This window comes from Vipera berus (assembly GCF_964194415.1).
Source record: "Vipera berus genome assembly, chromosome: 1".
Taxonomy (NCBI): Eukaryota; Metazoa; Chordata; class Lepidosauria; order Squamata; family Viperidae; genus Vipera; species Vipera berus.
In genome coordinates, this window is record NC_138202.1 from 341,925,169 (window position 1) to 342,047,064 (window position 121,896).

The 121,896-nt window shown below is 41.0% G+C and overlaps 2 protein-coding genes across 12 annotated transcripts; one reads left to right on the forward strand and one right to left on the reverse strand.

Annotated features, from left to right (window-relative positions):
• Positions 1-38,378: 38,378 nt before the first annotated feature.
• Positions 38,379-62,347, forward strand: LIG3 (DNA ligase 3). 5 transcript variants are annotated; one of them, XM_081312703.1, is made up of 20 exons: positions 38,379-38,500; positions 39,394-39,941; positions 40,416-40,559; positions 41,243-41,443; positions 41,822-41,973; positions 42,609-42,775; positions 43,028-43,105; positions 44,075-44,237; positions 45,444-45,599; positions 46,278-46,409; positions 47,407-47,486; positions 48,886-48,973; positions 49,766-49,843; positions 50,625-50,748; positions 52,381-52,523; positions 54,116-54,190; positions 56,014-56,160; positions 57,321-57,495; positions 58,656-58,750; positions 61,616-62,347. In XM_081312703.1, the coding sequence occupies exons 1-20, from the start codon at positions 38,451-38,453 to the stop codon at positions 61,847-61,849; spliced, it is 3,030 nt and encodes a 1,009-aa protein (XP_081168829.1). In that variant the 5' UTR covers positions 38,379-38,450; the 3' UTR covers positions 61,850-62,347. The 5 variants fall into 5 exon arrangements, with proteins under 5 accessions (XP_081168829.1, XP_081168828.1, XP_081168832.1 ...); XM_081312702.1 differs by having other exon boundaries at positions 61,613-62,344; XM_081312706.1 differs by lacking the exon at positions 61,616-62,347 and adding an exon at positions 61,380-61,606.
• A 4,102-nt stretch (positions 62,348-66,449) lies between these two features.
• Positions 66,450-121,221, reverse strand: RFFL (ring finger and FYVE like domain containing E3 ubiquitin protein ligase). 7 transcript variants are annotated; one of them, XM_081330223.1, is made up of 8 exons: positions 121,152-121,221; positions 85,587-85,771; positions 83,049-83,222; positions 77,672-78,058; positions 75,692-75,775; positions 73,939-74,146; positions 73,244-73,267; positions 66,450-67,051 (listed from the first exon to the last, which is right to left on the reverse strand). In XM_081330223.1, the coding sequence occupies exons 2-8, from the start codon at positions 85,764-85,766 to the stop codon at positions 66,861-66,863; spliced, it is 1,248 nt and encodes a 415-aa protein (XP_081186349.1). In that variant the 5' UTR covers positions 85,767-85,771; positions 121,152-121,221; the 3' UTR covers positions 66,450-66,860. The 7 variants fall into 7 exon arrangements, with proteins under 7 accessions (XP_081186349.1, XP_081186348.1, XP_081186347.1 ...); XM_081330222.1 differs by having other exon boundaries at positions 121,121-121,186; XM_081330221.1 differs by lacking the exon at positions 121,152-121,221 and adding an exon at positions 120,435-120,665.
• Between the last annotated feature and the right edge of the window lie 675 nt (positions 121,222-121,896).

The window sequence follows — 121,896 nt, forward strand, 5'->3', positions numbered from 1 at the left end:
TTTTTTCAGTGCCATTGTAACTTCGAACAGTCACTAAGCGAACTGTTGTAAGTCAAGGACTACCTGTTGTTCATCACTTTTTTTCCTTTTTTTTTTTTTGGTCATCAAGTTTTTGATACCTTGCTAGGCTACTGGTGGTACTCAGAAGTTGCCATATCCTAAAAGTGGTACAATGGGTGAAAAGATTGAAAAGCCCTCGTCTAGATGGTGAAGGTTCTGGAAACCACGACTTATGAAAAATGTTTAAAGCATCTGGACCAGTTTAGCCTACAGAAGAGGAAACTAAGGACCGGTAGGATAGCAATCTTCAAATACCTGAAGGCCTGTCACACAGAAGAGGAATATATTGCCCCAGCGAGCAGAACCAAAGAAGAAGAGTTTAAATACAAAGAAACATAAAAAAACTGACAGCCAAAAAAGACCATCAAGTTTGCCCTTTGAAGTTTTTTGCTTTTTGTTTTCTTTTCTATTTATGACTTTTTAATTATTATTTTTATTTTATTTTATTTTCATTTTTGTTGGATGTTATGTTTATCCCAAGCATGTATAAACTCAATTATTTTTTATTTTTTATTTTAATTCCATTTATATCCCGCCCTTCTCCGAAGACTCAGGGCGGCTTACAAGCTTAGCAGTAGCCTTCATTCTATGTATATGCCTGCTTATTAGGGCTTTCACACACACCCCCAAGCGGCATTATTACAAAGTCAGCTTAATTGCCCCCAACAATCTGGGTCCTCATTTTACCTACCTCGGAAGGATGGAAGGCTGAGTCAACCTTGAGCCTGGTGGGATGCGAACCTGCAATAATTGCAGGCAGCTGGTGTTACTTAAGGAGGCATTAGCCCACTGCTCCACCAAGGCTCTTACTGATCCTTAACCCACCATCTCCTCTGGAAGTTGGTTCCAAACTTCCACTTGTCTTTCTGTGAAGTAATACTCAGGGTAGACATCAGGAGGAACTTCCTCACTCTGCAAATTGTCAGTCAGTTATCAAGCTAACTCATGACTGATGAATCTTCCTTTGTTAGAAGTCTTCAAACAGAGGCTAGGTGGTCACCTGCCACAAGAGGCTACATTGGGCACACTTTGAGCAAAAGTTGGGTTAGATCCATGGTGGTGAACCTATGGCACGCGTGCCACAGGTGGCAAGCAGAGCCCTCTCTGTGGGCACGCGCGCCGTCATCCCAGTCCTAGGCCTTCAAGCTGGGTTTTATAAAACCTTTTCACTTTAGGCCTCCACCGCCGTGTGCAAAAAAAAGGGTTCAATCAATCAATTTCAACTTCTTGCGGGTCAAAAAATGATCTCGTAAAGTTGGAATTGATTGATTGAATTTTTTAGTCCCACGCAGTCTGACGTTACCACCACAGCCATGCCTACCCAATGGGCCACGCCCACACAATTGGCCACACCCACCCAGCCGGCACCCGACAATACATAAGTGGGTTTTGGGTTGCAGTTTGGGCACTCGGTCTCTAAAAGGTTCGCCATCACTGGGTTAGATCATCTCTGCAGTTCCTTCCAACCCTATCATTCTATGAGTTGAGACTTTCCTCAGCTCTGTAATTTGCACCAGTTTTGACCACAAGAGTAAAATGTTTATGTATTCAAATATCTCTCACATCCATTGAATAGAACAAAATGAGGCAAGCCATAGGACAAAATGTTTATGATCAAAGAAAAATATCCTCCCCAAACTTCACATATAGACAGCTCCCATCACAGCATTATGGCTGCCATCTTGGTTTTATTTGACCACACCCTGCAGATACCCCTGAACAAAATATTTTCTGTAAGCTTCACACTTTTTTGAAAAATGCATGTTAAAATATTGAGCTAGTTTTAAAGATACATTTTTTTAGCTTCTATGAATGATACTTATTATCATTTCATGCGCACACATAAACACATGCCCCAATTGCCTGTCCTTTTAGAGCAGGGTTAGTTAATTGTACAGTTAGGAGCCAGTTAGCATATCTAACAAAAAATTCTTACCCAAAATTTATACCTCATTTCCCTAGGTCTTGCAGTCTGGCTCCTTCGCTTATAACTTTGCAACTGAGCAGCCAACATGTAGTTAAAATCCAATTCTTTTGATTATTTTAGTCCAATGTATAATGCAAGCTCAAAAATGGGGTAATTCTGTGGTGGGTCTTTGTGTAGAACAAGAAATTCAGCAGGCAGGGTTTGCCTCTCTGCTCTACAAATTTGGAGTGTCTGCAGTTTTGTTCTTTTCTTTTTTTAAAAAAAATATTCTTTTAATCATTTGTTTCTAATGTTTTCCCACCCACACAGTTGCCAAAGGTCAGATCCAGCCCAACAGCACCCACCTACCAAAACTAACTAAAAGTTGGAAGACTCAGAAGGGTTTTGATCTTTTTGCGGTTACATCTCTTAGAGAAGAATTTGAAAGCAAAGCAAGTTTGCAGTAATTCATCCATGAATTATTACAACAGCCAAAGGAGTCCTGTTAAAATATTTTCTTTTGTGCTCAAAGAGATGAAAAGTTTGTACCTGAAATGTATGTGTGTCTTTTCCGTGTAAGAAGATAATTTCTGGTTGTAGAAAAGCATTTTCATAGGCTTATCTTTAATTGTAGTTGTTGAATACAATTATTTGTACTTCTTTAATCTTGCAATGATCAACGCCAGGATTTGATCCTAGAAGAAACTAATGTTTCAGCATTAATACACATGGGGAGTGAAGTAATATATTATCAGAGCAGAGCTCAGTGAAAGTGAAATAATCTATTCACTTTCTCTAAACATATGTCGAGTACACAAAAATGGGCGTTTGGCAAGAACAAAGCAGTAAGTCACAAGATGAATTTTGAATAAATAAGAAAAAGCTACTCAAATATGAGAGCCATTCTGGGTTAGTGGTTAAGGCGCCAAGCCAGAAATGACCAAACCAGACCTAAGTTCTACTCCTGCCTTAAACATTTATCTGGCTGGGTGGCTTTAGATCAATCACTCTTTCTTTAGCCTTACAAAGAATGAAAACAATTATGAAAATCTCGCTAAGAAAACTGTAGGGACTTGTCTAGACAGTTGCCAGGATCAAGCACAAGCTTTAAAGCACACCAATAATTAAAGCTCAAAAAATTCTGTATATGGAGCATAATATAAACTAAATACAGCAGGGCTGAGATAAAGTACCACTAGTCCTCAATTGACAGCCACAAATGACCCCAAAATTTATGTTCCTAAATAAGACATTTGTTACATGAGTTTTGACCCATTTTATGACCTTTCTTGCCACTATTGTTAAGTGAAACATTGCAGTTGTTAGGTTAGTAAGATGGTTGTTAAGTGAACCTGGCTTCCCCATTTACTTTGTCAGAAGGTCACAAAAGCTGATCACATAACCCCAGACACTGCAACCGTCGTAAATACGAACCAGCTGCTGAGCATCTGCATTTTGATCGCATGACCATAAGAATGCTGCAACGGTCGTAAGTGGGGAAAATGGTCATAAGTCTCTTCTTTTAGTGCTGTTGTAACGTTCAACAGTCACTAAATGGACTGTTGTAAGTCAACGACTACCTGTAACATGCATGAGATATATTATAAGGCAATTATTTATATGGCATTACCTCTTTTCTTTTGGAAAGAACAATATATTTGATCTACTCATCTGAATTTTTTTAAAAAAAACTTTGCAGGGCTATCAAACATCTTTATATGGGGAAGGGTTACATTTACTTTAGACCAGGCCTGGGGAAAACTGCCTGCAATCTCTGAACGGTGATGAAGATGTGCCTGCAAGGACAGAAAAACTCTTGGGACCCGATGGTTGGGCATACATTACAGGAATTGGATAGTGTTGAGCTTCAGCGCAGTCTAGAAAGCAGATTTCCTGACATTTCACAGGAAACTGAGGCTGGCATCTTCAGAGACTAAACCTTGAAGCTCAACACTGGCCAACAGATACAAGCCATGAAAGTCTACACCAGTGTACAGTAGTCCTTGATTTATGACCAGTCGCTTTGTGATTACTCGAAGTTACGGCCTAGCTGAAAAAGGGGACCTATGACTTATGAAGTTCCAATGGTTGCCACCCCCACAGTCATGTGACTGCACTTTGGGCACCTGGCAACACGGCTGCATTTACAGTTGTTGGCAGCCTCTCACAGCCACATAACCATATTTTATGTCCAATTTTCAGCAAAACCATGCATAACGAACAATAGGTTTGCATAATAACAATGGTATTTGTTTTACAACACTCGTGCTTGCTTAATGACCACTGCAAACTTTGTAAAATCAGGTCAGTCACATGACCGACCCATTTATGACCATTAGTTTCATGACCATAAAGGGCAAGCTCCATTAAGGTAATAACTCGACGACTACCCCTAGATATTCTCACAAAATAACTGCTAAAGGTGACTAATTAAACATATTCATCCCATTTTCACTAAATGCATTAATACTTCCACTTACCTTACTACCTATATTTTTGAGGTAGTAAACATATTTCAAAAGGACTGGGCTTCAACCATTTTTTTTTTTATTAAAAAGTTTTAACATACAATTTTTCCCTTAAAAAAATCCCCCCTCCCCCCCTTCTCCCTCCCCCCCTTCCTCTCCCCCCTCCCCCCCTCCCCCCCGACTTCCCAGAGCTAAATACAAGGTATATATAAAAAAAACAATCATAAACAACCATATACTAACAACCATAAACTCTAAAATCTATCACTCTCTAGCTTATATAGGATAATACAAACCTTAGTAATATTAAATATATATAAATATATATAAAAAAAACTAATATAGAAAAAAAAATAAAGAAAGAAGACTTATTCAAATATAAAACTTCTTAACCCTATACTTATTCTGAGTAAACTCAAGCCATTTTCTCCCTTCCATAATATAGCGTTCCTGCAAGTAATCTTTCAAATAGGCCGAAATCTTCACCATTTCGACCAGGTCGGAAACCTTTAAAATCCACTCTTCTATGGTCGGCAGTTCCTCTTTCCAGTACTATCCTATCAAAAGTCTTGCTGCCGTAATTAAATTCAACATCAACTTAGTATATTCCATCAGACTTTTATCCAAAAAGCCTTAACCTTTTTACAAGTCTACCATATATGAAAATATAAAAATATATTACGTCTTTATCACCGCACCTCCAACATTTAGGCTAATAATTCAGATACATGCTTAGCTTTTTAAAATCTAAATACCATCTATAAAACATTTTGTAAAAATTCTCTCTTAGATTTCAAACTTATATAAATTTTACATTCCTCACCCAAATCTTTTCCCACCTCCCACTACTTGGCTGTAAGTACATTGTGAAAGTTCCATAGACTTCTGCTGATCTTGTTCTTTTATCTTTTTTGATCGTTTTAAAGCAGCACGCGTCACCCTCTGTTCTCTGGGATCATCCAAAAGTGTTATAACTTGATCTCCTCCAACACCATTCTCCTCTGTCTGTCCATCTTCAGCCTCTTGATATTCTCCTTCTCCAGATCCCTTTGCAGCTTCCAGAAGTGTTAATGGGGTTGCTTTTAAAACATTATTGTAAAAATCACGCGCTTGCATCACAGTAACCAGACGGTACCTTTTACCTTCATGCATCACCATCAACCCAGCTGGAATCTCCCATCTGAACCTTATATCTCGTTGCTTGAGCTCTTGCACAAGAAATGTAAAATCCTTCCTTCTCCTTAAAATCTTTGGAGGAATTTCTTTTAGAACCAAAACTTCTTGATCAGCAATCACGACTTTAGTATCATAGGCAGCTTGTATAACTTCATCTCTAATTTCCCTTTTTGCAAAATAAACCACCACATCTCTAGGCAGCTTTCTCTGTCTAGCAATCCATGAGTTCACACGATACACTTTATCCATACCTCCTTTTATTTCAGATGCTGGCTGATTCAATACCACTTCGAGAGCCTCAGAAACCAGCTGCTTTAGATCTTCCTTAATATTCTCCTTTAGACCTCTGATTCTAATGGCAAACTGCATCTGGAAATATTGAGCAAGACTCAATTCTCTATCCATTTTGTCTCTTAAATCTTCATTCTCCAATACTTTTGCTTCTAATATGGCATTCTTTTGAGTCAAATCTTTAACTTTTTCATCCAAATCTTCCACACATTCAGCCACTTTATACACTGAAGACAAAATGTCTACCTTCATCACGCTGAACTTCTGCTCCATCCTCTCTTCTATTCTCTCCTCCAATTTCTCCAATTTCTCCTCCATCTGTGCAAATTTATCACCCATTGATTGATTAATTGATTCCAAAAGTTTATCCAGAGCATCTCGTAAGTCCTTCGATGTCACTACATCAGGAGGATATAATGCCTGCAATGATGATTGTTGCACCGGGGAAGTTCCAGCACTCCGAAGAGTTTTAGGGGGAGGCTTAGCCGCCATCTTTTACTTTCAATTGTGACGCACTTTCACTTAGAGTTTAAAAAGTCCATCAAGCTCGAGAGTAGAATAAAATAATCCTCTTCACCTTTTCCTCTTGTACTGCTCTGCCTGCTCTTTTTATTCCATAGTCTTTCCTTCAGGCAGGGGTGGTCGCAGACGCCTGGCTCTGCTCCATAAAGTCAGGAGCAGAGGCGCTGGCCAGCTGGGAGCGACCCAGGCTACGGGGGAGTTCGATCCTTCGGCCGCCCAAGCTGCAAGCTCAGGCGGCCCCGGAGAACTCAACCCCTACCTGGGGCCTCACCCCCTCCTCTTCTCCCGAGGAGGGGGCTTCAAATTCGCCCGAACAGCTGATCGGCGCTGTTTCGGGCGAAAATCACTCAGCTGAGCCGCGGGCAGCCCGGGAAGGCTGTCTCCGTCGCCGCGCAGCCACCGGAAGGGCTTCAACCATTTTAACTTTAATTTTCTGAGCATATCTGTGGACCCCAAGTGAGCTCAGAAACAAAATCGTAGCTCAGGAGTGAGTAACTTCCAAATATAGTAGCCAACTTAGCATTTGACCTGCTGGAGGATCGCAGGAGTCCATTGAGGACTGAGGTCAAGTCATCCAAAACAACAAGGCTGGGATTTTTTGTCTGAGCTGTGCCTTCCAGTGGGCCAACATACCCACTCTGACTCTTATTTTTGAATGTTGGAGTGTTTAGTTAACGGTGCTGGGAGCCAGGAGTTGGAAGCTACATGGTACCTGTGGAGTGCAGAGAGGCATATCACTTAAAAAATAAATAAATAAAAGAATTCTTCCTTCCCCGCCCCCAGGTAAGTCCAGAAGCATAGTAAATACAAAGAATGGAATACATTTTGGACCATAGGTGCTAAATCTATAATTCTGGAAAAGTTAGAAGAGAAAAAGCATCAAGGTGGATAGATGGAATTACATTGGTGATGGGTCTCAAAGATGCTTTTTTCTTCAAAAGGCAATTGGGCTGTTTTTTTTCCTTGAGGAGGAAGAAGAAAATGATTTACTTCTCATCCAAGAAGCTTTACAGGTTCTGATGGCGGGAGGGGCGGGGAATGGAAGGATAGGTACTGAGCCGTAGTGGCACAGTGGTTAGAATTCAGTATTGCAGGCTAATTCTGCTGACTGCCGACTGTCAGCAGTTCGACAGTTCGAGTCGCACCAGCTCAAGGTTGACTCAGCCTTCCATCCTTCCGAAGTCAGTAAAATGAGGACCCAGATTGTTAGGGGCAATGTGCTGGCTCTGTAAACCGCTTAGAGAGGGCTGTAAAGCACTGTGAAGCGGTATATAAGTCTAAGTGCTAGTGCTAGTGACAGTTGAGACTAGATGGTTGGGGAATGGAAGGATAGTTTTTGATAGGAAGGATTGCATTCTTTTGCAGTCATTTGGTCATTAGCACTCTCTGAAAACTGTCAAGGCCAGATGGGGGTTTATGATGATGGGTGCACTGTTGGTGGAGCCGAGGGACCAGGTTGGAGACAGATCCTCCTAGAGAATATCAATCTATGCTGTCACCAGATAGAAGACACACCATCAGTCAGTTAGGTAGTAGTCCTCTCTTGGTCCTTCTCCACTTCCACATGCCTTGACATCATCTTTCATCTCATCCTCTGCCCTGCCCACGAGAGGCAGAATTTCCTCACCCTGAACTGTTGCTAAGTTAGTATTTTCCCCCTTATTCCAACACCGTCCAAGAAAAGCTATTAGATTATCAACCATTTAATTGTCCTACACACATTCATACATGTGCTTGTTTTAAGTTCCTTTTTTAGAAAACAAACTCTCCAGTTAAGGAAAAGGTGGAGCTGTTTCAACTCTCCTTCCCAGACCACGCCAACCCTTTCCCACAGTCTGACAGACCATGATTTGATTTCTCGGCATCCCTGAGATCCTCATAAGCAGGAGATGAAGACCAAACCTTCACCCACCCATCACAACACACAGGGTGAGTAACTAGTTTATATTGTTGGTTCTAAAAGTCTTCCCAATTATCCGCTCCTAGCATTTGAGGAGAGGGGAAAAATATTTCTCCCTGTTCACTTTCTGCATGCCAGCTATGATTTTTTACACCTTGATCATCTTCCCACTCCATCACATTTATCTTAAGCTAAAAAAAATCCAAACTTTCCAGCCTTTTCTCATAAAGAAATAGAAGCATGAAGCATAGAATGACCATATGCCACCACATTTCAGCAATGTGATGTTAGGAAGGGCTGGAATGCCTGCAGGTATGTAGTCAGAAAAACTCAAGTGTCAGTCACAACCATCAAAGCCCCACTGCACTCTTATACCCCTGCATGGTTGTAGTTCTCCCAACTTTTTAAAGTCTTCAGCCATGGACACTCCGGAAGAAGAGGGTCAAAAATGGGGTGTGAACTACAACAGTGGTAGGGGTACAGGTAGGTCTCAACTACCCTGAACTCAACAGGGAGACAAACTCTGCACTGAGTGGAAGAACTTACAACAGTTCATTTAGTGACTGTTTAAAGTTACAACTTTGTTGGAAAAAATGAGTTATGACCATTTTCTCACACTTATAACCATTGCAGCATCCCCCATTGTCACATGATGAAAGTTCAGATTCTTGGCAATTGACTCATATTTATGACGGATGCAGTCTCCTGAGATCATGGGATCCCCTTTGGCGACCTTCAGACAAACAAAGTGAATGGGGAAGCCAGATTTACTTCACAACTGGGCTACTAATTTAACAAAGGCCGTGATTCACTTAACAACTGTGGCAAGAAAGGTCGTAAAATGAGGCAAAATTCACTTAACCAATGTCTCACTCAGCAACGGAAATGTTGGGCTCAACTGTGGTCATAAATCGAGGACTGCCTGTATTTGATGGTACAGAAGCAAGGAGGGGGGGAGGGGGGGTACAACACTGTGGTCCAGAATTGAGAGGAGGAGCCAGTGGCAGCAGAGGAAAGGGTTGGAGCTGAGCAGGGGAGGGTTCATCCGAACTCTCACCTGAGGATGAGCTTGCAAAGTTTCAAGGATGATCCAACTCAAGGCCACATGTGTGACCTTCAGGGCATCCCACAAATGTATGGATTTTTATTGCCACATGTTCAATAGGCAACCTTTGGACATCAGAGGGTAATACATCATTTTCTGTTGCATTTCAAAGGGTGAGACTCTGCTTCCAAATCCTTGGGAAACAAAACTTGCAATTAATTCATGCCCTGCATCCAGAATTTGCCAAGTGGGTGGGGAGGAACAGAAGAAGGATCATCTGCTGGTCAACAGATGGGAGTTTAATGAAATTGCTGAAGGAAAGCTACCAAGCACCAACTAAGTGTATGAAATTTGAAGGTGATCAAAGGTAGCGCATCCAAATTGGATTAAAGATAAACATACCGCTTATTTCCCTAATAAGACAGAGCAAGATGAAAGACTTGCCACAGGGCACCACTAGAGGTTCAAAAATCATTCCGCAGAAAACTGCCAGTAGCTGATAATTGAGGGAGTTCCTGAGGGGATTGTTTTGTTTTATTTTTTCAGTGCATTTTGGATGGGTGGGGGAGAGAAGAACTTCATCACAAATTCAGACAGAAGATGAAATCCAGAGAGAATTCTTTCTCTAGCTTTCTAAGAAAAACGAGCAGATTCTTCTAAAGGTTACAGTGCTTATACAGATCACACAGCTTGGAAAAGTACCACACGCTCACACACATAGCCACATATTCACCCCAAGGAAGATAATTTATTCCTGGACAGAAATGAGAGAACATAACAAATACAACAGTGAAATGTCACATGTGATTGTCTCAATGGTTTACATTTATGCTGCAGAAATGCAGGCAATCCTAGCTTAAGGTCAGTAACTGGGACTGGCAACTCTGTTGCTTAGTCATAAAGCACAATGTTACATGACTGCACTGACTTATGATGGCAATTGCAACAGTTCCTGTTGCTATCATTAGGCAGATCCCATGTGGTCACATGATCATCATTTGCATCCTCCTGCCAACTTCCCCATTGACTTTGCTTGTCAGAAGCTGGCAGTAAGGCAGTCGCAAATGGCAGTCACATGGCTAAGGTATGTTGCGACCATTGTAATTGTGAGCTAGATTCCAAGCGCTTGACTCGTGATCTTGTGACTGCAGGGACACTGCAATGGCCACAACTATAAGGAAGAGTCATCAGTCCCCTTGTTCAGCAACTTCATAACTTTGAACCAACACTGAACAAGTGGCTGCTGAATGAGACTAGCTGTATTTTTTTGTAGTTAAGTAGACGCGGTGGCTCAGTGGGTTAGGACGTGGAGCTTGTCGATCAGAAGGTCAGCAGTTTGGCGGGTCGAATCCTGAGTGCCGCGTAGCAGAGTGAGCGCCTGTTACTTGTCCCAGCTTCTGCCAACCTAGCAGTTCAAAAGCACGTAAAAATGCAAGTAGAAAAATAGGGACCACTATGGTGGGAAGGTAACAGCATTCTGTGCGCCTTTGGCACACAAGCACTGGCTCTTCGGCTTTGAAACGGAGATGAGCACCAGCCCCTAGAGTCGGAAACGACTAGCACTCATGTGCGGGGGAACCTTTACCTTTACCTTTACAGGATACAACTCAATATGTGCACCACATGAGATGAATTATAGCTAGTTGGCGGCTTGTTTATGAGCTGCTCCCAGCTTGTTTCCTTGAGGGAAGTTGAAGACAGTGGTTCAAACTTCTTCTGACAGAAAAAAAAATGGTAATGGGGTTGTTGTCCAGCAGGGATGATGTCCTATTGAAGCGAGAGCCATTTAGGCTGTCTGGCTGAAGATAAGTCTTGCTTAAAGCGATCCAGTGGGTAGAAATAAACTTCTTACCTTTTCCATTTATCCTGCTGAGGAATTGAGAATATCGTTCGGATATGATTCAATTGTGCTAGTGCGTAAGTGGATCGTTGAACAAGTCAACCCAGAGTTCTCACTTGAGGCACAAATCACCAGGGCCAAATTATCATACTTTGATCACATTATGCAAAGACCAAGCTCTCTGGAAAATGCCCTAACGTTAGGAAAGAGGGAAAGAAAAAGAAGATGACGGCCAGCAGCATCACCGATAGATACATTGATACACTGATTAGACACACCGTTTGAAGATCATGTTAAGAGACAGATCATTCTAGAGAAAGTCACTTTCAGGTATGGGATCATCAAAGGAAACCGACTGGCAAGCCAGAAGAAAGACTATCCATGTGAATATTCAGCTAATGAATTTCATTTCGCCCAAGAGATGATCATGGTTAATTATGTAAAATCAGAAATGTCTATTGAGATCAATTTGTTATAATTACTAAGTGGAATCTTCAAACTTATGAAGCAGCACGTCTCTGAACAGAGTTGCTTCTCAGTTTGCTTATAGCCCTAGACCAGGATGTAGGCGTGAGATCAATAACCATATGTTGCCCCCTTTCCATTCCACTGTACAGAAATCAATTGGATTAGCTCCTGAAACTTTCTTGAACCCTACTGTTCAAAGAATGCCATGCTTTACATACTGTGCTAACCCAGAAGCAAGTTAAATGTAAAAATTAAAAAAAGCTTGCCATATGTGATCTCAGCTAGTATAATTTATAGAGCATGATTTATGTCTGATTGCAATTTGCAAAGCTAGTCATTTTGCAATCTTTAGTTAAAATATACTAGACTGTTTCTGAATGTTAGTTTAGGGAACAGAGGAAGACTGCAAAATGTTCATCTCTCTTCTAGTAGTTTGCCGGCACCTCTTAGAAACTGCTGCCTGGTTCATTTTGCCTAATAGTAGAGCCAGCCTTAACTTGCTAATGCATTTCCTAGATCTGCAGCAAACTTTGGTAATGCAAAATTGTCACACGATTAACATCCTCATAAGCACAAATGAGCCCAAAACATCTGTTGTTCAGCGAGACATTTAAGTGAGTTTTGCCCCATTACGACTTTCCTTGCCACAGTTAAGTGAATCACTGCACCTGTTAAAATTAGCAACACAATTGTTAAGTGAATCTGACTTTGCTTGTTAGAAGGTTGCAAAAGGTGATCGCACTACGTCAGTCATAAATATGAGTCAGTTGCCAAGCATCTGAATTTTGATCACAGGACCATGGGGTGCTGTAACGGTTGTGTGAAAAATGGTCATAAGCAACATTTTTGAGTGATGATGTAACTTCAAATGGTCACTAAACAAACTGTTGCTAGGTTGAGGTCACCCTCTATTGCCTTTACATACTTACCTTCCAACATCTGACACAAGTATGTAGGAGACGATATTTGCTTGCTGACATAGTTATACATGCCCCCCCAACACACACACACATCTTCCCTGCTGGGTTTCACCTCAGGTTATCCTTTTCAGAAAAAAAAGAATACTGGAAGGGCCTGCCCCAGCTGTCTCTCTCAGAAAAGCACAACTCTTGATGCCATGTGGTTAATCAAAAGAACTTTTACAGTGGTTGCTATAAAGTCAAGCGGAATCTAATATTCCTACGCCAGGGGTGTCAAACTCAATTTCATTGAGGGGCGCAGCAGCATTGCGGTTGCCCTCAAGGGGCCGGGTGGATATGGCCAGGGTGGGCGTGGCCTACTGGGTGGGCGGGGCTAGAGTCCGTATGACCTACGGATCAAGGGTGCCTATGGGGGCCTGGGCAGGAGTGGGACAGATCTGAGGGTCTCTGGCAGAAGGTGGGTCTCTGGGCCAGGGCCAAGGCAGTGGGGGCTGTTCTCTCACTGTTTCCAGGATGGCTTCGCGGGCCACATGAAACCACTTCGTGGGCTGGATCTGGCCCCCAGGCCTTGTGTTTGACATGTCTGTCCTACACAAAGAACCAAGCTATTCTTCCCGCTTTGAAACCCAACCCTCCCAGTGACTAGTCCACCAGCAGCCAATACAGTGTCACAAGGTTGTTTTGAGACAGCTGAGGTACAAAATAGATAACGGGTCATCCTCAGGGTGCAGCAACCTTGGAGTCAGTCTGGAATCGACTGGGAAGGAGTTCGTTCCGTCTCCGAAGACGATCCCCCTCCCTAACTCCCATGAAGTTACTGCAAAAGCGAAAGCATGCAAAAAAAACCTCTCCCGGAGCATCCTCCTCCCCCCTCCCCCAGAATGGCAGGGCACCAAAAAGGGGACCTGACAAATACACAACTCCTTACCTTAGCAAAGTTATGACAGACACTCCCCAGTGCAAAAAGTACTTCTCACCCAGTTCTGATGGCTGCTTCCTCCATGGTCATGTGACTGCATTTCAGGCACTCAATGACAGGCCTACATTTATGGCCTTTTGTAGCATACCACAGTTACATGAACATGATTTATGAACATAGCAAACAATGGTTTGTTTGACCACAACATTCACTTAACAGACACTGCAAGAAAAGGTCAATAAAATCAAATCGGTCACATGATAACCTGCTTTACAACCATTACAACTTACAACATATAATGGGGACGCTCCATTGCGAGCATTAGTCGAGGCCTACCTACACTGATTTGTGTGCATTGTTGATATGATCCAATGAAATGCCTCTTACAGAAACAGGTTCTAATGGAGCTCAGGATCCTACCTGAGGCAAGTTGAAAAGTGAGATGTGAGGCGCTATAAAGATTGTTCAGAGTCCCTGCCAAAATTCATCACATCAAACCTAAAGCACAGTGCGGTCATGTTCACACAATGCACACAACCAAGTCTGTTGCATGAAAGATGCTAAATGAAAATAACATGCCTGTTTCATTTTTGGACAGGTGTCAGTGGCTTAACTTAGTTAATAGTCCTATGTTCTAGGATAATTTCAAAAGCCAAGTTATAAATGTTGCCAGTGGGAAGTGCTCGCTATCTCACATACAGGTGGTCCTTGACTTACAACAGTTCATTTAATAACCATTTAAAGGTAAAGGTAAAGGTTCCCCCGCACATGCGTGCTAGTCATTTCCAACTCTAGGGGCCGGTGCTCATCTCCGTTTCAAATCCGAAGAGCCAGCGTTTGTCCGAGGACATCTCCATGGTCATGTGGCCGGCATGACTAGATGCCAAAGGCGCACAGAACGCTGTTACCTTCCCACCGTAGTGGTCCCTATTTTTCTACTTGCATTTTTACGTGCTTTCGAACTGCTAGGTTGGCAGAAGCTGGGACGAGTAACAGGCGCTCACTCTGTCACACGGCACTCAGGATTCGACCTGCCAAACTGCCGATCGACAAGCTCAGCGTCCTAACCCACTGAGCCGCCGCATCCCTCATTTGAAGTTACAAGGGCAATAAAACAAGTGCTTTTCACACGACTGTTGCAGCATCACACAACTGCCACCACCCAGACACACTGCTTATTGCCTCTGATAATGCTTCTGTCTGCCTTGCAGGAGGGAAGCCTGAATTTCCCTGCCTGTCGCTGCAGAATATGGGCAGCATCGATACATTACTGTATAGTAATGGATGAATACTGTGCAAAAGTTAGACAATTAATGTGGAATGCACCGTGGCAGTAATGGAAGCTGAAACAGAGACCTGGAATCTGTTACTGATTCATTACTTCACCAGGATACAAGCGATCCTCAACTTACAACCATTTGTTTAGCAACCGTTCAAAGGGACAACAGCACTTGAAAAGAAGGACTTAGAACTGCTCCTCACATTCATGAGCATTGCAGAACGCGCCCCCCCCAGACAACTAAATTTCGGCACTTGGCAACTGGTCTATATTTACGACAGTTGAAGCATCCTGGGGTCATGTGTTTGCCATTTGCGACCTTCCCAGCTGGCTTCTCTCAAGCAAAGTCAACGGGGGAAGCTGGATTCACTCAACAACTTCTGTGATTCACTTAACAACTGCAGTGATTCACTTAACAGCTATGCAAAAAATGCCTGATTGTTTTTACCGAAGCCATGTTTCAAATTGAATTTTTCAATTAATGGGACCAGTGGTGGTGGGGAGGATATAGGTGATGCTCCTAAAATAACGCGCAAGGGCTCCAGTCGCACCATTGCAACCACCATTTTGACTTTTTTGACCATGCCTTACAGACACTCCCATTTGGGGCTGTACAGAACTTGAGGAGATCTTGCAGACAAAGCTCCTAGGTCCCATTAGATGGCACTGTTAATAAACAGGACCCAGAGCAGACCTACCTTGTGCAGCTAGATATGACTAGAGATAGTCAGTCCCACAAACATCCCATCTCTATGCCCTCTTGGACTTTACAGTGCCCCCCACCTATTCCCCATCAGGTGCCCAAAGGGCTTGAGACTACTTTATTTATTTATTTTATTTTATTTGTATACCACCCTTCTCCCGAAGGACTCAGGGCGGTGAACAGGGCAATAAATACCAAAATACAAAAATACAAAAATTAAGAACAGATTAAACCATAATGCCCAAATACAATAAATAAATTACTTAAAAACAGTAATTAAAACCCAAACCCATCAGACCAGGCCGGCTTGTTCAAACAAATAGGTTTTTAGATCACGTCGGAAGGAGCGAAGGTCGGGAGCCATCCGGAGCTCAACCGGTAAACGGTTCCACAGATCAGGCGCACCCACAGAGAATGCCCTCCCCCTGGGGGCCACCCACCCCATTGGGCCCCACCCATCGCCCTACTTACCTTTTGAAGATCTTTGGAGCTATGGAGCTTGGGTTAGGGAAACACAGTTTTTTGCAAACCAAAGAGATCGTTGTTGATTTCAGAAAAGGGAGGCACAGCCACACTTCTCTGTGCATTAATAATTCACCTGTGGAGATTGTTGACAGCATCAAATTCCTGGGTGTGCAGTTAGCAAGTAGGCTGGCTTGGTCACTCAACAGCAAGACACTGGTGAAGCGGGCACAGCAGCGCCTGCATTTTCTGTGTCGCATGAGAAAAGCACATCTTCCTTCCCCTGTCCTGACCACTTTCTACAGAGGGACTATGGAGAGCATCCTCTCATACAGCATCACAGTCTGGTTTGGAAGCATCACTGCTTCAGACAGGAAGGCGGTGCAGACAGTGGTGAGGATGGCCGAAAAGATCATTGGCAGTTCCCTCCCTCCCATCCAGGACATACCACAGAAGCGTTGCTTGAATAGAGTTCGTAAAATTGTCTGGGACACTACCCATCCTCTTTACGACCTGTTTTCCTTGTTACCTTCTGGGAGGAGTCTCTGTGGTATCCATAGCAGAACATCCAGATTCAGCCACAGTTTCATTCCATACAGCATTAACCTTGTGAACTCTCAAGCTTCCTCCTTCCATTATGTATTCAAGGTCTATACATATGTTGTATATAGTATGTTTTAAATGTGTGTTATGTATGTGTACATGTTGAGAGGAAGCAACTAAATTTCATTTTTAATGTGTGCGATTGTGCCCACAGGAAAAAATGACAATAAAGGTTATCTAATCTAGTTGCACAGTATGACTCCAGAAGTGGCCACCATTTTCCAAGTGGCTGCATTGAGTTATGGGCAGGCTCCATTACAGTCGTAGGTCAAGGACCACTGTATTTCATGTGTTCACTGCTCCAGGCTCAGGAACATATTAGCCAGGATAGGTAAAATTCTCCTAAATGTTGACTGCAATACCTCTGTCTCTGTGTCTCTGTGTGTGTGTGTGTGTGTGTGTGTGTGTGTGTGTGTGTGAGAGAGAGAGAGAGAGAGAGAGAGAGAGAGAGAGAGAGGAGTTGTTTTAAATCAAAGTCCCAATTTTCATAAGATTACCAATTTTGTCAGTGTTCTCAAACAAAACCTCATGACGCCTGGCAATCTCATGAGATCACCAGCATTTTCAAAAATACTTTGATGTCCATGCCATTGTACACATTTCTGTTATTCTGGCTGTCCAATCAGGCACCACTACCAATTCCCTCACTGCTAAGAATTAACACCATTTCCCTAGCATGCCTCACTCTTCTTGCTTTCTATGCATTTTCTCTCTATCCTAAATATAATTCTCTTATAATGGGCCATTTAACAAGGGTCCATTTGCCACAAACAACTTGAGACATTAATCTTATTAGCCAGCACTCATCTACATGCAAAAACAAATAGATACATTCAACCTTTTGTTTTCGGTAGACAAAAAATTAAAATAAAATAAAATGTAAGGTACATGGGGAGGGGAGACAGGGAGAGAGAAAGGAGAGGCAATTGCAAGGAAAACTCCTTAGAGATTTGTGGTTGGTGGCAGTTTTACAAATTAAATGCATGGAGCTGGTCTCCTGTGGTTTCTGCCTAGAATTCTATTATCACCTAATACAGTGTCACATGCAGCTCTGCAATAAGAAACAATTTGTCAGATAAAGTATTAACAATCACTTTTGCAAAACCATATATTTTTCAGTTTATCAGACAGCCAAGTTAGTACCTTGGTACTCTTTCCTACTAACCACCAGCCTCTCCTCTGCTCTACCCACCTCCAGTTTCCTCACTGGCCAGCTCTCAGCCAGATTCTCCCAGATTCTTGAATGTAGTTAGTAATATGAGTGTTTGCAGAATGGGATGGAGAAAGAATTCTGGAGAATGGATTTTTAACCTGTTTCTTTTTTTTCCACCTTTCTCTTCCCATTTTATTTTTTTCTAGCCTGCTTTGGGAAAAGTTAATAAATCTTAGTCTGCTGAACTATGATGCTTCTTGATGCAGGCCTGCCACCTGCTGGTCAAGAATAAGAAATGTTTCTCATCTATAGCACATACTGGTTTATTTGGTAAGAAAAATTGTACAGTATGTGGAAATTGTTTGGGTGATTGGGGGAGCAGGGCTGCCAATCTCTGGATGTGCCCTAGCTGAGCAGAATATTCTTGGCATGCAAAGGTTACAATTTCAAATCCATGTTAAAAGGGATTGGAAAGATTTCCTGCTAAGATCTTGGAAGCCAATTAATACTGAGAAAGGTAGGCTAAAAAGCAGACTCTATAGAAACCATTTCTCTCAGGCCACATTAGAGGATGAGAAGAATAGCAGAATCTCTGCTGACAAGCCAGGCCATGACATGTTAGTCCTCCCAGGGATGTTCCACCATAGAGTACTTGAGGCTGTGAGGGCAGAGAGTTAGAAAGCAGGGCTGTTCTTTTGGCAATTTGAAGATTAAAATAAGTTGATCAGATACTTTCAGTTCTATATCAGCCATTTTAGCACTACATTGGCAGTCTAGGTAAAATTTGTCTAACATTAAGTATTCCTCTCCCCTCTGCACCCCTTTTTTCCTTTCATGATGGGCTTTTCTAGATTGTTACATCCAGTGCTTTTTTTGTAAAAGAAAAAGGTGCCGGAACTCACACGTCATACAACCTGCCTTGCCTACCCTACAAGGTTCCATCCAAAAAAGGTGCCGGAACTCCGTTCTGAGCGTTCTATGACAAAAAAAGCCCTGGTTACATCTATGAAAGAGAAGACCAATACAAACAGTAGCCTATATGCTCTGAATGAACTGGGGATTGCTGCTAAAGCCTTGGTGGAGCCTTGGTGGAGCAGTGGGCTAATGCCTCCTTAAGTAACACCAGCTGCCTGCAATTAGTGCAGGTTCGCATCCCACCAGGCTCAAGGTTGACTCAGCCTTCCATCCTTCCGAGGTAGGTAAAATGAGGACCCAGATTGTTGGGGGCAATTAAGCTGACTTTGTAATAATGCCGCTTGGGGGTGTGTGAAAGCCCTAACAAGCAGGCATATACATAGAATGAAGGCTACTGCTAAGCTTGTAAGCCGCCCTGAGTCTTCGGAGAAGGGCGGGATATAAATGTAATAAAAAATAAATAAAATAAAAATAAAAATAAAGCAGGGGTCTTCAAACTTGGCAACTTTAAGACTTGTGGACCTCAACTCCCAGAATTCCTCAGCCAGCCCTGTGCTAAAGTCACTGTTTCTAGCTTGGATTGAGGTCAAACATAAAATTATATAAACACATCACACATTAAAGAGCCAGAGCTTTGATCGCACCATCATGGCATCAAAACTTCTGCATGGATTGTGTCCTGGTGTGATAGCATGAAAAGAGGTCTCCTCCCTGAGGACATTTGATCACTGGTGGGTCCTTCCTTACTCAATATCAACAAACAAATGACTGCAGCAGCATTAAGAGCTCTGTCCCATAACTGAGACAAACAGTGTCAACATTGGCTGATTAATTTGAGCAACCCTGAGTTGTTTGGAAAGCCTCCATCAGCTACTCAGCCAGTAATTTCCTGCCTCCCAGAAAGGGGTGAGGAGGTCAGACATTCTGGATGGACCAACATAATTTCTCCTAATCGTGGAGAAAGCATTTCCAGGAATCACTTCCTTGGGATGAGGTGGGGGGGATGGATCAGTAGGACTCAATGACATGAAAAGGAGATAAGACAAATTCAAAGAGGAAAGATCATTAATAGTTATTGCTGCACCTATCAGCCTTATGGAACCTCCATGTTTAGGAATAGCATACCACTAAATACATACATACATACATACATACATACATACATACATACGTTCCGGCACCTTTTTTGGATGGAACCTTATAGGGTAGGCAAGGCGGGTTGTATGACATGTGTGAGTTCTGGCACCTTTTTCTTTTACAAAAAAAGCTCTGTATATATATATATATATATATATATATATATATATATATATATATATATACAAAATTATACATATATATATATATATATATACAAAATTATACATATATATATATATATGTATACACACACACACAATTATACACATATACATATATGCAAATATACATACACACATATACATATACATATACATACACACAGAGAGAGAAATATACAGGGTATACCAAAAGTCAGGCCTCATAAAAAATTACAGTACATTAAATGTTCAAATTGGTTACCATTTTGTTCTAAAGCAGAGTTTCCAAAACTGTGAGGTATACACGCCTTAGGGAGGTGCTGACACTGTCCAGGGGAGGTATGAAGAACCTTTTAGTTACCCTATTATATTAAATCCACTTTTTCCAAAGTCTCATTTTACAGGTAATCTTTGACTTACAATTGTAATCAAGTCTAGAATTATGGTTGTAAGTCATCCAAGTAATTAAGTGGGTATCATATGACTGACCCAATTTTATAACATTTTCTGCAGTGGTTATTAAGAAAATTTGCCATCATTTGTTTATTCATTCTATCTATCATCTACCTATCTATCATCTATCTATCTATCTATCTATCATTCACATTTCTGAACTGCCCATCACCCTCAAAGAAGGACTCGTTGTCTGCAATGGGTGCTTATTTTCCGGAAACTGAAAGTAAACAGCAAACAAACCCTCTGTAAATTGAAGTCAAGTGACCACAGGCTTTTTAAAAGGCAATAAGAGTTGGGATCTGTCACATAGAGAGCGGGGGAGATCATTGCAGAAAACAGGGGCAACCACAGAAAGGACACATTTTTAAGGTCCCATAAAATGACAAGGTTTGAAAGGAGGAAACTTGAGTATGTCCTCTCTGTGGAAGCACGTGAGACAGGCAGATATTTTTGAGAGAAGATGGTCGGTCAGGTAATTGGATCCTAGGCCATGAAAGGCTTTCAAGGTAATCGCTTATGATTTTATGATCCATTCTGAAGCTTCTAGTCCAATCAAGCAGGAGACCTTATACCATTTCAGAAAACGGTTGTCCAATCTCTTTTTAAAAACCTCCTGGGTTGAACCATCCACAACTTCTGGAGACAACCCATTCCACTGGTTAATTGTTCTAACTATGAGGAAATTTCTCCTTAATTCTAAGTTGCTTCTCTCCTTGACTAGTTTCCATCTGTCGCTTCTTGTCCTGCCTTCAGGTGCCTCGGAGAACAGGTTGACCCCCTCTTCTTTGTGGCAGCCCCTGAGATATTGGAACACTGCTATCATGTCACCCCGGTCCTTCTTTTCATTAAACAAGACATACCCAATTCCTGCAATGTTCCTTTGTCTAAGCAACAAAGAAACAAATCGTCTTAAGATGTGGAAATATTGGGCTGTAGACCTGCCATTAAGAAATTCAAAACAGCACTACAGGAATGTGCTAAAATACTCCCTTTTCCTTTTGAGACCAACATGTTTCTTATAAGGATTTACAAGGGGTAAGCTTTATCAGGATCACAGAGAATTGGTACGGAATTTGATTGTTACATTAGCCATTTTAGCTGCAGAAAACTGGAAATGTGCCAGTGTGCTTTCAGTTGAAGAATGTTGAAGAGTCCAGGGAAGATTATAATAGTGTGAAACTGTGAAATGATTATTGTACTCTAAGATGCTGTTTTCAAAAAACTGGAATCTCTTTTCATAAAATATCCTAGCTGACAATACAGTTGTAGCCCTGAAAGAATTCTAGTTGTATAAATCAAAACTCTCCCCTCCACATAAAGATAATCATAAGTTATGTCTAGAATAGTGTTTTCTTCCATCATCCTGGTTGTCCTATATCCAATTACAAAAATCCACCAGGAAGATTTTTTAGGCATTGCAAAATAAAAAAGATGATTTCTTTTTTTAGCTGAAATTGAATGTAATATTGGGCATCTTATCTTACAGCTGGCAAAATCTGAAGAAATACCATCTGAAGAAGACATAATTAAGAACATTTTGGACTGTGCAGAAATGGATAGGCTCATATTGAAGGGGAAGCAAGACTCAGAATATTTTCAAACATGGAATTTTTTTTATAAATGGTTAGAAAAACGGAATAAAGGGTAGGAATGGAAATTGTATTATTATCAATGTTAAACACATAAACCCAGACAGCGTGTTGCTTATTAAACACTAAGATTGTTACTGTAAAAAATTAATAAAATAAACACTAAAAAAAGGAAAGAGGGGTTCTTGGCAATCAGGGTGGTCTCCTAAGGTCTTTGTTCTTCTGGGCAGGTGGCCATTTTCCCAAAGAACCTGGTCTGTAGTTACCACCATTTTCATTTTTTGGAGAATGCCTGTGAGTATTCATAGGAATCTTGATGATGCTAGAAGCTGATGTTCTGCTTTGGGGACAGACCAACTTCTTATTTCCATTAATGATCGAAAAAATATTTTAAAAATAAATGAAATCTGATTTAAGAGCACTGAATGTGTTCAGGGGCTGATGGATACCAGGAGATCTCCTATTACCTTCCCCTGGTTTGCAAGTTAACATCTAATGCCACTTATGGAGATCTTTGCCTCAGCTTTTGGGAGCTGCATCATCGGAGATTTAGTGTTCAGTTCATGGGAGGAAATACTTTTGCTCCATGCTGGTCAAACCTCAGTGGAATACTGTGGCCTGTTTTGGTTGTCACACTACCGAAAACGTACTAAGGAAATGGAAAGAGTACAGAGAAGGGCATAGTGAAAGGCTTGGAGGCTAAATCGTATGAAGACTAGTTAAAGGAATTTGGCATGTTGAATCTAAAGAGAAGGTTAAGGGCATGTAGAGAATAAGGAAGGTGACCTTGATGGAAACATTCATCAGCCTCTTTTGCCTAGGCAACCAGTTCCTGCATATCTCATCAGGGCCATCTTCTTTTGACAGAGTCATCATAGCAATCTTTCAGCACATTAAGGGCTGTCACAAGAAAGAGTGTGTGAATTTACACTCTGTAGTGCCTCAAGGTAGGACAAGAGCCATGGAAGCTTTACAAAAAGAGAAACTCAGAATGAAGAAGAATTTATTGGCTGTTAACAGTCTGCCTCCTGAGGTTATGGGTGTTTCATCACTGGAGGTTTTCAAGCAAGTGCTGTACAGTGCTTTCTTTGTCATAGAACTCACCAGAACGGAGTTCTGGCACCTTTTTTGACAGATTTTTCAAGTTTTAAAAGTAACTTGAAAATTTGATGTTTGGTCCACATGGACTTGAATCGCCTTGTCGAGCGTAGCAGGTCGGCTGCAAAATCATTAAAACGGTGCATGCAGGCTGCTTGTGTGTCACGTCCAATGCATGTGTACTTCGTCCAGCTGCTTGGCTTGGGGCACTGCTCGGCTTGTGATTGGTCTTGTGGTCACGCGCTGAGTGCTTACTGTGAGTGACGACCGTTGTTTCGTTACACAACTGGCGTGCATGGGTGTGTGTACAGTGATTGACTACGTGCGATGTGAGTTCCAACACCTTTTTTCTTACAAAAAAAGTACAGATATTGGTCTGAGATGGTCTAAGGATTTTTGCACTGGTCAAGGGGCAGGAAGAAGACTTGAAGACCTCCAAGATCCTTTCCTATCTTGTGATTCTGTGATTCTATGGCTATATTTGAATGTAACCATGTGAATTATCAAGTTCTATTCTCACAGCTTGTTTTTCTGCTTGAGTAAAATGTTTTGGCGGGTGGACAAACCGTAAAGTCTTGCTGCTTGGGCTACTGGTACTTGTTTGGCTTTGACTACATGCCTGCTTTACCTTCCTTAGTGTGTGTCAGTAAAATGCATTTCCCACTCAATTAGTAAGGTGATGACATTATATTGGCTTACAGTCTGTTTTGAGAAAGAAACTGCACTTTAGTGGCACTTGTAATATACTGGCCAACATGTGCCCAAATATATCATGATAATGCTGTAGTTGATATGAGTGTAGTTAAGACTGATTTGTTGTTGTTAGTTGCGAAGTCGTGTCCGACCCATCGCGACCCTATGGACAACGTTCCTCCAGGCCTTCCTTAAGACTGATAACTGTAGCTAAGACCAGCCTATACCTTTTCTTTATTACTAAATTACTACTTTATTCCTAAAAAGCATTATATGAAAGCCCCAGGGGTACATAGCTATGACAGTTGTTGGAGGTCAATAACTGTGGGCCATCTAATGTTGACTATACTGCATATAAGATAATTATTATTTGGAATGTAAATGACAAGGAGTGTGAATGAAGAAGGAACAAGTTTAGGAACGATATAATCTATCCTGAAGACTAGATGCTTGTAGAAAGAAGTGAAGCTGGGTATAAGAGCATGGTTCTGCCCATTTTGATATGTGGAAGTGAGAATTAGGGATGACAAAATGAGAAACACAAAAGTAAGCTAAATGAAAAGAAGGGGATGGCAAGAGAAGGAGGGGACGACAGAGAATGAGGTGGCTGGATGGAGTCACTGAAGCAGTAGGCCTGAGCCTAGATGGACTCCAGAAGATGGTAGAGGACAGGAAGGCCTGGAGGAACATTGTCCATAGGGTCACGATGGGTCGGACACGACTTCACAACTAACAACAACAACAAAGCTAAATGAACTGGGAACAGGGTCCTTAAGAAGTGGGTGGACTTAAAAAGTGGGTCCTGAACGAATGCGGATGGAATACAAAAGTGAAGGAAGGGTAAAAAAAGAAGCAAGTTGAGGTGATTTGAGTGATATGGAAAGAATGAATGAGGGCTGAATTGTATATGGATAAAGAGTGAATGGGCCAACAGGAAAGGGAAGACAAAGAAACTGGTTGCATGGAGTTGATAAGAAGCGAGAAGTATAAAGATCCCAAGGCACTGTATGAAAAGGTGGATGGACAGGACGAAGCAAGGACTGTTTACAAGGATAGCAAATGATAGTCATAGTGAATGGTATGGTATAACCTAAACTATTTAAAATTTTACAATTTGTTACATTCTTTCTGTATGTTACATAATGCTGCTTATCAATAGCACAATGAGATAGATATGTCTATAAATTTAGATTCTTTTTCATGTTCCACCCTATCTTCTTTAACTTTTTATATAAAGCTGTGTATCACTTGCAGAAAAATATTATTTGCCTTTAGGTGGAAGGAAGTCAAACATGGGCTGATTTCTTGGATTCTTATAGACTAGAGCATTTCTGCACTGCTCAGTTAAATTATTCTCATCCAGTCCCTAAACCAATGGAAAATTATTAGCCTAAATGTGTGTTCAACACACATACATTAGGGCAAAAGCCCTAATAAGCAGGCATATACATAGAATGAAGGCTATTGCTAAGTACATTGATTTGTGCTTCTTAGATTGTAAGCCGCCCTGAGTCTTCGGAGAAGGGCAGGATATAAATGGGATTTAAAAAAAATAGGTTAAACCCTCTGACATTGCTGCTCTCTTCTCGCTTTCTGAATGTCACCAGCTGGCAGGAGATAACCCTCCATTCAGGAGAAGGATGTCATGATGGTATTTGGGGAGTTGCCTTCAAAGTAGGAGAATACCATTTTCAAATCTAACAATACCTGCTCAAAACGCTGGATAGGGGTGTCCAAAGGGTGTAGTTAAAAAAAGTAAAAATGGCAGCTATGATTGTGTCACCAAACCTTTGTAGCACATAAAAAAATATTATTGGGGTACCCAGTTATTTCTGCACAGAGACAAAAAGAGAAAAGATGGGTAGCAGCAGGCAGTTCCTGGCACTAAAGGAAATGCACCAGCCTAAATTGGCCAATAGACATTGGGCTGCTGTCATCTCCTACTGGTCAACAGTGACACATGACAGATTTTACACATGTTGGAACTGCCATGAGCTGCTGTCAGCTGAAGAGAGGAAACACAACTTAAACAACAAAGGTTGACTCAAGCCTATCTTAATTGCAGACTGAAGACAAGATGGGCAACATAGGGTAACATAGCAAAAATAAAGAGATGGCCAGGGTTAGATGTAAGTGGGGGGAAACCTACTCAATCCTAGAACTGGAAGGAGCATTCAGCCCACTGAATTCAGTCCCCTACACAGAATAAGAATCTAAAGTTGTCCCAATAGATGATTATTTAAACTCTGCCTTGGCACATCAAATGAAGGGGAGTCCATCACCTGTCTGCATAAAGAACATTTTTCTGTCAAACAGTATAATTATCAATGTCTGTGTTGGGATCCTCAGTAATTTCTAGTCTTGGCTGTTTTCTTGCAGATGTTTCATTACCCAGCTAGGCAACATCATCAATGCTGGAATAGAATGGGGTTTAAATTTCTGTTTATTTATTTATTTATTAATTGAATTTCTATACCGCCCTTCTCCCGAAGGACTCAGGGCGGTGTACAGGGCAATAAAAGCATTACATACAAAAGTTAAAAATAAGATTAAATTAATTAAGCCCTAACAATAAATAATTAAAAATACCCCAAACCCTTAAACCAGGCCGGCCTGTTCAAATAAATAGGTTTTCAGATCACGGCGGAAAGAGCGAAGGTCGGGAGCCATCCGGAGCTCAACCGGTAATTGATTCCAAAGGGCTGTCGCGCCCACAGAGAACACCCTCCCCCTGGGGGCCACCAGCCGACACTCTCTGACCGACGGCACCCTGAGGAGGCCCTCTCTGTGGGAGCGCACAGGACGATGGGAAGATGATGCCGGCAGCAGGTGTTCCCTCAGATATCCCGGACCCATGCCATTTAGGGCTTTATAGGTAATCACCAGCACCTTGAATCTCACCCGGAGGGCAACTGGAAGCCAATGCAGCTCACAGAGAAGAGGTGTTACATGGGAGTATCGGGAGACCCCCATCACAACTCACGCAAATGGCTTGTCCTGTCAGTGTTGGTGAGAGTAGCAGTGATGATGTAACCTAGTTAGGTAACTAAAATTTCTGCAAGCAAACAATCAAGACCAGAGAATGCCAAGGACCCCACAGTTTAACCCTGAATTACAAATATTCTTTTCTATTGGTATCATGTCTATGCTCTAAACACTTAGGCTGTTTCTCCTGACAATCAACCTGAAAATGCTTCTCTATCCAGTGAAACGATTATTCCATGTCCTGCATTCTGGCATAATAGAGAACAGGTCTTGCCGCTGTGTGTGTGAAGAGAGCAATTACATTTCCTCCAGTCACCAATTCGTAAGGATAAACAAACCAAGCTCCCTTAATCTCACTTCGTAAGACTTAAGTTTGAGTTAGACTTAGTTTTGCAGCCACAAACAGGCTCAGGGAAGAATAAAAACAAACATTTAGAAGCTGCAATAAAGTGCAACTGGTGGGAAGGAAAAGTGAGAAAAACCCATTAAGGCTAATGCTTTAGTAGCTCTCAGTCTCTTCCTGCAGGAACCCTCAATTTCCATAAACCCATTATCTCCACGGCCGCTTCAATTAATTAGAAAGCTTCTCTTGTAGCTTAGCACAATCTAGCATAGCCAGAGTTGTTTTGGGGTTGTTGTTTTTTACACAAATGGTCTGAAAGCTTTCCTATATTTCAACTTGGCTTAAAAGAAATTGTTAATAAGAAAAATATCTGCACATTACGTTGTTATATTCCCCACAAGAGGAGAAATGCTATTGTGTTCGTTTTAATTAGCCATTTTTACACCCAGGAAGTCCCCATCTTGGGATAGGAGATAGTCTTATAGAGAGGAAGGGTTGATGGTCAGGTCATACAGCCATCTAAAATACAATTATGACAGTCCTAAAGCTAAGTAACAGAGCCTTTGTGCACATTAAAAGCCCTGCTATTCTTACTATATGACATTACAATGTATATGATGCGAGATGTAGAATTTCCTATGTCCCAGGCTCATGTGATTACATGTGATCACATTTTGTGACCTTCCGACCAGCAAAGTCAATGGGGAAGGCAGATTCAATTACTAACCTGCAGTGATTCACTTAACATCTGTGGCAAAAAAAACCTTGTAAAATGGAGCAAAACTAACTTAACAAATATTTCACTTAGCAACAGAAATTTCTGGATCAATTGTGGCCATAAGTCGAGGACTACCTCTAAGTCAACACTCACATACAACACCCATCTTGGCTTTTCCTCAACAACCTGTAAATAACAGTCTCAATAACAGTGTGTGTGTGTGTGGTTGGTTGTGTGCCTGCGCATGCACACTCATCTGCACCTGCCTGTCTGTCTGTGTTTGTGTGTGTGAAATGTTTGCTACTTTTCCTGTTCTCTTGCTGGATTTCTTTTCCTTTGCATATACATTTTTCTTTTTCCCCTTTTGTTAATAATACAATATGAATATTTAACTATTCAGACAATGCTATACAAATAGAACACAATAGAACACAGGGATAATTTTGAGACATTTATAGTCAAAGGCAGGTTAGGTTGTCTATAGGAGAGAATTTTTTTATGCCAAAGGAAACTCTTAGCCTTTGGATAATGGACTCTAAAAAGTGGGAGAAAAGCTAAATTTGATCTAGTGTAATTTAAGATGAAGTAATGATTCTTCAATTAATGAAATATAATTCATAAATATAATCCCCTATATTAATAATTGTCTCTTCCATCATACTGAAAATTACAATTTTTAATAGCTCTGGAGATTTCATTCAAGATATTGGGGAGATCACACATTGAAGCATGAGGTTGTTAGGATGTGTACCTCTGATATAAGCTGCAGTAAATTTTTTAACAAATCTGGTTAAATCAGTTTCAAGGCCCCAATAAGTTAAAAAAAAGAACTACTGATGGACAATACTGCTTTATGCACCACTTTTCTTACCTCTGCTACTGAGCTACATTTGGGCTTCGCTGAAGTCTCAGGGTGCATTAAAAACAGGTTTTGGTCCTGGGGCATCCTGGTGATTTTGTCTTTGCATCCTATAACATGATGGGCAAAATTCACATTTCCAAAGATAAATAATGGTGTAGGCTGGGAAAGAATAGGGGATCATATGAGTGTCAACCTCCAGCTTGAGTATCCAAATAAAGTTTGAAATAAATTTCAGAGGAAGCACTTGGTCCCCACTAGGAAAAATGTTGAGGGCTCAAATGAAAGTTGGGGTACAGTATTCAATGTTTCTTAAAGAAGGAAAACCACATGGATGATAAAATTCATCACAGCTGAACAGTATTTCTAGGTTCAATGATAATATATAGCTGGATGGGAAATGGGAAGAATGATTGGATGGATTTCTGGTCCAACTCAACAATGTTCTTTTAAGGTTCTCTGAAGCAGGAGCATCAAGAGGGAAGGGGTCAAAAAAGTCAAAATGGCGGCCACAGCCACACAATCTACTTTTGACGTGTTCATAAGCCATGTACAAAGGGGTCGAGCTTTGATTACATGGATGAATAAGTGACAATACTTTATTCATGTGCTTAGTACAGGCAAGCACCAGTGAACTATATAACCAAATACTGTACTGTACAGTCACAATGCATTTACATATAGTACCAGCAAACTATACAATAGAATACAGTCATAATGCATTTATTTGATTCTGTCTTTATTTTTTGCAACCTAAGATGATGCATGTAATGCTTCCTCCTTCTATTACAGTCCTCTGAGGTGGGCTAAGAGAAAGTGACTGGCCAGCTAACTTTCCTGCCTGAACTAGAACTCAGAGTCTCCTGTTTCTTAGCCCAGCTCCCAAATCCCTTCACCAAAAGCATTTAGTGAGTAGGTTACTTATTATAATTCTGTGTAACCACATTTCAGAGGATTTGTGACGGTTTACAACTTAAAAACTTAAGGTCACTATCATTTGGGATGCTTGTAGCAGTAAAGGTAATATTAATACAAATGGTTTATAGCTTATAAGTTTTTTTGTTGTACAATTGTTTACAACAAAGAATGAATTTAAATGTCATTATTAAATCATAAAACAGTTTTTACTAAAATGAACAAACTCATTATTTTTATTATTACTATTGCTACACAGGAGTCCCAAATGACAGTGATCTTAAATCCTCAGAGGCTTTTTCTGAATAGCTTGGTTTTAACAGCCTTCCTGAAGAGCAGGAGTGGGTATCATCCAGATCTCCAGGAAGAGACTGTTACAAAGGGAGAGTACCCCAGTTGAGAAACCCCACTTTCCATATCTCTCATGGCATCAGCATCTAGAATGCATGCATTGGAAGGTTAAATCTTTTTTAAGCCAATGATCCTACAAGTACTTGGAGGCAAATCTACACAGGGGTTTGGAGCAAGGGTTCCCAAACTTGGCAATTTTAAGACATGGACCAATTCCCAGAACTGTGTTGCCTGGAGAATTCTGGGAATCCACATGTCTTAAAGTTGCCAAGTTTTAGAACCCTTGGTTTAGAGCAGGGGTAGACAACCTCGGCTCTTTTATGACTCATGGACTTCAACTCCCAGAATTCCTGAGTCAGCTGACTCAGGAATTCTGGGAGTTGAAGTCCATGAGTCATAAAAGAGCCGAGGTTGCCTACCCCTGGTTTAGAGCATTCCAGGAACTCACTGGAATCAGGAGAACCATACTAGAATAGCTTCAAGAAGGGAAGTAGAAGTTCTTCCCCCTGATGCCAAGTGTTCCTTGGATGCAATATGCAAAATAAATCCTTCATGCTCATTTGGCATTCCCTCAGCATTTTACCTCAGCTGTGGATTTGTGTGTGTGCATGTTTCAATGAAATAACATAATGCTTATAAGAAGCTGCTATTTTTCATCCCTTGCTGCTCTGCCTCCCACACTGAACAGCAATTAACTCTTGAGCACATTATTAATATTATCAGTTTGCAAAGTTGTCCGTTAATGGTAGCAGAGAGATCTCTGGAATAGCTTGTAAAATCTCTCATGTGTCTACATGGATGAGATTTCTTACTTCTACTAATTCTGGGTGGACCATTTAATACTAATAACAATGGATGCCTTGAAAGAGAAAGACAGGTCTTTAAAAATTAATGATATTAGAAACCACAGGCATTTTTCATTTTGCAGAGTATCTCCCGAGCTTCACACTAGCCAAGAAGGCAGCAGCCTTCTTGGCTAGTGAAGCTCAGGGAGGAGGTCAGAAAACAGGCACCACCATAAAATGTATCTGAAGAGCACAAAGTAAATATGGAGTGAAGATTTTTGTATCATTGGGCATTTTTTAAAAAAAAATGTAAGTAAAATAAGGGAGCAAAAATGCATATAATTATAGACACATTGACACTCTAATTCTATCCAGGGATATCAGGACCAGCTTTAAGGTATTAAGAAAATGAAGCCATTAGATTTTTCAGTTGATCCAACAAAGCATCTTGTGTGAGCGCAACTAAAGTAGACAGGAGATTCTATTCATTCACCCATCCACACATAAAAAGAGCTTTGACCACACCATCACAGCTGCCATATTGATTTTTTCTTTTCACCATATCCACGCTTTGGTGGAGCAAAATCTAGTAGCACAGAAGGGGTGGGGCACTTCAGAGAGAGTGGGGAATTTTAGTATGTGAATTGGGCATTAATTTGCAGATCTTAAGATCATATTACCTGCATATTCGCTCCTGCCTCTGATAACCGAGCCCTACTCCACAGCATGGATCTACTTATTCTCCTAGAGCAGAGGTGGGGAACAATGGCCCCTTTATGACTTTTGGACTTCAACTCCCAGAATTCCTGCGCCACCATGGGTGACTCAGGAATTCTGGGAGTTGAAATCCCCAAGTCATAAAAGGGCCATCGTTCCCCACCCCTGTCCTAGAGTATATGACAAACCTGAACTGTACTAAGGTAAGGTGGTTATGCAAAGTTATGGCCTGTACTTCATATCTACTGTATTTCATTCTGCTATTTCAAGTACCTCTCTGCGATACATTATTGTTTTTGCTGTTGCCCTCTTCACATTGTTGAGTACATCCCACACCTGCTATGTTATAATCTATCAAGCCAACCTTGACTCCTAGTGACTATAAGGGACAATGTCCCTGCAGTTTTCTTGGCAACATTTTTGGAGGTAGTTTGCTACTGATTTCTTCCTAGGGCTAAGCGTGAACGTCTCAATTCCCTTCTATTAAGCAATGCCACCTCTGGAATTAAGGAGGCATACCTACTTTGTGCCTACTCCTCCCCTCTGGAACAACCTTTCCCCCAGGATCTGAATAATCCTGACCTTCTCTCTCTTGAAAAGAGTGCTGAAGGCCTTGTTCTTTCCATCCGCACTGGACTAGGGCGGTTTGGGATATCCACAAGCAGCCTTGATTGAGATGTTTTTTTTCTCCTGGTACAAACTGTTGGAATTTTTGTTTTAAATTGATATCCAGAGTTGTGTTTTAGCAAGCAACAGCAGTTGACATCATACATGAATAATCCATGCATCCATTGTTTTAAAAAACGTTAGGTGGGAGCACTTAGCCCAGGGGTAGGCAACCTTGGCTCTTTTATGACTCGTGGACTTCAACTCCCAGAATTCCTGAGTCAGCTGACTCAGGAATTCTGGGAGTTGAAGTCCACGAGTCATAAAAGAGCCAAGGTTGCCTACCAGTGACCTAGCCAAACCTGGCTGATCTCAAAAACCATAGTACTGAATCCAATTGACATTTGGATGGGAGATTCAAAGGTTGTAAACTAGACTGGGAAGTTGAAAAAAAAATCTTACAAAAGACAATGGTCAATTAGTTCTATATTGTTGTCGGCCTAGATGCTTCCATGGAGCCATCAAGACTCAAGTTCAGTTTGAAAGAGGGTTTTCTGTACCACAAACTAAAATACATACTGTAGACTGAAACTTTGCAATTAATAACTAGCAAGTTTCACTATTAGGAAATTGTGAAGTGAGAGCATAGTGACCAGCATATAAATGTAGCCTCTTTGTGCTTTGTCTTCAGCTATGAAAAATCTTCCCATGCTTGTGCTATGAAAGTCCCCAAGGTACAAGAGTTGAATTTTGCATTTTAGCATGAATAATTTTTCATTACAATGGAGCTAAAAACACTTACAAATTCCGTTGCCACTGAGCTCATGGAAGCAGCAGAAAAAACAGTGCTATTGAGTTAAATGGAAAGACAAATTTGTGAGGAAGAGAAACAAAGCCTATAAAATTTTAGGTTCAGCAATCTGTATCCAGGTGAGAATGGGAATTCAAAAATTGGATATTCCAAGATCACCGTAATTGGTTAGGGAATCTAAAGGTTCTAGCTTTAGAATATTAAAACCTAGATTGTTAAAAAGCCAAGATAAATGTCTGCGTGAATGTTACTGCACTTGTGAAATTGTTCAGAAATGTATATTGACTCACATGTCCCCAGCATTCCCTACATCATTGTTTCTCAACCTTAGCAATTTTAATGTGTGTACCTAAGATTCCCAGGATCCTCCAGCCATGACCTATGCTGCCTAACAGATTGAGCTATTCATGCTAATACCTGTAACCATTCATTTCACTGCCACTTGAATGCTCAGGCAACTAATTTAATCTTGGAACTATCTGATTTTCAAAGATCACAGCTTGTGCTAGCTCATCTAACATCCTCCATTACTGAGATATGATTGTCAGTAATCAACAGCTGTCTGCATCAAAAGAGACCATTTCATTTAACATTATTAATCCATAATTGAATCATTCCATCACATTATCTCTATCTACAACCAGCATCTGGCTGAATTAAAACCACCTTCATTTGCATTTGTACTATACTGCCAGTCAATCCCTGGAGCATGTATCTGCAATAAGGCAATAAATTTAATTCTGTAAGAAAATATTAAAATGGTAAGCGTTTAATGCTGACTGATCAATGATATTCTAGATCCACATCTCATGACATCATAACAGGGCTGGTTGCCAAGCACCCAACGTGTGGTCACATGACTCGGGGGGGGGGGTTGTCAGTCATCAGAACCGGGTCATAAGTGGGAAATCACATGAACATGACAGACTTATGGCATCACTTCCCATTCAGTTGTTAAGTCACCACAGCCCATTAAGCAAAATATAACCACAACAGACTTAGTGAACCACCTCACTTCTGCCACAGTCATTAAGCAAATTGCTGTGGGGGTATTAGACAAGACATCACATGACTGCAGCTTGCAATTTTTATACCAGTTTCTCTACTGTCTCTGTTTGTTGCAAGCCAGTTACAAAGCAGGCAAATGGTGATTGTATGACCAAAGGATACTGTGACAGTCATTAATTTGAGGACTGGTTGCGAAGTTATTTTTTCTGCACCATTCAATCAATCACTAGACAAGGCAAATAGAGAGCACGTTCTACCTGTACATTCTACCTGCAAGTCTTGATGAACTTCATTCAAAAGCTCAGCAAGATGAAACTGGGGCAGTGAATTTCTGCTTGATATACCTCTCTCCCACTTTTGAGGATTAGATGAAAACACATCACCAAAAACGCGAGGAAAAGCTTTTAATTAATTCATTTCAAGATTCATGCAATATGTGGAAATATAAACTGTTCATACTACCAAAAATGAAGCTAATATATAGCCATTGCTGGGAGGAAAACTGTGTCGTATCCATTTCATATCCCACATGTTAATCTAACATAGTTATTTGCTCATGATTATGGAGAATAGGTCTAGTAATCACACTCTGCTGGATTCAAGATTCAATTTAGTTTATCTAGCTTCATTCTGTCTTGCAGATACTCTTAATATGATTATGAAGTCTTCAGCTGTTGCTCTCAAGTTAACAGAGACCTTACCTTGCTTTGTTTAATCAGAGCTTCAGTGTCACCTACACCTTATCTTCAAAAACTAAACAGATTATACCCTGAGCTTTTTTCCTAATCATCTGCATGAAAGAATAAAGGTAAAGGTTCCCCCGCACATGCGTGCTAGTCGTTTCCGACTCTAGGGGCCGGTGCTCATCTCCGTTTCAAAGCCGAAGAGCCAGCGCTTGTCCGAGGACGTCTCCGTGGTCATGTGGCCGGCATGACTAGACGCCAAAGGCGCACGGAACGCTGTTACCTTCCCACTGGAGTGGTCCCTATTTTTCTACTTGCATTTTTACGTGCTTTCGAACTGCTAGGTTGGCAGAAGCTGGGACGAGTAACAGGCGCTCACTCTGTCAGGCGGCACTCGGGATTCGACCCGCCAAACTGCCGACCTTCAGATCGACAAGCTCAGCATCCTAACCCACTGAGCCACCGCGTCCCTGCATGAAAGAATACCTGTCCTTTAAACCAATGGTCCCCATCCTGTCTGGTTCTGCAGACTGGCGGCAGCAAAAAGGAGAGGGAATGGTTTTGCATATGCGCATGCCGCTTGTGTAAATACAGCTTTGCACAATTGCACACTCACCCACTGCTTGCACAGGCCAGTTCCCATTGGGTTGCAGCCCAGCAGCACACCATGGACCGAGGGTTGGGGACCTCTGCTTTAAACTACATACACTACATTGAGCTTTTCCAACTGCATGATGTATGAATGCTACCATAGAGAGCTTTTCAATTAAAGCTATCAGAATCCTAGACATTGCTCATCCTCGCTTGGGGTTATACCCCAAAAGATCTGGACAGCACCAAATTTACAGAACACCCAACAACATATCCACCCAACAACATCAAGGTGTTTCGTTGGTTAATTCATCACTTCCCACATTCCTGTCCTTGGCCAAGATGGTTCACATTCTACATACTAATCCAAGAGAGAAAGTCAAAGAGGATAAAAAGAGAGGCCAAGATAAATAAAATAATGTTTTGTGATCAATTATGTAAGAAGCAAATTGTCTTGGGGGAACACGGGACAATTTGCAAGACATCTTGTATGTATAGCCTCAAGTTCTATCCTCAGAAGGGCTTAAATTGGCAGAGTTGTCTCCCATTTTGAGGTGAGATACCCAAAACCTGATGGGCTTAAGCCTTCACAAAGGCTTAACACTCTTTTGAAAGCCAACAGGAAAAACTCAGTTTGTCCTCAACCCATCGCAGAAAGAAAATTTCGACCACACCAATACATAGGATCAAGCTATGCCCATTCAGACTTTTGCCTTACCAAAGGCAGCCCTTCCCTCTCCCCCAAATGATTAAAGACCAGTTTTGTGTTCATGTTGCTAATTAATCTTAGCTACCGTACTTCATCAGCCTATATTTTTCCTCCCATGATCCTCCAAAGTCCTTTAATTTCTGTCTGCATGTTTATATAATATCCATTTAAACATACCTCTGGGTGTCTATTGCTAAATAAAAAACAAACCTTTAAAATATTTATCCTCTGAAGGGAAATTAGAAAAAGCTGCAAGATACCTACTTTAAAAAAGCCCTTACAAATAACCATAACACAGTTCATGCCATTATATTTATTAAACTTCTATGCCACCCATCTGGCTGAGACAGCTCTTAGCACTGAGCTATAAATACTGCAAACTACAGATAGTCCCTATTTATGACCACAATTGACTCCAAAATTTCTGTTGCTATGCAAGGCAGCTGTTAAGTGAGTTTTGCCCCATTTTACAACTTTTTTGCCACACTTGTTAAGCAAATCACTGCAGTTGTTAAGTGAATCATGGGATCATTAAATGAATCTGGCTTCTCCCATTGACTTTGCTTGTCAGAAGCTGGCTGGAAAGTTTACACAAGGTGATCAAATGACCCTGCGACAATGCAACTGTTGTAAGTACATGCCAGTTGCCAAACGCTTGAATTCTAACCATGTGATCATGGGGATGCTATAACAATCTTAAGTGTGAAAGCTGATCATACGTCACTTTTTTCAGTGCCGCTGTAACTTTAAATGGTCACTAAACAAATAGTCGTAAGTCAAGGACTACCTGTAACTCACAAAAGGAATGTTCATTAACAGTGTGTATATGTGTGTATGTGTGGCATAATTATGCCAATGCATCCTCTTTTAATATAAGGTAAAAGGTAAAGGTTACCGCACACATGCGTGCTAGTCGTTTCCAACTCTAGGGGCTGGTGCTCATCTCCGTTTCAAAGCCGAAGAGCCAGCGCTTGTCCGAGGACGTCTCCGTGGTCATGTGGCCGGCATGACTGGATGCCAAAGGCGCACAGAACAGTTACCTTCCCACCATAGTGGTCCCTATTTTTCTACTTGCATTTTTACATGCTTTCGAACTGCTAGGTTGGCAGAAGCTGGGACGAGTAACAGGCGCTCACTCTGCTACACGGCACTCAGGATTCGACCCGCCAAACTGCCGACCTTCAGATCGACAAGCTCAGTGTCCTAACCCAGAGCCACAAACTTACAATGCATCTCAAGGTGTTGTGGGTATGTGTACATGTAAAAAATGTAAATGTGCAACTTTTCCCACCAAGTTGCAGCTAAACCTCAACAGATACCTTTATTTAGACCAGGGCTTTATTCTAAAATACACACCACTTCTATCTCTGACTGAAAATGAACTCTGTATATTCATTCAGAACAATGTCCCCTCAACATTCTCTCCTCCTCTTGGAAATTGTTACAGGGTATGCTTGTTAAAGGATATGCTCTTGAGCATACACAGAGGGCTAAGAGTACTGTGCAATGTATTTAAGTGGCAGAAGTTCCCATTAAAACGAAAAATGTTCATATCGTAATGGTCTTGAATGCAAATATTCACAGTTATCAGTGAATGCTAATAGCTATTATATTTAGATTTTTTAAAGAAATACATGGGACAGAAAAGCCTCTCTTTTTCCCAAGCTATTTCCTGGAGAGAGAGGACATTTTTATTGCCTCTTAATCAAGAGATTCATTCCATTAATAATATGTCTGATGAAATACAGAACAAGATGAAGAAAACTTCTCCACATCTTCCTTCATCTGCTGTGTCAAAAATTGGCTCAGGTGTGCAAGGAAACGATGCATTCTCCAACACGTGCAAACTGGTTCGTTTATTCTCGTTTAAGAATAGTTCTTTGCATGGACTGAAACACGACTGAAAACAAAACCTCGTCTTTTTTAAACCAAGTTAAAACAGCATGATTAACAAATAACGCAGAGCGTAAAGTAAATTGCTAAGCACATTGATTGTGCTTAGATTGTAAGCCGCCCTGAGTCTTCGGAGAAGGGCGGGATATAAAGGATTAAAAAAATAAAAAATAAAATAAAGACTGCATTCCTAAATACGCTTACTACGAAGAGGGCGGGATATAAATGGGATTAAAAAAATAAAAAATAAAATAAAGACTGCATTCCTAAATACGCTTACTACGAAGAAGCCCAACTGAATACACTGCCTAATTTCACATTACACCAACCTACGGCTTGTTCAACACGGTTTAGGGCAGGGGTAGGCAACCTCGGCTCTTTTATGACTCGTGGACTTCAACTCCCAGAATTCCTGAGTCAAGCGTGGTGACATCATACCGCTGAACGTCCCTGCCTTTTGTTCGCACGCGGAAGGTGTGGCCTGGATTGAAAGAAAAGGTCGGCGAGGGATCGCCTGCCGGGGGAAGGCTAAAGTGCTGGGGCGTAGCTGTGTCCCGCTCACGCTTCGGAGGGAGGCGGGGCCTCTGGCAGACACGCCTCTTAATCGTTTACTCCGCCCCTTCCTTGTCCTTCAGGCCCAGGACACGTGAGAACCAAACCTGCCACTGGGAGGAGCGAGCGCGGGCGGAATTAGGGAAGCCGAGCAAGCGAGGGAGTTTTGTTCCTGTTCATGCTGTCTCCCTCCCTCCCTCCCTCTCTCTCTTCGCGGACTCTCTGCTGGTAAGGCGGCTGCCTTTCTCCCTCGTCTCCCCTTCCTTTTCGCCTTCCCCCAGCGAGGCCCTGGGGAGAGGCTAACCCAGACCTAGAGTGGGGAGAACATACGTGCTGGAGGGGGAATCAGGCTGAGAAATGGTAGGTGGGCGCGCGAAGATGGTCCATGACGCTCCCTTCATATTGTAATAGTATTGCTGAGACAGGTAGCCCTCGATTTACGACCAAAATTGAGCCCAAGGTTTCTGTTGTCGAGTAAGGCTGTTAAGTGAGTTTTGCCCTGTTTTACGTCCTTTTTGCCACAGTTGTTAAATGAATCACTGCAGTGGACAAATTAGTAACCCAGTTGTTAAGTGAATTTGGCTTCCCCATTGACTTTCTTTGTGAGAAGATCACAAAAGGGGATCACGTGACCCCAGGATGCTGCAACCATCATAAATACGAACCAGTTGCCAAGCGTCTGAACTTCGATCATGGGACCACGGGGATGCTGCAAGGCTCGCAATTGTGAAAAGCAGTGGGCTGTTGTAACTTTGAACAGTGGAGGATGACCTGCACCCAGGGGCAGCCCTTGGCCCTCCTCCTCTGAGCTGGATGGATGGTCCAAGGATTTTTTTCTCCTAAAATTCAAGGTGGTCTATTTCAGTTATCTACCTGTCCCCTCCCCCTGATCACATGGTATTGGGTTTGGGGGCTGCTTAGTGCTCTTGCAACTGACCAGTGCAGCTCTTCTCTCTCCGGTTGAGTTGCAATAACCATTGTCTCCCCCTAATAATAATTCAAACAACACCTCACTATCCCAGGTCCTTGAGAAGGAATTGATAGATAGATAAAATGCCAAATCCAGTCTAAACATCTGGCTGACTTTGCGGCAAGGCATAATAATAACTTCTTTTTCACAGCATCAGATTCAGCAAAGAAAATTACATGCTGCTTTCTCTCAAAGCTTTTCTGAAAGCAGCCAGGAGCCTTAGCAGAAGTGAAAAATTGGCCTTGCTGCCGAAGAAGGCACACTGTCACGGTCACACTGGTGTGTTCAGATTCCTCAGTAAGGTTGCCTTGCCTTGGACTGGACCCTGGTACCACCAATCTGGCATCTCCAGCTTTCTCCTTCCAGCAGCTTTGAATGTTTGCCATCTGACATCCTTGTGCCCTCCCTCTGAGATGGCAGAACAGCGGTACTGTGTGGACTATGCCAAGCGAGGCACTGCTGGCTGCAAAAAGTGCAAAGAGAAGATCCTCAAGGGGATGGTGCGCATTGGAAAAGTGGTACCCAATCCCTTCACTGAATCTGGTGGGGACATGAAGGAGTGGTATCATGTCAAGTGCATATTTGAGAAACTGGAGAGGGCTCGAGCCACAACAAAGAAGATTGAAGACATCACAGACCTGGAAGGCTGGGAAGAACTGCAGGAGGCTGAAAAGGAGATGATCAATCAGCACATCTCAGGTGAGCTATGGATTATGAAGGTTGCAGCGGTAGCTGCAATTTAAAAAGTCTCTTGAATTGACCTTGCCTCCCGATGACTGAATGACATTTGCCGTTAAATAACAAATTTATCTCAAATTTATCTTGTAGTACTGTAGACTTTTATTAATGTCCTAAAACTAAACATACTGAGAGTTGGACAGTTCCAGATAAAGTGAAGTTTCCCAAGTATATCCTTGCATGATCTCAGTGGAGATATAGAATAAATTCGGGACATTCTGAGGCTGTTAGAGTCAAATTGTATGACTGATTCCTTTAAACTACACAATAGGACAAGTTTGGAAAAGGACAATGAGAATTATCAGAAGATTAAAAACTGCCTGATCAAAGAGCATCTTTCGCATTGAAAAAAGAAACGGGGAACTGTTAGGACTTTTCAAATATATGTATTGTTCAGGACACAGAATAATGAATAATCCCCTCTCTGTTCCACAGACCTTTCTTCCAAAACTACAAACACTCCAAAGAAAAAAGCTACAATCCAGGCAAAGATTTCTCCTGGTGGACAAATAACATCCCCCAAGAAAATGCCTCTGGTTTCTTCAAATCCTTCACCAAGGAAATTTTCAGGTTTTACAGGTTGGTGAGAACTCTTACTTCCTTGCAACATATTGCTGACATTTCATTTTGACTTAATATAGTAGTGGAAGAAAAATAATGGCTCTTTGAACTAGTAAGAATGTGGGTCTTCGCTGACTGACAGCAGATGTGTTTGCAGATATGTACAAAATTAGAATCAGCCCTTTTAGGTGAAAGCGACAGCCTCCTTTTCCCCCCAAAAATTTTTTAGCTTCCTATTCTGTGCTCTCTGCCAAAAGAGAAGACTAAAATCAAATGACTTTGCTCCTCTGGATGAAGTGTAACAGTCAGTCTCTGCCAGTCCATCTTTCCTTCTAGCACAGAGTTTTGATCAACCTTCCCTACTTGTATTAATTATTTTATCAGATGTGTGGCATATAGGGGTGGCATGTAAACCCTCTTATAAGCATTAAGAGAGCCAGTTGGGTCCAGTGATTAAGAAATCAGGAGACTGTGAATTCTAGGCCTCTGTTAAATATTAAACCCAACCGCGTGATTTTTAGCTAGTCAATCTCTCTCAGCCTACCCCACCTCACAGGTGGTTGTTGGGAAAAATAAGAGGAAGAAAATTGGGTATGTTTGCTGCCTTGAGTCGACCAACAAGTATAAAATAAACATATCGCCATAGTATATAAATACAATCAGGACATTGCCATTTACCCTGAAACTCTTTGTCTGCTTAGCAAAGTCAGGCACTTACGAAGAAACATCCAGCTCTGGCTCTTCCCACAAGTCCAGCTTGTCCACCGAGAAGAGTGATCCAAAACACAAAGACTGTTTGCTGCGGGAATTCAGGAAGCTGTGTGTAATGGTGGCTGACGAATCCAGTTACAATGTCAAAACTCAGATAATTCAGGACTTCTTACAGAAGGGAACCAGTGGAGGTACAATTTCTTTCTCTTTGTTTTCACTGATAGGGCACTTGGGTCTGGGTAGAAACCAATCTACCCAGATTTGGTAAATATAATAATAATATTTATTATAATTTAATAAGAATTTATTGTGTGGATGTATAATTTATTATAATTAGGATAAGAGTGGCAGGATCTCATTGATAAAAGCACTGAAATAGCACAGTGCTAAGAAAGGCACAAGAACACCTAGAGATGGTGACTTGAGGAGGGAGGTGTCTATTATCCCTGATGGTTAGCATTATTCTTCTCATCTAATGCAGCCTGGAACAGGGGTGGTGGAGGCTAAGTCAGTTGCCGGTCTGAAAAACAGGTCTGCTGATCTATTGCAAACATCTGTACCTCTTCCAGATGGCTTTCGAGGTGATCTCTACCTAACCATCAAGTTACTCTTGCCTGGAGTCATTAAAAGTGTTTACAATTTGAATGACAAGCAGATTGTCAAGCTCTTCAGTAGGATATTCAACTGCAGCCAGGAAGACATGGTCCGGGACCTTGAGCAGGTGGGCAGAAAGGAGTCAGATTTTTGATAGACGGTATTCCTCTCTACACAGCATGCCTCTTTCTCTAAGAGGTTGAGCACCACAATTATGGACATTAGTCTGGAAAGTCAAAAAGTGAGTCATGTGACCAGATCCAGGTTTACAACCTTTTTTGCGACCATTATTAAGCAAATGCAGTAATTGTTAAGCAAACCCAGTGTTTGCCTTGGGGCAATTTGGCCAGAAACCAGAAGAAAATATGGTTTTTGGCAAAAACATCATAAAACAAATCACATGACTTGGGGAGTGTCAGAACTTTGACATTGGGTAAGTAACTTTTGTGGGGGAGCGGGGGTCATCACAATTTCAAACTGTCACTAAGTGACTGGTAGTAAGTCAAGAACTACCTCTGTACAATTTACTGACAATTTGTGTAGATACTCTAGGGTTGCATCCATTGCTTTTGCAGATCCCAGGTTGAGCTTTCCTATTGGTTTATACTTTGATGGCTGATGTCAAAGATCCCTGAGGCTTTCCTGATTGCAATTAGTTTATTATTGTCATTTATAACTACAGTTTATTACACTTACAAGCCAAAGTATCCTCTGCCTGTAGTAGTGCTCTTTGCAGCTGTTTCCTTTTGTATCGTAAATCAGGGTGACGTTTCAGAAACGGTGCGGATCTTTTTTGAGCAAAGCAGGTCTTGCCCTCCTGCTGCCAAGAGCCTTTTGACAATCCAGGAAGTAGATGAGTTCCTGACACAGCTATCCAAACTTTCCAAAGAAGAGGAGCAACAGAACCTACTGCAAGAAATTGCATCGAGGTAGAAAAAGGAAATATTTATGAATTTTGAAGTGGAGGGTAGTGTCAGATTGGAATAGGTAAGCATGCTGAGATGTCTGCTGAGAGATTGGTTAATGCTTCCAAAGCCTAAGAGGTTCTGCTCCTATTCCCTGCAATGGAGGTATTTGGGGATAGCATAAATATACCCCAAAGATACAGAAAACTAGAGGCCCAGCTTCTTAGCTTTGTATTAATGTAGGCATATTGCATTTGTATCCCTTTTTGTTTTCAGGTGCACCGCTAACGACCTGAAGTGCATCATTCGACTGATTAAACACGACTTGAAAATGAATGCTGGCGCAAAACACGTGTAAGCTGAGATCAGGTTGAGGAGAATGTCCGAAATCTAAAAGCAGAACATGTTAGTGGTATCAATAAGGAAATTAGATAATTAGATAGGTCTACTAATTAGTTCCAAAACCCTTTGAACTCTGATTGTCAGTCACTGTGAAAGAAAGGTATTCCTTTCAGATATGCTCCGATGACTTCCTAGACTCCATGGTGACCTTGCAAAGGTTTTTTATTATTATTAAAAAAAAGTGATTATTACTTTTCTTTAAAGGCAAAGGTACTAAACATTGGGTGCCTTGAAGGTGTCTTGAAGGGATAGCTCTCAAGAAATCTCTCTCATAAAGATTCTGTTGTCTAGCATAGCCGTGGTGGCGCAGTGGTTAGAATGCAGTACTTCTGCTGACTGCTGGCTGCCTGCAGTTTGGCGGTTCGATATTCACCGGCTCAGGATTGACTCAGCCTTCCATCCTCCCGAGGTCAGTAAAATGAGGATCCAAATCATTGGGGACAATATGCTGACTCTGTAAACCGTTAGAGAGGGCTGTGAAGCGGTATATAAGTCTTAAGTGCTATTGCTACTATAAATTGTCAACCCAACTAAACATCCACCCTAACAGCATCTTCAGATACTATTAAACAAACTTCCCATCAGCCCTTGTCAACACCGCTAATAATTGGAAGGTAAATAAAAGATATTTAGAGAAATGCAACTAGGAGAAATCTGTCTTAAGCAAACTGGTGGAATCTAGAAGTAGTTGTTTTCTTTAAATTCGTTGATATATCTGTTCTTTAGATTTAAATCCTGCCCTTCTTCCCGAAAGCCAAGGCAGCCCATAAGCAGGTCCTCCCATTTTTCTCTCCACAATAGCATCCCTTTAGGATAGGTGAGTGAGGATGGACTTGATCTTGAGGCTCTCCAGTCTTTTTGCAGCTCTAACCACATTCACCCTTTTCTAAAAAATAATTATCCTGTTCTTTTCCTATACAGACTTGATGCATTGGATCCCAATGCTTATGAGGCTTTCAAAGCATCCCGTAACCTCCATGATGTTGTGGAGAGAGTGCTGAAGAACCAGCAAGAATCTCAGCCAGGCATGAAGAAAATTCTTAGTGTCCAGGCAGCCCTGATGACCCCAGTTCAGCCCATGCTGGTAAAGAACAGCTGGGGTCCGCAGAGATGTGGTTTTCCTCAGTTGCAGCATCAGGCTCTGTAACAACCTCTTGGTCTGCCTGTGTCACCCTCTTATGTTCAGGTTTTATTGTTAGTTAGAAAAGTATGCATTTAATCTAAGCATTTATTTATTTATAGTCTTCCTTTTTTCTGAGAGCAGGAAAGGGGCGGGGCTGGGAAAGGTCCTCTGATTTTATCCCAACATCTGCCTTGTGAATTGTCCATCACTCAGCATTTAGGAAGCAGCTATAGAATACAAAGAAATCTGCAGTATAAAAAAAACAAGGATAAAATCCAAGAGTTCCATCGGGTTTTGTCAGCTTGTCTGCCCTACTTGAGTACCCTTCTATAGTCTTTTAACTACATTTTCAAGAGTGTGTGGCTGTTGATGATACATTTCTAGGCCATGATCAAACTAAAGCTAATTTTCTTGCTGTTCTAAAAATAAGGAAGTGTGGATGCTCTCCTCAAAATGTGTTTCCTAGAAAGCAAAAAGTTTGTTGAACTTTTGTATTGCTTTGTCGTTCAGTTACTTGGCACTGTAGACTTAGCCTGGCATTCTCCAAAAGACCTTGTCTGCATATGTGAACTGTTTTCCCCTATCTGGCATCATTTATGAGACTGATTCTCTTCTCAGACATCAATTCGAAGTTCTCTAGAGGGACTTTCATGCATGCAATTGTATAAAGGTTGACAGGATTAGCCAGTGACATCATCGTTACCCTGGGGAGACCCATTTGTGGGCTCCTTTCATGTTCCCGGGAGGAGCTAGACTAGAGTGAAGGACAAGAGCTCAACCCCACCCTACAACAACTCTCAGGTCTCGAACGTGGGCTTGGTAACCTCCTGTCCAGCATTTGAACCATTCGAGCCATCGTGCTCCTTCAAGCTTGGCAACTTTAAGACATATAGACTTCAACTCCCAGAATTCCTCAGCTAGGATGCTAGCAGCTGTCCGCCTGTCTTAAAGTTGCCAAGGCTACGAAACATTAGTATATGCCTGGTTTCCATGCAAGCACCAGTCCATGACCCTGCTGGCCAGGGAACTATAGTCCAGGGCATCTGAGAGATGTTTAGTTTGAAAGGTTGTTGGGAATGGAATTATGTCTAACTTGCCGGAAGGCAGCTGGTTGTTATAAGCTAAGAGTTTTAAACTGGATTATTTTTCTCTCCCTTATTCTATAAGGCTGAAGCTTGCAAATCAATTGAGTATGCCATGAAAAAGTGTCCCAACGGCATGTATGCAGAGATTAAGTATGATGGAGAGCGCGTTCAAGTGCACAAAAAGGGAGATCATTTCTGCTATTTCAGCCGCAGTCTGAAACCTGTTCTCCCTCACAAGGTTAGTGGAGTAGATGGGCTGCCTCTGGGGAAAAGTATGGGTTCCTGGCTCCAGCTTAATCCATGTGCCTGGCATTCTTAACCTCAGCCACAGTGAAATCCAGTAGTACCAAAACTGTAGTTTGGGATGGTGTGCTCTGTAATTTGCTCAGGGAAAACAAGGAATTTTAATCATTCCCAAGTGTATATTTCCTCAGCACTTTTGTGTTTAATTAGTGGAGCAGTCACGTAGGCAGTAACTTTTCCCCTTAACACGAACATGCATCATTTTTTTTTCTCCAGCATTTGTTTCACTCTGCTTTTCAGACTACAATAGTCTCCCAGGTGGATTTTTTTCATGCTGCAACAAAAATAAAAGCCGTCTCTATGAGTGAGATGAGCAGTACTTAAATTTGACAAATAAAATATAATAACATTAAAACAAGGGTTGCAGAAGAAAGAAAAAAAAGAGATTGGGGTGGTGGTGGGAAAAAGCAAGGAAAAGTAGCATCCTCATCTTGATTGATCCAGTCGTTCTGGGAGTTGAAATCCTCATATATGTTAAAGCTGCTGAGGTTGAGAAATAGTGGGAGAGTCAAATCTTTCTATCTGCTTTAAAAACCAGTTGATACCTAGTTCTTTGGCCAGCGGATGGATTGAAAAATTCACGTAATGTATTTGCTTGCTTGCGTTTCATCAGGTGGCTCATTTTAAGGACTTCATCCCAAAGGCCTTTCCAGGAGGGCACAGTATGATCTTGGACGCTGAAGTTCTTCTGATTGACACCAAGATAGGGAAGCCTCTGCCTTTTGGGACGCTGGGAGTGCATAAGGTACATCAGAAGAAACTCTCTTCCATCGCCAAGGAGATGGTGTAATTCAATAGTCCTCAACCTTTTCTTCACCACAGACGCCCTTTAAATACCTTTTGTGACCATGGCCACAGACCACCAAGACTTAAGATTTAAATCGTAACATTTCTCCAAGCCTTGGTTGACACACACACCCCTTGATGACACCAACCACCACCACCACCACCCGAGGTCCACAGACTACAGGTTGAGAATCACTGGTGTAATTTATAGCAAGCTTCCCAAAGATGGTTTTCCACGAGGCAACTGGACTTCCTTGTTTTTCTTTGAAGGTGTTTCGCTTCTCATCCAAGAAGCTTGGATGAGAAGCGAAACGTCTTCAAAGAAAAACAAGAAAGTCCAGTTGCTTCGTGGAAAACCATCTTTGGGATAACTATGACCTGGATGACTGAGAATCTCCATAGACTTATAGCAAGCTTCTTTTATAGGGCAGGGAGTGAAGAGCCTGTATTTAATAGAATGCAATAATGAAAGGTAACAGCATTTTTAGCTGATGTGGAGGAAATGGAACCCAGCTTTCTCCAACATAGTTCTCCAGAGAGAATTCTCATCGCAAATTAGCAGACTATGGTCCAGTAGATTTATACTGGAAGACATTGTATAGAGAAAGTAGACAGGGTTTTTTCCATTTGTAATACTAGAACTGTGGTTATTTGGTTAAAAGTTAGACAAAATGGCCAAATTTCAGCATCATAGTTTCATGCCATGCAGAGTGTGGGTATATTTTAAAGGGAGAAAATTGGTTTTCCTTCTCTAATTCAATTACTGTTTTTATAAAAATGCAAACAAAAAAAAAACTTGCAAGTGGTGCGCCAGAGGGGAACAAGTTATCTATCCCTGGCTTAAACTTTGTCCTTTTCCAAAATAGCATAATAGCCTTGGTTTTTGCTGCTCACAAAATGATACCATGCACTCAATATCAGTTGTTTGTTTGTTTGTTTTTTGTGTCCCTTTGCAGAAAGCTGCTTTCCAGGATGCTAATGTTTGCCTTTTCGTCTTTGACTGCATCTACTTCAATGACGTCAGTCTGATGGACAGGTGGGTACATAATGAGTGCCAGTCCTGTTCAGTAAGGTAGGCCCAGCAGAGCCCTGTATAACTAGCATTGTTTCTTGTATCAGCCTGAATCTGAGCAAAGAAGAAAATTATGGCCTACACTTTTTGGTTGCCAAGAGTGGGTTTCTGCTCCATGAAAATCTATGCTGGATTACATGCATCCTCTATTTTTAAACTGATTCTCCATAACAATGTGTGAATGACCTTGGGGGACAAGGAGAGATGCTATCTAGGAAACAATCAGATAAGAGAGGCAGGAGCCCCCAGTGGCTTAATAGTCAGTTGGAGAAACTTTAAAAAGGACCTGTCTTAATGGATCAAAGAGTTAATAGTGGTGGTGGGAAGTATGCACCTTCAGACTTTGCAAGATTCTGTTAATGTGATCTTGCAATAAAGTAGAATTAGTTCATCTAGTCATGTTTTCTGTCTGCTTTACCTGGGAGGGTTGATACAAAGCTCCAAACTAAATCATGGTACCTATGTTCCCACAATCTTCTTAAACAGCTTAGATAAAAACCTGTCAATTGCTTTCATACAGCATTCTATAACGCGAGCGTACAGCTAAGTATCTACAAGCCTATCCTGATTGACTAATTGTTGCTTCAGTGGGCTGTGTGAATCTAGAAGATAGTTTAATTCAGTTAATCATGTTGTGTGACTATAGATATAGGCATTTTACTAAGCTCCTTTGTGGTTGATTTGGGTTTGGCTTAAGGTATTATTCCAAATCCAGCCAGTTCTGCTTTCTAAGGCAGGATTTCTCACTTAGCAAGTGAATGGAAGGTGTTGCAAAGTGCAAGTCATACAGTTCTACATCATCCTGACCTAAGACTTGCACTGAATCATCATTTTTTAACGAAGAAGCTGCCCTCTTTATTTAGAGTGACCTAGAGAGAGAAAGATTGACAGATCAAAACAGAGTTAATCACAAGCCACAGAGTCCTATGAAAACTCTATTAGCTTAACCCTTTCTATGTAAAGGATACACTATCAATTCATCTGTGCTAGGCACCCACCACATGGTCCTGTGAGTTCATGCAAAAAAAAAGACCATTGCTTGTGATGGAATGTAAAATGGGCGGAATATGGATGTTTAAATCTGCTGTCCATGTAGAAGTCGCAATAAACATGTTAAGACAACCACAATCCATTTTCTTATTTGGTCTATCTCATAAGGCTGATAAAGTCTGTGGACACCGTAATTCCCAGAATGCCCAGTCATCACTTGGGGAAAATGTCCAATTGGAAATGAATATCTTTGGCCATGCTCATCAAAGTATGCTCCAAAGTGCTGAATTTGCTTGACGTTAGAATCATTAAAGGAACTTTTTCTCAGCCACATCTTTCTTCTGGTGATTTTGCCCATGTCTGTTTCCTTTAGGCCTCTGCGTGAGCGTCGCAAATTTCTCCATGATAACATGGTGGAAATTCCCAACCGAATTCTCTTTTCAGAGATGAAGCATGTCACGGTAGGTACATGAGACTTGGAGAAGCTTAAAAACGTTCAGCGGAAAGTTCTTTGAATCTTCCGTACATGGATGAGCCATTGGATGCTTAACCTTCTGTGTCTAAAAAAAAAGTTTGTGTTTCTTCCCTGTCCTGATGCTGTTTATTTATTCATTCATACGTACATACACACACACACACACACAAACACACACACAAACACACACACACACACGTTACATGGCTGCCAATCTCATTCAATGATTCTAGGTCACACAATAAGCAATAAAAACAGCACTCTCTTCCACTGAGGGGCCAGACCAGCTGTGAAGTGTTCTTTCTGGATTCACCATCCTGGGGCCCTATTTTCATCTCCCAATCCATCTAGCTCAGACATGTCAAACCCGCGATGTCACATGACGTTGCGCGACGTATCGGAACTTTTTCCCCATTGCCGGCAATGGGGTGGGCGCGGTTTCTTAGTGATGCGTCCGGCCCGCGGGCCAGCAGTTTGACACCCCTGATCTAGCTAAACAGGCTTTAATGAGATGCTAACTCTTCCAGTTTTATAATTCATGAAAGGTATGTGTGCCAAACTGAGGTCATAACAGAATAGAACATCTTAGGAAGGCCAGGAATTTTCAAGCAAAATGAAATAGTGAATTGGCTGGCTTGTTATCTGAAATAAACATGGATTAGATCTTGTGGATCCAACTATATCTTCTGGATAAGACCTTCAGTCACGTTGAAATGTCCAGTGGGATTGCTGATCTCAGTCCTGCCTTTATAACTTTCCTCTTTTCTTTCTTTTCCAGAAAGCTTCGGACCTTGCCGACATGATCAACCGAGTCATCCGGGAAGGGCTGGAGGGACTGGTGCTGAAAGATGTGAAGGTATGCAAGCTGCTATTTTTGCTAGCCCATTTAGGCCAGCAGGCAACAAAGTCTGTAAAACTAAAAAAGTATAAATGGAAAGCAGTTGTGACTTCAGAAATATTCGTGCTCCCCCCCCCCGCCCATATTAAAGTCTATTAGTCCTCCCTGAACGTATCCAATTTCCTTTTGAAGCTATCCAGTCAGCAACCATCCATATTGCAGTAGTGAATTTCAGAGACTAAGCTTGTATGTTCTTTGTGAAGAACTTTTGTTCTAAATCAGGAGCCCCCAATTTTGGGGGCGCCGGGGACCAGTTCCATGGAGAGCGGTTGTTCCATGGACCTGGGGGACACAAGATAGTTGCTTATGCATATCTCTCAAGATATTAAATAAACCATTAAGAAATATTAGATTAGGAAAGATATAAAATGGGTGGGAACTTACATTGTCACTAGAGTTAGAGTGGAATTGAGCAGTTTAAGACTCTGGGATTACTTGCCACTCTCCAAAAACCTCCCAGAGTTCCTGTAAAAAAGTTGCTGCTGAATTATAATTTTTGTTGTGACCAAGGAGGAAATTGGTAAAATTGTAATTATGAGAACCATGTTGAGTGTAATTTAGTGGAAATCAAGAGTTGTCCTCTGATCTGCCTTCCCCTTTATCTTTTGGAGTGTGCACACCAATTAAAGGCCACCTGCGGCCCTTTATCTCCAAAGGTGGGATCTGCACTAAAGAGAATAGGACTGGCCTTTCCTCCTTGGAATCTATATGGTCCCCTTTCTGCTTCTGTTTTGGCTAGAGTATTTATGAACCAGGAAAACGCCACTGGCTCAAAGTGAAGAAGGACTATCTGAACGAGGGAGCAATGGCAGACACAGCAGACCTGGTGGTTTTGGGTGCCTTCTATGGCCAGGGGAGCAAAGGTGGGTATTTTTAAAAGTCCAGACTGAGAATCCAGAATCTTATTCTTTCTAGTTCACACTGTCCCGCTGTAGTTCTCCAAGGCGATAGATGGGAGCTTTGAGATGCTTCCCAAGATATTTGAAAGTTCTGCATCCAGATCAATAAAGGGCAGAAATAACCCGTATTTATACTGAGGCAGTGTAGTAATTGAGTCACTAACTATAGTTCTCCAGAATTTCAGATTGGAATCTCCCAGTGTTTCTCAACCTTGGCGACTTTGAGACAAGGGGACTTCCCAGAATTCTCCAGCCAGCCAGTGGGGAATTAAAGTCCCCACATCTTAAGGCTGCCAAGGTTGAAAAACACTGCTGTAGCTATTGACGTTGGTTGGGAGTGGGAAGTGGGAAGTTTTACATGCAAAGCACATGATTGATTATTAAACTATAGGATGTTCCATAACAAATAGTAAGATCTGATCTGATTCTCACTTCATAAACAACTTATTGGATTAGGAATCTGTCTCATTATAAGCCTACTTCTAACTTAATCATTTGCTTTGCTGTGGCTTTTCAGAGGCTTAGGCCAGGGCTTTTCAACTTTTTCACCCATTGTACCACTTTTAGGATATGGCAACATCTGAGTACCACCAGTCGCCTAGCAAGGTGTCAAAAACTTGATGACCAAAAAAAAAGGGAAAAAAGTGATGAAGTACAGGTAGTCCTCGACTTACAACAGTTCGCTTAGTGATGGTTCGAAGTTACAATGGCACTGAAAAAAGTGCCCCCCAAGCCACAGCCGAGCAAGACACCTGCCTGCCCGCCTGGCAGCGCTCTTCCTCCTGTCCGAGGTTTTCATTGTTGTGAGCATTTCTGTTGAGGATTGGCAGCAGGGGTGGGGTGGGGTGTGTTTGGTTTTTATTCCCCCCATTTGCTGGGTGGTTGCAGCAGGTTTTGGTCACTTCACACGACCCTGGGACACTGTGACCATCATAAATATGAATCAGTTGCCAAGCATCTGAATGTAAATCACAAGATCCTAGAGATGCTGTAACATTCCAGCTGATCGGCGCTTCTTTTGGGCTCAGCAGAAGTGCCAGGATCAGCGCCAAGCTCCAGCTGGAGCCTAGCGCTGATCCTGGCACTTCCGCTGAGCCCTGACAGCCCTGCAGCTCCAGTCGTATCTTGCTCAGGCTTGTGTGGTGCTGCCACCGGTTCAGCTCATTCCCCTCCCCCACTACCACTTTTCTAGGATGGCCGCGTACTACCTGCCAGGTGCCAATGTACCACAGGTGGTACCTGTACCACTGGTTGGAAAGCTCTGACTTAGGCAGCCTTTCTCAAACTTTTAACCAAGGCTGAAATATCTGCAACAAAATCCAAAAGATAAGAAAACTTCACAATATAATCCACGTCTTGCCTACACCATCCTATTTTACAATAGCAAATTGTAAGGCCAGCAACTGCATCAAGATCCTTAAAACTTCCCACCACTGCAAGGATAGCATTGCATGTGATGCAATGTTCAAAACCCAAATTTTCAGGTTGTTTCAATTGCAGTCTCAGTGTTGTCATGAGAAGAGATTCTAGAAGACAAAATAGATTTATTCCCCTCCTCCACAAGATTGCTACTTCTGTCTATTCTCATTTATTTAGGTGGGATGATGTCCATCTTCCTCATGGGTTGCTACGATCCTGACAGCCAGAAGTGGTGCACAGTGACCAAATGTGCTGGTGGACATGATGATGCCACACTTGCCCGGCTGCAGAAAGAACTGGACATGGTGAAAATCAGCAAGGTTTGTGTTTAAAAGGCTTTGTGGCTCACTGTGATTCTTGTCTTGTAGGGAAATGACAACCTTCTTGCTGTAATTTGAACTCTTGAAGCTAAAACTAACTTTTTTAGCATTAAGCTTCTCCATGATTGAGTTTAATGCTAAAGATGAAGATCCAGTTTCTTTTTATCATATGCTCATTTGCACAAATAGTACATTTAGATCATGGAGGGGTTCATGGAGGGGCCGTGCTCCTTTCTCTATATTGCTGCATTTAAAAGAATATTAAATGCTGTTTTACTATAATTTTGTCCTAATTGACTACAACTCAGGTTTGTGCAAAGTGGAATGAATAGAGAAGAGATGAGAAGACTAAGGGTTGCTCCTTCTCATTCCTATTTGTTGTTACATTGAAACTGAATTATTCTTCCAATCATTTCATCTCTTTCTCTAGTAAGAATAATGCTGGGTTAAGATAGGGCCTGGCCTATGATAATGTACTTACCTATACTAAATTAAAACTCACTTGCAATGTTTGCATATTGCCTCTATTATAGAAATCCATAAAGCAATTGAAATTATAAAATAATTTATAGTTTTCCACAATCACAACAACCAAAGTTCTGTTGAAATAATCTGTTGTTTGGTTTTTGCTTATAAGAATTTGTAAATCGTGATCTCTGACGATAGGAAGTTCTATTATTGTGACACTAGCAAATCATGATTAGATCATGATCCGTGGATCCAGTTCCAGCAGAGTGTGTGTACCCTGTTACTCAAAATCTTGATGGTGTTAGAGAAGCTTGAAACTATTATTTTATTGATCCTACTTTCTGAGTCTCAGATTGTATTGCTTCATTGTCACTGCCTCATTTAAGCCAGATACTAGTAGCTAATTTGGAAGAAAGCTAGAATAACCTTTTTTACAGACTTAAAATCACAGCTGGGGCCAGAATTTCCATTGCTAAGCAAGGCAGTTCTTAAATGTGTCACACCTGATTTTGCCACTGCAAAATGAATCGCTGCAGTTGTTAAAATGAATTCAGATTTTCCCATTAATTTTGCTTGTCGGAGGCTAGCTGGGAAGGTTGCAAATGATCACATGACCCTGGGATGTTGAATCATTGTAAATATATACTAGTTGCCAAGCACCTAAATTTTGATCATATGACATGAGGGTATGCTACAATTGTTGTAAGTGCAAGAACTGGATGTAACTCGCTTTTTTCAGTGCTGTGGTAACTTCAAACAGTCACTAAATAAATGGCTGTAAATCAAGAACTACTTTATTCTAATCTGAAATAACTTCAGGAGTTGGCTGATCAGCCAAGTTTCTGGGATGCTTGAACACAGGCACTTGGTTCAATCTATCTGGAGGATGGCAGCCCTATTCAATCTACCTTTCTCTAAACTAAGTCTTTAATTTCTTTGGAATTATTCAGGTATTAAATGCTCACTTGTGGACGGTTTCTCTGTCAAAGCTTTGAAAACTGCAGCGCAATGCAATTTTCTTAGATATTTGGGAATCATTTATTCCTTTAATCATTATTAAAGTGTTTCCCATCCCATAATAATGGACTAAATTAATGGGTGCTTCTTTTTCTTCTGTTGTCTAGGATCCCAGCAAAATTCCAGCTTGGTTAAAGATTAATAAGAATTATTATCCAGATTTCATTGTTCCAGACCCAAAGGTAAAATGTCTCATGGGAGTGGGTGTTTCCCATGCAAAAGTGGTTTCTCTGCCATGAACCCTTCCCGGAAGAGGCACTTTTAAGCACTTTGAAGGCATTTGATGCAGCGGAATTGCTGAAATCAGCATGGATATAATCAATCCGATGGAAGGAAATCCACTAGATGGCCACTGCAATCCAGGAAAGGACCTTTGTTCTTTCACATTTTTCCTGTTATTTCATTTTGTTTACAAAGTTCATCTTCTTTCCAAATTCTTTCCAAATTAGAGAGCACTGTGTAACCAATATACCGCGCGGGTTGTGATGGGAGCATCCCGATACTCCCATATTACACCCCTCCTGCGTGAGCTACATTGGTTACCGGTTGTCCTCCGGATGAGATTTAAGGTGCTGGTTCTTACCTATAAAGCCCTACATGGCTTAGGCCCGGGATATGTGCAGGACCGTCTGCTGCCAGGAACGACCTCCCATCGCCCGGTGCACTCACACAGGGAGGGCCTCCTCAGGGTGCCGTCAGCTAGACAGTGTCGGCTGGCGACCCCCAGGGGGAGGGCCTTCTCTGTGGGAGCGCCGGCCCTATGGAATCAACTTCCCCTTGAGCTCCGGATGGCCCCGGATCTCCGGTCCTTTCGTCACGGCCTTAAAACATTTCTCTTCCATCAGGCTGACCTGGACTGACGATAGGGATTTTTAAATAGAATATTTTTAATATTTTATCATTGGGGCTTGTTAGTTTAATCTTTTTTAACATTTGTATTATTGTGTTTTATTGTTGTTAGCCACCCTGAGTCGTTCGGGAGATAGGGCGGCATATAAGTCCCAAAAATAAATAAAATAAATACCTCTCCAGATTTCTGAATGTGTAGGCAGAAAAATCATGGAAGAATGCTAGTAGCAGATACAAACCAATCCATTTATGAAAATCCAGGAACAGTTGGCATATGAAATTGGACCTTGTAGAAGTTATTTTACATTGATATACATTCATACAGCTTATATAGCTGTATGGATTAGAAATTAAAACAAAAAATAGAATGAAATTGAGCAAGTTTTGCACTGCAGTATTCTGGACTAGATTCACACTCGAGGCAAAAATTTCATTAAAACCCTGTTTTTTTACTAGATGTTGCCTTGAGATATTCAAGAAGAGACAGATAACCTTTTGTTAAGAATATTTTACTTTGGACTTAATACCCTAAATGTCCTTTGGTACACTGCTAGGATTATTCAAAAAATCAGTCCAAGGTAATTCAGTTGAATGTCCTAATGAAAAAACCTTTCTGAACTGATTAGAGCGAAATTGGTGCTTCCAAAATGATCCATTATTTTAATGGCATAAAGAGGGTCTTTTGCCAAACAAATCAATAACTTGGATTAATTTGGTTATTAATTCGGAACTCTGCATGGATTCTTCTGATTGGCTAGGTTATCTAATATGATAGTTCAAATTAATTTCATACAATCTAAAACAGTCAGTTTTGTGCCTGCCTCTTAAAATTATGGAAAAACATAAAAAAGTGTGTATGGAATTGATGGAGCACGATTACTCATGGCTCCTGTAGAAGAAAATATATACGTAGCTTGTTGTTAAATTGTTGAGTCCTTGTTGTTTCTGAGCTTGGTTATTTGCTTGCAAACATTTCATTATACACCTAGGTAATATCAGTGATGTTATCTAGTGGGTAATGAAACATCTGCAAGTAAACAATCAAGCTCAGAGAGCACCAAGAACTCCACATTATTCAGGGTGCTTGCACACAGTACTCCATCTCTTGGTTCATTGGCAAGGAGGATTTTTTCCCAATCGTTATCATTTATCTTAGGCAGCACCAGTCTGGGAGATCACAGGTGCTGAATTCTCTAAAGCAGAGGCCCACACTGCTGATGGGATCTCAATCCGCTTCCCCCGGTGTACTCGTATCCGGGATGACAAAGATTGGACTACGTCCACTACCCTCCCACAACTCAGGGTGAGTCAATTATTTTACAGATATAGCCACCTTATATATTCTGAACGTACTATACTGAGATCTGTATCTATGAAATATAACTCTGCATTTTATTTATTTCTCTCTCTCTCTCTCTCTCTCTCTCTCTCTCTCTCTCTCTCTCTCTCTCTCTCTCTGTGTGTGTGTGTATATATACACACACATATACACATATATTTTCACGGGTATAGGTATGTAGGTCTTGGCATATTCGGGTCTTTTCCCATGTAGGATTGAGGGTGTCTTGGCGACGTTTCGATGAGGTCCCACTCATCTTTAGGCTGGTGTGTACACCAAGACCTACACACACACACACACACAGACACACACACACACAATCTCCCAGCTGTCCTCCTTCATCTTAGCATTCAGTCTTCTTGTCAGTCTGCTGTGTACCAGCACACAATTCATCTTTCCTTTGTTGCTTCTCCTCAGTCATTGAGAACTTCTCCACTCCCACTATCTCAGGGTACCTTTTTAAAAAGAATTTCCATCTCCTGAATCTCTTGCTTAGTTATAAGACACCTTCATTTTTCAGTGGCCATGCTAAGGATAAGGAACAGGAAAGGGAGCATTGTTTAGTGCTCTTAGCCATGAAATGTAGGAATGAGTCTCTTGGTAGGTTTCTGGTTTCCTCATATGGGAAAGACTTCTGCCCTCTTAAGTTGCACTGGTGAATTCTTTGAAAAGCATATGGGTGACAACACAGGGTAATGGGCTCCAGAGTTGGTGGATCAATCTGATTCACATCTGGTCTTGTAGACCAGCTTTTGTCCAATCTTCACTTAGGATAATTCAAACCCATCTATCTGGAAAGCGCTGGCTTGAATGAAAGCATCTAAATTCTATTTTCAGAGAAAATAAGTCAATGGTAATTAAAAAGTTAGTATGTACACACTGAGTAAAAGTCAACAAGGCTTTTGATAACCCGACTTCTCTCATCCACGTTAAGCTGGATTCTGTGCCATTTGTTACCCAGATGTTTCATTGGGAATAATTTACCAATTGCCTATTGTCTTGTTTGTTCCAGAAGAATCTGAATTGTGCCTTGCAGGTAAAAGTGAGAAGTTATAGAAAGACTTGCTTCAAAGTTGTTGGTTTTTTTTTCCCATTTCATGGAACACTCTGGCTTTTGTGGGCAGGAGCTGTACCAGGTGTCTAAAGAAAAATCAGACTTCTTGGTAGTTGCTGCAGAAGAGGAGAACTCCACAGCGGGCAGCAGCGGAGAGACTGAGGGCCAACCCAAGTTATCTTCTCCTCAGAAGGCTGCAAAACAGCATTCCAGGAAGTCCCCTATGAAAGCCAAGAAGCCTGAAGGTGAGCAGTGGAGAAAAGCTATTAAAACTTCTCCAGGGACCCATTTCTACTTTTCCCCGTTAGATTTCTTCCAGTAAGACTTTCTTCTGTAGAGAACTCAAGAGAAGATTATAGTTGAGAGGACCAGAACTTTTGGAATAATTGCTGTGTACCCCATGTGCACAGTGATTTTCTCCAGAAATCTAACACTGCAACACACCTGCCGTCCAATTTAAACATGTTTTTCATGGCTACTATTTATATTGCCAGTTGCTTGATACTTAGCTAATCTATTAAATCAGTGATGATAAAGGTATTGTTTAGTACTTGTTTGTGGGGCTAATTATCGTCTATTTCAGAAGCTTTAAAATGCTTTTGGGCTGTTCCCTGTCTTCAACAATGACAGTTCACTTCTCATGTGCAACTTTAGTCCATTGGAAACTGAATCAAGTTCTGTGTTTTGATTTGTGCTACCAATGTTCAAAATCCTCTTGGGTATAATATAAAGATGAGGTTTTCCTCAGCTTCATTTTGGTAATCAGTGTGAGAAGGTACATACAGCATTCCAGTGATTTCAGAAACAATCACCTGTTACCGACTTTGAATCTTACGATGAAGCAAGCTATAAAATCAGGACTAAAACCTTTATTTTCAAATATAATGTCAGTCATCAGGAATAGCTACAGAGCCTGTCTGAAAGTGTCCTCTGCCTATATTTGCATAGGCAAGATTGTCTTTCTTATATGAATCCATTCATTGTTTTTTGCCATCTCCTTAGTACTGACGTAGAGGGACGCGGTGGCTTAGTGGGTTAGGACGCTGAGCTTGTCGATCAGAAGGTCGGCAGTTTGGCGGGTCGAATCCCGAGTGCCGCGTAACAGAGTGAGCGCCTGTTACTCGTCCCAGCTTCTGCCCACCTAGCAGTTCGAAAGCACGTAAAAATGCAAGTAGCAAAATAGGGACCACTACGGTGGGAAGGTAACAGCGTTCCGTGCGCCTTTGGCATCTAGTCATGCCAGCCACATGACCACGGAGATGTCCTCGGACAAGCGCTGGCTCTTCGGCTTTGAAACGGAGATGAGCACCGGCCCCTAGAGTCGGAAACGACTAGCACGCATGTGCGGGGGAACGTTTACCTTTTTACCTTTAGTACTGACGTAGAATTTTTTTTTTCTCATTAGCCAGCAAACTAGTAGATAAATCTCCACTTAAGAAAACTGAGGGAAAGCGAGCAGAAAAAAGAAAAGCACCTGAGATGGAGGGGGACAAAAGAAAGGTAAGAATCTCAATGTAAACAAATTTGAAAATTCTGTGAACCTCCTGGTCATCTATGCTACACATTCTAAGCTTTTTATAAGGATGGAGAACTGAATTTCATTCCCCAAGTAAATATTATTACTAGAGCCTGTTACAGTTCCCAAGCATTTCACATTATAAGTAGTCCTCAACTGGCTGCCACAATTGGGACCAGAATCTCAAATTGTTAAGCAAAACAGTCATTAAGTCAAATGTCATGTAACCGCTTTGCTTAATAACCACAATCCTGGTACTCCCACTCGTGGTCATGAGCAATCTCTCATTTGGTAAGTAGAGTCTGAGGTAAGGAGTATGTAGGTATTTGAGGGGATTGGATCAGGTGCTACGAGCCTGGCACAGGCTTCAGGGCCCATCAGCATGCGGAAACCTATCATGGCTATTCCCCACCAGGTCCAGGATGCCTACCATGTTTCCCCGAAAATAAGACCCAGTCTTTTTTTTTTTTTGCCTCCAAAAGAGGCACCAGGTCTTATTTTGGGGGGGGCTCTTTTCCACTCACCCCGCAGCGGCGGCACCGACAGCCCCACCGAGCCGGCACACTTCTGCAGCGGAAGGAGCAGCTTCATTCTGCAACTGAGAATGGAGCAAAGGCCTGCATTTCACCATCGAAGGCCTACATAGCTCAGTTCTCGGCTGCAGAGGCCTTCCAGAAAGGCCTCCAACAGTGAAATGCAGGCCCGAGCTCCATTCTCAGCTACAGAATGAAGCTGCTTCTTTGGGCTGCAGAAGAAGTGGACCAGTGTGGCAAGTGTCAATCCAGGGGGGGCGGGCTGCAATGGTAAGCTCCACCCCCACCCTAGCTTGATTTTTAGGCATGCGCCTCACTCCCAAACTAGGGCTTATTTTGGGGGTAGGGCTTCTATTAGGCCCACCCCTCAAAATTGTAACCAGTCAAGGCCTCCTAGGCCTGGTGAGCAGGGAGCAGGCTTGGGCCTTCTGGGTGTGATGAGGTGGAGAGCAGGCCTCCAAGACTGCAGCAGCTTTGCATGCACGGGTGGGCAGGTGAAAATGGGGAAAGAGACAGCTGGGTGAGGAGAGGTGCAGCGTTCCTGCAATCAGAGTGTGGGCAGGTAGCCAAGCATCTGAACTTTCACCATGGGGGAGCTGCAATGGCTGTAGCTTTGGGTACAAGTCATTAAGTCCATTCGGTATCATCGTAATTTCGAACAGTGGCTGAACGAATGGTTGTAAATTGAGGACGACTTATAGTAGTCAAGCTGCATTTTCAAAGTTCTCTTTAGCTTCAGTTATTTCTTGGGGAATTACAGGCTGCATTGCAGAAATTGTAATTGTCTGATCAACCTTATTTGGCTAATGTAACTGAATTGCATTATCATTTAAAAGATAAATCTGTTGCCAGTCACCAACTGAGGATATGCTGAGAATAGAGCTGAAAGCTTCCCAGAAAGCTTTTTAGCCACTTCTCCTTCCTCCTCGTTAAAAGCAATATTGAGCTACACTCCCTCAGCAAGGAGTTTTGCTGATTTTTTTCAAGCACCCTGTGCCCATCACAGAACTAACTCAATGAGTTCTTCAGCACAACTATCATTTTCCTTACAGAGAAGCCGAATTGGAGAGCTAGCAGAGCAAGTTCTCTCTTGTGCAAAGGAAGGCAGTGAGGACACCAAGCCCTATGTGAGACCTAGTAACATACTCTCAAAACACCATCAGATTTAGCCATTAAATGCCTGCAGTAAACCAGACTGTTCTTACTCCTATTCACAATTTTTAAAAGCTTTTTCACTTAGAAAAAAGCACAAAAATTTTGGTAGCTTTGCGCTCCTGTACGAGTGCATTCCCCCACCCCACCCCTGGCTATAGAAAATTTCTCTGGGATGTGGGAAAAGAGCAAGAAAAGACACTGGATGCAACCACTTCACACTTTAGCAAGCATCCTGTGAACACATTTGCAACCTTGAGTGCTATTGCCAGAAGGCCGGTTCTCCATCTGATGAGGGTGAGGGCTGTTTCTTTTTTCCCTAGTGGCTGTCACAGGTCATCAATGCATTACAAATTGGGTTCTCGTTTACTGTTTCCTTGAACTTCCTTCTCTTGAAGTAAAGCAAGGTTCTTGAATTATTCCACTGCGCTTTTTTATTCTGTTTCCTAAGTAGCTACAGAACTACATTTTGTCACTAACTGCATTCACACATAAATGTCACCGCCTCACTAAAATAATCTATTTTCTGGGCTCACACAGCACATTTAACCAAATACAGGTAGTCCTCAATTTACAACCATTTGTTTAGCGACCATTTGGAGTTACAATGGCATTGGAAAAAAGTGAATTATAACCGTTTTTCACAGGACTATTGCAGCATTCCCGTGGTCACGTGATCAAAATTCAGACACTTGGCTACTGGCATTTATTTATAACGGTTGCAGTGTCCTGGAGTCATGTGACCATCTTTTGTGACCTTCTGACAAGCAAAGTCAAGATTGCAGTGATTAGCAATGACAGTGATTCATTTAACAACTGTGGCAAGTGAGATCATAAAATGGGCAAAAACTCACTTGTTTAGCAACAGAAATTTTGAGCTAAATTGTAGTCGTAAGTCAAGGACTACTTGTAGTCTCCTTTCCCACAGCATACAAAGCGAGAAAAAAGCCTGAAGATAATTCTAATGTTGCGGAATATTCCAGAGACCTGGTTAAGCTTCTTGTGTAAACACAACCCTTAAATGCTGAAGTACATTTCTCTTAATGAAAGCTGTTACCATAGGTTGCAGCAGCTCCGTTTCCTTCTGAATTAAAACCTTTTAAAAACATAATTCTCATTGACTGTTCATCATCCTCTTGTGTGTTTCCTACCTCAAAACAGCAGCTGCTACTGGACATATTCACTGGGGTTAAGCTTTATCTTCCTCCTTCCGTGGAGGGTTTCAGGAAACTCAAGCGTTACTTCATAGCCTATAATGGAGACCTGGTTCAACAGTATGATGCCGCTTCAGCAACACACGTGATGGAGAGGATGGAAGACAACCCAGCTGCTAAGCATGTGTCCCCTGAGTGGATTTGGGAATGCATTCGAAAGAGAAGACTGGTGACTCCATGCTAGATTATCTGTTGTAAGCAAATAGCTCCGGTGGAAAAACAGATTAGATTTAGAGACTCAACTGCATCCATTAAATGAGCACCATCTGGAATGAATTAAGTACCTAACTAAAAAACTGACTTTACAGCAAGCAATTTAAAATATTTCCAACTAGTTTTTAATGTGTAAGGTTTTCTTAATGAAAAGTAGGAATAAAACTGTATCTGGAAGCTCCCTTTCCTAATTTTCACTCAGTGATAGCACCAATGTTATCTAGTTGGGTGATGAAACATCTGCAAGAAAACAGTCAAGCTTAGCGAACACCAAGGACTCCACGTATCACTCAGTTGTGCCATAAATCAGTTCTTCCTAACAGAATGTTGTGCAGAAATTTTATATATAACTTTTTAAAGATCAATTTGGCACTACATAACCGTGCGTCTAGTTCGTTTCTATTTCTCAGCCCTTCGCTACTTGACAATATTTTATCCTTTGTGTCTGGAAGTTTTTAGAGAAGTTACTAGCATGCATTTATCTGTTACGTTTTGTTTGAAGTGAAACACTGCTTATTTTTGATAGAATGTTTAATGGATGGTCTCATTACCAGAAGGGACGCAGTGGCTCAGTGGGTTAGGACGCTGAGCTTGTCGATCAGAAGGTCGGCAGTTTGGCGGGTCGAATCCCGAGTGCCGCGTAACAGAGTGAGCGCCTGTTACTCGTCCCAGCTTCTGCCAACCTAGCAGTTCGAAAGCACGTAAAAATGCAAGTAGGCTCTTTTGTGACACCTCACAGGGGCAGCAAAGTGCAGGGCACCCAAAAGGGCAGAGATGAGGGAGGTGGTGGATGGAAGGAGTCAAAGCATACATTGAAATCGTAAGCGCAGCTGGCCTGCTGAGGGGCTGAATTTTGATCACATAACTCCAGAGATGCTGTACTGGTCTTAATTTCAAGGACTAGTTGTAACTACCATTTGTTTGGCACAATCATAACTTCAAATGGTCACTGAACGCATGGGTTAAGTGAGGGCTATCTGTGTAGGGTTCTAGACTTAGGAAAAACACATGCACAGGTACGAAATAGCTGGTACCTGGTTCAGCAGTAGTACTTGTGAGAAGGGTCTCGGAGTCCTGGTAGACAACAGGCTAAACAAGAGCCAACAGCAGTGTGTTTAGCTGCTGAAAGCGCTAATACACATTTGGGCTTCATCCTCAGAAGTACAGTGTCAAAATCACTGGACATGAGTACTCTACTTGATGCTGCATTGGTGAGACCACACCTGAAATACTGCACTGAATTCTATTATAATCCAAGAAGGATATTGAGAAACTGAAATGGTGCAGAGAAAAGCAACTGAGATAATGGTCTTGGAAGCTAAATCCAGTGAAGAATGTTTACAGGAACTGGGTATGTTCAACCTAAAGAGGAGAAGAGTAAAGGGAGACATGATACCAGTCTCACAATATTGTGTGTGGGTTTATTTTGTGGAGCTCCAAATGGCTAGCACAAAAACCAATGAATGGAAGATTTCAGAGGGAGAGCCGAAGTCAAAATAAAGAAGAATTTCCTGACTTGAGAGCCCTTAAGCAGTGGGACAGATTACTTTAACATTTTTCATGGAAGTTCACATTCAGCAGTCATACACACCGATAATTAAAACTGAAATGTTTTGTAGGAGTTGCGAAATCTTCTGAACTGAAAACCAAACACTGGTAATTTTTTTCCTCCAAATTTAGGACAAAATGGAGCATTTCATTCCATAGTGTTTTGAGCATTGTGTCATAAGTAATGGAACTCAAAACAAGGTTTAGCTTTTCAATTGAGGGTCACAAGCGTGAGATGGTACTATAACCTCAAGAAGGAAAAATGACCAAGGAGAATTTTAAATTGCTCATTGCAATAGTGGAAGGAACAGGTAAGTGGAATGTTCAATGCTCCTTGGAGTTTCATTTACACTGCAAACACAACAGGCTCTGGTTCAAACTGTTATACCATCAAGACATAGTCAGACAAAAGGATAGGTTTCCAGTTTTCATTATCAGCCTAAACAATATTTTGTCAAATATCAAGTAACTCGTTTTGTTAAAAAGAAAAGAGGAGCGTAATTTAATAACATGTTTCCATTTTATTATAAAATTATAAAGCAGGACTCTGTGCTAGTGAGACCTGTTGAAACACAGTTTTCTCACAGTCAAAATTAACTTTCCCACTGTTCAGACAAGCATACATTGCTATATTATTTTTTTCTGGCAGAACAACAGAAATCCTCCACAGCTTAGTGTAGCAGCAGCAGCAGTCTGTTACTCACAAAGCAGCATCACTATGGAGAAGGTTTCACTTCACCAAAATTCAAATCACAGTCATGGAAAATACCAAATTTTGAATCAAAATAGGGTGGCAGTGGGAACTTCATTGCACAAGTTATACCAAGAAAGAAAGAAACAAGCTACTTGTTTTACCCATTATTGGAACACTTGCCATCCCAAGTCTTTTTTTTCATGAGTGGGGAAGATCAGAGTAGCCCAAAGCTTTGGGAAGAGCAGCCATGTGTAACTCGTCAAGTCACCACCCCAGTTCACACTGAATTTTACAACAAGTAGAGTTGGGTATTTTCCTTCTTCAGTTTCCTACCTCTTCTTCCCCAACTATTACCCGTACCAGCAATTTTCTTTTATGCATGATCAAGAAGTGTTGTTCACAATTGTTCACTACCTATATATGCTCCTTTATTCATTTACATGCCCCTTGTTGGAATGTAAAATGAAAAAAAGTCCTTCCAAAGAGGGGAAAATGAAATTTAAGAGCAAAACAGCATTTCTAACATTAACTGAAGTTTTAAGATTTCCTACATGAAAAAAAAATTCCCTCTATCAACCACCACCCCCAAGAAATGGGTTACAAATTGTTCCCAACATTGGCTTTATATAGAACCAATCCATGTTCTTTAGAAATGCACCAAAGCCCCCCCCCAAAAAAACTGTTTTACTATCCACAATTGGATAATAGTTGCACAGGATACAGATATACATATAGGGATTATATCTTGCAAATTGTTATCAAAAGTGTTTTCCAAAAAATCAGGCGGAACAGAGGTTAACAAGGACCAGGGCTAATGTGCCAGGCATTTGTGATAGTGCCGTGCCCAATAGTGCAATTTTGAGGCTAGATCTTTGGAAATCATTACAAAGGAGAACGTAATATATGCTACATGTGCCAACTGATTTCTAAAAAGAACCTTTCTCTTGAACACCTGTGGAATTCAGCGGGAGAAGGGAAGGGAAGATTTGTTATGCAACCTTTACACAATAAAACCTATCTATATCCATCGATGCAACCTATAAGCAAACTGCCTATGTTCCTCTTATTTTACACACATCTCAGAACTTAAGGCAGGGATAGTGCACTTCCTATGTTCTGAAATACAGTTCCCTTGCTGCTAAGGCTAAAAGAATTGCAGTACAAAACATCTGGAGGAATCAGATTGTGTACTGTTGGATTAAGGCAAATTAAGGCATCTTCAACTTGCAAGGCATTTAGCAATTTGGGAAACAGCCAGAATTTGAGAGAGCACTTTGGCTGAGTGGGAATTAAGACACAATAGTGAAGGAAGCAGCTGATATGAAAGTGTCACGTTTCTTAAGGCTTTCATACAACATGGAGAGAAAAACGTGTCTTTCTGAAATGCCCTTGGAAGAAGACAGTACGTAAACAACTAAATGGTTCCCCCTAATTTCTTCCCGACCATTTTTTAGAATTACTGATTACCTTTTTCCATGGTTCTTCCCAAAACAGTCGTCTCCATCAGTTGTAAAAGTAGGATTCAGTTCAAGATTCATGGGAATTCATGAACTGCAGTCTGATAGCTAAACACTTTTGTGTAGTCACCCAACAATGGTTTCAGAGGAACGTGGCAAAAGACCCTCCATCTACAACAGCCTCCCCTCTGCTAATGAAAAGATCCATTCTGACCTCAGGTATCCAATTTCTTCACTTCAGTGTTTCACTGAGTGATTAAAGAACAGAAGATTTTTTTAACAATAGAAGCAAATGAAATGCCAATAAAGGCAAAATACATACTTCAAAAAATCAAGTCGTTGAACTTCTACAGAAAGCAATCTGGACATCTGTTCATCTTGGTATGAAATACTATATCTGAAAGGCAACAAATGCTAACAAAAGAATGAAATGAGGAGGATCCTTTGCCGAGGACAGGCCCTAATGTAGTTTACGATCTGACAACGGCCTTTAAAAACACAACTGGTTCCTCCTTATTGCCCCAAACGCTAACTCCATAAGCAAAATCCAGAACAAATGTAGGGGTTTTCCCCAATGATAATACAAAACAAATCAATTATAAGGCAACTTAATTTTCTTGAAGGCCACCGCATTTTGATCATGACAAAATTACAAACAAACAAAAACACAGAAAGTATCCCTGAGATACTCATTCACTACAAATCTGGCAAAACTTCATCTCCATCCTTGTAAATCCTCTCCTCGCCTACAGCCCTATTCACCTGTAGATATATCACCATGGCCACTGTGGTAGGACACAGATTTACTCTGTACAAGAATCCAAGGCCATAGAAGAGACAACTTTCAGCCTGACCCGCAAGGCTAGCCAAAGTTTTTAAAAAAAAATGTATAAAAAAAAGGAATATATACTCTCCCCTTCAAGGATTTAGTCAAAGAGAAAGGAGAATTGAGAGAAGCAAATCTCTCTTCCTCTTTAGATCACCTTGTTTATTTACTCCAGAGGGGAAGAGCCTCAAGAGTTTTTTTGTGCCCTGTCAAAAGCAGACAAAGAAAGAAAAGGCATGTTGCTTTCTAGATCTACTGAGGATGTCCAGCTCTCCAGGCACTGTGGTATAATGCACAGTATTAGTCGGGGTATGCAGCCAATCACAGCTGAAGTCTTCGCAGCCCTCCATCCTTCATCTCACCTATCATCTGTGGGCTTCTTAAGAGCGGGGCCTAGGTTGCTGGGACTGGTGCTCTCTGTCACAGTGGAAGAATATTAGTCCTGCTTCCTGTGCTCTTAAGTCCTGAAAACGTGGACAGCTCTTATCACATATTGCCGGCAGATGGGACACTCGTTCATACGTTTCCCACATTTTGTGCAAGTCACCATGTGGCCACACTCCAACAGGACACAGTCAATGATAGAGTCCATACAGATTTTGCAGAGATTTTCTTCAGAACCAGGGAGGGTCGCATTACCAGATGGAGCTAGAACAACAAGAAAAGAGGGGGGGGGGGTTAGCATGGGAGACAAAATTCTGACAGGAAGCAAAACAAGTAAAGGAGTGCTGGGTTTAATTCACTTAAAACAGGAGTGTCAAACTCAATTTCATTGAGGGCCACATCAGCATTGCGGTTGCCCTCAAGGGGCTGGGTGGGTATGGCCAGGGTGGGCGTGGCCTGCTGGGTGGGCATGGCTAGAGTGCATATGGCGCACTGGGTGGGCGTGGCCAGCTCTACATCGTTCGCATCAAGGGTGCCTATGGGGGCCTGGGCAGGAGTGGGACAGATCTGGGGGTCTCTGGCAGAAGGAGGGTCTCTGGGCCAGGGCCAAGGCAGTGGGGGCCATTCCCTCACTGTTTCCAGGATGGCTTCGCGGGCCGCATGAAACCACTTTGCGGGCCAGATCCGGCCCCCGGGCCTTGTGTTTGACATGTCTGACTTAAAACGTCAAAACTCAAGGTAATAAAGTGCACCCTGCTTGTGATGCCATACTGTGTCTCTACCTACTGCTTTAGAAAAGATTGCATGCTACCAACTCAGAAGTTTCTGTCCGCTTCATCAGACAAAAAGGCAAAATCTTTCCTCTTTCTAAGAATTTTTGAAGGTATCTCCTTTAAAATCATAATATCTTGGCCTGCAATCTGAAATTTTTCCTGATAAAAAGCCTGGATAATAGAATTTCTGGTTGATCTCCTGGAAAAATAAATCACTACATCTCTAGGTAGACTTTTTTGCCTAGCAATCCAGGAGTTAACCCTGCTTGGTGGAGCAGTGGGCTAATGCCTCCTTAAGTAACACCAGCTGCCTGCAATTAGTGCAGGTTCGAGTCCCACCAGGCTCAAGGTTGACTCAGCCTTCCATCCTTCCGAGGTAGGTAAAATGAGGACCCAGATTGTTGGGGGCAATAAGCTGACTTTGTAATAATGCCGCTTGGGGGGGGGAAGCCCTAATAAGCAGGCATATACATAGAATGAAGGCTACTGCTAAGCTTGTAAGCCACCCTGAGTCTTCGGAGAAGGGCGGGATATAAATGGAATTAAAATAAATAAATAAATAAATAAATGTCTTATCCATTTCCTTAAGTAGTTCTTCAGGTTCCCATTTCAAAACAGGAGCCACTGCTTGGGCTATTTCCCATTCCAGATTTTCTTTAGGATTCTCTTTGAGGCCTCTGATATAATGGGGGATTAACAGAGACTTTTAAAATTGAAAAAGGTACAAGACAAGGTTGCCCCCTATCACCATTATTGTTTGTTTTAACATTAGAGATTTTACTAATTAAAATTCGAGAGTCCTCTTTGATAAAGGGAATTAAAATAAAACAGAATGATTACCGTATATACTTGAGTATAAGCCGACTCGAGTATAAGCCGAGACCCCCAATTTCACCCCCAAAAACTGGGAAAAGTTGTTGACTCGAGTATAAGCCGATCCGCCGTTCTGCATGCCTCGGAGGCTGGATCCGCGCTCTGCAAGCCTCTGGGATCCTGGGAGGCCTAATGCAAGCACCAGCCCGCCTGCCTCAGGTCTCCCCCACCCCCAGATACTGGGCTTCAGCACAGCTGGCTGTCTTGCCAAAGAGAAACATCTGGGAAGGAAAACCCTGTCTTACCTCTTTCCCAATTCTGCCTCTGCCCTTCCTCCTACCAAGGTGTTCTGGGACTAGTTCCCTAGCCTTTTGGAGCTTTTGGTGTTCGCCCATCAGCTGTCTACGGGGAGGCAACAAAGCTGCCTCTCTAGGCTTTGAGAAAAGGCCCCTTGCACAAAAGGCAGCTTCAGGACGAGCTTCCAAAAACCCTTTCCTTCCTTAACGCCCTCCCCACCTTCCCCCAGAAAGCCATATTTCTTTTTTTTTTATTGAAAATTTTTATTGAAGTTACAATATTATCCCCTCCCCAACCCACCCCAGAACCCCTCCCCCTCCCCCATATTTCTTCAATAACAAAAACATAAAAAGCTGGTTGGGATGTACTCGCTGATTTCCCCCCCCCCCTTTTTTTAGATGCTAAAACTAAACTCTCCCTCTGCCTTCCAACCAATATCCCTTTTTAAAATCTTACCTTGGCTCCAGATGGAAGAGTAGAGGAACTAAGCTAGTAAGGAGAGAATTTTTTCTGCAACTTTTTACTCCTGAAGTAGTAGTAGTAGTAATAGTAGTAGTAGGAATAATAATAATAAATCCCTAAAAGTTGTGCCAGAAAATGGAGGACGCTGGGTCTTTGCAAGTTTTAGCTGTCTGTCAGACTGCCTGAAAAGGGCGGCCTTCAGGCAGCCAGGCAGACAGCTAAAGCTTGCAAAGACCCAGCGTCCTCCATTTTCTGGCATAACCTTCGGAGATTACTTTAAAAAAAAAAACAAAAAAACCTTCAGAGGAAAAACAGCTGCAGAAACATTTTGTCTCCTTGCTGGCTTGGTTCATCTACTCTTCAGCCAGGAGGGAGTCCAAGGCCTAGAGAAGGAGAGCTTTGCAGCATCCCTATGGACAGCTGATGGGCAGACAGCTGAAAGAAGCAGGCAGGCAGGGCGCGGAGGAACGGAGACCTGCAGGTCTCGGACGGCGGTGGCTTGGGAGAGGTGCGCGCGATCCCGGAAGCACCAAAGCCTCGGCCGCGCACAAGTCCTCGGTAAGTTTTTTTTGTTGACTGGAGTATAAGCCGAAGTGGAATTTTTCAGCCCAAAAAGTGGGCTGAAAAATTCGGCTTATACTCAAGTATATACGGTATATATTGAGAGCTTTTGCTGATGACTTGGTTGTGACAGTATCCCAACCGTTACAGTCGGTTATAGACTTGATGGAAATTATAACTCAGTATGGTAAGGTTTCTGGGTTTAAGGTGAATAGTAATAAGACTAAGATACTATCCAAGAATTTATCTATGAGTGAAAGGGATATGTTATCTAAATTAACAGGTTTTGAAATAGTGAAGAAGGTTAAATATCTAGGAGTATATATTGCAGCCTCAAATGTAAAATTGTATAAGAATAATTATGAAACACTATGGTTGAAGGTACAAAGGGACTTAAATAATTGGAAAAAATTACAATTACCATTACTGGGAAGAATTGCAGTTGTTAAAATGAATGTTCTACCAAAGTTTCTCTTTCTGTTTCAGATGATACCTATATTGAAAAAGGATGCCAACCTTGATCAATGGCAGAAGGGTATTAACGAATTTATCTGGGCGGGGAAAAAACCAAGAGTTAAATTCAAGATTTTACAAGATGCCAGGGAAAGAGGGGGACTCAAGGCGCCGAATTTGAAATTGTATTATGATGCGGTTGCCTTGACCTGGGTTAGTGATTGGCTTAATCTAACTAACAAGAGAATACTTCATCTTGAGGGATGGGATTTGGTATATGGATGGCATGCATATTTGCTTTATGATAAGAAGGTAGACAGGGCTTTTAAATCCCATATTTTATTTATTTTTATTTATTCTTAGAAGTGCTTTATTGCGTGTCTGGAAAAAGTATTATTATAAGTTAAATTATAAAATACCGATTTGGGGAATTCCTGGACACACGATAGAGGGCGTATCTATGGGAGTGAGTATGGATATGGTTTCTTATAAGGAACTACTTAGATTGCAAGGGAATGATTGGCAACTCAAACCAGTAGAGGAGTTAAGACAAGAAAACATAAGTTACTCTTGGTTTCAATATACCCAATTGAAAGCTAGGTGGAAGTCAGATCAAAAGGTTGGCATCACAACTACAGATCAAAATTTAGTAAAGCAAATTAGAGATTCAAATTGTGCACATATAAAGAGGATATATAATGCTTTAATTAAATTGGATTCGGAAACGGAATTGGTTAAAGACTGCATGATAAAGTGGGCACAAAATATTCAGGAACCAATTTCGCTGGACACCTGGGAGATAATTTGGGTCAGAAATGTTAAATTTACCCAGGCTCAAAATTTAAGAGAAAATTTTTATAAAATGTTTTATAGATGGCATCTGGATCCCAAGAAGCTGTCCAATATGTATCCTAATGTACAGTCTAAATGCTGGAGGTGTGGTAGTTTAGAAGCTACCTATTTTCACATGTGGTGGACTTGTAGAAATATAAAAGCTTTTTGGATTAAAATTTGGTGGAACATTCAAAAGATTTTTAAGAGAAAGATAAAGTTCTCCCCGCAATTGTTTTTATTGGGCATTGTTGTAGATTGTGATGTTAAAGAAACTAACTTGATGTTGAACATGATAACGGCAGCACGGTTACTGGTGGGACAATATTGGAAGAAGGATAGTTTGCCCACTGTAGAAGAATGGGTGTTTAAAGTTTCGAATCTTGCAGAAATGTCTAAGATTTCTGCTTATCTGAAGGATCATTCACAGGAAAGATATATTTCAGTTTGGAGGAGATGGATAAATTATATTCAAAACAAATATGGGACCAAAAAGTACCATTTAGCTTATGAGTAGATTTTAGTGGGATATTGTTATTGGTACGTTGTTTGTAGTTATGTTAAAAGAGAGTTAAAGCGCATTATGAATTTGGTTAATTGTATATTATGCATAATTTTTATTTAGAATATGATTATTGTAACTATAATCCTGTATTTAGCTCTGGGAAGTGGGGGGGGGGAAAGTGGGTGGGTTTGGGGTGGGAGGGATTTGGGGATATATTGTAAAATTTTGTTTTTGTAAAACTCTTTAATAATAAAGAAAAAAATCTTTTGGTGAAAAAAAAAGAAGTTTCTGTCCGCTTCCTTTATTTTCCAGTTATCTTCTCCTGCTCCTCAGCATGTCTTTTCCCCTTAAGACCAAAGATGAGTAAGGTAGATAGGCATCTTTATGACACAATGCCTCTCCTTTTCCATGTATTTCTCTCTTTTAAAAAAAAAAAAAAGCTGCCACACTTGTGACTTTCTCCACATTCTGCAACAGTTTCAAGACCATGGCACGGTTCTTGAATATAGGCCATATACCCAGGAAACTGGGAAACATGTGGGCTGAGTATATAAGAAATGCTTCACCGTGTTTACTGTAGATTTTATTTATTTATTTATTTATTTAATTAAATTTTTATACCGCCCTTCTCCCGAAGGACTCAGGGCGGTGAACAGGGCATATCTTAAAACTACAAAAGTACAAAAGTTAAAAAAGAATTAAATTATTGCCCACAATAAAAACAATAATATATATATATAAATATTAAAACCCTAAGTGATTCCCCATCAGGCCAGGCCAGCTTGTTCAAATAAATGGGTCTTTAACCCGCGCCGGAAGGAGCGGAGATCCGGTGCCATCCGGAGCTCAACCGGCAGCTGGTTCCACAAAGCCGGAGCGCCCACAGAGAAGGCCCTCCCCCTGGGGGCCACCAACCGACATTCTCTGACTGGAGGCACCCTGAGGAGGCCCTCTCTGTGGGAACGCACGGGGCGGAGGGGAGTTGACGCCGGCAGCAGGTGGTCCCCGAGGTATTCCGGACCCATGCCATGTAAGGACTTAAACACCATCACTATCACTAAGACCTTGAACTCATGTAGCATAGTAAGCTCCATTACAGTTGATTTTGATAAAGTTCATAAAATCATGTACGATGGAAGTCTAGTTCAAACCTCTGGATTCCTGACAGATGATCCTTCAGCCTCTCTTTGATAACCTCTAGCTAGCACAAGAGAACTCATAACTTCATGCGGCAATCTGTTCCATCGATCTACAGTTCATACAGTTGGATTTTTTTAAGCTTACTATGCTGTAGAAAACCAGCCTGTTAATCTATGGTTCCGTGCTAGGTGCACCATGCATTTGTTTTTTTCTCCTGCCTAAAATGCTATTATACAAATCCCTGTGCATTTGTCCTATAATTTTGAACCTCTTCAGATGCAGAGAAAAAGTGGCATGTCTAAAGTAATTTCTGGAGCTTTCATGAAATACTTTGTCTATGGTTTTACATTCCCCTAACACCAAAGTACACAATATTAATGTACATAAAATGCATTTACATGACGACGTGTGTGTGTGTGTGTGTGTGTGTGTGTGTGTGTGTGTGTGTGTGTTTGTTTTGGTAGCAGCACAACACTAAAGCATACATACATTTATTGGCTCAAATAAAGAAACCAAATTACATCGATTTAAGACTACCAATTTTCCTGAAAGACGGTAATTGTTCTTATTTAAATAGTTGCAGCCCTACAATGTTGAGAAGACAAAAAAGAACATGCTTACCAGTTTGATCATCAGTATCTGAAACTGAGTAAGAAAAGGGAAAAAAAAGTGTGAGCTTGAGATATTTGCCATAGAATGCAAGGTAAATTAATGGACCACCATCTTATTTTCCAACCATCATCCTACTTTCTAACTTTCCATTTTTTTAAGGGATTGGATAAAAGATAAAAGATGCATTACATGGGAGAAGGAGAACACAGTTTATTATTGTATTTGTGACAGTCAGAGGAAAAATAAACCATTACCATTCTGTTTGGTTAAGAGGCAATGGCAATGGAGTAAAATATCGCCAGAACTCAAAGAAGCACTGGTTGCATTCATTCCAGAGCCTCAACCTGAACAATGAAATTAATTCTTTTTCTGATTTTCCACTATACTTAAATTATTAAGTTAAATTACAAAAGCAGGAGTTTTATGCCGTGAACACCTGTTGAAGGTTAATATTAACCAAGCTTATCAGATTTAAATCTAGCATACGTACAAAAGCATCTGCCAGATTACTTGATCTGGTTAAGCATGTTGTATAAACATAGCTATTGATCTAGTGCCAATGCTCTCTCCATGTCAATGAACACAAATCATCCAAAGGAACTGCTTCCTCCATAGGCCCGCTGTAATTTTAAACTCCACATAATCCCATGTCACCATCATTAATATATACAGATTAAAAACAATGGAGGGGAGGAATTTCTTACCCAGCTGCTGGAGGTCCTTCTCTTTGTAAAGGCGGGTCACCCTCTCCATTAGCTCCCATTTCTCACAACAGCCCTTGTAGTTAACAAAGTTGCGAGCCAGGATCTCTTTCAACTGCCTTACTGAGAGGGCATCAATATCTCTCACACTTGTTAGGTCAGAGAGGGATGCCCTCCGTCCCGTAACTAGGTTATCTTCTGAATCAGTGGACTGAAATAGAACAAACGAAACATTCACAACAGGACGGAAATCAAGCAAGCGAGACCAAAGTTAAACACAACTTTCTGAATTAAAAAAAAAATTAAAAGCTACAAGAGAAAAAAATAATAAAGCTACAACAGTAAGCCATAATAACAACTTCTTCATTGTGCTCAATAGCCACAAATGAGGGCTTGCCCATTTCCCACAAGGACATCCAAGCTTTCATGTCCCAACAAAATCAGCAACTCCAATACAGGTAGCCCTCAACTTACAACACTTCATTTAGTGACTGTTCAAAGTTACAACAGCACTGAAAGAAGTGACTTATGACCATTTTTCACACAATCATTGCAGCATCCCCATTGTCACATGATCAAAATTCAGATGCTTGACAACTGACTCATATGGCTGTTGCAGTGTCCTGGGGTCATGCGATCCCCTTTTGTGACGTTCTGACAAGCAAAGCCAATGGGGAAGCCAGATTCACTTAACAACCATATTACTAAATTAACAGCTACAATGATTCACATATCAACTGTGGCAAGGAAGGTCATAAAACTCACTTAACAAATGTTTGACTTAACAACATAAATTTTTGGCTCAGTTGTTGTAACTTGAGGACTGCCTGTAGATAGTGCAACATCATCTAATGGGACGCGGGATGCAAGACTTTTTTGTCACTGCTCCTGGATTTAGAACAGCATCCATCTGAAGATTTATATGTGCCATACCTTTCCCAACTTCCTTTTTTTAAAAAAACATTTTTCCCAGGCCTTTGGTTCAGACGATTGGGTGGGGGGAGGGATGGACTTCAAGGAAGGTTTGTTGTTCCCTCAGATGGTTAACGTTTTATGTATGGTGTAATTTTGTGAAGTCCCACCCACCCACCCCCACAAAGTCATTTTAGAGTTGAGTGGCCTAGAAGATTGATAAATAAATCAAAAACACAAAATCCCATGTTGTTCTATCACATGGTAAAATTTTACTTGCTTTGAGGGTCAATACTGGCTAAAAAAGTACAATTTATACAAAGATCTGTGTCTGTAAACAGACACACATCTCACCTGACATTTTGAAATCAGAGCAGCAGAGAATATGCTCCATTCTGGGGGTTCAGTAAATGGGGAGGAAGATTGCAAAATTAAGCAGCTAAGGGTTTTTTTAAAGCCACAGAAAAGAATCTTATGGTCAGAGCACATCTCACCTCCTCCAGCTCTAAGCTGACCCTGAAGTCGTTAGCTAGTTTGGTAATGAAAAGTTTGCAAGAAAGCAACCAAGCTCAGAGAGCACCAAGGACCCCACCGTTCAACCCTGAGGTACAAATATTCTCTCTTACCGGTCTTCCAGCTCCAAATCCATTACAGAATTGCACGTCTTTTCATTTCAAAGCATGCAGTTATTTCCATAGCATTCTCAGCACATAAAGGACTTCATCCGTTTCTGATACCACTGTTAGCACTAAATGTTGACTCAGACTGTATCAGCCATTGCAAGATACAGCCTTCCCCTTTTCAGCCTCTAATCCCTGAAAAGCAGGCAGTGACCTTCCCTTACCTGTGTCTCTTCCTCAGGCAGGTTTTGCACTGCATTCTCAACTTCTGCCATATCGTCCTGGCTCGGCAGCACGTGCCCATTTGCCTAAGAAGAAAAAGTGTAACTGAATTGTTCAGAAAGTTTGGAGAGGAGGCTTGGGAGAGGTTTTCCTTCAGCTAGCTTTCACTTGCTCACTGAAGGGATCATCAAGAGCCCAAGAAAATGTGCAGCCAATGGCGAGAAGCCAGACCATCATCGGTACTTCAAAACTGGACGAGGAATTTTGCTTTAGGTTGAGATCCTCACCTTGCTGTTGGCTAAGCCCTGTTAGGACTGCCTTGGCTCAGGTAGGAAAGCCCTTGGGTGGTATCTCCAAGGAAGCAGAGCCAGGACAGTCATGATGGAGCTATAGGGAGCTAGCAAGAGAAGTGCTATGAAGGCCTGGCTCTGCTCTGCTGCCTTCCATTGTGACACAACGTGACATCATGGAGAATGCAAGGCATTTTTATGACACAATACCAAAGCCCCACATATGCCCTCTCTCTGGAAGGTGGCCATGCATTTTCCACACCGAGGTCTGAGAAGAATGAAGACTTATCTAGTTAGGATTCCCTGACTGAAAGCATCCAGCCACGAGTATGTTCAAGCCACAAAAAAGCTGCCATGAAGTCCAGCAAGGTTAGAACAGAATTAACAAAAATTGGGAGGACAGGAGGAGTTGCAGAATGTGAGAAACTTTGTCATCAGCTGGGCAAATGGAGGAGGACATCTTTAATCATAAAGGTTGTAATTGCCTTCCTGCATTTGGCATAGGAAGATTAACTTTTATGTAATCTACTTTCTGGAAAAGTAAAAGGGAAGTTAAAGGACTTCTGTGAGGAAGCTCCAAGTTGAGTGCAAGCCTCTCCCCTTCTATTGGCAATGGGTCTTCATAATAACAAACCCATAAAAAGTGGACAGATATTTTATGGGGCAAATGACGCAAACACAAATATTCTCCGTCAAGACTAAACACTGGGCAGAAACATAATTTCTTCATAAGCTTCTAAAACCCCAGGATGGGGGATGAGTTTGCATTATTTTCTCTTAGAAGTGTAAAAAATCTTAGGGAGTATAATCAAGAACAGGATGGGGTGGGGGAGACAGAATCCACACAATACTGAAGTGCTGGGCTTCCCATAGGTAAAGGTAAAGGTTCCCCCGCACATGTGTGCTAGTCGTTTCCGACTCTAGGGGCCAGTGCTCATCTCCGTTTCAAAGCCAAAGAGCCAGCACTTGCCCGAGGATGTCTCCGTGGTCATGTGGCCAGCATGACTGGACGCCAAAGGCGCACGGAACGCTGTTACCACCGTAGTGGTCCCTATTTTTCTACTTGCATTTTTTACGTGCTTTCAAACTGCTAGGTTGGCAGAAGCTGGGACGAGTAACAGGCGCTCACTCTGTTACGCCGCACTCGGGATTCTACCCGCCAAACTGCCAACCTTCTGATTGACAAGCTCAGCGTCCTAACCCACTGAGCCACCACGTCCCTTTATGGGCTTCCCATATTCCTGCTATTACTAATTCTTTTAAAACGAAAAGTAGACACAACAGACCCTTTCCCAGTCTCTCAGCTCTAAGAACAGGAAGGAGGTAGTGGCTAAGCCAACTGGGATCAGAGAAACTTGGCTAAATTGAAGACCCTGACCCAACCTATTTTAAGAGCATTTCAAAATTTAAAAAACTATCTAACGTATTCCAGGGTTACAGCAAATGTCTCTTATAAATTACTCTTCTTTTAATTGAAGATGGCAGGAGACTGAACTTGGGGGTTCTGCCCACAAAGTGCACGTTCCGCTATCTATTTTCCTCTCCCACTATATTATATAAGCCCTTTTCTTTTTCAAACTCCATACTCAAGCAACATCTTCACATCGGACAACAGCAGCCAACAGGATCTTGTGCCAAGGCATCTAAATAAGAACCCTGGTACCTGGAGCAGGGTAGCAGAGGCATCCATACCTGTGGAGGCTCCTCAGTCTGCAAGGCAGGGTTGGTGGAAATTTGCTCAGGAGAATAATCCAGTGAAACTGGCACAGTTGTATACTCCTCCTGGGCAACAGAAACTGGTGGTGGGTGAGGAACCCGGGGGGCCCTCTCCCTTTGGGGATGCAAGGGCTGCTGACTGATGATCAAGTACACCAGCTCATCTTTTTCACGGCACATCTCCGTGGAGATCTCCCGGAGTTCCAGGTAATCTCGCAAGTCCTTCACTTTCATTTTGATGAGTTCTTCCCGCTGAAAAGCTGTAGCTCGGAATCGCTCACAGAGGTGGCAGAGGCAGGGACCACTCTCAGGCTGGTGTGAACAGGAAGGGCAGAAGTTCTTTTTGCAGTCCAGGCAGACACGCTGCTCAGAAGGGGGAAAAGGAGAAAGAACATCAGGGGACTTTTGAGCAGAGAAACCACAGCACAGAAGACTTGTTTGCATTCTCTCTTGACACTGTCCATGTGAACATCGAGGGCATGTGACGTGTCAATCATCAGAAACATGCAGGCAAGCTAACCATCTTCCCATCAATCCCCAAAGAAAAACATCACATTCCCACATTCTGGTTTGGCGTGATTTAAGTCATGAGAAGCCAGTTTCACAGCACCACCTTCTGTGAAGCAAGAAAGGTGCGGGGAGGCCTGCTCAATTTTCCAGTCTAGCTACTCTGTTAGCCGGTAAACATCGTTTATTGCTGCTATCTGAAAATATATCCTCATGGAACATTTAGCACCTCAGAACTGAACGCCAATATTAGATTCAACTGCAGAAATGTACAGCTAAATCAAAAGTGGAATAAACTCTGCTCAAACCATAGCTCTCAAGACTCTATTGGCTACGGCTTGAAGGGCAAGCAGAAGAATGAGGAGAGAGAACATAAAGAAAAGGCAAAAGGAAGAGGAATGGGTCAGCACAGCAGGGCAATAGACAAAAGACCAGTGATCAGGCAGAAACAGCAATGGAACACTGACACTGAAAAAACAAATTGGCAGGCTATTTACTGAGATATATTTATCACTATATATGGGTTGGAATTCAGTTAACGCGTGGGATTCCATTACTGGTTTTTTTACGACAGCAAACAAACTTGCCACGTCCATAAAAGTGTCCACACTTGCCATAATGACCCTCTTCTCAAGGATACTTTGGGAGCTTGACAATATTACTTATCCTCTCTTATTTTTGTTTTATGTAATGTTATTTTTATTTAATTATTATAACTCATTAAATGTCCAATGCACATTCCTGCTATTTTGCATAAATTCTCTCCAGCTTCTCTTTCTGGTATCTTGTTGCCTGCCTTCCATCAAACTCCTTCCTCAGGTGTTTATTCTACTACTGGCCCATCCTCTACTTCAGAAGTCTCCAAATTTGCCAACTTTAAGACATCTGGGCTTCAATTTCCAGAATTCCTCAGCCAGCCATGCTGGGAGTTGAAGTCCACAAGTCTTAAAGTTGCCAAGTGTGGAGACCCGTGCTCTACCTCACGTACTGTACAGGGCACATGGCTATTATAACTTTCCACTCAGTGCCTAACGTAAACAGGTTCAAGGGTGATCATAATGACTATGCAAAAGTTTCATGCAGTCTAGAACTCTTTGCCAAATTTGAACACTTGCAAATTTTTCAACTGCCAAAGTGTGGGCTTTAGTTCTAGTGCAAAGCAGTGCCAGAGAGCGTCATGGGTATAATCGCCATGTCCCTCCTGAAACAAGATGTAAATTTTGGTAAGAGGCTCTGCATTAAGCACTTGATTCATCAGGAGCACAAAGCAATCAAAAAGTGTTGTTCCCCTAGATCAGGGGTAGGCAACCTCGGCTCTTTTATGACTCATGGACCTCAACTCCCAGAATTCCTGAGTCAGCTATGCTGACTCAGGAATTCTGGGAGTTGAAGTCCATGAGTCATAAAAGAGCCGAGGTTGCCTACCCCTGCCCTAGATCATAGGTGGCAAACTCGCCACGTCACGTGACATGTCACAACGTATCGTGACGATATTTGCATTGCTGGAGCTGTGGTGGGTGGGCGTGGTCTCCATATGATGCAACCGGCCCGTGGGCTGGCAGTGTGACACCCCTGCCCTAGATCCATAAAAGCATTTTCAATTAAAAAAAATTCCCCACTGGGGACCCAAATGGGGGAAATACCACTGAAGGTGGCTACTAGATTGATAGCAGACCCCACTTGCCCCCTCCTGCCATCTTTTTTTCCCCATTTAGCTATGTTCTCATTGTTCTCTTTTTCATGGTTTATTCTATTGTTCCATTACTTTGCTACTGTTACGTTTACACTTCTTTTCATTTCTCCGGTTTTACTGTTGCACACTGCCTAGAGTAGCCCCACAGTGTGATAGGCGATAAGCAAGTTTAACAAATAATTAAAAAAAGAAATCTTCCAAAAACAAACATAGCCTGAAAAAATTAGGGTAATTATGTCATTCCCAAGAAAGTTCTGGTCACTTTGGGCCAAGTTTTTCCCAATTTAAGAACATGGGAAATTAACCAAAGGTTATCCCACATGTTTCCCTAAGCAAACCATCAGGGTTCAGTGCTTTGATTAAAGAACTAGCAAGCAACGTCTTTCTGCTTGAACCTCTTCTCATGCAAATGAGAAAATTATGTTCCTTGTCAGTTGAAACAGGACTCAGGTCATGCATAATGTTTGCTCCAGAGGAGTCAAAACTAACTTAAACTCAGTAAATTATATTCACAGCCATACTAATTAATCCCTGTTATCATACCTTATGAAGAAACTAGACCTGATAAATAAAGATAAATCCTGTCATCAGAGTGAATGATTTCCTTCTGGCATTTGCTATCATGATGTCCAAGACCTGCTATGTAGATGCATCAATACAAGTGACAGATAAACAAAGGAGGGAAACCGCCTCCTCTAGAGAATTGCAACACATCCGGACTTGTCTAAAAGGAGGAAGGAATTATATTTCTCTCTCTTTTATTTTTTTGCTTTCTGTCACATATGAAATCTTTTACAAAATTAAAATAAATCAACTGGAACCTGTTATGATTTCCTAACTTGAGATTAAACCCCAAGATACAGAAAGTACACAGGCTTTGCTCATATATCATGTCAATCCACCTTATGTTAAATTATAACTATGCCACAACTAACGACCAATGGCATGCCTTTATACGCTTTTACACTGAGCTCACCTTAAATCATCCATAATCTAGAGCTAATAGTAACGCTTTAAAACAGTATTTTTCAAACTTGACAACTTTAAGATGTGTGGACTTTGACTCTATGTGCCATTTCAAAGCCCATTCCTCCACTCAAGGCATATGCCATGGCAGTATTAATCCAATTTAACTATAGTACCCTATTGATAATAAATCCATACATGCCCCCAACCCCAGATCAGAGTCTTATAGGCCGAATTTCCAGAATTCTCCTGCCAACATAATGTTGCCAAGTTTGGAAAAAAAAACTGTTTTAAACCTATTCAAACTTAGTGTGTAGAGTAGGCACTCCCTAGAGTAAACATGTGGCTTCTGAATTAAATGCAGTGAAGAGTTAAAACTTCTCTCCCAGGGAAGCTTTTGAAAATTAAAAGCTCATGTCAAGACAAAAAGATTGTCCCTTCTTGTTAACCTTTGCAAACTGAAGCAAATTTTGAAAAGCAGGCTGCTAAGAGGGTAAACTCCATTTCAGATCTTGGCTTTACACAATTAATATAAGAAAATAAACAAGTCAGTTGCAAACCACAGTACGGCTTATAATTCGGTCTTGCTTACTGCAAGTTTAACTCCTACAGAGTTGTTCCAGTCCTCATCTTTTTCAGTAGGTCCAAGCTTCTTCGGTTCATTAAAGCAGACTAAATCTAAATTTAAGTTCATAGCGCTTTTGGAGTTACTGACCACTTCAGGATATGAGTCATGCATAAAAAACTGATTGTTAATGTTAGTGTCACTGACAAATATAACATGTAAACATAGAGTCAAACCTAAAATGGATCAACTTTTATGATTTCCTTGGACTTTATACAAGCAAACATAGATCTATTATTTGATCAACCTAGTTTAAAACCTTGATTAATTCACAATGAGTACATCATTGGGAGACCTGGTCTTACACCTGTTAAGCATCCCCACTGTCACATGATCAAAATTTGGGTGCTTGACAATTGGCATGTATTTATGACAGTTGCAATGTGCTAGGATAAGGGTGTCAGACTGCCGGCCCATGGGCTGGATGCATCATGCCGAAACCATGCTAAGCCCAGCATTGGCATGGGAAAAAAGTCACAATACGTCACGACACATCACGTGACGTTGTGAGTTTGACATCCCTGTCCCAGGATCATGTCAACAACATTTGAGTCCTTCACAGCTGCCTTGTGACAAGCAAAACCAATGGGAAAAGTCAGATTTGCTTAATGGCTATGTGATTCACTTACAAATGCAGTAATCAGCTTAACAATCGTGGTACCTTAACAAAAGGTGGTAAAATTGGCCATAACTCAATTAACAACTGCCTTGCTTAGCAACAGAAATTGTGATCCTAGTTGTGGTCGTAAGGACTACATGTAATCAGTCAAAGGAGTCATAATTTTGCCCTGATCACATTTTGAGGAATAAGCTCTTACAATATATGAACAATCAACTCTTAGATTATTAGAAAAACCATTTTCTAATTACTCTAATGTAGACCATCAAAAGTACTAACTTGAAAAGCATCAGTTTTTATTTACATGGTGTCTTCTGCTGGCACTATTAGTGGAGCTTGTCTCTGTAAAATGGCAACATTTCAAATACCACTAAAAGGCAGAGGTTTAGCTCTTCCTTTAAATTTCTGCAAAGCCTTAAGCAACAGTAGATTAGTATAGCTGCAGGAAATTTAAATGGTGACTGTAGGAGCCCAACTGAATCATATCAAGGGTCTATTTAATCCAAGTAATCCATTTATTGCAGTTCCTGTGATCTTGGTGGCAGCATCAACGTCTAGCTGGCCTGATGCCGTCTAGAACACCAGGCAAGAGAGGCTATGGGGCATAGTGGTTAAGATATTGTACTGGCACCAGGGAAGCCCAAAGGTTCATAGCTACAGAGGTTCACTAAGTGACCATGGGGCAATCACTCCCTCTCAAACCAATCTACTTAGGGTTGGGATGAAGAAAATGGAGAAAGGAGTTCTTGAGGTCCTGAACAAACAGCAGACGATAAATCCAAGAAACAAACAAGAGGCTGTAATAAGGCACTGGGACCCCTGGCAGTTGGCAAGCTATCAGTTGCTGAAGTCAGTCCCAATCCTTTTGGGGGGGTGGGGAGGGGGGTGGAATGATCAAAAGGTCATATGCCCATTCAAACATCCACCTCCTCCTTTTGCTCACCATGTTTTGTCTGGGAACATGCAGCACGTCAGAGACTTTTGCTGAGAAACTAAAAACTTGGATTTTTGCCACTTCATGGAAGGACTTCCCAGAAGAGATGAGAAAACAGTTGAAATACGTATCTCTTGGGAGAAGAATGTGGATTGTGTCTTGTTCCACGGGACCCTGTTGGTTCTGGAGTGATCAGATGCATAAGAATTTAGTACACGTCAAGGATAGCTAGAAAATCCAGCTTTTGCCTTTGCCTTTAGGGACATCAAGGCAATAAAAAATAGGTGCCTGAGGTTATTCTATTACTCAACTTCTAGATGTATTTTTATGGACAATACTCTTGCTAAGGAGTAATCTCACCTAAGGAGATGGAACTACAGCAAAATTCTTTCACCCATTCAAAGCAATCTACCAACATCATTTGAGCTCTAGATTAGTGTCATTTCCCAAAGAAAGGGCTGTCTGCCCACAAGTTCACAAAGCAGGAGACAAATTTGATCAGCAAAGCATAGGAACATTTTGTTACAAAAGCCTAGAGAAACGAGGACAAAGTATCAGCTGGGCTTGTAATTCACCTTATAGACTAATATTTCCCAATCTTTGCAACCTTAAGATTTCAAATCCCAGAATTCCCCAGCTGTGCATTTTAAAGTTGCCAAATTTGAGAAACACTCCTGGAGACCAGTGGTTCTCAAAATGTGGGGGACACCTGGGAGACCTCAAGAGCCTTTCAGGGGTCTGTGATCTCAAATAAATGTTTTTAGTATTTCCCACTTTTGATTTCTTAACTAGTAGATATTGATAGATATAACTCAGATAAAGCAAAGCTCTTTGGGTCCTCAATCATTCTTAAGAATGTAAAGGGGTCCCAAGATAAAATGTTTGAGAACCATTGCTGCTGTAGGCCTTACCTCACAACAGCAACAGGGGAGCCCTCATACTTTTCTTCTCAGACACAAAATTAGTTTGTCTCAGATCAGCTGAGACTCAGCTCAGCTCAGACTCGCCTCATATCACGAAATGGACAGCAAATAAATTTAATAACCAGAAGTTATGACAAAATGTTCATTATATCTTGGAGGTGAGGGTGCATAAATACATAAGAATGCAAAGGTTTGCAGAATTTATCTGGGTTTGGTTCCCTTTGGAAGATCACAATACACCTTGTGTTTTGAAGTAGTAGTGCTTATTTATTTATTTATTTATTTATTTATTTATTTATTTATTTATTTATTTATTTATTTATTTATTTATTGGGACTTATATGCCGCCCTATCTCCCGAAGGACTCAGGGCGGCTAACAACAATAACATACAATAAATACAAAAGTTAAAAGGAAATTAAATTAATAGCCCCAGTAGAATAAATTAAAATTAAGTTAAAAATTAAAAACATAATTAAAATCCCTGTCAGTCCAGGCCAGCCTGATGGAAAAGGAGTGTTTTGAGGCCGCGGCGAAAGGACCGGAGATCCGGGGCCATCCGAAGCTCAAGGGGGAGTTGCTTCCATATTTACTATGATATACGCCTCTACCGTAATATAGATTAACAATGACCCATCAAGAAGGAATAGGCAATCTAAGAGCCCTCTATGCTGTTTTTATTTCAACTTTTATCAGCGCTCTCTGTTTCCCTAGAGATAAAGTAAGATAAAAGCTGTAATCTAAAAATGAAAGGTGGAAGGAAAGAGAAGAGGAGAGCAGAGGAGCAAAAGGAAGGTGGATGGACTCAATTAAGTGACGAGGAGTGCACAATTGGGAGACTTGAAAGAACAGATTAGGCAGATTGCCATGGAGTAGATCTATCCATGTGGTTGCTAGGAATCAAAAATGACGTGATGGCTCATTATCAGTCAATCAAATTATTGACAATATTTAATTTAGTGTTCAATATAAATTAAGTCAGATTTAGTTTTCACTCTGGTCTGTCGGCACTACTCAGTGTCTAAGCGTGGCTATTGGTCTGACTAAGGGTGGTATGTCCCTGGAAAGTGCATGAAGTAAATTTAGATATTGGGAAGAATTTCCTGAGTGAGAGCTATCAACCAGTGGAACAGGGCATATGGTAGTTTATGCTTTCTCTCATTGGAAGCCTTCAAACAGATGCTAGGTAACCATCTGCCCAAAATATTTTGGCAGATCTTCCACTGGGCAGGGGGATGGACTAGATGTTCTCCGCAATGATTTTAAATTCTAGGATTTTATGCTTTTAATGTCCATGAAGCTACACATACCAACATTAAAAGCAACAGTAGGAATTGGGTCCTCTACCCTTGTGAACTATTCCCATCAGTGCCAAATAGCATGACCAACTCAGATTGCAATTTGGGAGTCCCAAATCTCTGATTTAATCTTCAAATCTTATTAGATGCAGCTCAAACTTTTCTTTTAAAAAGAAGCCGCCAACTTCTCTACTTTGCAGCTTGCTCTGTTCCACAATCTGATGTAAGGGTTTTAAATCATATGAGTGCTGAGTGCTACATATACTAAAATAAGGCTGAAAGGAGGCCTTCTTCCAATAATTAGTCCCAAAGGTTCCCATCACTCACCTTAAGGAAGGAGCTGCTGAAATGCACCCCACAGGCTTTGCAACTCTGCTCTGAAGCTGTGGGAGATGGGAAGGAGTTGTAGGCAGCATTGGAGTATGCTCGAGTTCCTGGCTGCGGACAGTGTGGCATGTCTTCAGGCTGTCCATTCAGGCAAAACCAGTTGCAACATGCAGCCCACATGATAGCTGTGAATTTTTCAAAAAAAGTCAGTCAACAGGATAAAAGAAGCCAGTTTTCTTGGCTTGAAATAAGACCTTAGAAAGCAAGAAGCTAGACAACCAAGGCACAGAATAAGGTGTTTTCCGGGATTTAAAGAGACAAATTCTCCTTTTACAGAGATGATTCTGGTAAATTATCTCATTTCACAGCATGACAAAACTGATCAGACTCATTAGGAACTAGTCCTTATTATCACTCACTCACACAAGAGAGAGAGAAAGAGAAAAAGAGAAAAGAGAGAGACAGAGAAGGAGGATCTAAAGCTAGGCTGTTCACAAGTAAACTATCCTGGATCACCTCCCTATACTTCTAGTTTTCTAAATGGGGGAATATGTTTTTTACAGTTAAAATGTATTATTTTAAATCCCAAAACACAACAATCAAAACTTGTGCCGTCTAAAGTAATTTCATTTGATGCTTGGTATTTTATAAGGCTTCTAAAGGGCCAATCTGTACATCTTCATCTACTTAAACAGTTTTCTCTTATAATAAACACAACCAATAAAAGAATACTAAGGAAAGTGAAATAATGTCAGCCATTTTTCTTTTTTATAATAATTTTATTTTATTTTAATCCCATTTATATCCCGCCCTTCTCCAAAGACTCAGGGCGGCTTACAATTCAAGCACAAACCAATTTAATTAACAAACAACTTCATCACATATAAACAATTTTAGTAACACACCACTTTCCCTTAAAATACAATAAATTATCATCTTCCCATATCCCATCTCTTTTCTATACAGAAATCCTTAAAGCCTCATCATTCCATGGAATTCCAGAAGGATTTTAAATAAGATTTTGGAATTAATTATAACAATCCTTCCCGTGGGAAAATGCTGATGTTTTGAATTCTCTTAAAAAACAAGATAGGATGAGACTTTGAAGGTTAGACACTAGAGGGAACCAGAAGGAAATAAAGATTACAATAGAAAGAGATGAATATTTCAATTTACTAATACAGAATGGAGCGAGATATTTTAAAATTGATGTATTGAAGGATATTTTTGAACAATGGGTGCAGAAATTAATTTTAAGAATGTCTGGCTCTATAGATGTATTTAGAAGATATTATGGAAGAACAAGTTTTACTGGCAAGACTGAGACTGATCTGAAAATGGATTTAAATATGACAGTCTACAAGAATGAAATGGAAAAAGATGTTACCTTGAATATACAAATGAAATCAGTTGGTATCTTAATAGTTAAAAGGGACATACAAATAACAAATCTAAAGATTGACCTTGATAATTTTCCTATATTGGATTTACAAAAGAGACTTTTTAAAGCTTTGAAGAATTTTATGAGAAGGGACAAAAAAAATGAAACAAAATCAAGTTCTACGACTTTATTTAAAGAGATTAAAAATCAAAATTGTTAAAAGTAAATAAATATAAAGTTGGGTTTATTTGATCAAGGTTAAAATAGAGATGTTATCTCTGATAACCCTTAATGGACTTTTGCAGATTGGCCTTTTTGTTGCTGTTGTTCTTGATGTTAAATAAAATCTACCTACTGAAATCAGAGCAGAGGAAAAATATAAATACAATACTGAAGGCAGTTGCATTATCCTGAGAAAAGAACAAGGCTGTTTTAAAGAATCATGTACAAATGCAACATTCATACCCCTGTGCTCCTAATTTTTCCCCCCAAATATATATAAAACCAGTATCTCGTCAGTAACCAAATGCTATTTTCTGGAAGAAAGGACAATTTAAATCTCATAAATTAGTATGAAGTGATGTATTCACATGTTTATAATACAAAGTATCAGAGTCTGAGCTACAAATTCACAAATCCCTTGGTTCAAATCTCCCCAAACCTATCAATTCATTAGATTGGCCTCAGCTTCTACAACTCTGAGCAAATTGGGAATAATATACTACCCTGCCTCACATAACAATACTATGATAACACTGTCAACTTTTCATAAGAGTGCTGTATCTGTGTGATGAAAATTTTAAAAATATAGTCCAGGTGTCTACCTCACAAATCGTTTAAGGTTTGAGAGTACTTCTCTCTTCTTAGACCAGGGGTAGGCAACCTTGTCTCTTTTATGACTCGTGGACTTCATCTCCCAGAATTCCTGAGCCAGCATGGCTCAGCTTGGAAACCTCTCCCTTTCCCCTCAGCATGGCTGGCTCAGGAATTCTGGGAGTTGAAGTCCACGAGTCATAAAAGAGCCAAGGTTGCCTACCCCTGTACTTAGACAAAGAAGGCTAGGATTATCTCAATTATTGCTCATAGGTTTATCTGCCTTCCCCTCTTACCCCATTTAGTGCTGCCCCTTTAAATAGAATTCCAGTAGAATTGTGTCCCTGGATCATTGCCCAAACATTGCCTATGAAGAACAGCTGCCAAGCAACTTGGCAAAGGCAAAGCAATAGTTGCTTCCTTAGTTTTCCTGGTGCTAATAAAATAACAATACCACACCTGCTCCATGCGCCCCACAAAGAATTTAGAAGCAATTCCAAATGCAAAAAAATGGCATTGAAGTACAGGTAGTCTTTGAGCTACCACTGGTCCCTTAGCCACCATACAACATTATACCCTACCTAAAAAAGGAGAAGACCCAGATCCAAAGTTCCAACAGTAAGGCCCCCCCACCCCCATGTTCATGTGACCATACTTCAGGCGCTCAGCATCATGGCCGCATTTACAGCCTTTTGCAGCATCCCATGGTCACGTATCTTACTTGCACACTTACTTCCAATTCTCTTGGCAAAACTGAGCCTTAGTGAACAATGGGTCTGCTTAACAACCACTGCAAAAAAGTTGTAAAATTGGATAGATCATTTGGCCAACCTGTTTTACAAACATTACGACTTGCAATCATAATAGCAAGCTCCAATATGATTGTAACTCAAGGACTACCTGTAGGGTCTCATAAATTTGTGGATAAAATCCGTTGGAGAAAGAAGTGAAAGTTAAGACAGCTATTGGTACACTTAAATCAAGGAAGTAATTGCAATAGGGAAAAATTAACTGTATGAAAGGTCAGATGATTCATCCAGCAATGCACACGAGACCAGCAGCAAAAAATTTACTCAGAGCCCAATTCAGAAGTCCCAAAAGTCCATTTGACTTACTTCAGTCAAATTCAGATTATTCTATAATTAAACCAGACACCCCCTCAATGAACAAAAGGAATAGTTCCTTCCAAGCAAGTTATTTGCTAAACCCAATACTCAGCAACATCTCCAATATAACATGTTTAAAGACATATCCTACCTCACAGTAGTCCAGCTAATCTTTATAAGAGAATAACCTTCTTCTTTTGCAAGTTGAATATGAAAAAGTTACAGAAATATAGTATATGTACATAACTCATGAAACTATTGATTGACTGAAAGCGGGTCATATATTTCATGAAGTCAAAATAACTGTACAAGCAGAATAACTGAAATTAATAAAAGGACCCCCCTTCTCAAAAGCCATCAGCATCACTCAAAATGCTTATAAACATCTATAAATAAATCATCCCATTGTTCTACCCAGTTAAAGTTCCCCTATATATCCCTCACCCCATACATATCCTGGTCTAATTTCCCCTTCAGATATAATCAAGGGGCTTTTCAAAAGCAACAAAACCATCACAGTGGTTGAATTTTATTTTAGGGTTGGTATGATGTACGAACTCACTAACTGATTAGCATTATCTGTGAAGCAGAATAGTACAGCTAGCCAGGTTAAAGTCTTTGCCATAAATCAAAGCTCACTAATCTGGCAAAACTTGATGCACCACTGATCTGGAATACATAACCAGATTCATCAACTAACCAGGAATGGGTTTGGATTACTCAAAGCAAAACACAAAATCAATACAAAACTCTTAAGTAGATATCAAAACACAGGAAAGATGGTATTCTACTGAAAAAAGGTAAAGTTGCAGATAAAGTTGCAATAATGTGGATTTCAGATGTTTAAATTATCAGAAATAATCAACAAACCTTTGAGTTATTTTGAGTTATTTCAGTTTTTGTCTACTACGTAAAATAAAGATTGCTTCACTTCCTTTTATTTATGAGCATTTGTTGTATGCAGCTGGAATTTGATCAAAACAATCTTTTGTATTCTAATTAGTGATACAAAGTAGAGTCTAAATAAGAAATAAACAGGGAAAACCTGTTCTTTAATTGGGTAAGAATAAAAAAAAACCTAGTAGCTGAATTTAAACTACTATAAAATGCTGGTTTAGTTCTGCCCTGCATATAATTAGCATAGCTTTCAAATAGTAGGAAACATCATTTTTCAGAATGCAAATTGTACTATGATTTAAAATGTTACACTTTTCCTGGCAGGAATCTTTTTAAAGCTAAAACAGGTGTCTAATGCGAGATACTGTACCCACTAGTGCAGGGGTGTCAAACTGCCAGCCCACGGGCCGGATGCATCATCTGAAAGCCGCGCCCACCCCACTGCCAGCAATGTCGCGAGTTTGACATGTCTGCACTAGTGACATGTGTGTGTGTGCGCACGCGCACGCATTTCGTTTTACCAGTCCTTATAGGAAGCTCTGCGAGGAAGACCGATGTTAAATCCATATGATACAGTGTTACAGATTTTGGTGGGGAAAGGGTTAACCCCAATTGTCATATAGTGACCTGATTCTCTCCCCTGGCATCCTGTTGTTTGGCTTGACAGAATAAACATTTGGTAGAAGCTCATGAATTCATTAATGCAGACTAGAAAGCAGGAAGTTGTCCTATTTCTACTGAATACAGGTACTGCATTGTAGTTGAATGTCAGACTGAGTAAGACCAAAAACAGTATTGCTGTCATTCATAAAGACAAATTGTCTGGGTTCACATACTGCTGAAGCCAAAATATGATTTGTTTGGTTTGGTTTTAATGGGTTATGAACAGTCAGCCAACTGTGATTTATTTAATAAACTATTGTTATACAAACCATAGCTCAAAAACATGCAAGGCCAGTTATGTATTCCCTCTTTATACGTTCCTCTAAAATACAGAGAGAGAACTTGGCAGATCTCAAAAAGCTAAACAAGTTTGGATCAAATGAGTACACAGATGAGATCGGGAAATCCTAGAGTTGCTTTTCCTAATTCAGAAGTTAAAAAGAAGAGAGTAGCAAGTGTCTCCCATATTGTTACCAACTGAACTCAACTCAACTGACTCTTTTAATTTTTTCCCCCCTAAGGATACCCAGACCCACTAAAACACTCAGAATCCTATCAAGAGGTTATATACAACAGTCACAAAAATAAACATTAGAGTTAAAAAAAAACTTTACATCTACCTCACAGCCCTTTTTTAATCATGTTGCAAGAGGTGAGCAACACTCAATACCTGTTAGGCTCCCTATAGAAAACAAGGCTACCATGTCACTGCTAGAACCAAAAAGGCATGACCATCATCTTTCATCCAGCAGAGTCCAGCCTCTAATGCTCTTCTTAATGTATAGAAAAATTCACACTATAATTGTGGAGGGCTATAATTGGACAGCACATATTTTGTATCTAAACAAGCCAATCTTGGCACCCAAGTACTCGGAAGAAGGGACATGTTTGATTTTTAAAAATATGAAGACATACCTTCTCTGTGTGAAAGAAGATGACATTTAACATGCACAGGAACTCATGGTCTCCCAGTTTCTAGCTTGATGCCTTAACCACTACATCAAACTGGCTCTCTTGATGCCTTAACCACTACATCAAATTGGCTCTAAAGAAGCCAAAAATAAATGGCTTAGTTAACAAGCAAGACTTTGTGTTAAACCATGACCAGGAATCCACAAATCAAGAACATAAGCAAAAAAACTCCTTCCTAACTCTGCAGGAAGAAGAATGGGGATCAAGTGATGTACAATCTCAAGGCTTTCCTTCCAGAATTCATACATGTAACGTTAAATCCTGATTTAATATTTCACATGGTTATGCAATCATAGATCAGCTTCACCTAACACATTATAATGTGGCTTGATACTGGCTTAGCATGTTATGATTAATCTCCCAATATATTTAAGGTGTAATATATGAACCCAGCCAATTGTGTTTACTTGTTGAATGTTTAGCCATAGCTTAACAAAATGTATGAACTAGATCAAAGAGTTAAAATCAGCTCAGTTTTCTCATACCTCAATACAGGGACTAGACTCAATAAAGTGCAAACAAGTTTATCTTAGCTCTGAATTTTGGATAAGCAATCTGGTTCACAGATATGAACCATGCCATAAACTATGGTTTACACAAAAATAAATGGCCACTGACTAGCCAGTCCAGCCATCCTGGATTGTTAATTCTGAAAAAGTATGAACACGTTATTCTCAAATTGAAGGTTCCCTTCCACTTGCTTCTATGCAACTGTGTTTAAGATGATAAAGTGAAGGAATGGGCACTATCACAATTGAAGAACCACCCAGATGGTAAAGGGAATGCATGTAGCAAATGGAAGAAAAAACATCAAAAAAAATAAAATGGAAGGTCTAAAGTTTGTACCATGTGGTGCCTGCTAGATCCTGGATGGTAGTGAGAGAATCAACAATGCCGTAGCAATGATTTGTACAGTCCCAGCAAACAAAGAGCATCTGCCGAAGAGTTTGATGGCATTGGCTCTGTGGCCGATGAAAGGGGGGGGGGGGGCAGTCTGCAGCTGCCAATGAAGACTACTTCAGAGATCAATGGAAGAGCACTGAACAACAGTATCATTCTCCCAAAATCAAAAAAGATGGTTGAGCTGACAGAAAGATGTTTTATTCTGCTGAGCTTCAGTGCCGACAGTACTTGGGCTGTGTTAGTTGATGATGAATGTAACTGTTGTTTTTCTTTACAGTGTAAACTGCCTCAAATCCTTTTGGAAGTTGACAGTTTGTGAACCGTATACATAAATTAACAAATTTTATTATTAATAAATAGTAAGCAAGCATGTGAGCTCAGCAGATGGGAGTCACCTGCCACATTAAGCAAAAATAAAGATTAAGGCTGGGTCCTGTTCCTAATAGCATCTTCTTCCTAACCACACTTAAGCTAAGCAAAGCAAAGCACATACACACCCACAAAAAGCCAAAGCTATGGGCAATCTACTTCCTATATACCACAAACCTTTTTACCTGAAGCACTCAGATTATGTATTATATATCCTGAGACATATAACAACATTAAGTACAAAGTTGTTGCATCAGGTTTCAAAACTCTATGGGCCTTCTGGGCATAGCATTAAAAGGAACAGAGCTGAATAAAACTCCTTTGCAATTCCTTTCCTTTTAAACACCATCCTATTTTAATACAGTTGATCTGAAGTTAGACAATGAAACCATCTTATTGATGGTATTCTGGATCTGACCACTTCTGTGTGGAAAAATACACTGCATCACAACATACGTTGTTCTAGTTTCATTATAGAGGAATGCAGGATATATAGATGACTCTAGAGGAATTATGTCTATTGAGATTGTCAATCATCCAGGTCATGATTGTCCCAACGGTGCTTTTTCAGGAGGCAACCGGACTTTTTTTTTTTCTTTGAAGACATTTCGCTTCTCATCCAAGAAACTTTTTCAACTCTGACTGGATGGTGGGGAATGGAAGGACTTATATTCTTTGCAGACAGCTGGTCATTTGCATTCTTTTAGAGAGTCACTGAGGCCACTTGGACGTTTATCTGTGTCCACAAGGTCACCTGAGTAGTGCAAATGTGTGTGGAGCCTTCTTGGCTGCAGGATGTTTTCTGCCCTGTATCCCTTCACTGTTGAAGACAGGCGCAGGCTGTTGGGGATGAGTCTGTTGTATGCATCTCAAACTGAAGCGCAAATGGTTCCTGTAGTCCTGTAGCCTGCAATGTTTTCTGGAAATCCATCCATATACCTGCACCATTCACAGGGTGTTCATCTCCATAGACATAGCTAAATGTCTATGGAGATCTCCTGCGCCTGCACCCGTCTTCAACAGTGAAAGGACACAGGGCAGAAAACCTCCTACAGCCAAGAAGGCTCCACACACATTTGCACTACTCAGGTGACCCTGAGGACACAGATAAACCTCCAAATGGCCTCAAGGACTTTCTAAAAGAATGCAAATGACCAGCTGTCTGTAAGCAGTGTAAATCCTTCCATTCCCCACCATCCAGTTAGAGCTGAAGAAGCTTCTTGGATGAGAAGCGAAACGTCTTCAAAGAAAAAACAAAAAAGTCCAGTTGCCTCCTGAAAAAGCACCTTTGGGACAACCTAGAGGATTGTCTATACACAATTCACTCGGGGTTCAGGTCAGGGATGAGTACAAAGACATTAATTGCATTTGTTGATGATCTGTGGTCAAGTCAGGATGGGAGAGGTGCATCCCTGACCTTCTACAATTTTCAGTACCATCAACCACAGTATCCAGTTGTACATGTTTCAGGGGTTAGGAGTGGTTTTATTGTTTTGCGGTGGTTCTCCTCCTTTCTTTATGGCCAGTTTCAATCAGTATTGATGGATGAGAGATCATGTGTTCAGCCTCTCACTTGTGGGATGCCGCAGAACTCAACTCTCTCCCCTTTTGTTTCACATCTACATAAAACCACTGGGTGACAGCCATCAGTTTGGGATCAGGTGTCATCAATACACTGATGATACTCAACTATAATTCTTAACTCCAGTTAACCAAGTGACGCTGTTGAAGTCCTGGTTATGCAGGACTGAATGGGGAGAGAAACACTCAAGCTCAAGCCTGACAAGACTGAGATGCTTGGTTCCCCTGTTTCTGGGGACAAATATTCCATCTTTCGTCTTTAATGGGGTTGCACTTCTCCATGCAAGACTAATGTACAATCTGGGGTCCTCTTGGATTCACAGCTCTTGCTTTAAGATAAGACAGCTGTGGCCAAGACAGCTTTTGCACAGGTTCCTCTGGTGGGCCAGTTATATCCAGTTCTGAGGCTGTCAGACCAACCAGTAGAGCAAACTAAGCAACCAAAGGCCATATAGGACTACTTTTATTGAAACAACAACAGTCACAGCATCTTGTAAGTCTGAAGATGCTTCCCCTTCCCTCATTTTATCCATATAAGTTTGTCCAACAACAAAACTGTCAGGCACAGGAAAGTATATATATTATTTGAAAAGTGCATATATTATTTGAAAAAAGCTCATTCAGCCATTCCTTATTTCATGTCTATGTTGTTTAGTGACCATTCACAAATTCAACTGTAAAATATGGCAGTAAATAGTTGATTGCCATTTACTACCATATATTATTGTTGTATTTGTGAACAGTCACTAACCAACATAGTCATGAAATAAGGAATGGCTGAATGAGCTTTTAAATTTTTATATGTTAAGTGCCCAGAGTCATTATAGAGTTGAGTAACCACAAAACTAACTGAACAAAATATAATAAATATATACCAGATATCCCCTCCTCCACTCAAAACAAGGAGATCATATGCGACAAGGCAGTAATGATGTCCAAAAACCTCAACATCTTGGGCAAAGTGCTCCCACTAACATAAACATGACCTTCCAAGATCCTTCTGCTCTCACACTCATTTATTTTTAAGCCCTTTTATGGGACTTAATCAAAGGAGCTTTCTAGTGGACAGAACTGCCTACAAGCTCTTGCAAGCCCATCAACTTTATGCCCCAGTCAAAGCCTTTATAGGCATGCTGTTTGATTGGAACGTGAGTTATACTGACATTTTTTTTAAAAAAACAGTTACAAGCAACTCCACATTAGCAGCAGTGGGATAAAAGCTATTCCATGTAAATCAAGTCAACGTTAAGTTTTAATACTTCCTGTCAATGCATTAAGCAATCTCTTCTCTATGACTGCTTTAAAACATTTCAGCTAGAAGGGCCTGCTGGTATTTATCACAGTAGTTTCTCCATGTATTTACGGTAAAAGAATGCATTCCCATAAAAGAAGCAAGACTATGAATATCAAACAAAAAAATAAGTCTCTGGGGCAAGCACAGTCACAAATTTAATCTCCAGAATGTCCTCTTAGAAAAATCATTAAATACAACACTAGAAAAATCTTCCCAAGTCTCCTGAAATGTACAGGAAACAATGCTAATTTAAACAGACCAAATCAGTTACAATTCCCAGTTCTGTTGCTTTCTTTACCAAAGCTGGCATACATAAATGCCTGCAGCAATTTCTCCTATTTTTCTCACTAAGAATTCTTTGGAGTAAGTATGAAAGTACAAAATAGCACCATGAATCAGGAGGATAGCAGCTTGCAAAGGAAAGATGCATGGAGAAAAGGGGATATTAGTTTTCCTGGTTTCTTCCAAAATTACAAAAGCTAGGTTTATTAACCCAGTTTGAGGCCTCAGTGCCCAACTATTAAATCCTTAACCTTAAATCCCAATTAACAAAATGCAATATACAGGTAATTCTCATTTAACAATGGTAATTGGGTCCAGAATTTCCATTGTTAAGCAATGCAGTCATAAGGCACAACATCACATGATAACATTGCTTAGTGACAGCAAACCTAGCAGTCCTGACTGATCTTCAACAAGGATTGCAGTCATTAAGGACTTTACATAACCACAATTTGATACTTCCTGCCAGCTTCCAAGAAGCAAATCAATGTGGAAGCCAGCAGGAAATTACAAGTCCCAGTCAAGGCAACCTTTTTCTTAGGAGACTCACAAGCAAGCCAGCAGATGGGTGAGTGATACAGAATGTAGGCTGGGGAGGTGAGTGCCACAGAGTATAGGTGAGTGCACAGGTGAGTGCTGCAGCCCGGTGCAGGCATGGCTGGGCAGGTGGTGTGGGCATACACTACAGATTACAAAATTCCTGGGATGTCTTACTCCATACTAGAGCTCTTTCAGAGAAAAGGAGATGAAAGGGGAGCAACATCTGACCTTTCCTGCCAACTTCTTCATTGACTTTGCTTGTGACAAGCCGGCAGGGAAGGTTGCAACTGATCACATGACTGTGGAATGCTGCAAACAATTGGAAGTGCAAGCCGATTGCCAAGCACCCAAATCACAATCATACAACCACAGGGCTGCTGCAACAACCTCTTCAGGACTCATCGTACCATTTGTTCAGCACCAATATAATTTCAAACATTGTGATGTGCTCATTAACTGAGGACTGTCTACATTATGTAAAGTCCAAACCACGCTATAGTCTAAAGTCATGACCAGCTTCACACATTATGCTAAGATAATTGCTGGGTTACCACAGCTTTGTAGGGATGCCTCACAGCTCTATTGTTTCATCCCTCCTATTTAGCATCTGTATGAAGCCGCTGGGTGAAATCATTCATCAGCATGAGGTGTGATAACAACAGTATGCAGATAATACCCATTTGTATATCTCCACCCTGGGTTGGCCAAGTGATGCTGGGGAAGTCCTTTCCAAATGCCTGGGGGCTGTGAGGATCTGGGGGGGGGAGAACAGGCTTCAGTTCAATCCCATATCCTGGGGCTCCAAAGATACTACATCTTCAACTCTGCTTGAAGGTGTACTTCTCCAGTCAAAATTGGTGTGTAGTTTAGGGGTCTTCTTGGATTCATAGCTTCGATTCAAAACAGCATGTGGCAGTTTTGGGAAGAAGGATCCTTGCACAAATTCTATTTCTACACCAACTGTGCCCATTCTTGAACTGAGAGGCCCTGCACATGATGACTCATGCCTTACTCATGTCCTGTTTGGAATACTGCAAGGCTCTCTGTAACAGGCTGCCCTTGAAGAACATTCAATAGCTGCAGCTGATACAGACTGCAGCAACGTGAGCGGTATTTGGTGTTTCTCATTACACTCATATAAAGTGCTGGTTCACAAACTGCACTGGCTCCCAAGCAGCTTCCAGGTGTGATTCAAGGTTCTGGTTATTACCTACTAAACCCTACACGACCCAGGGCCAGGCTATTGGCAGGACTGCCTCTCTTATTGTTTCTGCTTGCTGTGCCAGATCTACTTGGGTCTTGCACACTTGGGTCTTGTCTATCAAACAGTGTCATCTTGCTGGACTCTAGAGCTGTGACTTCTCACTGGCAACACCTGCCCTAAAGAGTAGCATCCACTAAGAATTCCAGATGACACCATACCATTAGCCTTTCACAAAACTCGATATATCTAGATGTTTCTCCAAGAGAGCAAGTTAGCTCCACTGCAGTTGATGTGTTTTTTGTGTCTGAGGTTTTTGTGATGTTTTAATCTGAGGAACCTTGGGTTTTATACTATAGTTTTTATTTTAGGATCTACAGCATATGCCATCCAGAAGCACTCGTCAGATAGGCAGTCATATAAATTACTTAAAATAAACACTTTGTATAACAAACTACCTATTCCGTTTAGCCTATCCACGTACACTATATAACTCATTCACGTCATGCTTTAAAACATGGTTGTCCAACCTTTGGCTTGCCTGGGCTTCATTGAGTGCAGCAGAATTCTCTTGGGTCACATAGAAAATACATAAACATAGTTAATGTATATAAATAACAAATTTAACTTATTTTTAATATTATCTTATGGGATAATAATTATCAACATCACTAGCTGTCTAGGACTATATGCAGGCTGTGGTTTGGATGCACCAGCAAAAGAAAGTTTGTGAGGGAGAATGTGGCTATGCCACCATGGCTCTCAGGTTGGATGCGATCCTTTCTATGCAATGACCGATGCTTGCTGTCAAAAGATAGGCTGGGAAACCTCTGTTTTTCAGCTGGCAAGGATTCATGATGTCAACCTTTGCATTGATTTCAATGCACAATCACTGGAAACCTCTGTTTTTCAGCTGGCAAGGATTCATGATGTCAACCTTTGCACTAATTTCAATGCACAATCACTGGGAAACCTCTGTTTTTCAGCTGGCAAGGATTAATGGTGTCAACCTTTGCATTGATTTCAATGCACAAACACTGGAAACTTCTGTTTTTCAGCTGGCAAGGATTCATGATGTCAACCTTTGCACTGATTTCAATCACAATCACTGGGAAACTTCTGTTTTTCACAGGACTCAAGCATTTTACCCAGCCTGCTCTTATGAAGCAGATGATTAATCAACATCTGAAAGCAGATAAAGTATAAAGCACACTTCTGTCTATCTAACCCCTTCATGGATTACTGCCTTGTTGTGGCAAAGGGGCTTGCGTAATTCAATGAAGCTATGAGCTATGCCGTGCAGGGCCACCCAAGACGGAAAGGTCATAGCAGAGAGTTCTGACAAAACGTGATCCACTAGAGAAGGAAATGGCAAACCACTCCATGAAAACCCTATGGACAGTACCAAAAGGCAAAACGATATGACGCTGGAAGATGAGCCCCTCAGGTCGGAAGGCGTCCAATATGCTACTGGGGAAGAGCAGAGGGCTAATACTAGTAGCGACAGAAAGAATGAAGCGACTGGGCCAAAGCCAAAAGGACGCTCAGCTGTGGATGTGTCTGGTGGTGAAAGGAAAGTCCGATGCTGTAAAGATTTTTTCTCCATAGGAACCTGGAATGTAAGATCCATGAATCAAGGAAAGCTGGACGTGGTCAAACAAGAGATGACAAGACTGAACATCAACATCTTAGGTATCAGCGAACTAAAATGGACAGGAATGGGTGAATTTAATTCAGATGACCATCAGGTATACTACTGCGGGCAAGAATCCATCAGAAGAAATGGAGTAGCCTTCATAGTCAATAAAAGAATAGGAAAAGCAATACTGGGATACAATCCTCAAAATGACAGAATGATCTCTGTTCGAATCCAAGGCAAACCATTCAATATCACAGTAGTCCAAGTCTATGCCCCAACCACCAGTGCTGAAGAGGATGAAATTGACCGGTTCTTTGAAGCCCTACAGCACCTTATAGAACTAACACCAAAAAATGATGTCCTTATCATCATGGGGGATTGGAATGCTAAAGTAGGAAGCCAAAAGATAACCGGAATAACAGGCAAGTTTGTCCTTGGAGTGCAAAATGAAGCAGGGCACAGGCTGATAGAATTCTGTCAAGAGAATATGATGGTCATAGCAAACACTCTTTTCCAACAACCCAAGAGATGGCTCTACACATGGACATCACCAGATGGTCAACACAGAAATCAGATTGACTATATGCTCTGCAGCCAAAGATGGAGAAGCTCTATACAGTCAGTAAAAACAAGACCAGGAGCTGACTGTGGCTCAGACCACGAGCTTCTCATTGCAAAGTTTAGGCTTAAACTGGAGAAAGTAGGGAAAAGCGCTAGGCCACTCAGGTATGAATTAAATCATATCCCACTTGAATATACAGTAGAGGTGACAAATAGATTTAAGGAATTAGATCTGATAGACAGAGTGCCTGAAGAACTATGGACAGAGGTTCGCAACATTGTACAAGAGGTAGCAACCAAAACCATCCCAAAGAAAAAGAAATGCAAGAAAGCAAAATGGCTGTCTGAGGAAGCTTTGCAAATAGCTGAAGAAAGGAGGGAAGCGAAAGGCAAGGGAGAAAAAGAAAGATACACCCAATTGAATGCAGAATTCCAGAGAATAGCTAGAAGAGATTAAAATGCCTTCTTAAATGAACAGTGCAAAGAAATAGAAGAAAACAATAGAATAGGGAGGACCAGAGATCTTTTCAAGAAAATTGGAGAGATAAAGGGAACGTTTAATGCAAAAATGGGCATGATAAAGGACCAAAATGGCAGGGACCTAACAGAGGCAGAAGAGATTAAGAAGAGGTGGCAAAATTACACAGAGGAACTATACAAGAATGAGCTTAATGTCCCTGATAATCACAATGAGGTGGTCACTGACCTCGAGCCAGACATCCTAGAATGTGAAGTGAAGTGGGCCTTAGAAAAGCTGAGCAACAACAAAGCTAGTGGAGGTGACAGTATTCCAGCTGAGCTATTCAAAATCTTAAAAGATGAGGCAATAAAAGTGCTACACTCAATTTGCCAGCAAATTTGGAAAACAACAGTGGCCACAGGATTGGAAAAGATCAGTTTACATTCCAATTCCAAAGAAAGGCAGTGCCAAAGAATGTTCAAACTATCGCACCATTGCACTCATTTCTCATGCTAGTAAAGTCATGCTTAAAATCCTACAAGCTAGACTTCAGCAGTATGTGGATCGAGAACTACCAGAAGTACAGGCAGGATTTCGAAGAGGCAGAGGAACTAGAGATCAAATTGCCAACATACGCTGGATCATGGAGAAAGCTAGGGAGTTCTAGAGAAACATCTACTTCTGCTTCATTGACTATGCTAAAGCCTTTGATTGTGTGGATCATAACAAACTGTGGCAAGTTCTTAAAGAGATGGGAGTACCAGACCATCTTATTTGTCTCTTGAGAAACCTATATGTGGGCCAAGAAGCAACAGTGAGAACTGGACACAGAACCACTGATTGGTTCAAAATTGGGAAAGGAGTCTGGCAAGGATGTATACTGTCGCCCTGCCTATTTAACTTATATGCAGAGCACATCATGAGAAAGGCAGGGCTAGATGAATCAAAAGTTGGAATTAAGATTGCCGGGAGAAATATCAACAACCTAAGATATGCAGATGATACCACTCTAATGGCAGAAAGTGAAGAAGAACTAAAGAGCCTCTTGTTGCGGGTGAAGAAGAAGAGTGCAAAACTTGGGTTGAAACTTAACATTAAGAAAACCAAGATCATGGCATCCGGCCCTCTCAATTCCTGGCAAATAGATGGGGAAGAAATGGAGGTAGTGACAGATTTTATTTTCCTGGGCTCCAAGATCACTGCAGATGGGGTCTGTAGCCAAGAAATTAAAAGACGCTTGCTCCTGGGGAGGAAAGCCATGGCAAATCTAGACAGCACACTAAAAAGCAGAGACATCACTCTCTCAACAAAAGTGCGTATAGTCAAGGCTATGGTCTTCCCAGTTGCAATGTATGGCAGTGAAAGTTGGACCATAAGAAAGGCTGAGCGCCAAAGAATTGAGGCCTTTGAACTATGGTGCTGGAGAAGACTCCTGCGAGTCCCTTGGACTGCAAGGCGATCAGACCGGTCAGTCCTAGAGGAGATCAACCCTGACTGCTCTTTAGAAGGCCAGATCCTGAAGCTAAAACTCAAATACTTTGGCCACCTAATGAGAAGGAAGGACTCACTGGAGAAGAGCCTAATGCTGGGAAAGATTGAGGGCAATAGAAGAAAGGGACAACAGAGAATGAGGTGGCTGGATGGAGTCACTGAAGCAGTAGGCGTGAGCTTAAATGGACTCCAGAAGATAGTAGAGAACAGGAAGGCCTGGAGGAACGTTGTCCATAGGGTCGCGATGGGTCAGACACGACTTCGCAGCTAACAACAACACAACGTCTATCTAACATGGATCCACATGCTAATACTTTGCAAATGCTCCAAAAACAACATTAGCAAGATACAGGTTTCCCACCAGCAAGATCCTAGTTGGAAAACATACACACAATTCAAAAATTCACACTGGCACAAACTATGTCTAATCAGACTCTAATTAATATTGTGCAGGAGTGCGCAACCCCCAGGCTGCAGCTCACTATCAGGCCACAGCCTGTTTGGAACCAGGTCACGCAAGCGACAGGCAAGCATGCAAGTGCACAATTGTTGGGGGCAATTAAGCTGACTTTGTAATAATGCCGCTTGGGAGGTGTGTGAAAGCCCTAATAAGCAGGCATATACATAGAATGAAGGCTACTGCTAAGTTTGTAAGCCGCCCTGAGTCTTCGGAGAAGGGCGGGATATAAATGGAATTAAAATTAAAAAAATAAAAAAATAAAAACTCCATTTGTGCACGCCTGCTTGCTTAGAACCATCCATCCCCTCTCTTTCCCCTCCCTTGCCGGTCTGCCAAGTCAGAAAGGTTGGGGACCAGCAACCGCCGCTATAGTGATCAACTGAACACCTGCTCTAATGTTTACAAAAGTTCCTTTAAGAATATGGTATGACCTGAAATTACTCAGAAACTCTTACTGCCCTGTGCATACATAGACACTGGCATTTTCTAGACACTAAAGGTAAAGGTTCCCCCGCACATGCGTGCTAGTCGTTTCCAACTCTAGGGGCCGGTGCTCATCTCCGTTTCAAAGCTGAAGAGCCAGCGCTTGTCCGAGGACGTCTCCATGGTCATGTGGCCGGCATGACTAGACGCCAAAGGCGCATGGAACACTGTTACCTTCCCACCTTAGTGGTCCCTATTTTTCTACTTGCATTTTTACGTGCTTTTGAACTGCTAGGTTGGCAGAAGCTGGGACGAGTAACAGGTGCTCACTCTGTTACGTGGCACTCGGGATTTGACCCGCCAAACTGCCAACCTTCTGATCGACAAGCTCCGCGTCCTAACCCACTGAGCCACCGTGTCCCATTTCTAGACACTAAACATCTATATATAATTATTTCTACATTGCTCTTCTCCCAAGGAGCCCAAAGTGGTTTACAAGATGTTAGAAAAACAATTTTAAATAAACACAACAAATCCCATAAATGTTTTTTTTATTGAAAAGTTTTAAAATACATTTTATCTTTAACAATCCCCCCCTCCCCCTCCCCTACCTATCCCTCCCTACCCCTCCCCCCCCTTTCCCCCCTCCCCCCCCCGACTTCCCAGAGCTAAGTAAAGGGTATAAAAACAAAGAACAATCATAAACATCCATATGCTACCAACAATAAATTCTTAAATCTATCACTCTCTAGCTCATATAAGATAACTACAAACAATACTAATATTTCATATAGAGAGGGGGAAAAAAGAAAATAGAAAGGAAGACTTATTCAAATGCTAAGTGAAACCTTTTAGTCCCGTATTTCTTCTGGATATATTCAATCCATTTTTTCCACTCCATAATATAACGTTCTTGCGAATGATCTTTCAAATAAGCCGAAATCTTTGCCATTTCTGCCAGGTCAGAAACCTTTAAAGTCCATTCTTCTATAGTCGGCAGTTCCTCCTTCTTCCAATACTGACCTATTAAAAGTCTTGCTGCTGTAACTAAATTTAACATCAACTTAGTGTCCACAACAGTAGCATCTGTAATTATACCCAACAAAAAGAATTGCGGACAAAACTTTATCTTTTGCTTGAAGATCTTCTGCATATTCCACCAAATTTTTATCCAAAAAGCCTTGACCTTTTTACAAGTCCACCATATGTGAAAATATGTTGCATCTTCACCACCACACCTCCAGCATTTTGGCTGATAGTTCGGATACATACTTGCAAGCTTTTTAGGATCTAAATGCCATCTATAAAACATTTTATAAAAGTTCTCTCTTAAGTTTTGAGCTTGTGTAAATTTTACGTTCCTCTCCCAGATCTTTTCCCACGTACCCATTGTAATAACTTCTTGGATGTTCTGGGCCCATTTTATCATACAGTCTTTAACAAGTTCTGTTTCTGAATCAATTTCTATCAATGCAAGATATATCCGTTTGATATGTGCTGGACCCTGATTTCTAATTTGCTTTATCAAATTTTCATCAGTCATTGCAAAACCAGTTTTCTGATCTTCTTTCCACCTGGCCCGTATATTGAAACCAGGTTTGAACAATCTTCTCATCTCGCAAGAAATTATACGATTTTAAACACCATACACTTCTTTCCAAGCTTAAAATCTCCTTATACGTGGTCACGTCATGTTTGAAACCAACATTTATGTTTTCTATTGCGTGTTTTGGAATTGCCCACAATGGTATCTTACAGTCTAACTTGTATCTATACTTCTTCCAAACTCTCAACAATGCCTGTCTTAAAATATGCACTTTAAACACATTATCTACCTTCTTATCATACAACAAATATGCATGCCAGCCAAATAACAAGTCGTGGCCCTCAAGATTTAATAATCTCTCTTGTGTCAAATTAATCCAATCACTTATCCCTGCTAACGCAGCAGCTTCATAATATAATTTAAGATTGGGCATTTTAAGACCACCTCTTTCATGAGTATCCTGCATAATCTTAAGTTTAACTCGTGGCCTTTTCCCTGACCAAACAAATTTATTGATACCCCGTTGCCATTCTTCCAAATTAGAATCTTTCTTAAGAACCGGTATCATTTGAAATAAGAATAAAAATTTAGGCAGGACATTCATTTTCACTGCTGCGATTCTTCCCAACAAAGACAATTGCAATTTTTCCCAACTCTCCATTTCTTTTTGAATTTTACCCCATAGTTTTTCATAGTTATTTTTATATAACTTTGTATTAGAGGGTGACAAAAACACCCCCAAATATTTGACCCTTTTAGCAATCTCAAATCCAGTTAATCCTTCTAAAAGAGCCTTTGCGATACTGTCATATTTTTAGCCAGAATTTTAGTTTTTTGTGCATTAACTTTAAATCCAGAAACCCTCCCATATTGCATTATTATCTCCATCAGGTCCACAACAGAATTTTCTGGCTGGGTCACTGTAACAACCAGATCGTCTGCGAACGCCCTCAATCTATAATCCTGATCTCTAATTTGTATACCCTTAATTCTTTCCGAACTCCGTATTTTTACTAATAATATCTCCAATGTTAACACAAATAGTAAAGGCGATAACGGACACCCTTGCCTTGTGCCCTTCTCTATATTACATGCTTCAGTCAAACTATTGTTAACTATTATTCGGGCAGTTTGTTTTTGATATAATGCCCTAATTGGTTGCAAAAATTTATCCCCAAAATTCATTTTATCTAAAACTTTCATCAAAAATTGCCAATTCAATTGATCAAAAGCTTTTTCAGCATCTAAAAAAATTAGCGCCGCAGGGATCTGGTTGTTCCTTTCCAAAAACTCTACACATCAACTATATGCCTCACATTATTTTTCATTTGCCTACCACTAATAAACCCAGTTTGATCCCCATGAATCACCTGTTGCAGAACCCTCATCAAACTGTTAGCCAACACCTTAGCAAATATTTTATAATCTGTATTTAAAAGTGATATCGGTCTATAGTTTTTAACTTGAGTAGCATCTTGATCTTCCTTCGGAATCAAAGAGATAAAAGCAGTTCTCCAAGACGGAGGCACCTTTCCCCCTCTCTGAATTGTCTGAAACAGTTCCTTTAACGGCTTTATCAACTCCATTTGTAAATTTTTATAGTAAACCGCAGTCAAACCATCCGTACCTGGCGCTTTATCCAACTTCAATTCCTTAATTGCTATAAGAATTTCTTCTTCTGTTATCAACTGGTTAATCTCCTCTTTTTGTGCTTGCATAAGAACCGGGATGCTAGCATTCTCCAAATATACATCAATGTCTTTTTCATTAATCTTTTCCTTAGCATATAATTTAGAATAAAAATCCACAAAGGCTTCCTTAATAAGATCCTGTTGAAACACAACCTTTCCCTTATGTTCAATTTTATCTATATTAGAAGCCCTTTGCTTTTTCCTTAGTCTATAAGCTAGCCATCTACCTGGCTTATTAGCATTGCAAAAAGTATTATGCCTAGCAAACCGCAAGTTGGTTGCCACTTGATCAGCCATCAATTTATCGAATTGTCCTCTTAATAGCTTAATAACCTCCTTAGTCTTCATATCCGATGGGTTCAAAATTAAGACCTTTTCTTTTTCCCTAATTTCATTCTCCAGTTCTTTCCTTCTGGCTTCCAAAGTACGTCTGTATTTATTATTCATATATATCAACACCCCTCTCATGTAGGCCTTGCTAGCATCCCAAACCATGTCCATAGAAGTATCCTTATTCATATTAATTTCAAAAAAATCCTTCATCCGCTGCTTACATTCTTCCACATTTCTCTGATTTCTAAACAAATTCTCATTTACGCGCCACGAGCGCCTATCCCTATTGTCCTTATTGATCTCTAACCAAACTGGACTATGGTCCGAAATAGTCCTTGCACAAATCTTTACCTTCTTAATCCTAGAAAAAAAATCATTAGTCAGAAAAATAAAATCAATCCTAGAAAAAGATTGATGTCTGTCAGAAAAAAAGTATAATCCTTTTCATGTAGGTGTATGTCACGCCAAATATCTCTCAATTCCAAGTCGTCCTTCATTTCAAAAAAAGATTTAGGCAATCTGGCATGACTCGGAGCACGCTTAAAAGAACCAGCCTTGTCCATCTGTACATCCAATACACCATTCCAGTCCCCCATAAAAATAAACGATTTGTAATCCAATTGAGTAAGCTTTGTATGAAGTGAACTAAAAAAATCAGCTTGTTGTTGATTAGGAGCATACAGTCCAACTAAAAGCGTTTTTTTACCTTCTAACAACAAATCTATCATGACATATCTTCCTTGCTTATCTACTTCAATTAATTCCGCTGTTAGAGTACTTTTAACGTAGACAACCACTCCATTTTTCTTATTCATCGCAGAAGCAACAAATTGCGTGCCCAACCTTGAGTTCGATAAATACTTTTGGTCCATAACCCTAATATGCGTTTCTTGCAAACATATAACATCAATCTTAAATTGTTTTAAATATTGAAAAACTTTCTTTCTCTTCTGTGGTGAGTTTAATCCATTGACATTCCAGGTTAGGAATTTAGTCGCCATGCGTGGCATCCCGAAGCTTTTGGAGCACATCTTTAATAGCCCCTATATTTTCTTTGGGCCGCGCTCCTCCCACAGCTTCACTATAAGTACGCTTTAAGAGTTCCATAAACTTCTGCTGGTCTTACTCTTGTACTTGTCTTGCTCGTTTTACAGCGGCGCGCGTCAACCTCTGCTCTCCAGCAGCCGCCAATGAAGCTGTAATTTGATCCCCTCCAGCACCATTCTCCTCTGTCTGTCCACCTTCAGCCTCTTGAGGTTTTCCCTCTCCAGATCCCTTTGCAGCTTCCAGGAGTGATAGAGGGGTTGCTTTTAAAACATTGTTGTAGAAATCACACGCCTGAATCACAGTAACCAGACGATATCTTTTACCTTCGTGCATCACCACCAATCCAACTGGAATCTCCCATCTAAACTTAATATCACGTTGCTTAAGTTCCTGTACGAGAAATGCAAAATCCTTCCTTCTCCTTAAAATCTTTGGAGGAATTTCTTTTAGAACCAGCACTTCTTGCTCAGCAACCACAACTTTAGTATCATAAGCAGCTTGAATAACTTCATCTCTAGTTGCTCTCTTTGTAAAATAGACCACCACATCTCTAGGTAACTTCCTCTGCCTTGCAATCCATGAATTTACACGAAAAACTTTATCCATACATCCCTCTATTTCAGATGCTGGCTGGCCCAATACTGCTTCCAAAGCCTCAGAAATCAGCTGCTTTAGGTCTTCTTTAGGATTCTCTTTTAAGCCCCTGATTCTAATAGCATACTGCATCTGATGATACTGGACAAGACTCAATTCTCCGTCCATTTTATCCCTTAAATTTTCATTCTCCAGTACCTTTACTTCTAATATAGTGTTCTTTTGACTAAGATCCTCCATTTTTTCTTCCAAACATTGCACACATTCAGCCACGCTTTCCACTGTAGACAAGATGTCTACCCTCATTGCACTAAACTTCTCGTTAAGCTTCTCTTCCATCCTCTCCTCCAATTTCTCCATTTTCTCCTCCAACTTTACCATCTTATCATCCAGCATTTCTGACATTACCTGGGATTGCTTTGCAAAGGCATCTTGTAAGTCCTTAAGCGTCAATGCCACAGGAGGTGCAGGAGGAAGCAGAGCTTGCAACGATGTCTGTTGCACCGGGGAAGTTTCCGCACTCCGAAGAACTTTAGAGGAAGATTTAGCCGCCATCTTTCTTCACTTTCACTTGTTGCGCACTTTCACTTTAAGTTTATAAAGTCCATTAAGCTAGAGAGTAAGAATAAAAGTCCTCTTCACCTTAACCTCCTGTACCGCTCTGCCTGCTCCTTTTACTCCAAAGTCTTTCCTTCTGGCAGGGGTGGTCGCAAACGCCTGGCTCCGCTCCAAAAATCCCGGAGCAGAGACGCTAAACAGCTGGGAGCAACCCAGGCTACGGGGGAGTTCAATCCTTCAGCCGCCCAAGCTTTCAGCTCAGGCGGCCCCGGAGAACTCAACCCCTACCTGGGGCCTCACCCCCTCCTCTTCTCCCGAGGAGGGGGCTTCAAATCCACCTAAACAGCTGATCGGCGCTGTTTTAGGTGGAAAAACTCAGCTGTGAAGCGGACAGCCCGAAACGGCTATCTTCGGCGCCGCGCCGCCACCGGAAGTCAAATCCCATAAATGTTTTTAAGGAGGTGAGAAAAGCAATATATAGGCAATGTAAAAGGCTGCCTCATCCTAGAGGAGTAACCCACAAATGTTGCATCAACTACTAAAACAAATGATCGTACATTATTTCTGCCGTATAGAAATATGCTTTCAAAATAGGGATGCTTTCTGCTATTGAGTAGTGCTAATCAGCAATGTTACATATCCGGCATGATAGCCCTAATTCTCAAAAACCAAAATAAACCAAAATAAATACGTGCAGTATTAAAAAATGGCCTTGTAAATCAATCACTCCAGGTAGTGGGGCAAAAGACATTTGTCTAAACTTTGATTCTCCACAGCCAGTTAGTGAGAGTATCACACAGAGCTAAAATGTAAAAAAAAAAAATCACATTTGAAATCTACAATTTACATGGATATGTCTATGGAGTTTCCTTAGAATGATACAAAAGTATGTATATCTTAACATATGTCTTTTTAGGATGTTCTATTGATTTCCCAAAGCTAGGTGAGCTAATTGCTGAATACAAAAAATTGTAATAAGGCTAATGAGCAGCATGTTGATGCTGGTTGCTTTAACTGTACTTATTTTGACTGAATCAATTCTTCTTACAAGAAGATGCAGCTAATAAACCATGGAAGCTCTATCTATGATTTGTTTAGTGTTTTATCAGAATCAAAAACTCTTGACTTGTTCTCAAAAGATGCTAGATTTCCTGGTTTATAAACTATCCATTGAGCTGTCCATGATTTCTTAGTTGTGCCTATCTGCAAGAAAAGCAGGGAGATATAACCCCTGCCACCATGTACTACCATACTGTTTATTTATTATTAGGACTATTATGCTTGCTGTACTACATAAACTTTTCCAGTATAAGGCAACTTAGCTAAGCCTGTTCTTTGAGAATTTCAGTCATATTACACTTAACAGAAATATGACTGAATGAACTAGTGTAACTTTGACGACTTTAAGATGGATGGCTTCAAATCCCAGAATTCCCCAGCCAGCATTGACAATCAAGTCCTCCCAACCTAGGAATGTGAACACTCCACATAATACACTCCATGTATATTCATATCCTCTGGAGCCTCAGCTCTATGAGGAAGAAAAAAGCTCCAGAGGATATGAATGTACATGGAGTACATTGTGCAAGATAAATTATGTTATCATAAAAGATGGAAATTGCAGCAAGATTTGATGAACAATTACAATGTCTCAATATGGAATGGAAATTTATTTGGCACCATTTCAATTAGACCAATTCTAATGACACTTGTCAAAAGTCAATTGATAATTAAGCAGAGAATAATAACTGGGCTAGCTGGTCCTGCAGTTAAAGCAAACAATCCTGGGCTAACTGGAGCAGTGGCTTCATCAGAACTAGGGGCTCTCCAGATGCTGCTGATTCCCAGCAACCTCAGCCAGGAAGTCAAATAATGAAAACTGTGCAGTTATCACTGGTATTCTTACAAACTGCAGCAGGATAGGAAAGACAATTCTCTTCCAAAACGTCTGATAGGCACAAGCAAAATGAAGTAGCTATATTTGCTATCTAAACAGGTTGAAAGCAGGAGCTGTCTTAGAATCAGTAGCAATTCGGATTGGTATCTGGTTTCTTACTAGTTAAGATTGGATCAACCTATGATTTTCCCCCTTGAATTATCCACAAAACACTTTAGCAGATTGGAAGAACAAACTTTGCAATCTTCACTGGAACAACATTACACACCTTTCCCAAAGCATAAAGGTGATAATATTCTCACCTCATAGCCAAGCCAAAGATATCAACCAAGGCACTAATTGTAGGTTGTGAAACACTGATGAAACTGTAAGATAAGCAGCTTTTTCCTTACTTACATTATCCAGTGTCTTGGTTCTTAAAACTATTATATCAAGACAATGGGATTTCACTTGAAAAGAAAACTTGGATTATTTTCAACTATCACATATATACATACAACACCTCTTTCTCTGATCAACTGATAGCATCAATTGCATATAACCACAAGTAGTTTTTCCATTTTTTCCCCTCCAAAACCATTATAAGGCTGTGCTCTCTAATAGGTAATCAGGAGAATCATTTAAGGTCCTTTATAATTTTTTTAAACTCAATTAGAATACAGTTTTATCCTTGAACTCATTAGAAAGTAAATTCTATTAAATTCAATGTGAATTGAAGAAAACATGGCTAAACCAAGAATTATTCTGTATTCTCCTTTAGCTAGTAAAGCAAAAAACAGAGCTTAAAATTATTTAAGGCCCCAAAATATCTCTGGTTAACTACCTATGTAACAGAAACCCTTAAGGCAGGGGTGTTAAAACTGCTGACCCACGGGCCGGATGCTACACATGGAAGCCACGCCCACCCCAGCTCTGGCAAGGGGAAAAAAGATGCGATACATCACAAGACGTCATGTGACACAGCAAGTTTGACACCTCTGCCTTAAGGACTTTATGATAAATTTCATCAGCTAAAATTACACAGATCTTTAATTTAGGACTGCACAAAACTTTGTCCAAAACTGTTTACTTCACTTATAATCTTCAACAGTTTGTTCATTTAAGTAGTGTGTGTGCAGATGTACCATTCATCTCCCATTACATTATACCAGACATGTCAAACACAAGGCCCGGGGACCGGATCCGGCCCACAAAGTGGTTTCATGTGGCCCGCGAAGCCATCCTGGAAACAGTGAGGGAACGGCCCCCACTGCCTTGGCCCTGGCCCAGAGACCCTCCTTCTGCCAGAGACCCTCAGATCTGTCCCACTCCTGCCCAGGCCCCCATAGGCACCCTTGATGCGAACGATGTAGAGCTGGCCACGCCCACCCAGTAGGCCATACGCACTCTAGCTATGCCCATGCAGTAGGCCACGCCCACCCTGGCCATACCCACCCGGCCCCCTGAGGGCAACTGCAATGCTGATGCGGCCCTCAATGAAATTGAGTTTGACACCCCTGCATTATACAGTATCAACCAGTGCTTTTTTTGTAAAAGAAAAAGGTGCCAGAACTCACACGTCATATAACCCTTGCCTACCCTACAAGGTTCCATCCCAAAAAGGTGCCGGAACTCCGTTCTGAGCGTTCTATGAGGAAAAAAAAAAGCCCTGGTATCAACATTCCCATTGTTAGGGGTATCCCATCTATGTATATGCAAGTTGCCTTGAGGTAATAGCTGTCCAGAGCCTTGGGCTTGTTAATAGCTGCATCAGAGAATAAGAGACAAAGAACTGAATGTGCTGGTCTGTACCTGTTATCCATAAATTCTTAAGTACACCAAATATTTCAGCATTCTGTAAACTTGCAATATCTTTTTCTAAAGGAAAGGTAATCTAATAACCACTGCACCGGAGTGCTTCAGAATCCTCAAGGAAAGTGAAGTATGTGACACACTATCAGTAACAAAACTCAGAAGCCCACAATGTTGGTTAAGTAGTGAAAACAGATTTACACTCAAGAAGAAAAACTGTTGGTGCTCTAGTGAACCAAAGGACTTCCAAAAATACAATTGGGAAACACAAATGTACATGTGTGTACTTTTTGTGGGGAATGGGAAAAGGAACAAAGAAAGAAAACGATATATAGAAGGTATTCAGCCCTAGTGCTATAACTATGTAACTTTTATAAACAGAAATAATTAAAGAAGCAGATGAGAGGTAAACAAATTAGAAGACATTAGGCAATCTTTGACTTACTGGGTCATCATTTTAGAGATATTTCCTTACCTAAACAGAGAAATAGAATGACCACAAACAGGCAAAAAAGCAGTGGGTGCCACAATGACTTCTGACTTCCTGCAGGCTTCCCCCATTGACTTGGCTTCATTGGCTTCATCTGGAAGACGTGCCCACGCCATTGTGGGCAGTGGCAAAACCGTCCCAATATGTTGTGCAATGTTACATGACATCGCGAGTTTGACATGTCTGCGATACATGAAACCCATCAAAAGAACTTCAAGGCAAGAATTCTTCCTCAAAGAACATTTTATTCAGGAAACAAAGTATCGGCACTACATAGTTGAACCCCAAAATTAGTTTCCCTTCCCCCAGATAGAAAGCAACAAATTGCAATTCCCACCCCCCATAAGCAGTCATAAATCACGTTCTCCAATTAGCCTGAAATGCAGGCTTTTTCCCAGCCAAAACGTTATCAGTTTGTCCTTGGTTCCCTCAAAGCAGTGTTTATTATGGCTAGCTAAGCTCAAGCATTCATCCCAACCCCCCCTTCTGCACCTGATTTCTAAACAGAAGAAAAAGCATGTTAAAAGCAGAGAGAAAATGGCTGCGATTTTCATCAGTTGTCAGAGCAGGAAACATCCAACGTTTATAGCATTGACACACGGCACTGCAGCAGCACTGAAGTGGCCACAACTTTGCAAAATTTCAATCTCATAGGAGTAATTACATTTTGGATGCATTCTTTATGTTAGTCCATTGAGGAATGTTGATTCAAAAAATGGTGCTCTATGACACAATTTTTCAACAACCAGGGACATTTTAGTAGTATATAGGTGGAAATGAGGGGCTTACGTAGATAGCAAAAAAAAACCTGTAAAATGAGGATGGAACATGTTGGCCTAAATATTGTAATTTTGGTAAAGAAAAACAGAACATCAGAAAAGGGGGTTAATATATGGCCTGGAGTCACCTAAATCAGGGCTTTTCAACCAGTGGTACGGGTACCACCTGTGGTACATGACCATCCTAGAAAAGTGGTAGCGGGGGAGGGGAATGAGCTGAACCGGTGGCAGCACCGCACAAGCCTGAGCAAGAGACGGCTAGAGCTGCAGGGCTGTCACAGCTCAGCGAAAGCGCCAGGATCAGTGCTTCTTCGGGGCTGTCACGGCTCAGTGGAAACGCCAGGATCAGCACCAGGCTCCAGCTGGAGCTCGGCACTGATCCTGGTGCTTCTGAGCCCAGAAGAAGCGCCAATCAGCTGGAATGTTGCAGCATCTCCAGGGTCTTATGATTTACACTCAGATGCTTGGCACCTGATTCATATTTATGAGTGTGACAGTGTCCCAGGGTCATGTGAAGTGACCAAAACCTGCTGCAACCACCCAGCAGAGGGAGGGGAATAAAAACCAAACAGCCCCCCACCCCAACTGCCAATCCTCAACAGAAATGCTCACAACAGTGAAAACCTCGGACAGGAGGAAGAGTGCCGCCGCGGCAGGCAGGCAGGTGTCTTGCTCGGCTGTGGCTTGGGGGGCACTTTTTTCAGTGCCATTGTAATTTCAGACAGTCACTAAGCAAACTGTTGTTAAGTTAAGGACTACCTATATTTCATCACTTTTTTCCTTTTTTTTTTTTGGTCATCAAGTTTTTGACACCTTGCTAGGTGACTGGTGGTACTCGGATGTTGCCATATCGTAAAAGTGGTACAATCGGTGAAAAGGTTGAAAAGCCCTGACCTAAGTAATGAAATAGTTACTTAGCATTCTGACCATATGTATTCCATACTGTAACATTTTGTTATCATTTTTTCCTTAACATTTTCCACCAAAATATCACAAACAAAAATGGAAGAAATTATCTTGTCGCATAGGTAACATATTAAAAACATCTTTAAGGTGGGAAGGGTCTGTGCACTAGATGTTGTTGAACCTACTTTAGTGTTTTAAATTCACCTATCCTGCTCCTGCACCCAACTGCCTTTCACTACTAGTTACACAGAAGTCCATTCCCATAATTCACTAAGCAATAATGTCATTATTGATTTATGCTTAATGTATTCTGTGAACTTACTCCAATGTTCCCCAACCTAGACACTCTCCAGATATATGGACTGCCTCCTAGAAATTTCAGCAAAGACTAGGCTGGCTGGGATGAGATTTATATACATAGAGAACCTTCAGGCTAGAAAGGCTGACATAGCAACTATTGCTTGTAAATCATGGTTTATGGCTTGGTTTGCTAGGAAAATCCAGCTACTTGTTAATTTGATTTAATCAAGCAAACCAGGGCCGCCAATTCTTTTCAAACTTCCACAAACCTTTAACAAAGAGAGGGATTTTAAAAGCTAAGCTACTTTTTAGTGTAGGCATCTAAAACTGATTAATTTGTTCATTAGTGCACCCAATATAAGGGAGGGCAGGAAAATTGTACTACCACTTGGATACTGTTGAACTACAACTCCAGATATTCATAATCACTGGCCTTGGGAGGCTGGTTGGATGAGAACTGGAACTCAACAAAACCTGGAAGTTAAAAAACAAAAACAAAATTTTCACACCTTAAAAGATAACAAATTTCTTACTGCATAACCCAAGGGTCAACAATGGACAGATGCTATGCATGACTGTAAACAAGGACAGGAATGCCAAATGTTTAAGGGGGGGGGGGTATATTCTACTACAAAAAATAGAAATGGTAAAGTGAGATCTAGCTATTTTACCTCAAAGATTTGATGCCCAAAATTTTGCCCATCTAATTTTAAAAAATGTTTAAAACAAACATTCTATATCACGGGTGCCTTGAAACTTGTGTTGTCCCTGTGATGCAAATTTGTAGCATAAATTTTCATGCATTATAGATTATGATTCATAAAAGCTTCAACAAAAATAATTGTGCTACTCATGCAAGAGCTCTACATTATTTGTTGTTTTTGCTGTGAGACTAACAAGCCCAGTCCTCTAGGGAGTGACAGTTTCCACATTCCTGTAACACAACTTTCCCCAACTGAGCATCCTATAAATGTGATGCACTACAACTACCATTATCCTTAGAGAGCTCTGGCTATTTCAAGAAGCATTTCAATGCATTTCAAGACAGAAAATTGGAAAAAGCATGCCTAATCACTTAGATTATTTTAAAATGTTATAAATCAAAAGACTGGTAGTGTTTTCCACATGAATTTTATTAAAAGGTGTTAGTTTTCATTCAATGAAGTGAGCTACAGTTATGAAAGTTTATTCCTTTCAATAAAATTTGTTAGTCTGAAAAAGTGCTACCACAAATTAACATAACTTTCCTATGTCTGAAAGATTATGTCATTTTAAAAATAATTTCCTTAAGTTTGACAATCCAGCTATATAAATCAGACTTTTAAAAATGTTGCAGGATCTGTATTCTTTTTTTAAAAAAAAATCATACTTTTCATACATATGTGGTAAACAGCGAAGATCTTTGATGCTTCAGTGTTTTGTTTTGCACCAAGTCTACTAGTTTGTATGACATCACAATATTCTAGAGCCTTGAGAAATAGCAACTACCTCTGTGGATTGTTTCTTCTGAGTAATTACATTACTGATTATCACAAGTCACCATGCAATACTGGCTACATTTTTATCAAGATCTCATTACACCCAAGAAGAGTGTACAAGTCAAGTTGATTCATGGAATGTGTACATTTCCTGTTACCCCATGCAACATCTTCCAACAAAACCATCACAAAGCCAGTTTAGATTATCTCAAAGATCAATTTGGATCTCAACTGGAGTTAATATATTGTTTTCTAAACTGTTTACTTGGGATAAACAAGAAAACATCAAAACACCTTTCCACTCTAGATGAGTTCAAATCACCAGGACGTGATGGATTATACCCCAAGATTCTGAAGAAACTGGCCAACGTGACTCAGAACCACTGAACTATATCTTTCAAAGATCCTGGAGCACTGGAGAACTACAGATGACCAGAAAAAGGCTGATGTAGTTCCCATATTCAAAAAAGGGGGGAAATGGATCCAGGGAACTACAGACCTATCAGCCTGACATGAATATCTGGGAATATTGATTCCGCCGGGGCCTGAAGACCTGGCTCTTCGAGCTCTCTGGCCCAGGCTGAGGATTAATTTATTTTAACTGGGGTTTTAGTTGCACAGGGTTAAATTTAATCTTTTTTAAACTGGTTTTAACTTTTGTATTTTTGGTTTTTAATTCCCTGTAAACCGCCCTGAGTCCTCAGGGAAAGGGCGGTATATAAATGTAATAAAATAAAGGGCGGGATATAAATGTAATAAAAATAAATAAAATAAATAAAATAAATAAATAAGATTCTGGAAAAGATAATCAAGCAACGAATCTGCAAACACCTAAAGGCAAACAAAGTCATAACTAAAAGCCAACATGGGTTTGTCAAAAATAGACCATGCCAGACAAATCTTTTGACATAGAGACAAATTTAGCAAACAAGCAAAATGCTGTGGATATAATTTATTTGAACTTCAGTAAGATACTTGATAGACCACAACCTACTACTTGATAAAATAGAAAAATGTGGGTTAGATTAGCATCACCACCAGATGGATTTATAATTGGCTAACCAACTGCAATCAACATGTAGTCCTTAATGGAACTGCATCTACATGGAGGGAAGTATTCAGTAGGGTACCCAAAGGCTCTGTCTTAGGCCCAGCATTCTTCAATATCTTCATCAATGATTTAGACCAATGGCCCCCAACCTTTTGAGCACCAGGGACTGGTTCTGTGGAGATAGGTTTTTCTGTGGACTTGAGGGGGTGTGGTTTTGTGTGTTGCTTGCATCCCAGGGATGGGACTTTGTTTGCATGAACCAGTTTCTGGCATGCCACAGACCGGTGCCAGTCCATGGACTGGGGGTTGGGAACCCCCAATTTAGACAAGGTGTTAGAAGGGGAACTCATCAAATTTGCAGGCAAAACTAAGTTGGCAAAAATAGCCAACACTCCAGAAGATAGGAGCAAGATACAGAAGGATCTTGACAGATTGAAACACTGGGTCCTATCTGACAAAATGAAATTCAATGGTGAGAAAAGTACACTTCTTTAAGTAAGAAAAACCAATGCACAGATACAAAATAGGTGACTCAATAGTAGTAACTGTGAGAGGGATTTTGGAGTCCTAGTGACAATCACTTAACTATGAGCCAGCAATGTGCTGCAGCTGCCAAAAAAAAAAGCCAACACAGTCCTAGAGAGATAGAATCAAGATCACCTGAAGTGTTAGTAATACTTTATAATGCCTTGGTAAGAATAAAGCATCCAGTTTTTGTCACCACAATATGAAAAAAATGTTCAGCTCTAGAAAGAGTGCAGAGAAGAGCAACAAAGATGATTATGGGACTGGAGGCTAAAACATATGAAGAACGATTTCAGGAATTGGGTTATGTCTAGTTTAATGAAAAGAAGGACTAGAGGTGACATGATAGCCACATGCCAACATCTAAAGGGCTGGCACAAAGAAGAGGAGGTCACCTTATTCTCCAAACCACCTGAAGGCAGGACGAAGCAATGGATAAAAACTAATCGAGAAAAGCAATCTAGAACTAAGGAGAAATTTCCTGAGAGTTAGAACAATTAATCAGCGGAATGACTTGTCTCCAGAAGTTGTGGGTGCTCCAACACTGGAGGTTTTTAAGAAGAGATTGGAAAACCATTTGTCTGAAATGGTATAGGGTTTCCTGCTTGAGCAGGGGTTGGACTGGAAGACCTCCAAGGTCCCTTCCATCTCTGTTATTCTATTATTTTTCTAAATGATAACACAGTTCAGGAGAATGTTGAAATTTAAGCAATTTCCTCTTGTTCCTTACTTACGTCAGACAGAAAATAGGGAAGAAAAGGTTTGTGTTACTTCACAAGTCTGAGAGCAATCCACATATCAAATTATACGGTGTGCTATTTAATACATATCAGTTTGAAATGTATAGTATTCAACTGCAAGGAAAACAGCTCTGCACTGCAAAGTAGAGATGATATCCCAGAAAAAAACAATACAAATCACTTCATATTGTTCTAAGAAACTATGAGTAGGAGGAGAGCATTTTTCTCCCAACATACTATCTTCCATGTATTTTGGATATGTATGTCGACCATTCACAATTGGTCAAAGTGCCTAGAGCTAACAGGAGATATGATCTATCATAAAGTTGCAATGGATTTGGGGCAATTTGGAGAATGAAGTTTTAAGTATTAATCTATATATTTTAATTAAGGTAGAGCAAGCATGTAGCAATAGTATTTGATTGATAACCTCAGGTTCCACCAGCTACTTTGAGACCCTATAGAGCTCCCTCCAGAAAGAACAAGCCATTTGATCTGGGTTTCAGGGTTTTGTGGGGAGTTGGGTTTTTTGTTTTTTGAAGAATGAGAATTTTAAGTGGCAAAATGAAGAAGCATTGCAAAAATGTTAGTCCTTCATTTCATTCACAAGGAAACTCTTTGGGTCATTTAGTTTAGCTGGGGGATAATTCATGGAGCAAAGGTAAAGGTTCCCCCACACATGCATGCTAGTCGTTTCCAACTCTAGGGGCCGGTGCTCATCTCCGTTTCAAAGCCGAAGAGCCAGCGCTTGTCCGAGGACGTCTCCGTGGTCATGTGGCCAACATGACTAGACGCCAAAGGCGCACAGAATGCTGTTACCTTCCCACTGTAGTGGTCCCTATTATTCTACTTGCATTTTTACGTGCTTTCGAACTGCTAGGTTGGCAGAAGCTGGGACAAGTAACAGGCGCTCACTCTGTTACGTGGCACTCAGGATTCGACCCGCCAAACTGCTGACCTTCTGATCGACAAGCTCAGCGTCCTAACCCACTGAGCCACCGCGTCCCTATCATGGAGCAAAATTTGCCCCTTAAAATCCAAAGTCCCCAAAACCTTTGGCTTATGAAAACAAAGGAAAGTGAGGTTATATAAATTAGAAAAATATTTATTTTGTTAGATTTGTATCTCATATTTCATCCAAAAACTCAAGGTGGCTTACACAAGGCTCTCCATTTTATCTCCATAATCCTGTGAGGTACGGTAGGTTGGGCTGCAAGTCTATGACTAGCTCAGAGTCACCCAATAAGTTTCCATTAGTGAAGGACGGACTCTGAAACCTCAGTTTCCCAGGTCCTTAACCACACCAATTTGTTTCATCTATGCACAATGGGGATGGGGGTTAATTACTGGTTTACACTGGAAGTAAGATATATATTGTGTCGAAAGCATCATGGAAAACATTAATTTTGAAAACTAGCAGTAGTATGATACAACTGTTCACAGGGACAATTCCAAGCACAGAGGCAGTCATGCTGGAAAAGGCAAATCTCCTGAAAAGAAGGGAAACCTTTGAACTGTAGAAGAAAAGAAATGAACAAGATAAGATGAGCTTAAGAGTCATGAAGATTTTGAAATCAAGAAGCAGCTTAGGCTGGATGCAGGAGCAGATAAGAAAGCAGTTGAAGGATTTAACTATTATTTCCCTATTATTTTTACTATTAACTATAAAATATGACACAATTTTATCTGCAATCCAACTAATTGCCAATCCAGAAAATATTTTCAAAAGTTATTTTTTCACTGTACTGGGAAGCATCATGCAAATGAACAGTGCAAAAAAAAAGTCTCAACTTGATTGCCAGCACAGTAAACAGAAGCTAGCCTTGCACGGGATCTTAGGGACCTTCCTTCTCGGTTACCAGAGATGACATCAGCTGGAAGGCAGTGCATACCAACCCTTCCCAGCCTGGTGTTGTCCAGCTGCCACACAGGCTTTCCCAGCCAGCTTGGCTGTTATAAACCCAGCCCATATGGAGAATAGCACAATGTAGGGCTGGAAGTATAAATAAATATACTTGCAGCCCTGTTCATCATGTTATGTTTTTCAACATTTTAGCTTTCATAAAAAAAAATAAAGCTTTATTACCACAAGTAGCCTGAGTCACACAGCTCATGCCTTGCTTGCTGGGCTTTCACCGCCTTTGCTATTGATCCACTCTCACAGTCAAGAAGTGTATTTTGTTTTCCGAGGAGAGGAGAAACATTTCCAAGAGAATAAACTTTCTCAGCCCGATTGCCTTCCTGGTGAGCTAAACTACAACTATTCAACCGTCCGTAACTTGTATGGCTGCGGCAGCTGGACTACAACTCAACACACCTGGAGAGCAACAGATTGGAGAAAATTAGCTGGGGCTGAGGAAAAAGCCAAGCCAAACCTCAAGGAAGACGCATCACCTCCTTCAAAATGTATGTACTCCGAAGTATATTTTCCCGAATTCAACAGGACTTACACTACTAGCTCACGGCTTCTATCATATTTCAGCTTCCTACATCTTCCTCCACACTCCATTCCTTACATACCCAACCACCACCCCAAAAAAGCAGCGTCCTTCTAAAGCAGGGGTAGGCAACCTCGGCTCTTTTATGACTCGTGGACTTCAACTCCCAGAATTCCTGAGCCAGCTATGCTGGCTCAGGAATTCTGGGAGTTGAAGTCCACGAGTCATAAAAGAGCCGAGGTTGCCGACCCCTGTTCTAAAGGCAGTAACGAAGGAGATTTTCTTTTCACTTCTCTACCATTTCTTGACCGGCTTTCTAACTCTCCTTCCTTACATTTCACCACCGAGAACGCTCCACTCCCGACCTTGGCGACACAGCGGCGCCTCCTCCTCCTCCTCCTCCTCCTCCTCTCGCGAAGGCCAGGCTCCAACTGCCTCGGCTAGATGGAGTAAGTGGGAGGGGCCAGAAGAAAGAACCACCCGGCCGCCCAGCCTCTTTGGCTGCTGTCTCGCTGCTTTGGCAACGAGGAGGCGGGGCCAACGGTGGCGTGGAGCTAAAGAGCGAAGCTGCGCTCGAGATTGTCGCTTTTTATCTATGGTTGAGGTTTCGCAAGGAAGGGGAGCGAAGCTGAGCGGCTCAGGCCATAGAGAGGGACGCGAGATAAAAGCTAGAGAGGCTTCCCGGGCGGTGGAAATGATTGTTGACTCGGCGTGGAGGAAAAAGTTGACAAACGATAATTCAGTTCAATGTTGAATTCCAATATTGCTTTGAGGGATAAACCAAGAAAGTCCCATTGTTTGCTAAATTATTGAATATTGAAAAATGATGGACGTGGCTGTGCACATTCCTGTGTATTTCAAATTCCAGAAATAGCTGTATATTGCAATGCAGGTTGTAGATACAGTGACCATATTTTCTTGGGAAAAGTAAAAGGACAAATCTGAAATAAGTTGATAAAATTTTTTAAAAAGCCTTTCATCTGCCCCACCACCCTCCTTTCAACAGCCTTCTAATCTGGAGTCTGAGAAACCCATCTCCACTTATAAAACGCAATATTTTCTTAAAGGCAATAGATCACTGACAGGCAGGAATCTGGCACTGGAGCCAGT

Excerpts from the sequence above, each read along its gene's own strand:
- RFFL (XM_081330221.1), bottom strand. The coding sequence starts at position 120,462 with ATGAGCTGTGTGACTCAGGCTACTTGTG. Across the intron at positions 83,223-85,586 it reads TCAGCAGCTCCTTCCTTAAG|AACCAACAGGGTCCCGTGGA; the intron begins GTGAGTGATGGG and ends TGATCACTCCAG. Across the intron at positions 73,268-73,938 it reads GAAGGACCTCCAGCAGCTGG|TTTCAGATACTGATGATCAA; the intron begins GTAAGAAATTCC and ends TTTCTTACTCAG.
- LIG3 (XM_081312702.1), top strand. The coding sequence starts at position 38,451 with ATGCTGTCTCCCTCCCTCCCTCCCTCTCTCTCTTCGCGGACTCTCTGC. Across the intron at positions 50,749-52,380 it reads CTATGGCCAGGGGAGCAAAG|GTGGGATGATGTCCATCTTC; the intron begins GTGGGTATTTTT and ends TCATTTATTTAG. Across the intron at positions 56,161-57,320 it reads CTACCCTCCCACAACTCAGG|GAGCTGTACCAGGTGTCTAA; the intron begins GTGAGTCAATTA and ends TTTTGTGGGCAG.